Genomic DNA, 144,179 nt, shown 5'->3' on the forward strand with positions numbered 1-144,179 from the left:
ATATTTCATTCAAGTGTATGTAATATTCATGACTGTTTTACACATTTTGATCATTTGAAGCGGCACTTTTCCAGAAAGAAGGCACAAGAATTAGAAAATTTGCATTTTTCATGATTCCATGCTTTTTTGACATATCGAGCCAGCAGAGTTTTCATTATAACAGGGCTGATTCTTAAATTAATAATTTGGTATTTCAAACATGATCTTTATTCATTTTTGGGTCGAATAGCATTTTGCTTTTTTTCGAAAAAAACTCGTAAATGTGTCATTATTTACAAAAACAAAAACCCACCTACCTCCATTTTGTATATATTGATGCGCAGCACCAGCACCGGAAGTCGCGCAAACCATTTTTGGGAATTGGATTGTGCGTTTACCACCCGTGTATTAATGGGTGAAAGAACACTTCCCTTTATAAGCAGGTTATATAGTTCTGGCCATTAGCACAGGCTTGACATTTTCAGGTCCTTCTGGAGAGTAGTATGTTAGGGGGTCAAGCTGTAATCTGTCTATTGATCACGAAGTGACAAGGTGAGCTATTGTAACCGCTTGATGTCTGTCGTGCGTCGTCAGTTGTTCATCGTCCATCAACAATTTCTAAAAAAATCTTGAAAACCACTGGGCAGAATTACACCAAACTTCACAGGAATGATCCTTGGGTGGCCCCCTTTCAAAATTATTCAAAGAATTGAATTCCATGCAGAACTCTGGTTGCCATGGCAGCCAAAAGGAAAAGTTTTAAAAATCTTCATGTCCAAAACCACAGGGCCTAGGGCTTTGATATCTGGTGTTAGCATCATCTAGCGGTCATCTACCAAAATTGTTTAAATTATCCCCCTAGGGTCAAATATGGCCCCACCCCGGGGGTCACATGGTTTATATAGACTTATATAGGGAAAACTTTGAAAATCTTCTTGTACAAAACCACATGGCCTAGGGCTTTGATATTTGGTATGTAGCATCATCTATTGGTCCTCTACCAAGATTGTTCAAATTATTCCCCTATGGGTCAAATATAGCCCAGCCCGGGGGGTCACATGGTTTATATAGACTTATATAGGGAAAACTTTGAAAATCTTCTTGTACAAAACCACACGGCCAAGAGCTTTGATATTTGGTATGTAGCATCATCTAGTGGTCCTCTATCAAGATTGTCCCCCTAGTGTCAAATATGGCCCCGCCCCGGGGGTCCCAAGTTTTATATAGGAAAAAAAGTTTAAAAATCTTCTTGTCTGAAACCACAACACTTAGACCTTTGATATTTGGTTTGTAGCATTGTCTTATGGTCCTCGACCAGAATTATACAAATTGTTCCCCTTGGGTGAAAAGAGGCCCTGCCCTGGGGGTCCCAAGTTTTATATAGACTTATATAGGAAAAAGCTTTAAAAATCTTGTCTGAAACCATACGACCTAGGCTTTTGATATTTGGTATGATGCATTGTCTAGTAGTCCTCTACCAAAATTGTTCAAATTATGCCCCTGGGGTTAAAAGAGGTCCCCCCACTCCCCGGGTCACTTAGTTATTATGTGAGTTATATAGGAAAAATACTTAAAAAATCATCTGATCCTATTTCCAAGACTGTTTAATTATAATTACCTGATGACCCCAAGTAATATGATGTCACTTCACTGTGACCTTGACCTACTGACCTACTTTCTTGTTTTTTAAGATACAGCCTTGAAATTTTGATGACATACAGTTTTGCACACAAATCGTAAAACTGAATTTCATTGACCATGAATGTGACCTACTGACTTTCTTAACATTTTATCATCAGTTTGACATTTGAAACATGTAGCTCATATTACTCAGGTGAGCGATTCATGGTCATCATGACCCTCTTGTTTGAGGTTCTGCCCAGGGTTAGCTCAAGTTTGATCCTCAAATATGTGTAATGTTCCCTGAGACTGTATGACTTCTTTCTGTGTAATACTGTATTTGAGAATTGCCCAACGTTTCATACTTGTTGAGGTTTTGCCTTGGGTTAGCTCAAGTTCGATTCTCCAGGAAAGTTTGACAGAAGATAGTAAATAGCCAAACTGTTCCGTAGAACATTCCATTTGTCTGAGAATCAAAGTTGAGCTTTCCCTGGGCAAAATCTCAAAAAAACACAGTTCGTCAGGGGATCAAACTTGTGACCTCACTATTCATGGTCTCCGGTTTGATCCTATTGGGCTAATTAGGTGGACTAATGTCATATTTTAACATTAACCATTGTCTTTTTAGCTCATCTGATTTTTTGAAAAAAAATGATGAGTTATTGTCATCACTTGAGCGGTTGTCGGCGTCGGCGTCGGTGTTGCCTGGTTAAGTTTTATGTTTAGGTCAGCTTTTCTCCTAAACTATCAAAGTTATTGCTTTGAAACTTGGGAGACTTGTTCACCATCATAAGCTGACCCTGTATAGCAAGAAACATAACTCCATCTTGCTTTTTGCAAGATTTATGGCCCCTTTTGTACTTAGAAAATATCAGATTTCTTGGTTAAGTTTTATGTTTAGGTCAACTTTTCTCCTAAACTATCAAAGCTATTGCTTTGAAACTTGGAATACTTGTTCACCATCATAAGCAGACCCTGTACATCAAGAAACATAACTCCATCTTGCTTTTTGCAAGAATTATTGCCCGTTTTGGACTTAGAAAATCAGTTTTCTTGGTTAAGTTTTATGTTTAGGTCAGCTTTTATCCTAAACTATCAAAGCTATTGCTTTAAAACTTGCAACACTTGTTCACCATCATAAGCTGACCCTGTACAGCAAGAAACATAACTCCATCCTGCTTTTTGCAAGATTTATGGCCCCTTTTGGACTTAGAAAATATCAGATTTCTTGGTTAAGTTTTATGTTTAGGTCAACTTTTTCTCTTAAACTATCAAAGCTATTGCTTTGAAACTTGCAACACTTGTTCACCATCATAAGCTGACCCTGTACAGCAAGCAACATAACTCCATCCTGCTTTTTGCAATAATTATTGCCCCTTTTGGACTTAGAAAATCATTTTCTTGGTTGAGTATTATGTTTAAGGCAACTTTTCTCATAAACTATCAAAGCTATTGCTTTAAAACTTGCAACAGTTTTTCACAATCGTAAGTGGACACTGTACATCAAGAAACATAACTCTATCCTGCTTTTTGCAAGAATGATGGCCCTTTTTAGACTTAGAAAATCATGGGTAGGACAATATTTCTATTATACAAAAAAAATCAGATGAGCGTCAGCACCCGCAAGGCGGTGCTCTTGTTTCATTATGTTTTGACCGGGGATAGCTCAAGTTTAATCCTGAGACAAGTTGAAAGTTCTACAGGGCTGTTTGACAAAGGATAGTAAACAGTCAAATGATCCTGGAGAACATTCCACATATCTGAGAAACTAACTTGAGCTATCCCTGGGCAAAACCTAAAAAACATGAGAACAGACCACAAGGAAGACTAGGAATTGAGATCACAAGTTTGATCAATGCCAGGACTCCACTTGTATCCTCTACCTCGACTTGTGGAGAGGATGTTGGTTACTTGCAGCAAAAATGTCATAAATTCCTTTAGGTTAATGAAAGGAGAAAAAATCAAAATCAGAAAAAAAAAATTAAGGACACCAAAGATTCCAATTTATAAGAAAGATTTAAATGAAACCGAAGTTTTTAAAGTGACCCAAAGATTCAAATGCAAAATAATGATATTAAATGACAACAAAATTTTAAAAGAATCCAATGGTCAAAATTTGAAGGGAAGATTTTTAATACATCCAAAGATTTTGAGGGGACCGAAAGATTTGAATTTAGAAAAAAGAACTTTAATGAAATCAAAGATTTTAAAGAGACCCCAAGATTCAAATATAAAGATTTTTAAATAACCCAAAGATGAAAATTCAAATTGAAGATTTTTAATTACACCAAAGATTTTGAAGAGACCCAAAGATTTAAATATAAATTAAAGATTTTAAATGACACCAAAGATTTTAAAAGAACCTAAAGATTAAAATTTAAAGGGAAGATTTTAATACATCCAAAGACTTTAAAGGGACCCAAACATTTGAATTTAGAAAACAAGAAATTTAATGAAACCAAAGATTTTGAAGAGACCTAAAGATTCAAATTTAGAAGAAAGAATTTAATGAAACCAAAGATTTTAAGGGGACTCAAAGATATTCAATATAAAGATTTTTAAATAACCCAAAGATGGAAATTCAAATTAAAGATTTTTAATTACACCAAAGATTTCGAAGAGACCCAAAGATTCAAATATAAATTAAAGATTTTAAATGACACTAAAGATTTTAAAAGAACCTAAAGATTAAAATTTAAAGGGAAGATTTTAATACATCCAAAGACTTTAAAGGGACCCAAACATTTGAATTTAGAAAACAAGAAATTTAATGAAACCAAAGATTTTGAAGAGACCCAAAGATTCAAATTTAGAAGAAAGAATTTAATGAAACCAAAGATTTTAAGGGGACTCAAAGATATTCAATATCAAGATTTTTAAATAACCCAAAGATGGAAATTCAAATTAAAGATTTTTAATTACACCAAAGATTTCGAAGAGACCCAAAGATTCAAATATAAATTAAAGATTTTAAATGACACTAAAGATTTTAAAAGAACCTAAAGATTTAGAAGAAAGATTTTAACGAAACAAAAGACTTTAAAAGGACCCTAAAATTCAAATTTAATATAAAGATTTTGAATGACACCAAAGATGAAAATTCAAAATAAAGATTTTAAATACCAAAGATTTTAAAAGAACCCAAAGATTAAAATTTAGAGGGAAGATTTTTAATACATCCAAAGATTTAAATGGGACCCAAAGATTCAAAATTAGAACAAATTTTAATGAAACCAAAGATTTTAAAGAGACCCAAAGATTCAAACTGAAAATAAGATTTTTAATTATAACAAAAATTTTAAAGGGACCCATAGATTCAAATATAGAACAAAGATTATAATGAAACCAAAGATTTTTAAGGGATCACAAGATTCAGATTTAATATAAGGATTTTTGACTACAACGATTTTTAAGTAACCCAAAGGTAAAATTTCGAACAAGAGTTTAGTGAAACCAAAGATTTTAAAGGGACTCAAATTGAAAATAAAGGTTTTTAATGTAACCCAAAGATTCAAAATAATGGTTTTTAAAGGCCTAGATTTTGGCAGTGGGCCAAGGGATTTCTATCTTCACCAGCACAGTTGGGGGCTAATGACCATCACAGTATGGTTCCAATAAACAAGGGTCATTGTTTATTGGAGTCAGTCTACCTTACAAGTGTACAAATTAGTGAGAAGGGGAAACAATGTAATTTATTTTAAATTAATGAATAATTGATAACATTTAAAGTAATGCTAGTTTTTTTTGCATTACTATGTAAAGAAAAATGTTGTTGATCAAACACAATAATAAAATAATCAGAAACTTATTTTCACAATAATGAAATAATGAGAAACTTACTTAAAGAAATATGCAAGTTTTTATTTTTTTTTCAGAAAAATGTAACTTTTACTCATTTAAAGCTTGCAGAGTACTGTAAATAACATTTGTCTAAAACTGAAAACAGAATGTGCATTTCAAAGTTACAAAGCAAAGCATGAAAAAAAGTCACTTTTGGCAACATACTGAAAATGAAAACTGAGTATAGATGGAACACATTAATTTTATATTATATTGTTTGTCAGCACAAAGAAGTTTTCACTCTACTTGTGTTTTATTATCATTATTATATTCAGTATTATTACTGTATCTTTTATCATCCTATATGTAATATAATAATAATAATAACAGGGCTTTTTTCCACTATAAATCTACCTCCTGTAAAAGGAGGTAATCCCAATGCAAAAAAGTATGGTTTTTTCCCAAAGTTGAATTTAAAGTTCCCAAATGATTATACCTTTTAGGGTTTTTGCTGTTTTAAGATAGTTTTGCTGATTTGTATGTATATTAAGGTAAATTATAATACTGTTGAACAATAACTGAAATGCAATTCATTAATATTTCACACAAAAACACATTAATGTAGATTTTGGTAATTTGCAAATTGCCCCAATTAAGACAATTTCCGAGAGCATTTTCCCAATTCCACTGGTGCCGGTGGCATTCCCAAATTGATGAAAAAATGGCCTGAATAATAATAATAACAACAACAACAATAATAATTATAATTATGATTATTTCTATTATTATCATTACTATAACATTAAAGTAGTAGTTATTATCATCTATATAATATCAAAATAATAATTATTATTGTTATCATTCCACATTCACTGAAGAAAAATTAATTTCTTTCAACTCCACTTCACACATCTTCGTGGTCTAGTTGTCCCTGCTGTGCTAATTGCCCTCTAATCAGTTACTGTTACATAATCGCTGATATATAGTAGTGAATCTAGGCCTATAACAACAGTCGGTTTAAAAGCTCTGCAGAGCTTGTGTTGTATTGTTGTGATATCCGACTTTAAATAAATTTTACTTGAATTTACTTGACACCTATGATTTTAAGACTGAAAATAAATGTTTATTATTGACAACAAAGATTTTCAAGGGACTCAAAGATTCAAAATTAGAAGGAAGGTTTTAACGAAACCAAAGAAACCAAAGACTTTAAAATGACCCAAGAGCTCAAATTTAGAAAAAAAATTTAATGAAACCAGACTTTAAGAGAGACCCTAAAGATGTAAGTTTAGATGTTCGATGAAACCAAAGATTTTAAAGGCAACCAAATATTTTAAAGGAACTGAAATATTCAATATTAATGTTTAGGTAGAAAATGTGGCCTGTAGTGCGTTAGCAAGGTTTTCCTATAAAACTTACCTAGTGAGCTGTTTTTTAACACAGATGACCCCAGAAAGGTACTCATCCAAGTTTTGATTCAGGATAACATTTTAAAGAAGTTTCATTAAGTTTGGGCCAAAATTGTGACTTTTGGATTGTTAAAAGTCCTATTGTTTACAACAGACATCAGAGGGTCATCAAAATGGCTCACCTTTCCTGTAGAACATATGACTTGTCAAAGAATCAAGTTTGAACTATCACTTGACTGTCTCTTGAAAAAGTATAACAACTTGTTAAAATATGGCATCAGTCAATCTCATTTGCATGAGACTGAATTATGAGGACACAATTTTGATCTGCAAAAGTACATTAGGTTTTTTTTTAACAGTTGGACAGAAAATAATGTTTGGAAAGGATGCCTGGTTATTTACGGAGAACAAGTCAGTAATGGTGGAAAACACGGGAAGGCTACTTAGGTTAACCAGATGCCGCAGATTAAAAACAGCATTAAACTCAGTCAAAGGAACAAACATTGCTGGACAAAGAACAAACAAAATTTACTTTGCATATCATTTTTAATTAAATTATTTTTCTTTTCTCTACAAATCTGTTGAAAAAAAAAGACGAAGTTGACATACAAAAAATACATTTAACAAACGTGAAATGTCAGAAAAACAAAATCTATATGAAGTGAATTATTTTCGCAATGAAAAATGTGGACAGTCTGTAAAACGAGATAGCAAAATGACTTCAAAGCTTCCGACTTGTATAAACAAAGGACGCCGTAGCTTTAAAGCACTGTCACAGAAAAAAGTTGCCTTCAGCAAATTCTTAGTTTACCTTGACCCATTAGGCGTAAATTCATTAATACTGATAAATATTTGGTGTCTACATCTATCGCTACTGAAGCCCTAGAGGACGTTCTTTTATCTGTCACCTGACAAAACTAAATCATGTTTAAATGTCAAATTCTATGAGGATAAAAGATGTGTCCATGATGGAAACTGAAAAAAAAAAAGTTTCATATATCTAAACAAGTGAATAATTTGCAGAAAAAAATAAGAACTAAAAAGATGTTTCAAAGATCTACCATTTTTAGCAACCTTGAAATTTTGTTCACTTAATTAATATTGCAACACCTCTCATTTTGAGGAATAATACACCACAGTTTTCTCTTCAGTTCTGTCAATATTTGAGCCCAGTAAGCTTATAGAGAAAATATGCTGATCTAAAACACATGTTATTTTAGAAGAGACAGTAAAAATATATCGCTTTTATCTACTGCATCTAAAGGAACACCTACTGATACCATACCAGACTGGGAAATGTTAACTAAAATAAAGTTTTCCTTTTCTATACTTTATATGGTCATCAAAATTCCCTGAGAATAAGATGTTTATAAATACAATGGAATTATTAGATGGATACAGGATGATAACTTGGCAATTCGTGGTCTTTAGTACAGACCTTGGTTGGTAATTTCACATTTGAATGGAGATTGCAAAAAATAAATCTGTCCAGTCCAAAATTCGTAAAATGGTGTTTGAAATACAGGAAATCGAGGGCGAGTATGGGTATGTTTTATTATATTGCAACTTTTCATGTTTGTGCAAGTTAACAAAATCTTCCATGTAAGAATGCGTTTTTGAAATGCCTATTGACAAATAATACGAAACAACATTTCTTTAAAATGTTGAAATAGAATAGAATAGAATAGAAATAGAAATAAATTGCTCCCCCACTCCCCTGGATATTTTACCTACATATCCCTGTGTAACCTGTGGTTTTTTTTTGGCATTTCAATGTACATCAAATAAGGATTACAACAATTTCTGCTTTGCAATATGTCTAGTTATCATCCTGCATCTATTCAAGTCATGACACTGAACACATTTCACCAACTATCTGCTTTTCCAAGATACACATTGGCAAGTAAAATTTTCATTACAATAAATTTATCTTTGTTACAGACAATCTTACATCATATGGGTCTGAAAATCTATTTTTGCTTTTTATTCTTACCATTTTCAGGTTCTATATTCCTCATATAAGATATATTCAACATATGCATAATCTGACAATGGCATTTCAATCTGAACACACAAACAAATTATTTATTTTTTTAGCAATGTTACTTAATTTTCCTGACTTGCAAAATTAATGTGAAAATGAATTAATGACGATTCATAAATTTCATATTTTCACTTACAAAGTAACAAATGAACTGTTTTAAAATTAGCTTCTGGAGCTACATTATATGCATGTTGTAACTAGAATTCAGTGTTGCTATATGTATAGTACACCATGAAAAAACCAACAGAGTGCGTTTGCGACCAGCATGGATCCAGACCAGCCTGCGAATTTGCGCACTCTGGTCAGGATCCATACTATTTGTTAATAGTTTCTCTAGTTGCAATAGGCTTTGAAAGCGAGCAGCATGGATCCTGACCAAACTGCGCATGTGCGCAGGCTGGTCTGGATCCATGCTGGTGGCAAACACACTATTTTGGTTTTCTCATGGTGCGGCTCATATAGAGCACACCTGCAAAACTGCAACATTCAGGACAGTAATAGTTTGTTCACAAATCTCATTACATTTACAATACAAGCTGTGGATCAATCTGTTCGGTGCATCAAATTCAAAGGACTGCCAAATTTCCAGTACTTTACATGACCCGCCTAAAATCAAGTCACCACTGCATTGTTACAACTTTCCCTTTTCGAAGTCGGTTCTTTGTTCATGAATAGCCATGAAAAACATTGTCCCTTTTTTTACTAGGAATCCTGTTTGGTATGCAGGCAATGCCATGACTGATAAGATGTGTTTATACAACAGTTGAAAATGAAATGCTCAATATCCTATATGCACCATCTCCTACAATTATTTCAGACATTTTAATTCAATGGAAAGTCAATGACTACCTTAACTTCTAACATTTCAGGGTTCTTAGTTATAAAATTATGTTTGGAAACCAGTCTCCAAACCCCAGCATGTGATTGGTTGATTCTCATTTAAATATGACACAGCTGAATTCTGTGACTGGTCTTCAAATTCAAGTGTTATAATCTTTTTTACAGACTTCATATCAGTATTCAGAAACAGACTATACACATTAATTATATACACATACATATTGCTTTAAATAATTCTCTCCATTTACACACCATTTGAAAAAATAAATACATATACACAAAATTTTCTGTCCATACAGATTCACTACACTACAAACTGTCTATATTGCTTGAAAACTGGCAATGAAAACATCTGAATTATTTTTTTCTCTCATAATTTCATAATAAATAGATATGAAAATTAATTACAAATGGTTTAAGCAAAGTAACACACTAGCATTTAAGCCCTAGCTAAAATCAATTAAACTCATTAAGTGAACATGTGGAAAAGTTGATTAAAATTCGCTGTTCATTTTTGCAATACTGAGTAGGAATATTATTTTCTGAATTTTTATTCCCTAACAATTCATTTATCAGATTATGATGAATAAACACATAAAAAACTGAAGAATGTTTATAGTCAAAAACAGTCTATAAATGCCAACGATATCCCAGCCATCTCGAGTCCAAAACCCCTTTATGCCATGATTCTGTTTAATAGCAGTACCTTAATCTTTGGCCAGTTTCTATTGCAATTCTGTGTCAAAAAATTGGACATAAAACTTTCAAATTCAAAATTTTCAATCTGTTTTATTCTTAAGCTTTGTCCAAATATGACTCCAGTGACAAGAAAACGCTCAAGAGCATTTCAGCTGAATAGGTATAGTAAACAGAATTGCAAGATAAGGAAAATTCTGAAATTTCTTATCTAGGACATATTTCTGACAAATAGTACTGAATATTTGTATGTGGATAATCACTTCTAAACATATATATACCTAGCTATACCTGGCTCCAAAATTTGGCGACCACTTAGAATGTATTCATCTTCCTGGTCAATTTCAAATTTATGCTCTGTAACCACAAATGAGATGGCAGTGCTTCATATCTGGTCTACAGCCCAAGCTTTTTACCATGGACACAATAAAGAATACTTTATATGACATCCCTACATGCCAAGCTACAGTTTAAATTAACTTGTATTAGATCTGACTTCTTCCTTTAAAAGCTAACTAATTATGGAAAATTTAAAAAGTATAAAAATAATTATTTAGAAAATGCATTTTTTTTTATTTACCTGGCAAAATTTATGGATGAAACCACCGATTAATCTTTATCAAATCCACAAAAGAATTTGAATCTCTGTATGTGTCCTACTCTTAAATATCTAATATATTATTTAATCCAAAACGTCCAAGACTGGAGAGAGATAAACAAAAAATATTATCCCTGAAATTAGATAATAACGCCTATTTGACATAAATACAAACATACAATTCAGTGGTTCTCTGTGGCTTAAAATTACAATGTTTGATATTTCCATACTTTGCAACCTACTAAGAAATTGGTTATAAAAATTTTACAAAGATCAGTCAACACAGACCAACATGTATTACAACAGATAATTTAAGTAAGTTCGCATATTCTTTCCCGTTGAAGAAAACAAACAACAAAGGCAGCAGCTCAGTGATATGCATAAACAATGGCACAACAGTCCTTTACAAAACCGCTTCGTGCAAATATGACTTTTTTTTAAACATTTACAACACAAATCTTACAAGTTAAACCATTTTTCATACATAATGATTACTTGTACATCGTCACACTGAAAAAGACCACCACTAGAAATTACCTTTTGCCAAGAGTAATAAAGAATTTCTTATTTTCGTAAGTTTTGAGGGATTCTTTTTTTCTTTTAACTTGCCAATACATCCTCATATACATATATTTCCTTTATCAATGAAATACTTCTACACTTCAATAACAATTGGACATCCACAAAAATCCAACTAGATGGCCCCTTTTCACCAGACAACCCACATTTTCTTAACTAAATACAAAATCATAGTTCCACCAAGCAGTTAAAAATAATACTTATGTTTTTTAATATCATAACTCTTAAAGTTTTGACCAGCAGATTCCCCTAGGGTTTATAAATTGTCAACATTTTAACTTGCACTTCACAACTGAAATCACTCCCAACTGAAAAACCAGTCTAGAACTCTTCCCAGCAGACTCTGTATGACGCTTGTTTTTTCCTTAAGCATGCAGCAATTTTATCACGTTTCAGAATTTTAATGCCCATGATGGATGACAGCAGCATGATTTTTTAATACAACCTAGATAACATTCATTTACACCAATCAGGGCCCATATCTCATACAACCCTTTCAACTCGCTTGTAAACTTTCCATTTATTCCCAAAATTAGTCACAGTTCACAACCACAATGTCATGGGTGATAACTCTACTATGATTTTTCACTGTCAACTTCAGTATCTCTGTCCGAACCCCCACTAACCTCTGATCCCTGAGAACTCGACAACTTTGGTTTACTTACTGATGAATCTTTTAACAGTTTATGTTGCTTAGCAGTGATAGCATCTAATTTTAGTTGTTTTGCAACTAGCATTTCCTCCCTCTCTCGTTGTTGTTTTGCCGCTAATAGTTCTTGGACAATTTTTGGTACTGGCTCTTTAGCATGGTTGGACGATGATGACGACGATGATGGCGATTTTAATAAAGATGATGATTTTGATGATGATGAAGATGAATGTTTCAAAGATAGCAAATTTATCGAGTCTTTTCTCAAGGAACCATTTTCAGATTGTTCTCTAGAGTTACTTTTATCCGACAGATTCAAAACTGCATCAATACTATGTCTACGGTTGTCTTTATCACTTTCACTTTTCTGAGGTTTTTCATCCATTTTGTTCACTCTAAATTTCAGAGTATCTACAATTCGACTCAACTTGTCTGAGCTACAAATCTTTTGTTTCGATTTTTCCTCTTTTGCTTTTGGCTTCATAGACAGATCACAAGGCATATCGTCACTGTCAAAACTGACGTCCATTTTCGCTTTAGATTTCCCACTACTGTGAGCCGCTGTTGTGTTTTCTATAACTGGTTTAGATTTACTTCTAACACTGAGATCTTCGACAAGATTTTGTTCAGAATATTCTGAAACATGGCGAGATTTTCTACTGCTGCTACTACTACTACTAGTTGCAGTCTCCTCCTTTGAAAGAGTATGACCGTTAATGAGACTCGACTCCATGCCAGCCAGACTGGTAGGTAGAGGAAAGTTTGCTATGCCTTGAGCAGCTAGAAGGGCGGGATTGAACAGTAACGGGTTGTACATGAGAGGGAAAGATGGATGTGGACTTGAACTCTTTTCATCTTCTTTAGGTTTTTCACTGTCTTCTTTTGATCCTTTAGTTTCCTTATGTTTTGATTCAGATTTCTCTGGCACAGGTGAACCAGACATGCCAGGGAATCCGAAACCCTGTAGTCCTAACATTGGATTAAGTCCGAGACCTGGTATTGAACCAAATGGAAGAGGTAGTTTTCCAAAACCAGCTGCCATAAGTTGGGCAGCATTCATTGCTTCCATTGACGCAGCAATTGCTGCAGCTTGATGAGGATCGCTGGTTCCCAGCATGGGATGCGACAATGGACTGTCCCTTGGCTTCCGGCCCCGCCGTGATGGTGTCACTATTCGAGGCAGTAAGGTCTTTGGTAAGGAACCCTGGAAAAAAATTGAATGATAAGCTGCTAATCTTGACCCTGTGACTGATCTTCCACCAAATATAAATTTGCATTTTATATATCTTATTAAATAGGAATGTCTAACAAAATCGTCCAAGCACAAACTTTCCTATTTATTCATATATTTTTACATTTTTTAAGCAGTAAGATATTAAATATTTAAACAGAACATTTGTGTATTTTAAACAGTTCCAGAAATCAGAGACAGGGACCACAGCAATTTGCCCCAACTATCAGTCAATTTCCCCACAAAAAACAAGAAATTCTTCAACTATTATAACAAAGATCTTTAGCTAGAGTTGAAGGATTCTTACCTTTGCTCTAACTAGTTCAGCCCATTTAGGATCAACGTCCCACATGGGGTTCTGTTCCAACCATTCAGCTAGATACCTCAGTGGAGGTGCTTTAGCTCCAGTTATCTGTAATACATAATCAATGTATTTTGTTTGTTTGGATTATTAATCAAACCAATAAAACTTATGTTGTATGGATATTTCCAACTTTTAATGGTTGAGAAAAATGAAAGAAACCTCTCTAGTCATTATTTCTGACATGGGAGAGCACAAGATATAACTGTTCAGGTAAGCAGTTTTATCTCATGAAAGCAGCAAGGTTTTGAGCACAAAGGAGTGTTGGGCAAGTGATTAAAGTCAGCTACATAACACACTCTGGGACATCCCTGATACAGTCACAATCAAATTCAACAAACAGTATTTCATTTAAGCATTCATTACGTGTTCAATTTAAGGGGCTTTACTTATTTCTGGGAAATTTCCTGTTATTTTACAGGGAAACTTCCAATTTCAATGTGATCTATGATATTTCAAAAGCATCATTCATAAAATTTTAATCATACATACTGTGATATTCTATCACAAACAACCACTCTTTCCAGCTAAAACAAGAGCCATGTTAGACATGGCTAATCCCCCAGCCGGGCATATTATAATTGAAGGCTAAAGTTCCTGGCAAGTTAGTGTCTGAAAGTATTAATTTTGGGGAAAGCTTTGAAGAACCATTTAGTTGTGGTCCGCATCAGGGGTTTTAAAGATGTGGAAGAAAGAATAAATCAGTGGTGAGGTGGTTTACTGCTAAATTTTATTAATTTTCATGAACAGTATAGCTATGATGTTTTTCTATATGGCTACAAGAGTGCCAGAATGTCACAATATACGCCCATCACAGCAAATTTCTTTGCTCTAGCAGCTGTATTTGCAAATGGAATTTTAATTTTGTGGTTTTTTAGTAATCACTGTAAGTCTTTTGTTTTTCTAAGTCCACAAAAAAACTCCTTACCAGGTAGAGATACCTTAAAATACACCTAAAATTGGAAAGTAACATCAGAAAAAAGGTCTCGTTTTTTCACTACAGTCAATTATAAAAATGTTACAATATAAGTTATTTATAGTAACAACTAAGGGAAGTTAATCTTAAAAAAATAAAAAGAAATAAATAAAAAAATTTTTAAGTCCACATAAAAAACTTTACCAGGTAGAGATTGGTCAAAATACACCTCAAAATTGGATGTTGCATGCATGTTGTACTACAGAAAAGTGGTCTCGATTTTTCCCTATGACTAGTAACGAAAAAGTTACAATAAAAGCTTTTTAAAGTAACAACAAAGGGAAGTAATTCTAAAGAAGGGAACTGCGCATGACACTTCATCTCATGATCGTGTATAATTGTGCCAAGTTACATCAAAATCCCTCCATGCATGAAGAAGAAATGCTTCGGACAAAGTCATTCTTGTATCTGACCTTTGGCCTCTAAGTGTGACCTTGACCTTAGACCTAGGGACCTGGATCTTGCGCATGACACTCCGTCTCGTGGTGGTGAACATTTGTGCCAAGTTATATCAAAATCCCTCAATGCATGAAGAAGAAATGCTCCGGACAAGGTTTTCATTCTTGTATCCTTTGACCTCTAAGTGTGACCTTGACCTTAGACCTAGGGACCTGGTTCTTGCGCATGACGCTCCGCCTCGTGGTGGTGAACATTTGTGCCAAGACATATCAAAATCCCTCCATGCATGAAGAAGATACGCTCCGGACAAATTTTTTTAAGAAAATACGATAAAAGGGAATAACTCAAAAAATAGGCGAGGTAAAGTTATTGTTCTTGCACACTGCACTTCCTCCCAATGTGTTCTATCAGTGTATGAAGTTTGAAGAAAATCCCTCCAGTATTTTTGGAGTTATGCTCCGGACAAAATTTTTTAAGAAAATAAGATAAAGGGGAATAACTCAAAAAATAGGCGAGGTAGAGATATTGTTCTTGCACACTGCACTTCCTTCCAACGTGTTCTATCAGTGTATGAAGTTTGAAGAAAATCCCTCCAGTATTTTTGGAGTTATGCTCCGGACAAATTTTAAGAAAATAAGATAAAGGGGAATAACTCAAACAAGAGGGTCATGATGACCCTGGATCGCTCACCTGAGTAATATGAGCTACATGTTTCAAATGTCAAACTGATGATTTTTTAGAATTTTTTTAGAAGATTTTCCGATGTACAATCAAGTGACCCCTGGGGCTGGGTCAATTTTGACCCCGGGGTTCATGATTTGAACAAAGTTCCACTAGGTAATGCTATATGTGAAATATCTAAGATATAGGCCTTCTGGTTTATTTTTAGAAAATTTTTGAAGATTTTCCTATGTAAAATCAAGTGACCCCTGGGGCGGGGTCAATTTTGACCCCGGGAGTCATGATTTGAACAAAGTTCCACTAGGCAATGCTATATGTGAAATATCTAAGCTCTAGGCCTTCTGGTTTATTTTCAGAAATTTTTTGAAGGTTTTCCTATGTAAAATCAAGTGACCCCTGGGGCGGGGTCAATTTTGACCCCAGGGGTCATGATTTGAACAAATTTTGTAGAGGTCCATTAGGCAATGCTACATGTGAAATATCTAAGCTCTAGGCCTTCTGGTTTATTTTTAGAAAATTTGAAGATTTTTCTATGTACAATCAAGATACCCAATGGGGCGGGGTCAATTTGACCCCAGGGGTCATGATTTGAACAAATTTTGTAGAAGTTTACTAGGCAATGCTACATGTGAAATATCTAAGATATAGGCCTTCTGGTTTATTTTCAGAAATTTTTTGAAGATTTTCCTATGTAAAATCAAGTGACCCCTGGGGCGGGGTCAATTTTGACCCCGGGGGTCATGATTTGAATAAATTTTGTAGAGGTCCATTAGGCAATGCTACATGTGAAATATCTAAGCTGTAGGCCTTCTGGTTTATTTTTTAGAAAATTTTTGAAGATTTTCCTATGTAAAATCAAGTGACCCCTGGGGCGGGGTCAATTTTGACCCGGGGTCATGATTTGAACAACTTTAGTAGAGGTTCATTAGGCAATGCTACATGTGAAATATCTAAGCTCTAAGGCTTCTGGTTTTTGAGAAGAATTTTTTAAGATTTTCCTATGTAAAATCAAGTGACCCCTGGGGAGGGGTCAATTTTGACCCCCGGGTCATGATTTGAACAAATCTGGTAGAGGTCCACTAGGCAATGCTTCACACCAGATATCTAAGCTCTAGGGCTTCTGGTTTTTGAGAAGAAGATTTTTAAAGTTTTTCCTTTCGGTTGCCATGGCAACCAGAGTTCTGTATGGAATTCAATGTTTTGAACAATTTTTGTAGAGCTTCACCCAAGGAACATTCCTGTGAAGTTTGGATGAAATTGGCTTAGTGGTTTATGAGGAGATGTTGTTTAAAGGAAAGTGTGGATGGACGGATGGACTGACGGACGGTGAGCTATCACAATAGCTCACCCCGAGCACTTTGTGCTCAGGTGAGCTAAAAATAGGCGAGGTAGAGTTATTGTTCTTGCACACTGCACTTCCTCCCAATGTGTTCTATCAGTGTATGAAGTTTGAAGAAAATCCCTCCAGTACTTTTGGAGTTATGCTCCAGACAAAGATCGTTGCGGACAGACAGACGGACGGAGAGCATTTCTAATATCCCCTTCGCCTTTGGCGGGGGGATAAAAAAGGTCTCTAGACATAAACTGTAAACACAAACATGCATAACCCCCTTAACTATTCTTTACAGCTAAAAGGGTCTCAAGACATAACTTCTAAACATAAACTTGCATAGCCACCTTAACAACATACCTTTTTACCAGTAAGCCTATTGATCACAGACACATTTTCTTCCCCTGTCAGTTTATCAACCTCCAAGAAGGCAGGATCAAACTTGGGTTTACGTCCTTTCCTCCGCTCCGGGAAGTCAGATACCTTAAGAAATAACAATATGTTGTTTATCCCAGATTATTACATTTCACTTTTTTATCCTTTTTCTCTTCATATATCTGACATAGTTTCAAAACAAAATGTTTCACTTATTTTAAGCTGTGGAAGAATAAATAATCAACTAGGTGTTTTTTTCCCACAAAACATGTCTCCCCTTATGTATACCTTAAGCTCTGGTGGCCATTTTGTGCAGCAAAGCGGAACGTGTCGGCGATATGTGTAACTAGACTTGGTACTGATCACTCCTGTGAAGTTTTGTCAAAATCCCGCCAGCAGTTTGACCTGTGAAAGCCGGACAAGCTTAATGCGGACGGACAGTCGACGGCATAGGCAAAAACAAAATGGTGGGGGGGGGGACATAATTAGTAAGGTCAGCATTCCATCTTTACTGAAAAACCAATTTAGTATGGGATAACTTTTTTAGCCCATTCATAGTTAAAAACCTTAGGTTTTGAGACCAAGTCTAAAATCTAACTGGTCATTTATGAGCACTTCTCTGAAATCAACCAATAGCAAGGCTGCATTATAAAACTGGTTTACTTACAATTTCTCCCTCTTCCAGCTCCTCCACACGACTGTCTACCACATAACCTGGATGCTTCTCTAACCAGCTTTCGAGATTCTTCTTCAGTGGAGCATCATCTCCAGACAACCTACTACCATCCTCAAGGTTAATCACAGGCACATGGGAATCTAAAACAATACGTCAGAATTGAATCACCTGCGTTCAAAATGATCAACTTATCTGGACCATCTGCAAAAAATTTCAATTAGTATCTTGAACCGGTTTTACCGACATTACCAAATTTTTTTCTTTTGTTGTCATGTCAATACAACTGACCAAAGTTTGTTCCATTTCTAATAGGATTTCATAATGTTTTTTGCTGAATGTATATCCATTGGTACAATTTTGCTTCAGATTTTGAAAGCAGCCAACCTATGTCAAGGTATCATGTCATTTGACCAAGGCTTCATATAGAATTGCATTCTCAGTAACTCATGTCGACCATGTTTGTTTTTCTTACCAGATTCCAGAGAGGCCAGTGCTCTAGCTGTCTGCCGTCTAGCTAAGGCTTCTGCCATGGCAATCTCTGCCATCTTTTCTTCCTTTCTCTTCCGACCACGACGTCCCTGCCTTGGAAATAACAATCCCTGTTCCAACTGAAACATATTTTTACATAGGATTCATTTCTATTTCTTCTACCTTTACAAAACCAACTGCACCAAATACTACAAAGAAATTTAAAAATAATGAACTACAGCCATTGAAACTTTACCACCATCATACCTCTGTACAGTACAGTTCATTAAACATGAGGCTAACGACCACTAGCTAGTAAGCAAAATGTTTTCATTTTTTACCAATCACACTCTGTAAGCTTTCGAAAGACGATATATCATGCAAAACATCTTTCTATGTTATTTATATGGAGATGACAAGATGACAAGAGGCTGAATTTCTACTGTGTCATAAATCAATTCCTTTACCAGTGGGATCTTTTGAAAGAGAGAAAATAAACAAGAGGGTCATGATGACCCTGGATCGCTCACCTGAGTAATATGAGCTACATGTTTCAAATGTCAAACTGATGCTAAAATATTAAGAAAGTCAGTAGGTCACATTCATGGTCAATGAAATTCAGTTTTACGATCGGTATGCAAAACTGTGTATGTCATCCAAATTTTAAGGCTGTATCTTAAAAAACAAGAAAGTAGGTCAGCAGGTCAAGGTCACAGTCAAGTGACATCATATTACTTGGGATCATCAGGTAATTATAATTAAACAGTCTTGGAAATAGGATCAGATAATTATTTAAGTATTTTTTCCTATATAACACATATAATAACTAAATGACCCCGGGGCGGGGCCTCTTTAAACCCCAGGGGCATAATTTGAATAATTTTGTTAGGGGACTACTAGGCAATGCATCATACCAATTATCAAAAGCCTAGGTCAGGTGGTTTTAGACAAGAAGATTTTTAAAGGTTTTTTTTCCTATATAAGTCTATATAATACTTGGGACCCCCAGGGCAGGGCCTCTTTTCACCCCAGGGGTACATTTTGAACAATTTTGGTTGAGAACCATAAGACAATGCTACAAACCAAATATCAAAGGCTTAAGTCTTGTGGTTTCAAACAAGAGGATTTTTAACATTTTTTTCCAATATAAGTCTATGTAAAACTTGGGACCCCAGGGCGGGGCCAAATTTGACCCTAGGGGGATAATTTGAATAAAACTGGTAGAGGACCACTAGATGATGCTACATTCCAAATATCAAAGCCCTAGGTCATGTGGTTTTGTACAAGAAGATTTTCAAAGTTTTCCCTATATAAGTCTATATAAACCATGTGACCCCCGGGGTAGGGTCATATTTGACCCTAGGGGGATAATTTGAACATCTTGGTAGAGGACCACTAGATGATGCTACACACCAGATATCAAAGCCCTAGGCCCTGTGGTTTTGGATAAGAAGATTTTTAAAGTTTTTCGTTTCAGTTGCCATGGCAACCAGAGTTCTGCATGGAATTCAATTCTTTGAATAATTTTGAAAGGGGGCCACCCAAGGATCATTCCTGTGAAGTTTGATGTAATTCTGCTCAGTAGTTTTCAAGAAGAAGATTTTTTTAGAAAATGTTGACGGACACATGACGGACTAAGGACGACGGACATTGAGCGGTCACAAAAGCTCTCCATGAGCCTTTGGCTCAGGTGAGCTAAAAACATAATTATGTTAAACAAAATATTTTTTCCCCAAAAAACATTATGCACAAGTTGCTTTAACAAGCAGAATACTTACAAGATGTCTATTCATCATAAGCTCCTCCTCTGACATGTGAACACCGTTGAGAAATGGACTATCTGAACCGCCCTGTACAATATAATCATTCTCGTTTCATTCTAATAATAAAATGATGTCAAAAGACTATCATTTTCAAGTGTATTCTAATAAGAAAAGAACTGTGAATCATTAATATTTGTGGGGACTAATTTTCGTGGATTTTGTGGTTGCATAAATCTCTAAAATTATATCCCAACAAATAAATTACCATTCATTATATCTTCGAAAAGCTGAATTCCATATCCCCATAAAACAACCATTTTGACCAAAACCACGAAATAACATGCCCACAGAATTGAATGATTTTACAAAATTTGATTTTTTTTTTTGAATTTCATTTTAACTTAATTCTGTTTATAAAGATATTCAAAATGTATCTTGCATACTTACAAATTTGCCACAATTACAAATAAAACAGATTTTTAAAAAAAAATTCCCAAAGAGCTGGTACATTTGGCAAACTTGTAAAAATAATGGTTATTTTCCCTAGAATATGTGTGTCTAACTAAACACTTCAGAAGACTGCTTTGGAAAGTTTTCAATATTCTTTAACCTTTCATCCTTCAACCCCACCCCAAACTCCCACCTCACCCCCACCCCCAAACTCCCACCTCGGCAATAGACAAAAATATCACCATCTTCCCAGTTTATATTTTCATCAAAAGATAGCCTTTTAAGAGTTCACTGTGGCAAACCTGTAGTGACATGAGCAAAAATGCAAAATTTAATATAAGAAAAATACAACTGATCTGACAATCGGGGCAAAATGAAGATAATTTAATTTAGTAGCTAATTTCATAGTTTTAAACAATTACTTATAAGATCGGTCTGAAGTATTTGCCCCAACTGTCAGATTGCTGCTAAAATAGACATTTCTAAAACAGTTAAGTCAAGTTTCACTATTTGGCTGACAAATTTGTTACAGAAAATATACCACGTACCCATGAAGAGGAAGCAGTAATAGAAATCTTGAATACAGCAGGAATTCGTCACTTCGTTCTTCAACCCCCCTGACATATTTTAAATGTTTCACAAGACAGCCAAATAATAAAACTAGATAGCAAATGCTCGGGTTTGGGGACTATTGACAACAATTAAAGCAGAGCTTACAAACATTGCATTCTTCCTTTCATCCCTTTCCCTTTCCCTTGTAACTGGGGTTATTTATTTCCTAAATTCTAAACTTCGACTCTTCCAACAATTTACTTTTCATTCAGTTACTAAACTATCTTCATTCACAGCCGACTGTTTTGTAATATGAGGCTTTAACAACGACCAGAGTTATAACACTAACTGAGGCATTCAAGAGTGTTAAAATATTAAAAATCATTCAAAATTTTCATACTATACATGCAGTTTGAAGTATTAATTGGTATCTGCTTAGCATCAACATTCCTCAGGTTTATGAGAACTTGTTGTACTCACAGAGCGGCTGGGACAATTAAGTCTACCAGCAACACACTCTCAGTATTAGCATGGTAGCTCATCACTGGAATGTTAACTTTGTTCTTCATAGAATAGTGAAAGAAATAATTGCTCACATGTCTTGTTGGTTTTGGGTTTTTTCCCCAACAGTATTTCAATTAAATATGACAGTGGTAAGTAAACCAGTTTGCCTGGGTTTGATCCAAATAATAACTTGTTCCTTGCAAGTACATGAAAACTTCCTTACACAAAGCACAGACAGGCCTCTTAAAATTGTCACAAGAGAACATTCAACTTCCTTTGGGATCAAACTTCAAACCTTCTGATGCTTTACAAATAGAGCTGGCTGGCCCCAATCAGTCAAACAATTGTTACAAATTGGGATTCAATAATTCTGATAAACATCAATTGCAATTTGACTAGTAGATGTAGTGTACCACATGAATCCTAACTCGATCAGCAGTTTTAAGAAATTATATGAATTATATGGATTCAACCTGGATTAGCGGTTTCTATGTTTGTTTGTTGAAAAGAAATTTCCATAGTATTTCAATAGAACATACAGATCAGTAAATGTTAATCTAACCAGTTTTGTTTGTTTAGGGTTTAGCACTTTTTTTTTCAGAAGTATTTCAGTTAGCAGTATATAACGGCAGGCAGTAAACCTAACCAGTGTTCCTGGATTCTGTACCAGTACAAACCTGTTCTCTGCGAGTAATTGTCAACTTCTCCACAAGAATCTGAGGTGGAGGACAGAATGACTTCACATACAATGTCTATTACCAAATCATCACAACAAACATCCGCCTTCCCAGGAGATTAAACTCACAACTCCATGATCGGTTGATTTGCACTCTACCTGTTCAGCTAAGGGGGCTGACTTATCTAACTTGTGTTCTTGGATTCTTACAGGCACAAACTTGTTCTCAACAACTGATTGACAACTTCCTTCAAATTAATCAGGGTTGGAGGATATATTTGCAAATTTTATAGCCAAAATACACTTCACCCACTGTTCAAACCTACAACCACATGAATTAAAAGTCCTGTACCCTTCCTATTAAACTAAAAAGGCAGGTTGTTTCAATGTTCCAAACTGCTTCCAACTGGATAAGCCATTTCTGTACTAACAAAAACATTAAAACAAAACTAAGGTAGAAGAAAGAACATGTATAGCCATTCCTGTATGAAGCAAGAGTAGTTTGCAAGAATGAAATGTGACACAAGACACATGTAAAGATCTCTAACTGATAAGCCATGCATACAGAAGCTCTGCAACAATTTCTACTAGACTCTACATGTTTCATGCATTGTCTTCAGCTCTGCTGCGTGACACTAGCCAATTCAAACACGACTGTACAACTGCTCCGTTTTTGACACATTATTCCTTAAGTTTCAGACATTTTTGTCTATTCCTTCATTGAAAAGCTGACCTTTTAAAGTTTCAAATTTGCTTTAAATGGTATGAAATAGATTTTGGTCTAAAAAATATAACAAATGCAGTTTTCTATCATTTTCTTGATCATACTTGCTTTCAACAATGGATCAAAACTATTTAATTTTTTTCTTTTTACTACGCAAAATTATGGCCAGAAAATATTTTCAACTGTGGTGATTGTTCTGTTTCCATGATTTTCCAATATTCTTGAAATAAAAATTACCCACTACCCTCTCCTCCCATTTATACCATATTTTTAAATCATGCAATAAATTTCTAATATTTTCTCTACCCTTCATCGAAACAAAAAACACTCCTAAAATCTGTAATAACACCACTTCTACAAGGACTTTAGAAAAAAAGCTTGTATGTAATAAAGCAGAGGCTGTTGTCATGCAGTCTGTTGTCATAGTCACCAACCTGGGGTGGCACCATCATTTGGAATGGAGGAGGGGAAGGCAGCCATGGGGCCGGCCATGATACCTGAGACGTAGACGATAAAATGGAGTCTTGTTGACTGTCATCACTAGATGCTTGGGATGCTGCGATACTCTGTGCTAGAATGGCCTGGATTCTTGCTGCTGCAAAAGTAAACATTAATAAACATGTACATTTTTGTTATATTCACTTGATATTGTCTAAAGGGACTGGCTCTGGTCTAGTGGTTAGATTATCTGCGCTCAGCCCAGAGGTCATGTGTTCGAGCCCTACTCGGTCACGACCACACCAGTTTTCATCAAACAATAACTGTTTATTACATAGCATTAAGATTCCAAAGCGTAACTCACTTTTAAGAATCATCTTCATATTTTACTATTCCCCGATTCCTTATTTAGCATTCCTGGTGTAAAGCGCTCAAACTCACAACCTCTGGCAGCAGCAGGCTTAAAAGTGATTCAAACAAGTGACTGAGTATTACAGTGGCAATACAGAAGTCCCTACCAGTGGAAAACTGTCAATAGTGACCTTGGTCTTTGACCAACAAGCATAGGTCATGTGTTAACACCTTGTCTCATCATGGGGAACATTTCTGTGTCGCACTCAGATAATCCATCAATGCATATAAAAGTTACGAGCTGGAATCAATTTTTAGTTGACCTTCAATAGTGACTTTGACCTTTGACCTACAAGCATGTCATGCACGTGCATAATCTACATATTGCCCTCTATTCACATATCAATATAATCTGAAAAGTAGATCCCTCGGAAGCACCGAGAACAATGCAAACAGTGAAAATTGCAGACTCGGTTTGAATGAGTCTGTTCATGAGCAGTAATGGAAAATGCAACACTGCTCACGCCCCCTAGCACCGGCTTAAGCAATATTCAATCTTCAAATCTAAATGAGTTGAAATCAATGATCCCGAAGGACCAGAAAATATAACAACACTGAGATGAAGTCGGGGCGACTTTTTACGGCCGCCAAGTCTTATGAGCCTAGCTTAAACACTTTTTAGTAATTGCAGGATCCAAATTTGCGGACAGACGGACGGAAGGCATTCCTATAGTCCTCTCTGGTGTTACCGGTTGGGGACTAATAAGCTTTAAGCATTTTTCTGTAATTGAGCTTCAATACATTAGTATTCATAAACTTATTCAGAAGTTTGAGAGCATAAAAGGTTCCTACCTTTCTCTGCCTCTAAAGCATCTGCCGACCTCTTGTTCTTCTCAGCTTTCTTGTGGAATGTCATCTTAAGACCTTCACCCTGTCATAAAATACAACATTATATTACTTATTATTTGTTTCAATACACTGACAAGTCAATATGTCAGGTTAAGGTTTTTACCCTGTCTATAGCCAAATTATCTGCTTTCCTTAATTTCTCTATGGAGTAAGGCAAATAAAACTCCCAAGAATTCCAAGATTATTAGGTCATACATCAAGCAGCAGTCATGTTAACCATTCAACTCTAGATGTGATTATGAACCCACTAATGTTAGGATAAGTTCTGCTCAAGTATCTGTACTGGTTGTTTTCAAGGTAGTGCACTAAAACAATTTTCAGACAAGCTTCAAGCCTTCCTTAATACTAAGTTAAAATATATTTCTGAAAACTTCAAACAAACAAACAAGATCTGATTCAAGTGTTACCTCGGCCATTTGCACTTCAAAGTCCTTTTCTTTCTTTGTTGCTCTATCACTAGAGCTGTCCTTGCTTTCTTCCTCTAACTTAGGAGTCAGTGGGGTCAGTGATCTGGTGGGTGTGTTACTGCTAGAGTCGATGCCTAGGATATGTACATTTTTCATCTTTGGTGGGAATGGCCAATCTCCTGTCTCCACACAGTAACAGATCTGCTCTAATCTATGGAACACCACTCGATCCTGGAAGGTAAGAATTCTTTTAGTACAGTTTCAAACTTCTGTTGTTTCAGGTGCATTTAATTTTTAAAGTTACCTAGTACTCATTGCTATTCTAACATAATAGAAATAGCCGAGTCAGCAAACGAAAAAACAAACTGCAACTGCATTTACAAAACCACTGCTCAGCAGAAAAATTGTGTATGAGAAGGAGCGTTAATCAGATTTCCTGCTTTAGAAACAACATTTTCTTTGTATTGAAACTAAATTAGAAGACCTGCATATTCACCAAAAAACCACCATCTGTAAAACGAATTTCGTAAAAAAATATCTTATACCGGTACCTTCAGTTACTTACAGTAGGGAAATTACTAATACAAACACTATATTTTTTACTCTTGTGTTAGTTTTGTTTTTGCCCAAACTTTCATATTTACTTTTTCACAACAGGAATATCTTACCTTTGGCCACTGAGCAAGCAGTGTCTGTGATACACTGTTCAGTAGATCCGACTGTGACTCCTCCCCTTCCATAGTTTGTCTCACCTCCTGAAATGTTAGTTTGACAGTACTGCATTAAAAAAAAGTGAAACTTCCTAAAGTATGATTGTACAGTGTGGCAAACAATGCTATCAATTATACTTGACCCTTAAATGTGTTTTTCTATAATGGAAATATGATGTCAAAATCATAATTAATACAGAGTAACGTACTTCTATTTTTAAACATGTAAAACACATACATGCAAGACCATCTGGAATATGGTTATCTGTGCTGCAACCTCATTTTTCTAAGTAGTTTAGTAGTTTAAATTAATTTCCTCAACAAAGAATTGACAGGTTATTTTATTCATTTTTGTACCCAAATATTTTGCATTTCTTACCTCATCAGGGTCAACTTTTACATCTGTTTCATCTTTTACTTCCTTCTTCACTTCTGACTTTTCTTCTTTCACTTTCTCTGTCTTAACTGTCTCAGTCTTAACACTGCCAGAAGCTTCATCATCTTCTTCCTTAACTTTTACATCTTCACTCTTATTCTTCTCAACCTCTTCATCTTTGTTCTCTTCAGATTTCACTTTTTCTGAATTTTTCTTTAAATCGTCAGTTTCAGCACCAAGTTCAGTATCAGTATCAGAGTCATATTCATCTTTCTTTAATGATATAGCACTTTCATCATCTTTTTTCGGACTAGATTTGTCTTTGATTTCTTTGGCATCTTCTTCAAGTTTAGCACTATCATTAGTTTGTTCATCCTTAACAACCTTATCTTTTTCATCATCACATTTGTCATCGCTGCTTTCCTCTACAGTTTCCTTTTCGTCTTCCTCTTTTGATTTTTCTTCTTTAACAACTTTGGTATCTTTGTAAATATTTGAAAAATCACATCATTTTCATGCACACAATGGAAAACATTAAAACAGAGAAGGTATTATGGACTATTATAAATATTTACATTTTCAAATAGATTTATTCATCGTATGTAAACTAAAAGAAATAAAGCACTACAATATATGTATTCAACTGGACATTTGTTTTACACTCAAATGAAACTGGAATTCTGCAGACCTCCTACATAATTCTGAGTAATGTTTGGCTATTAGCTATAGATACTTAACATTTTAAGTTATAAGTATAGTTACCTTTCTGATGGAGATCTTTGCCGAACATTTTGAAGTCTACAGGTGAGTTGGAATGTGTCTTGATAAATGATTTGATGACTTCGAGGAATGTTAACTTCTCATCGTTCATAATGTAGTAGTCTGTTCTAGCCAGACCATGTCTGAAATCAAATTTCAATATTTCATAGTTAATGTATATTAAATATTTATGTAACTGCATATCATGGATCAAGAGGCCATTTAACTGATTCCCGCTCCCATCCACCATTTTTTCTCAAAATTCTTAAGTTGCAAGTCACGCTAGGTTGGCTAGGCCTACCTAAAACACAGAATTTCTTTTTTAAGGCCTTACTCAAAACTTTATGAGAGATGCAAGACTGAATACACAGTGTTTCTGACCCTACATGCTGAGCTCAATGGGGAGATTTAAACAATCAGCAAATTACAAATTGTTTTAACATATCACAATCTCATTCAGTTTGTTCTAAGAGGCTGTTTATCTTTATACTTGGACATTTCAATCTAGTGGTCTCCATGACAGAATGGATGAGTCCCAACTCCAAATAACTTGTCAATCCTTTTAAGTTTTTGTAAATTCAAATTTTCTATGGATGTAGAAGTCTTTGAAGTGGGAACGCTATCAAACTGGCTTATGGAAAAATTGTGGTTCTACCCGACAGCCCATCCATCACTTAAATTAATTCTAAGCTGAACAAGTGGTCTTCCTACTCAAATGAAGCTGGAAAATTGTCATCTGACCTAAACTGTGTTGACAGGACAAACAAATAAAGACAAATGAGAAGGTATAACAACATGAAGAAAGTAAGTACATACTTTGCAGCTCCAACCAGAAGCTCTCGATCGTGTCTGCCATTGATCCACCATGATGGGAGATCAAGTGATTTCTGGCAAAGTTTGATTCTCTGATCCATCTTTGGATGCACAATAATTTCTTCTCGTATCTTGCTCAACAAGTCTATACGAGCTATACATCTATTGGCACGCTCTTCAGTGATTGGTTCTATGTACACAGGAGTTGGGGGATATGCTGTAATTAGCAAAACTATCAAATCAAACCCCTGATTACTGGTAACAGACTGAAAATTACCATTTTATGTGTAATGTTTAAAACAATACAAGTATGAGTCGGAGTCTAATTGAAGAAATATATGTAAAATATAACAAACCTTGTTTATTGTGCAAGTTCCATTTACTTTTGAGAATAAATGCAAAACAATGCAAATGATGTTTCCTTACAGGATGAAGGTATTTTACAACATTCTACATATGCTATAACACCTGCTAGAAAATACAGTATTTCTCACTTCTTACTCAATGATTGAAAGAGTACACATACTTTGGCTACCTGCCTCAAACCTTAAGCATCTAAAAATGACCAATGGTAATGCTTCATTCCGAAACAGATTCTCTAATTCAATTTCTAATCTTGGGAGCATTTGCAAAAAAAATCACTAACCTTCTTCTTTGATTTTACGACACACCCTGAGACACATGTGGTAGAATGATATGAAGTATTCTGTAAGCTGCTCATCTGTCTTTTTATCCAGCCTGGCCATAACACGGAATTTGTCCCAGATGTAACGACCTTTGTGTCTGTCAAACTCAATGCCGTAAGTTGAAACAATTCTGTAGAAATCTGTCTCCTCTCTACGGGTCCATTTCATCTGGGTTTGACGTCTCCTTTGTTCCCTTTCACGGAACACTGCATCCAATTTCTCTCGCTTTTCCATTTTCTACAACACATAAATGTATACAATATTCTTCAAAATCTCTCTACTTAGAAAACAAGAGCTGTCTCCATAGGAAGACACATGCCCCCGATGGCACTTTGAATGAATAGTTATGGCCGATGTTAGAGTTTAGGACCTTTGACCTACAGAGCTGGGTCTTGCGCGCGACACGTCGTCTTACCGTGTCACACATTCATGCGTAGTTATTTTAAAATCCATGCATGAATGACAAAGATATGGACCGGACACGCCCATCAATGCACTATCATGAAAAATGACCTTTAACGTCTAAGTGTGACCTTGACCTTTGAGCTACGGACCTGGGTCTTGCGCGCAACAGGTCGTCTTACTGTGGTTCACATTCATGCCAAGTTATTTGAAAATCCATCCATCGATGACAAAGATATGGACCGGACATGCCCATCAATGCACTATCCTTTAAAGTCCAATTGTGACCTTGACCTTTGAGCTACTTACCTGGGTCTTGCGCGCGACACGTCGTCTTACTATGGTACACATTCATGCCAAGTTATTTGATAATCCATCCATTGATGACAAAGATATGGACCGGACACGCCCATCAATGCACTATCATGAAAAATGACCTTTAACGTCTAAGTGTGACCTTGACCTTTGAGCTACAGACCTGGGTCTTGCGCACGACACGTCGTCTTACTGTGGTACACATTCATGCCAAGTTATTTGAAAATCCATCCATGGTTGACAAAGATATGGACCGGACAGGCCCATCAATGCACTATCCTTTAATGTCTTAGTGTGACCTTGACCTTTGAGCTACGGACCTAGGTCTTGCGCGCAACACGTCGTCTTACTGTGGTACACATTCATGCCAAGTTATTTGAAAATCCATCCATCGATGACAAAGATATGGACCGGACACGAAAATTGCGGACAGACTGACAGACCGACAGACGGACGGACGGTTCAAAAACTATATGCCTCCCTTCGGGGGCATAAAAACTATTATTGTCTGATATGTTTTTATAATGGATGTACATTTTTATGCCCCCAGCATCTACTGATGCGGGAGGCATATAGTGATTGTCCTGTCTATCCGTCCGTTCATTTGTTCGTTTGTCCGTCCGTACAAGGTTAACCAAATGGGACCGTTTTGTCTAGCATCAATACCCCTTACTGGAATGACTTGATACTTGTGCAGATGTAACCTGTGACCATTCCTCAACTTCAGACATCACCTGACCTCAGTTTGACCTTGACCTCATTTTGGACTTAGGTTGCTTTATATGGGCCATCTCTTGGTTAACCAAATGGGACCGTTTCGTCTAGCATCAATACCCCTTACAAGAATGAACTGATACTAATATAGATGTAAACTGTGACCATTCCTCATCTTCAAACATCACCTGACCTCAGTTTGACCTTGACCTTGACCTCGTTTTGGACTTAGGTGCAAAATCTATCGACAAGGATGCCACTTGGGGCATCAAGCATTTACTGAACGCAGCTTCTTGTTTTAACCTGTTTTACTTATAAAATAAAATATGTCACTCTTACCATCTCAATGGTCAGGTCAAAGATCCCAAACAACACGGTCTAAAAGTAGGATCAAAATGTTGATGAAAATGGGCCCGAAGGAAAAAGGTTGAATGACTTTTGAAACATGGTCTTCTTTAAAATTGTTACTGAGAACACAAAGCCCTTTCAGTAATTGTCCTCATGCTCTAGCTTGTAGTCTTGTGCTCTTCCTACTAAGCTAATTGAGCTAGTTGCACAATATATAAATTAAGACAACTCAATGGTCATTCATCTAAATATTTCACCTTAGCCTGTTGTTCTTTCTTCAGCTGTTGTTTCTTGAAATCTCTCTGATATGATGTAATGATTCGTCTTAGACGCGTGTTCATTTCAGACACTGTCGGGAAGGGTAATTTCCCATCTTCCGTCTCCTGACCTTCTATTTTACCCATGGCTGCAGGTGTCATACGTTTGGGTGTAGAAGCTGCGTCAGATGCACATGTTAGAGATTCTTCATCCTCATCATCTTTTAATATACTTGCTTCATCCATATCATCCCTATTAAATGAGAAATGCAATTCAACATAAGAAGTTGACTTTTCAGATTAATTCTGAACACTGTCAAATCAATTCAATTTCATTGGCTAAAGCCGTTTCACAAAAACATGGATTTCATTAGTAAATGGGTGGTTTTCAAAATAATGAAGCTTTTTCTTCTCTCTCACCTTACTTTAATTCAGTTCAGTTTTAGAATTTGTTTTGGAGCAAATTATATCCAAATCAATGTAATCAATAAGTGTGTGCAATTTTATCTTGATGGCTCAAGCAGTTTTAAAGTTATATCAAATTATATAGCCAATTTTGTCCCCTGTGCACCCAAAAAAGTGTGACATTTTACATGAAGTGTAGTTTTCAACTGTGGTTTACTTTTTAAAACCAAGCTTTATTGTTACAGCTTTGACTTTTTTATGTAACTTAAACTCTGCACATTTAAATAAAATACTTCTTTTTCATAACATACATCTTATTGTTACCAAGATTTCACATCTTGTGATGGAACCCCCTTCACAAAAAATAGTGGAAAAAAATACTAAATTAAAATGTTGAACACTACAATTTCATAACCTTATTACTTTTCTAAAGTCTTAATGATTTTCTAAGATCTTTATCCTTTCAGCTGTGAAGACACAGTATGATCTATTTCTTTAATAAATCAACTTTCTCAGAAACTTGATGAATTTCTATACACCTGAAAATGTCCCCTGTGCACCTTTTCAGTTGTTAAGTGTCAAATTTCTTTTATTCTTTAAGTAAAATGGGATTTTACTTTATTTTCCTTGAAAGAGAGTTACAATAGATACAAAAGCAGCATTCAACTTCACATATTACAGACTGTTAAATATTCACAAAGCCAAAAGTGATGTCCCCTGTGCACCCTTTTTTTACATATATCAATTATCATAGCATTCCAGTAATTTGTGGTGGAAGTTCTATATTCTTAGCAGTGTGAATGCAAAATTTTGGCATTACTTGATAATTTAGCATTATATAAGAAACCCTGGACAGTTTAAAATTCATTGTTTGCATTTTTTTCTGAAGTTGCCAATTTTCAAGTGTGAAAACATCAATTTTATTGCATCTTAAGCTCTTAAGTTTACCTACATATGTAAATGTTCACTAGTAAATATTGTGTAGTTAAAAGAATTTTACTTACCATTAACATATTCTATGAATAAATATTTTGACACAATTTGTCCCCTGTGCACCCTTTTTAGTAAAGTTAAAAAGTATGTATGAATTTTACTATTCCGTTTTATCAAGCATGGCATTTTGTCATTTTTCTACTCTGAATAAGCAGTTCATGTAAACTAAATGATTTCAATGTGTTAGTTATGTTTAAAGTCACTTATTTTTCATTTAAAGCATTACATTCTGTTGAATTTTCATGTTTTTGTAGTGAAAATGTTCGATTTTGTAGTTATTTTGTGGAATAAACTAATTTTTTAATAGCATTTGTCTAAAGTTGATTACCATTAGTCTTTTTATGAATAGAAAACTAATAATGGATGAATATTACACGATCTTCAGTATGTGTCCCCTGTGCATCTGTAAAATAACTCAATTTTGAGTTGACAATTCTAGAAATTAGAATTACTGGACATTCTTGAAATTTTGCATGTGGTTTATAAACATGCAAAATGTGAGAAAAAAAATAGGTTTTATAACTAGAACTGTCACAGGAGTGACTCATACCCCCACCATACGGTCTTGTCACAGAAGAATGGCAACCATAAGGAATCTTAAAATGTTTTTACTTTTTACATAGGACTTATAATAAAAAAGTTAGAAAAATACCTAAAATATTGAAAATCTAAAAATAGGATTTCTAAAAATAGACTAATTCCTGGAATTTAAGGGGAAGAAACTCAGTACAAAGGTTAAAAAAAGGTTACTTCCCTTTGGCTCTAAGCCAATCAGAATGAGATATAGTGAAAATACATCAAAATTAACTTTAAATTCTAGGTAAAAGGGGACACAATTCAAGAAAAATAGTGTCAGAGTTATGCACCTTGTGTCACATGATGTGGGTGATGAGGGGGAACATCTATTTTAAGTCTGAATCAAATCCATTCAGTAGTAATTGAGATATAGTGAAAATACATCAAAATTAACCTTAAATTCTAAGTAAAAAGGGGCATAATTCATGAAAAATTGGTGTCAGAGTTATGCACCTTGTGTCACATGATGTGGGTGATGAGGTGGAACATCTATTTTAAGTTTGAATCAAATCCATTTTGTAATAATTGAGATATAGTGAAAATACATCAAAATCAACCTTAAATTAAAAGTAAAAGGGGACATAATTCATAAAAAATTTATTTCAGAGTTAAGCACCTTATGTCACATCATCTGGGTGATGAGGTGGAACAACTATTTTAAGTTTGAATCAAATCCATTAAGTAATAACTGAGATATAGTGAAAATACAACAAAATTAACTTTAAATTCTAAGTAAAAGGGGACATAATTCATGAAAACTTGGTGTCAGAGTTATGCACCTTGTGTCACATGATGTGGGTGATGAGGTGGAACATCTATTTTAAGTTTGAATCAAATCCATTCAGTAGTAACTGAGATAAAGTGAAAATACATCAAAATCAACCTTAAATTCTAAGTAAAAAGGGGCATAATTCATAAAAAAAATGGTGTCAGAGTTATGCACCTTATGTCACATGATGTGGGTGATGAGGTGGAACATCTATTTTAAGTTTGAATCAAATCCATTTAGTAATAACTGAGATATAGTGAAAATACAACAAAATTAACCTTAAATTCTAAGTAAAAGGGGACATAATTCATGAAAACTTGGTGTCAAGAGTTATGCACCTTGTGTCACATGATGTGGGTGATAAGGTGGAACATGTATTTTAAGTTTGAATCAAATCCATTTGGTAATAACTGAGATAATAGATATCGGGACGCGACGGGACGGGACGCGACGGGACGCGACAAAACTGACTCCTATATACCCCCCTCAAACATGTTTGGTGGGGGTATAATTATATGTTAGTTATACTGCATTCAGCAACAACTTTTCTAGGTAAAGTTTTATTTTCATGTCAGATTTGTGCAGGAAGGGTGATTTTAAAAACCAATGTCCACAAACATATGATTAAATAAGTTTCAGACCATACACATACACCCATTACATATCATTTATGTTGAAAAAAATACTGTTATACATATTTCCTTGTCATAAAACCATGCAACATTTTTCACCAATCTTACTGGAAATTCACTGAACTTATGAATTAAAGGCTGAAATATTTTCTGATTGGCATTTCTCAACACTTTCCTAAAGTTATTTCCTTCAACTTTGAAGTATTTGCTATCATAAAAAATAGGTGACCACCATAAAAAATGAGTTTGAATTTTTAACCCCTATGTCACACTTTTGCTTCATTATTTTGAAAACCACCCAAATGGGAATTTTCATTTGTTCATCAGCGATTTAATTTTATGGACTGAAAAACATAAAATCCTGAAGAATTATTCCCCATCAATTATATTCTATTTCAATTTCTGCAATATCATCTATATTACTTGGCACTAGTACAAAACAGTTGCTGTCTTAGAACTGCCATACTTCTGCAACTACTTTTGCATTCCTCAGGTTTATGAGAACTTGTTGTACTCATGGAGCGGCTGGGACAATTAAGTCTACCAGCAACACACTCTCAGTATTAGCATGGAAACTCATCATTGGAATATTAGACATAAACATGTCATAAGTGGTTACTATTTTTGTACTATTTAGACATTTGACATTCCTCAGGTTTATGAGAACTTGTTGTACTCATGGAGCGGCTGGGACAATTAAGTCTACCAGCAACACACTCTCAGTATTAGCATGGTAACTCATCATTGGAACTTTAGACATAAACATGTCATAAGTGGTTACTATTTTTATACTATTTAAATGTTTCACATTCCTCAGGTTTATGAGAACTTGTTATACTCATGGAGCGGCTGGGACAATTAAGTCTACCAGCAACCCACTCTCAGTATTAGCATGGTAACTCATCATTGGAACTTTAGACATAAACATGTCATAAGTGGTTACTACTATTATACTATTTAAATGTTTCAGATTCCTCAGGTTTATGAGAACTTGTTATACTCATGGAGCGGCTGGGACAATTAAGTCTACCAGCAACACACTCTCAGTATTAGCATGGTAACTCATCATTGGAACTTCAGACATAAACATGTCATAAGTGGTTACTACTATTATACTATTTAAATGTTTCAGATTCCTCAGGTTTATGAGAACTTGTTATACTCATGGAGCGGCTGGGACAATTAAGTCTACCAGCAACCCACTCTCAGTATTAGCATGGTAACTCATCACTGGAACATTAGACATAAACATGTCATAAGTGGTTACTATTTTTGTACTATTTAAATGTTTCACATTCCTCAGGTTTATGAGAACTTGTTGTTCTCATGGAGCGGCTGGGACAATTAAGCCTACCAGCAACACACTGTCAGTATTAGCATGGTAACTCATCACTGGAACATTAGACATAAAAAAGACATTGACAGTTGTAATAATGTTAGTATCATTGTTTGAAAACAATTAATGCTTGCATGTTTTCTTTTCCTTTTTCTACCAATTTCATAATTGACACAATTCTAAATTAGATAAATTGTCTTTTTTACCTAAATTCTCATAAAAACAGACACACCATATAATAGTAATATTTAAATATTTGACACTCCTCAGGTTTATGAGAACTTGTTATACTCATGGAGCGGCTGGGACAATTAAGTCTACCAGCAACCCACTCTCAGTATTAGCATGGTAACTCATCACTGGAATGCTAGATATAAACTATTTTACAACAGTTATTTAACTATGATCATTAAACATAATGACTCTGTACCAATACTAACTTGTTTTCTGGAAGTAACTGACAACTTCTCCACATACAATATCAAAAGGTGGTGTGCATTCTCTACAGAGTGTAATATTATACCACAAAGGCACATGGTATCATCTATCTCTAGTCTACTTATATATTACAATGCGCGGAGTTTGCATCGTTTTTTTTTTAAGAATTTATGTCAATCCTTAACTCTTCAGAATCAAACACAGATACTTGTATCGCATTAACAACCTAAAATTTTGCAAAATCATCAGGCCAGTGATTCAGCTGAAAATCAGTTGCCTGAAAATCTGCTTTTCAAAGTCTGAAATATCATTTTCCAATAGCTATATAGCGGTATTCTGACAATCAAAAGCCTAAAACCTTGACCAGTCTTTAACAATACCAGACCTAGATCATGCAGTTTTGTTCCTAATCATTCATGAGAATATGTGAAATCATTCTTGCAAATTTGACCAATTCCAATTATTCATTTAAGCTAGAGCTAGGAAAAGAACTTGCACTTATACAACAACAATTAGCCTTTCATAGTCATCAACAACTCTTATAAACTTACCCTTCATTATCATCATCATCTTTCATTTCAGCAGCTAGAGCTGCATTATCAGGAGGTCCACACCTCTCGAGGAAGATCAACATCGGATCTTGCCGCATTAAGTTATACTTCTCATACCCGTGCTTGTACACTCCAACGAGAAGAGACTTGTCGGAAAGTTCGTCCCACCAGAATGTTGGTGGTTCACTGTCAGCAATAGGTGCTGTTAATGTTATATCCCTGAAAGTATTGAAATTACAGTAACGTATGCAACAGAGGATTTCAGTGGGACTAACAACTAACAATAGTTAATTTTATATGCTTAATAAATCCTTCTTTTCAACCAATTCACATAATCTTTTTTTATTCATCTGTTCATTATGTATGTGTAAAACTTTTTCTGTTCAAGACTGGTTTATTCACAAAAATCTTTAGAGCAAATGATGGAGAAAAAATTAACATTAAATCTAGATCACAATGACTTTCTATAAAATGGTAAATTGATGCACAATATATCCAACATATGTACAGAGAAACTCTTTACCCCACTCCCAAATTTTGATCAACCATAACATATTATATTCCCTGTGTATTTTAAACCACATTACATACCTGACATGTTTTCCCTGATCAATCTGGTCCACAGCATCACCCAATACTTCATGTTTCAGGTAAAACAAAGTTCGAACCCTCAGTAATACCCTGAAAAAGAATCAAAATATATATATATCTATACATATATCTTCCTAATGATGACATTTCAGAATAATTATCAAGCGTCTGTTGTTTGAAAAAGGTTTTTTTTCCCTAGAAAATAATCTTTCAAGTTTTTTTTAGGCAAAGATTATAGCATCTGCTGCTATTAAACCTATATTAAGGCAATTGGAAAGGCTATGGCAAACTGTAATGAAATTAGTAACCAAATGCAGAGATATTTTTTCAATAAGTCAGCAGTATTAACTGTCTGTAATCACAGTAAAAATGCATAGAGTACTTGCTTCCACACACAGGAATAACTTAAAATCCCATCAGTCTTCGCAGCCACTCACAAAAGCAAGAGTAATATCATCTATATACTTATGCTGACTGCTTAATACATGTCACTTCTGTATAGGATATGTGAAGTATTTGATAACAGACCTACTTAAGCATTCTTGATCACAATAGGAAAACTGGTTCCCTGCTTCCCTTTCAAACTGAACAAAATGAAATCACATTTAAAATTTCAAAAGGGAAAATCCTATCTACCAAGGCCGTCAGAGCTATCAGCATAAAACAGGCAGGCAAATCAAGTGCCACATATAACCACATTCGAAAAATCATTACATGACTGCTAGCACAAGTTTGACTACTGAGACAGATGTTGCCTTACTTGTTGGAATGTCTGTGTATATGTCTCTTGTAAGCATTTTTGTTGTATACAATATCTCTGTCCATTTTGATCCCAGCTTTCTCAATCTCTTCATTAGCATCGAAATGTACTTCCTGGTCCCGAGATTTCTTTCCTTTTCTTCCTCGTGGTACAGGCGCAGACAAACCTAAAACAAGAAAGCACATCTTTCAGTTCTTTTCATATGAAAAGATAAGATATGGGTTGAATTTTCAGTAACTAGATTCATCACTAAATGTGATCAAAACAAATATTTGGATGAGGATATAGATGCCTATTTCACCCCTCCCACTCCCTCAACTGCCCCCCATCCCCAAAAATATTTGTGTCAAATATCGTAGTGAACTCTCAGAACATGTATAAGAAGTTTCATTGAAATCTCTTTAAAACTGCAGGCACCCATGTGCCTCAACCTACCTTTATATGAGAAAAAATATGCCACATACACACCCAACACTTTGTCATAGTCACCTGTAGGAAATTTTAATGATGAAGTAAAAAGAATATTATGTTATATTATTAAATTTGAAATTAACCTGAATGGTTTTTGAGCCCTCCTTCTTTTTCTTGAGATATGAGATCTGATATGAATTCTTTTATTCTTTCGTCACCCTTGTAATACTGCAAACCATACAGGAGCTGAAATAAAAAAAATTTTTATATATATTTTCTCCCGCCCTTTTACTTCAGTCAATTTTGGAACTGGTGGAAAAACTTTAGCAAAACAGATGCTTTCAGAGGACACTACATCACAATACAGATTCCTAAAACATTCCAATTTTATCTCAGATTGCACATCATTTTAATCAAAATCATTAAATATATTTTTAAAAAAACATATTTCTACCCATTTACAAGTGCAAAAAGGTACCTGCATTTGTAAACCAGCCAAAGTAAAAAAAAAAAAAAATAATTTGAATATACTATCAGTAATAATAAGTATGTCCATTTTCTACTGACTATTGAACCATGGATAAATGAGACAAATGTAAATAACACTGAAATATACTTTTGCAATCCAAGCCCAACAATAAGTTAGTGTATCTGTTATAGCCTGTTACTTTCTATATATATCTAAGCACAAATGCAACTTACAATAGCTTTAGCCACATTTTCTACATCTTTCTCCTCCATTGGTCGTTTAAATCTTGAATGAGCCAAAATATCCGACCATCTACCCCATCTGAAACAAAGTATCAACATAAATTTATTAATATGGAGAAAGCTTTAAGGTTAACTGAATCCCATTCTTATTGCCTTCAAGGAGAACATTATATTTATTTCATAATAGCAGGTGAACTGTGACCTAGAACGCTTTGAACATGTAACCATCAACCTTTGTGTCTTCACTTTAATCACAAAACAATATACATCCTTTAAACAATCTATTTTCTGACAGGATTTACAAAACTTTAAAAGGAATGTAAAATGTAAAACTGCAATACACTTACCCATAATGCAGCAATCCCTTCTCAACTTTGAACAATTCAGATCTACCATATCCAGTGCCAGCAGGTTTAGCTCTGTGTCGTTCTTTTTCAAAGTCCTCATCATCATCGTCTCCCCTTCTACCTCGACGGCCTTTCTTACCTGTGTACAAAGTAGTATAGAGATATAAATGACTGTTTCAAAAGGTTCAAGTGTCATTTTCAACAGTATTTCATTTATGTTACAGCTGTTATTGGAACAAACTAGTTTCTTGGCTTTCATACTATAGTATTAACTTTTTCTCTGCAATTTAGCAACAACTTCACACGTGTAACAGGAATACGAGTGACTTAAGAATATTATCTTCCACCAAAACTGCCATGCCCTAAAATCAAATAGACAGTCAACAAACTTGTGCTAACTGTGCATTTATAATTAAGCAGACAGGAAATCCAGAATGCAAACCAGAAATACATATCAAGACTTAGCAGACATAGTATCTAACACTTCAAACCTGCCTTTACAATATGTATGTTTTAGTGTATTACCCACTGGAAACTCAAACATGAAACTCATGCTTCTAATTTTTTTTTCCAAAGGCAAACCAACTTTCTATATTTTCTTCAGATAAATATTAACACTGGACAGCTACTCCTACTTCAGTTCGAAAGGAAGCACTTCTTTGAAGTCCTGGATACTAAGAAACTACGTTTTAACCTCGTAACACATACATATATGTGTGTGTTTAAGCTTATTTATAGACACAAGTAACCTATACGAGTGACACCTCCAAGAATCTGTTAGTAGTTATTTGGAGGAAAGTGCAAGATACTGATGATGCTCCAATTCTAGAAGCTCCTCAGGTTTTTAACCTGATATGTGTAAAGCATCCATACACGGAACTCTAATTCAATGTTAGTTTAATTTTTAGTTTGAAGAATGGGGGGATTAAACTCATGACCCCTGGTGTTATAGTCTGAATGTGTTGTGTGTACCTTTTCTACTACCATCCTCATCCGAGTCACTCTCCGAACCAAGATCTGACATGTCTGCCAGACTGTCATTGTTACCATAGCGAGCTGTACGTTTACGTACACGAGGCTCATCCACTATCAACTCTCTCTGCAAAACAAGTAATATAATATATGAAACATGAAATATATTATAAGACTAACACGATAGTCCAAAAAGTGCTTATATATAGACAGCAATCATATTTGTTGCTTGTAACTGGTATTTTAATAATGCCTCAATGCATCAAAAGGGAAACTCATACCCTTATGGTCATGAATACCATCTGGAATTATGTAGCAGGAGTAACTGAAAACAGTCGCAGAACTTATTTCATAATCAACCTTGAAGTAGTAAATATATATTCCAGAATGTCCTTAAGTGGCATGTGGCTCTGTTTTGGAATATCACCAAAACTAAAATCATCTGGAATAACTAATCTACAGCAGATAATGTAGAATTTATTCTACATAAAAATATCATTTAACAATCTCTAACCTTTAGCCTGCTGGCGGCAAGTGATTTTGCCTTTGCGACCAGTGCAGACCAAGATCAGCCTGCACATCCATGCAGGCTGATCATGGTCTGCACTGTTCGCTATTCTGTCAGTACATTTTCAGTGAACATCCCTTCGAATAATAAATGGTACTGTCCAAATTGAACGATGGACTAGTCCATTTTAGAAATATAGCAGGGTAAAGGTTAACATCAACATACCGTATCAAGCATTTCAGTATCAACGTCAGCTTTCTTCGCCCATTTCTGCCAAAACTCAGGATCGTTGATATCTATGTCATCTCTGTTCGATGTCACGGAGAAACTCGCCTGCAAAATAAATATTATCAAAAAATATTTTCATTTATCAAATGATGCTCTTTGAATTGTACTTTCAACTCAGGATCATAATACATGAAGTAGAGGTTTTTGTTGTTTCCCTCTTATAATGTGTCAGTTTTCAACAAGACCTGTCTTCAAACATTATAAGCCCGCAAAATTGCCCAATTCCCAAGGCTTCTTGACTGCCTGGATGAGCAGACATAACAATATTTAATGATAATAAATCAAGGTAAACTATTTTCAGAAAATTTCTGTAGTATCTAATAAATAATCAAAGGCCTGAATGGCCTGAGTCGGCTAATGATTGATGTACTGACAGTATAGTCTACCAGTTTCAGTTTGTTTTTAGTTTTTTTTCTTAAAATTTCATAACACAGCTCGATATTTACCCAAAATATTATATCCGGATACGATTACACTTTTCTCCAGTTTGAACAATATATTTTACAAATTGTGATGATACGAAGACATTTAGCAGCAATTGGCAGTATCTGACATTGAAGTTTACAGTTAAATTACCTCTTATTTAAATCTTTTCATAAAAAAGTTGTTTCATTTCGCCAAACATAGACGATCTACTTTTGATTTCAAAAACTACAAGAAAATACAATTTAATGTTTCGCGGATTTGTTTATTTCTCGAAAAATAAGAATTAAAATAATTTTTAATATCTGTAGTAACTAAACAAACCAGTAAGAGCTTCTTCTTCCGATAATTTATCCGTTTACTGACTGCAAAATTCATGTGTGTGTGTAGAAACCCACGCAAAGTTTATAGAAATCATACGATGCGTGTATACGTTCAATGTGGGAGAATTAAGGCTGATCGGGATCGGCTATGTTACCTAACGCATCCAGATGATTCAGATTTTGTTTTTAAAAAAGCATTGTGTGCATTTCTGTAATTTTATATATGTTTAGAAATTATTAGACATGCGTATTTGCATTATTTCTATACGTAATTTACGCTAATACGCATCTTATCTGGAGCCCTGTGGAACTATTTTTTGTCTTTCGCTGGATGTTACGCAAGCTTTGTAAGCCTGCGCAATTCATAAAATGCACATTTATGCTTAATGAGTTACATTCGAGTATTGCACAATTACAAGTCATAAATATGACAGATTACATCGTATATTGGTCATAGCAAAGGGAATTCACGCAACTTAATTTCATTCTTGCAGTGAACTGTTTGAAGTTTGAGAAATCTAATGGAACTACATCGCTTCACTGTGTTATTTGGTCCATTTAGACTTAGAGAATCGCTGGATAGCAAGGACTCGTCAAAACGATTACATCGTTTAGCTGACTCAAGAAAGTGTATAGCCTGATAAAAGCTTTAAATAAAATCCAGAGCACAGTGATACAAAAAAAACACACCTTAGACAGTTGGAATTTGTAAAAGTAAATGAAAGGATGTATACAAACATGAAGTTTACCTTAGAGAAAGTAGACCCCTTGCCTTCACTCTCTATCTGTATAACCTGGGTTCTGCCTTTCAAGATCTGTTCAATGTCTTCCTCACAGAACTTGTCGCCAGCACTGTCGTCATCCATCAATGCTCCATACGCTCCTTTACGTAACAAATCCTCTATCTCACGCTTAGTCAACTGCTGTTGCTGCAGAAACAAATATTATGACATAAAATTTCATTTAAAAAAAAAAACTAACTTTATGCTAACACATCAAACTACAACTGCACAGTTTTTTTTTTTGTTTGAGTGAAAGGACAACAGTATGCACTTACTTAATTGCTTGCAGATCAATAGTTTTGAATAAGGACCAGAAAACCATTCAATAAGTGTTTCTTCTTTTTTCATAGCCCAACAAAATGTAGTGCTCAATTATAGACCGTTCATTAGTGCAAACTTGGTCAATAGTACAAACTATGGACTGCCGATTTATGTAAGGATTCATGTACTTTTGACATTTGAGATTTCATATTTGCACACTTACACAAATATGTACCTGTGTTATGTATATTAACTTGTACAGGGTTTGAATAAATGAAGGCAGACATGTTGATATCTCAAACTCTTTTATGACTACACTATACTTAATTTCAATAATATATTGTTACAAGTATAACTTGCTTAGTGTAGAGAACCACAATTATGGCTGGTTTACCCTAATTGTTACTGATTTTTATATCTGAGAGACAAAATTCTATCATTTGTATTTTTTATCAAGTAAACCCTTCATGAAACTGACTATGTAGTCATCAGAAATATGAAGTTTTCTCCAGATTTTGTCAGAGTTGGATCTCTTATTTCATCATATGACCTCTATTATCCATAATTCAATTAAACTTCCAGTATCAAAAGACTGTGTTCAAATAAAAACAGAGCTTTTGGCTACTAAAATATTTTTCTTTCCTCAGATAAAAATATTTGGAAAACTTACAGGGTTAATTTTCTCTCCACCCATAGACTGTAAAACTGCTTTATCCAAACCAAGTTTCATACTGGCTCTGTTAAACATCTCCCTCTCGTAAGAGTTACGGGTGATCAATCTGTAAACCTGAACCATCTTACTCTGTCCGATACGGTGACATCTTGCCTGTGCCTAGAAATAAATGAACAATATGTATTACATGTTTTTCACTGAACATTGGACGAATGAAGGAAATACACCTGGTATTTTTACAATGAAAAATTTTGAATATATTTTTCATTGGTGAAAAAGTGTAAAACAGATAAAATTTGGTTTAAACATAAAATAAAAAGAAAATGTGTTTGTTTAACCTTTTGTAAGATCAAAATATCTTCCACTAATGAAAACAAGACCTTACATGTCTTTAAAATACTGCATACTGTGAAAGCATTCAATTCTGTAGGCAAAAAACATGGGTTTTTGCTCAACTAGTTATTTCAAGTGCACATGAATGATCTGATTTTAAATTTTAATGAGATCAATGGAAATCTTCATTTGTTAGCTGGCGTTCAGTTTTACAATAAAATCCCAGAATTAGACTCCATAAATATCAAACAGACTGCTGCCTATGAACAATGGAGATCATTTACATATTTTTTTATCATTTTATATCTCAGTCAGTCTAGTTCAAAGATTATCTCCAACATTCTGTCAGAGTTGGATCTCTTATTTCATCATTCTGAGAATTGTCTTTTTTCTTACATTTATTTTAGATTTTTTTTTTCTGTTAACATAATCTGCCAGGTGAGCTCAGTAGGGCAAGCACAAGCCCTACACACCATAAAGTTGCAAGTTTGATCTCTGTTCAGGCAAATTTTCCTCATAAATGGCTGATAACTGTAGTTAATATGTCAGCTGCTCAGCTTGAAGGTAATGGGTCTGTGCCTCGCTAGAGTCTCAAATAACCTCTGCAGATGAAACCAGTAGTTTTTAAGCTATCTCAGGATGCTTCAATTACAATATTGTGAAAATGGTGTCAAACCTGTATCAAGCAATCAATTTACCTGCAAATCATTCTGTGGGTTCCAGTCAGAGTCGTAGATAATAACAGTGTCAGCTGCAGTCAAGTTGATGCCCAGTCCACCAGCCTTTGTGCAGATCAGGAATACAAATCTATCGGAATCTTGCTTCGAGTACCTGTCTATTGCTTCCTGTCGGAGGTTTCCTCTGATACGCCCGTCCAATCTCTCATATAGATACCTAGTAAATAACTTTATCAATTACTCTTATTTCTACACCCAGACTTTTCTTGCAATCTTGAGACAATGCATCTATACAATTTCAACTGCACTTTTTCCCAAACTGGAAAACATTCTGGTTATTGTGGTTATGCTGGCACCAAACATAAATCCACATATGATGTTTTTTAAACCCTGTTTAAACGAGGTTTATCCTGCATATTATTGGGGTACACAAGTGCACAAGAGTCAAGAGATTCCACCAAAATATTGATGGGTAAAGTTTTACTTTAAGATTTCAAATCTTCTATAAACTTTCATGTACAACTTTCAGGCCTCTTCACCTCTTAAATACTTAAAAGGAAGCAGTCAATAAAGCAGAAACAGTAACCAATCAATTAACAAAATTCATCAAGATTATACCACTTACTTTTTATGTATGAGGTAGTCTTCAATGATATCTAATACTCTGATCATCTGAGAGAAAATAAGAACTCTATGCCCGCCCTGCTTTAATCGTGGCAACAGTTTATCCAGTAACACAAACTTTCCTGATGCATGTACCAATGCTTGGATATGTTCAGGCTCTCTGCCTTCCTTCGCTCTCAGCTCTGACAAAATATTCTCTTCAGCACCTAAATAATATGTAATAAAACGTCTCTTATTTCAACCATTAAAGTAATCCCAGATATGATCTTACTGTATTGAATTGCTGCAAATATAAACTCATTCAACCCCCAAAAATTATCTAACTTTTTTGCTTAAAAATAAACAAGAATGCAGTCAGAGTAACAGCCATATACCTTGCAGTTGCGTTTTAATAGTGAAGGGGGAGATGAATCTGAAATTACCAAAGCTATGAATATAAAGGGTCATGGCTCATTTCAAATAATTGCTTTCTTGGCATATTTAAAGATCATGGGTTATAATCTGTGAAACTGTCCCAATCCTGTCTGAAAATGGAATGTACCACACACAAGATTTTCATAACAAACATGTTGGAAGGATTTACAGGAACAAGCTTTTTATCTTCTTCAATCCCCCTCCCCACACTCTCGCACAAACCACCATTACTACCTCCACTTGAAGGGGAGACAAACTCTACACAATGACTTACCATTGAGCAAGTATGGATGATTACAACATTTTCTCAACTCCATCATCGTGTTGAGTAGACTAGGAACATTGGTGGAGTTAGCTCCCTTACAGAGGTATGAGAAATTCTTCTCCAATATTGCACGATAATACTTCTTCTGAATGTTTGTCAGCTCCACCTGTAAAAACACAAATGAGCAATGATAGAAAAAAAAAGTTTTATAACAGCAACAGAAAAATGTTGACGCCAAATACAACACAAGACGAACACTAACAGTTTCCACCTACACTGAAACTATTTCATCTTTAATAGTCTCAAAAATCACATTATAATTCAATTTATGAATTATGATTAGGTAAATATTAACATAACAACTGAAATTGTTTAAGTGCAACTTCTCTTTGTTATATTTCTCAACCTGAGATTTAAAATGCTATCTCCAACGCAATGTCAGAGTTGGATCTCTTATTTCATCATTTTGAGAACATTATAAAAGTCTGGTGATAGCTCAATTATATATCTATTCTCAACAGCATAAATAAGCAATTTTCCCAATCAGAGATTTAAAATGTTATCTCCAACGCAATGTCAGAGTTGGATCTCTTATTTCATCATTTTGAGAACATTATAAAAGTCTGGTGATAGCTCAATAATATATCTATTCTCAACAGCATAAATAAGCAATTTTCCCAATCAGAGATTTAAAATGTTATCTCCAACGCAATGTCAGAGTTGGATCTCTTATTTCATCATTTTGAGAACATTATAAAAGTTTGGTGATAGCTCAATAATATATCTATTCTCAACAGCATAAATAAGCAATTTTCCCAATCAGAGATTTAAAATGCTATCTCCAACGCAATGTCAGAGTTGGATCTCTTATTTCATCATTTTGAGAACATTTATAAAAGTTTGGTGATAGCTCAATTATATATCTATTCTCAACAGCATAAATGTGTAATTTTCCCAATCAGAGATTTAAAATGCTATCTCCAACGCAATGTCAGAGTTGGATCTCTTATTTCATCATTTTGAGAACATTATAAAAGTCTGGTGATAGCTCAATAATATATCTATTCTCAACAGCAAAAATAAGCAATTTTCCCAATCAGAGATTTAAAATGTTATCTCCAACGCAATGTCAGAGTTGGATCTCTTATTTCATCATTTTGAGAACATTATAAAAGTCTGGTGATAGCTCAATAATATATCTATTCTCAACAGCATAAATAAGCAATTTTCCCAATCAGAGATTTAAAATGCTATCTCCAACGCAATGTCAGAGTTGGATCTCTTATTTCATCATTTTGAGAACATTATAAAAGTTTGGTGATAGCTCAATAATATATCTATTCTCAACAGCATAAATAAGCAATTTTCCCAATCAGAGATTTAAAATGCTATCTCCAACGCAATGTCAGAGTTGGATCTCTTATTCATCATTTTGAGAACATTATAAAAGTTTGGTGATAGCTCAATAATATATCTATTCTCAACAGCATAAATAAGCAATTTTCCCAATCAGAGATTTAAAATGCTATCTCCAACGCAATGTCAGAGTTGGATCTCTTATTTCATCATTTTGAGAACATTTATAAAAGTCTGGTGATAGCTCAATAATATATCTATTCTCAACAGAATAAATAAGCAATTTTCCCAATCAGAGATTTAAAATGCTATCTCCAACGCAATGTCAGAGTTGGATCTCTTATTTCATCATTTTGAGAACATTATAAAAGTGTGGTGATAGCTCAATTATATATCTATTCTCAACAGTATACAAGAACATTTTTTCTCAATGCTATCTCCTACACAATTTCAGAGTTCAGTTTCTTGTTTTACTATTTTGAGAAAATTTATCAAAGTTTAATGATAGTACAATCTATCTATTCTCAACAGTATATATGTTCTGTACAATCATTTATCGGTTCTCAACAGTATATGACTTTATTGTGTGCTATTTTCCAAATCAGAGATTTAAAAAAAAATCTCCAACATGGTACCATGTCAAGAGTTGGATCTCTCATTTCATCATTTTCAACATTTATATAATCTGTAAGGACTTCATCAGAATAAATCAATCTGACTTATCAAAACGAAAATTACTAATATATCATTCTATATTGGCACTAGAATGTCTGTATTTCTTGTCTAGGATCATAAAAATTCTTAGACGGTTAATTAAAGTAAATGAACACTTCTCCTGTATTAAATTAAAATGACAACAAACCACTTCTATCATTTAGTTTATACTAATTTATTTTAGGTTGACTGTGAAACAAGTTCTACAACTATCACTCCCGACACCTCATTCCTGATGGAATCTGTCGCCACAAAGGTATAAGAGAAGAGGCCAGTTTCCCTTTTAATGCTGAGCGCCAAGCAAGAGAGCTGCTGGTACCATTTTTTACGTCTGGTATGACGCAGCCGGGATCGAACCCACGACCTCACACTCTTGAAGCGGACGGTCTACAACTAGGCTATCGAAGCGGTCATTTATGTACCTGTACACCACTAACATGATTAACACCTATTTTCTAATGCTGGATATTAAGTCTCACCAACATAATTTTAAGTTATATGGCAACTTTCTAGCTTTTGATGGTAGAGGAAGGCCCCAGGTCTCCACTGGGCATTATTTGAGGCAAGGGAGAGAACCTGGATTGAACAACGAACATTCTGTATGCCAGCTAGATTCCTTCCACACATGAAGTTCTACACCCTAAGCAAGGTTACGAAGCTACAGTGGCATAGAGCAAACGAGTTCTCAAATCAGAAATTTATAGTGTTATCTCAAACATACTGTCAGAGTTGGATCTCTTATTTCATCATTTTGAGAATCTACATAAATACTTCACAAAATTATCCCTTTTCCTCCTTTCATCAACCAGAAGGCTGCAGCAGTAGACATCTTAATCACTAGAACGAAAATACCGAGATGCCTTGCTCAAATGGTAACAGAGTGACCAAAGGTCCAAACCTTAATCCCCAAGTTATTGAGATTGATTGAACAATGCTATTTGTTTCACTGCTTTTCAAATGAAATAAAAAATACTGAACACTGCAGGTAGAAAATGTCACTTATTATTCTAATGAAGTAGTAGTTTACCTCAATAATTGTTTCTTCTTTCCTGGCAATATTTTTCTCCACATCTTCTTTGAGACGTCGCAGCATCATTGGCTTCAAGATCTGTTATACAATAGTTAAAATATGAAACGCTGGACCATAAAGTTTTGGTGTTTTTTAAAAGATCAGTTGAAATTTTTCTGTGTACTAACTTATAGTCACTAAACTGGACCAGTCCAGATTAACAGGAAATCTCATCAACCCTGAGTATGTACCTGAACTATCAATTTACTTTAGTTAATCTGTTTTACTGTGACACCTTTACAATTCAGATTGTCTTTCCAGCTTTAATGCAAAGAGATCTAAGATGCCCTTCTGTACATCAATTCAGGTATGGAAGAAACCCCGCAAATAGAACAACCAAACATCTGCAAATGAACTCCATCAGGAGTTTCAAACTGCAGCTCTGGCCCCATGTTCACAAAACGTTTTCAGTCTCAGCTGAGTTTGATAATGAAACTTTATTTGTCATTTATATCTTAATAGCATGTTTAAAACTAAATTTTATTTCAATAACTATTTTCAAGTAGCTATTTAGTATTGGTGGTCAATCTCAGTTGGAATTTAACCTTGACGTTTTAATAAAATTGATATTAAAATTTCAAACTCAATCTTAGCTGAGACCGAAAAATGTTTTGTGAACACGGGGCCTGAGGAGGAAGTGCTTCTCAAGTCAGTGGTCTAAACTACTCAACCACCGAGGCTCAAACTAATAAGCAAGATTGGTTACTTCTGTAAATAGATTTTTCCTTAAAATAGCATGCGGCCATGACCACTTAACCTTAATGACCCTTAAACTGATAGTCTCTGTTACTTCAGTAAATAATAACATAATCTTTTCTTTACAAAGTAAGAATCTTTAACTTTCCCTATAAATTTTATTTACAGGATCAACAAAATTATAAATGACAATATCCTACTTACTGCTTTCAGTTTATCTACTTGTTCTTCAGTCTGCAGTTTTCCAAATTCGGCAAGAAATGCATCAGATGACTGAAATTGACTAGGTTCAAGGAAATTCAACAAACTGAACAACTCTTCAACATTGTTCTGTAGGGGTGTACCCGACAACAGCACTTTATGCTCCTGTAAAAAACAAATTGTTAACTTTATACACGATACTTGACACTTTGTAAAATCCATCTCCCTAAGCGTTAAATTTGCACAAATAAACAACCCCTTGTAAGACAATGGAAATCTAGATCATTTTTAAGATATTTGCCACTTCAAACAGAAGGTATGTCATCAGCCCTTCAAAACCAGTTTTTACCCAAGTAACTAACAATTTCCCCATAAATGAATCAAAGCACATTCTCCACAAGTAGCAGAGAACTTTTCCACATATGAGTCAAAACCTGTTCTCAACAAGTGACAGCTTTATCACACATATCAAAGGTGAAAAAGAAATTATTTTCAAACAAACCACCATCTGCAAAACGTCATGGAGAACACTGTCTGACGCAAAAGATCAAATCTAACACCACTTGATGTGTGCTGTGCCAAGTTTTCTAGAGAGGTACATGCTTTTCAAAGGGATGACTTAACCTTCGCTTCAACCCAACTTCAAACTTGGAAGCCATTTTCAGAAAATCCTTATCCTATGTTAACTCTCTCAAATACTTACAAAATCAAAGATTCGGAGACCCTTAATCAGACTGCAATTTTTGTTCTTCAGTCTATGAGCCTCATCTATTATGATACATCGCCAGTCAATGGATCGTAACAGTTCAAGGTCAGACAGGATGATCTCGTATGTGGTAATGAGGGCGTGAAACTTGTAGTAATCTGTGATCTTTCCGCCTTCTTCATCGCGATAGTACATCTCGTATTCTTGTAACATGTATCGACTTGGAGACCTGAATGTGTATCATTACTTTTATATTTAGAGTTACATTATAGCACTAACTTCATTTCTACCCAGAATCAGATATTCTTTCATGCGCTAAGTTTTGTTTATATACATCTGAATATTTCAGAAAATTTTCTGAACAATTCAATTTAGCATTTAATGTATCATACACTACTTCAAACACCATCAATGCACACTAACATTTTTTCCACCCCTATTATCTCCCTTGGTTGAATGCAATAAAATCAGTATTTCAAAACTTTGTAATAATTATATATCATATACTGTGAAAAACATTTAATTTCCTTGGCAAAAAAAATTGTGGTTTCTGCCAAAGTTGAAAAGCACTATTTGTGAAGAACATGAATATGAGGAAATAAAAGATAAAATATACTGAAATTTTACTTGTTTATCAGGATGTCAGTTTAAGGATTGACGCAACTGCAAAAATCTCTATTATATAAGAATCATTTCCTGCTGAATAATAATGATAGTATTCCGTGCGTAACTTCACTACTTACGTTCCGTGATATGTAATAGCATTGATATCAGTCCATGTCTCAAATTCTCGCTGCCAGTTCGCAATCGTTGACAATGGGGCCACAACCAAGAACGGACCTCTAATACCATAATTAAATATTTCTTGCAGAAATGTAATACTCTGAATAGTTTTTCCAAGACCCATTTCATCAGCCAGTATACAATTTTGCCTAGAAAAAGAAAATGAAATAGAATGTGTCAATTTTGAAAATAAAGCAAAAAACACTTCAAAGTTATAAAATATCTTATTTAAATGAAATGAATTCTTGTGTAGGTTGTTCATTATATAAATCAATAAATGCATGTGGCACCAAAATTCAAAATATGATCATTTCAGTCAAATTTAGATGATCATGTTCATAAAACAAGTGTAACTCTAATACTGTCACTGCAAAATGTGCACATGTGTAGCTAGCCACTTGATTAACTCAGTGTAGCTAGCCACTTGATTAACTCAATGATATATTTAACAGATTTACGCATAGTTTTATGTACAGGAATTTATTACATATGTGTGTAAATAATCTTCACTTACTTCTACACGATTCAAATAAAAACTTGTAAGACTGCATTTAAAAACATTAGTAAAGATTTTATCACTATTTAGTATTCAACAGATGCTATTATAATCATTAAAAAAAAATTATGAGATAAAATTTACATACTTTTTGTACCAGTTGAATGTAAGCCAGTTAACACCTTCTAACTGGTATTCTCTCAATGTGTTCCCGTTCTTGTATGTGTGCGTTTCTTTAAGTGCTTTCCATTCAGAGGCTTTAGGTCTTTCCACATACTTAAATCAAAACATATATCTTCAGCATAAATCTTCATAGTTTCAATCAAAATGACTACTGTGAAATTTGAAATATTCGTGGGGAAATAATTTTCGTGATTGTATCAATCAACAAAATCAAAGCCTGAGACAATAAGCAAATTTTCCATTTATTTGATTCCTCACCAATTTAAATCATTATACCAACAAAATCTTAATGATTTCATACTATTTCAAGATACAGGATAAAAAATTCATCTAAACATTTAAATCCATGGAAATCAGTCTCCAATACATGATTTTACAAAAGGACATGAACTCTAAAAGCACTGACCTTTACTGCCATTCAAGCAAAGAAATGATTAAACACATAATGGCAGCTGATGCTTAAGTCACAGGTGCAAGTTCTCCAACACTGATATGGTTATCTATATTAAATGACAATATTTTTTCCAAGAAGCAGGCTGAAAAGTGTTTAATATTTCGTTTAAAGCTTACATTGTAAACTAAACAATATACATTTGAAATGAAAAGGTATAATCTTTAGTCCGTCACAAAGTAACTTACAAAAACTGAGTTACAGCATAAGATACCAATTTTTTTTTAGTATATTCTTACCCCTCTTTCTTCCTCTGGGGGTAACTCCCTATAAATCTTAAACTGTTTCACTTTTTCTGGATCCACATCCTGCTGTAGTTCCCATGTACTGTCCTCGTACGGCAGAGATCGCCACTTCACGAGAAAGTGAGTTACCTCCTCTTGTGAGTTCGGGTCTATTGTGTGCGACTCCTCTAACACTCTATCTACCTCCATATAATCAGGATTAAAGAATTCATCATCCATATTCTATAAATAGACATTCAAGTAATTCTATCAACTTTTCAGTAAATGAGTTTTAATCTGTTTTCAGTTTGCACATCCAGTTATGTATAAATTAAGCTATGTTTAAATTATGTTAGTTCAGGAGTGTGAATCATATTTTCACTCAGTTCTGAAGTAAGAATGGGGTTTTCTGTCAATTTAAGTGTGACTTGATATGTTATATCAACATTCAGTCTAAGTGTTAGAATCATGTTTCAGTTAAGTCTAAGTACTTGAATCATGTTTTATTCAGAATTAAAGTTTTATTTTTTCCATTCAGTTTAAATGTATCAATCATGTTGTCAAGTAATGTAAGTTGTTGAATAATGTTTCCTAACAACTTTTTCAAATAATTTAAAAGCACTGAATCATGTTTATATTGAACAGACGTTAACACATGTTAACTCATATGTGTTAACTCATATATATGGCAGACTTATTTACCAAATTTACGTTTTTTATACTTACAAATACATCATTGGAAGTCAACTGCTTCATTTTGAACCGTTTAATTTTGCCCTGTATTCTTTTGTCTCGGATCTCGGCTTCAGTTCTCCACTCACAATGTAAATAAGAGCTGAAAATAATAGGAATTAATCTTATAATCTTGTCTTCCCCCTGAGTGTTACAACAAATCTTTTTCTCATGTAACAGTGCAAGGAAATTTATTCTATTTATAGATAAAAGTCCCATGTCTTCCTAGAATTTTCAATTGGGCGGGTCGAAAATAGCAAAACGCTGATTGGTGAAACCTCTGCCAGTGTGTATACTCAGCAAAAAAAACATCAAAATGTATCAGAGGTTCGCCATGGAAGTATACTGTAGAATAATAAAGACTATATCTCCTTGTCAATCATAAAACGGCTAAAAAGTAGGCACTTATCACAGTACTTCAACAGTGTGCGACATTAACGGTAGCCCGATCGCCAATGGCTACGAAAATTCGACTCGGGCGACAGAAAATCGGCAGACCGTAGCCCATCGGGCTATGAAACATTCTGAGGAATAAATTTAACAAAACGATCAATGCACACATGGGAGCAAAATAGTTGCTTTGAAACTTCAAACTTCGCTCAAATCCAATCTCAAAGCGAATTCAAGTCGCCCAAATTTTTTTTTTTTTTTGATGCGCACCCGCTAATCTTTTGACTATTTGCACCATGTCATAATGTGCGTTGAATACACATACACACTCGCCGATAGCATAATGTAAGCTCCGCCTACTTCAGGTACTTGTGAGATTTTCGCGAGAAGTGTGAAAGCAAATCAAATAATCGGTTTCACCAGAGTCAATTGTAATAGGCCAATCAGCGCCGCGGTTACGTCTTTGACACTTAGCATTTAATTGTCAACACGTGCGAGTCGTTTTCTGAAGAATTGTCAATTACATATGCGATTAATTGGAATTAAAGACACAATTATTTGGTATCCATGGTAAAAGAACGACATGTAAAGTATTAACTTCGTAAAACTAACTTTGATGGATGAATTGATTTGAATACCGGTATGTATTTCTAGGTTTGACACAGTTTACTTTCAGTTTTATTCGAATGAGAAACTGTTCACACAAGTGGTGACTCGGTATAAATGTGTATGGTAAAATGATGTAACTAAGAAAATGAGTGGTCATTGAATCAATTCACAGTGTCGAGGTAGAAATATAAAAATTAATGGAGTCTTCCAACTTCTCCCTAAAGTCTCCCCACTTCTCCTTAAATCAGTTTGAGGGATAACTGACTTCTCCTAAAAAAATAACGGGCCTAGCGAGACCCCTGGTCAGTCTACTGCCAAGCTATTTCATGTCTACCATGTCTACAAAGCTGTTTAGATCTCTTTTCATGACGTCTGTGTCTTTGACTTTCTGCACAATTTTGTGAACACTGTTTCAGATTTTGAAATCAATTCTGAAAAACTCATACAAATTTCTGAAATATATCAATATTCACCAACCTACAGCAGTATACTGAAAGAAATTAAATATTACTAGAATGAAAGTCTTGTTCATTCTTGAGCGAAAAATTAGTGGGGCTACGAAAAATTCTGTCAGGCTACAAAAAATTGGAAGTCCGTAGCCCCATTGGCTACGGTGTTAAAAAGTTAATGTCGCACACTGCTTCAACATTAAAAGAACCACACTATGAAACTTAATATGCCTGTAGAATTTTACTTACAAGTTCTTGTACTTGACAAAGAATTCTTCTGATTCTTCCATGTCGGTCTCCTCCTGAAAATTCAAGTGTAATAACTGTGAACAACAGTATAATCAGAACATAATGTAACAATGGAATTTTTTAGCAAAAAATTGTATCATCAGGCAAGATGTGTTGTGAGGAAATCGGAAGTGCAGTCTTTCCACAAACAGGTTGTCCTAAAAAAAAATGGAAGATAAAACAACTTTATTAATTTATATTCTGTTCAAACTGCTTTGTCAATGCTTTGAATTTTCATTTCCTACAAAGCATTTAAGCCACAACAAAATGATCTTAAACTCGTAATTTTTTGTAACCAAAATGCATTAAATTTGTGTCCACTTACATCAGGATCTGGTTTTCTCATCCTGGAGCCGAGGATTTTATCCACAATGACTGCATCTTCCTCAGCCGGGTTCTCCTGTAAAACATATAAACATTTTGTCTAACAACATTTGTTTTAACATCTCAGATAAGACAGATAATATATTGAAGATTCCACTGGCCAGTAGTCAAAGTACACAGGCATCAAGGTCTACATCCATTTTTGTATCCATCTCTCGAGAACATACATTGAACAAACTGTTCTTCACATACTCAATTTCTATGAAAATGAATAAAAATACAGACACAGACCATGTTTCACAAAAATGTACACACAGAACACTGGCCTTACTAGGACTTCAGGCCAAGGCTTTCTTTCTCATCTTTTTTTTTCCCGTACAGTATAACCTGGTATTGGCAAGCTTTTAATATGCCATTTAAGTTAAAAGTTAATTGAATGGTAAAATGAAAAAATCATGATGAACAATGCATAGTAATGAGGAATGAAATGACAAGCTCGATAAAGCATGATTAAGCAAGTTCATTCCACATGCAGAAGAATTTTGTACTTTTGTTTCAAAATACTTTAACAAACAAGCAGAAAATTTTAAGCATTATCAGAACTCTTTTCCTACATATGCAACTGGTCAATTGAAAAGAAAGAACAGTTCTTGCGGCAATCAGTTAATGAAATGAACCCAGTCATGTCAAAAATATCATTCATGCAGAGACAAATGACATGTCAAATTTATTACACTCAATCAAATTTCAGATGTATTTCTGGTCAATAATTTTTCTTTACTTAAATCTGTGAATAAGCGCTTGAAATCAACACAGAGTTCAGCATTACAATACAGAGAAGATATCATTAACATTCATAAACCTGGTGTAAACATTAGGAACTGGTAGGTTTATCAATAGAGAGGCTGGTATTTCATTCTTGCATGAGGTATATGTACACAACTACATTTCAGTAAGGGTCAGAGATGTAAAAGTTCAAAACACTGCAGGTTAGCCATACCATTTAGCTGTATGCATGTTAAACCAAATTATGAAATGTTCAGCTTGTATATAAATTAACATGCAGCGACCTGACTGTGAGCAGCTCGATTAAATATTTACTCCTTCCTACCTTTTTGTAGGGTTTCTCTTGAACAGCAAACATGTACAAGCACTGAAATCTCAGCCTCCCTACCAGCTCTATATTTCAGTAAATCGGCTATTTTTTTTTACTACTAGCACTACAACTATGAGGTAGTTATACAAAATAAGGTATTCAAAACTATTCTAATGTCTACACATCATTTTGTCAACTATATGTACACATCACATGCATGCCTCATTTACAATATAAGCTGATTTTAACTTAATACAAAAAATAAGCAAAGCTGTATTACATTATTTCATCTGTAAGCAGCTTATTATGCATTAAAACAAACACAAACATTACATTAATGATTACGTGTTAGTGTTAATTTGATCAAATTCAATTAAATGGTAGAAAATGACCCAAATATTGGTTTCTCTGAGCGTCAGCCAAAAAGCACAGTAAATCAGATGAATACAAGCAATTTAAGCACCGATTACAAAAACAGAATATTACTGTAGTGAAATCAGGGTGTTCTTTGCCATTGTAAACATGCACGTATAGTGACACAAACTAGTTTCTAACAGGCATCGTAAATTAAGAATATGATAAAATATAGGAAAACTACAGTATCATCTAAATAACTGCTTTTTACTACTGCAAAACACTGCTTCTCTGGAGATCACAAGATGAGCAAAATACTCGATTTATCCAGTGTTTTAAGCAATCCAAACATAGAAATTAAATTTAAAAGAAAACAGCCAAATTTAATTGTTCAAGTCTGCCCATGTACTGAAGTCATCCACATTCCAGCAAAGCAATGTATCACAGTATCTTGTTAGTACAATTAGCAAATAGTGCACTATTAAGCATATATTATGTAAATGAGGTAGGTGTATACATGCAGTATAATGATATATGACTGATCAATAACTATTATATGATAATTTATGAGAAGAGAATCAGTTGTTAAAATACAAATTCTTACAAGGTTTTGGGAGCAGGAAAATATGAGGACATGATAAACTTTCATTCTTATAAAGTTTTAATTATATATAAAATAAAATAAGTTATAATGAAAGAAAGAATTGATCTTCAAAGAACTACTTTTTCTTAAAATTCTTTCATCAAACATCTCAACTCAGAAGCACCCAACAGACAATATACTAAAAGATTTTAAATTATAGTTTTCACTATATTACAAGATCTACAGATACTCGAGGACAAATTACAATATTACTACATTAAACTTGTTTCCGGTTAAATTAATTTTTTTGCCTATTCATTAATAGAGCTAAATAAACAGTGGAAAAGGTGAAATTTTGCATCTCTTCTTTTCATAAAACTTCTACGACTTTAAAACTTTTCAGTACAATAAACACTTCCACAAATCCTGGAAGAAAAAAAATACAAACAGAAATCACATCTTTGAAATTTCACTTTTCTCTCTCTCTATTACGTTTTTTTATAAAGACTAAAATGCGTATTTTCAAATTTGTGCTGACAGACCATTTGTAGTCACGTAACAGGAAACAAGTTTTTATCACCGGTTAGTAAGAAACAACCATGCATACCACAAACAGTACCGGTTTTACCACGGCTCCCTCCGTGTTGTCAACCTGCAAAGCTTCCAACGTGTCCTCGTCCGATAGATTCAGGTCCACATCATCCATGTACTTTTTCCGTTTCACATTTCGGCCTGATCTTCTCTTGAACTGTGAAAATTAGTATAAATTAGAAAAAAAAAACAAGTTTTATTAAATCACTCTTGTGTCTCATATTTTGAAAGATAACTTATTCTAGCATAAAACTGCTGTTATTGTGACTTTTCGGGGGTGTTTTAACAGGAGAGAAAACGTGTGTTAACAGAGAGATTCTCGCACTCACATGCTGTTATAACAACTTTTTATATATGTGCGTTCCGTGGCAAAGCGTAAACGTATAACAGCCCCAAAGCGGATAATTCAAAAGGAAATGACGTCAATGTCAAAAAACAACGTAGACTTTACCGCGCATTTCATGGAAATTTAATGACATTGATGGACAATATATTAATTTACCTGATTTTTACACGCTCTATGCTAGAATAGCGTTTGCGCATGTTCTTTTCGTTTTATAACATCTTCAGAGTCCCTCGGGAATCGTTGGTACCCTCGCCCAAACAGGCTCGGGTACCAACCGATCCCTTGGGATTCTGCAATGTTATAACACGAAAAAACATCCGTTATCCCTACATTAACAATAATAAGAGATTATTTTGATAAAATTTCTCAACAAAGAATGTATAATCTAGAAGTAGCAATGCCTCGGTCCTAACTGCTAATCTTACTTCTAAACACAGAACATAAATGAGCCATCTTAAACAAGAGATGGGATATAACTATTTAGCTTTTCAACCTTGATTTAAATCTGTTTGTTTGTTTTGGGTTTAACACCATTTTTCTAACAGTATTTCAAATATGTAACCACGGACAGTTAACCTAACCAGTGTTCCTGGATTCTGTACCAGTACAAACCTGTTCTCCGCAAGTAACTGCCAACTTCCCCACATGAATCAGAAGTAGAGGACGAATGATTTCAGACACAATGTCTTTTATCAAATTGTCACGGAGAACACACGTATTGCAAAAGGATTGAACTCACGACCCCAAGATCCATAGATCTGTGCTCTCCCTACTGAGCTAAGCCGGCGGGCAAACATTGACTTGTCTCCCTTGATTTGTCTTGTAAAACTTTCTATACAAACAAAATTTAAATGGACATGAATTACCTCATCATTTTCTGGTGAAGGGGGTGGGGTAATTTTGATTTCAATATCAGAGCCATCTGAAGATCCTCTTCGCTTCCTTTTCTTGTTCTTCAAAAATGTTGCTGGTGGTCTAAAAATTGTAAACAGGTCACATGTTCATAATTCATTTCTACCAAAGTCTTAACACATTTATAGCATATATTTGTTTGTTTCATAGGAATGTACACGAGTGACTCAAATGTATATGTAGCTCTCATATACTGTTTATCTTGGGTATATCTATCATAATATAGATATCAAAGTGCTGTAAAAAGTCCTGAAAAAAATGTGATTTGATAAATACTTGTAAATTTAAACTACTTTAGCAAACATGCATTAATTTGAAATTCTTCAACTAGGTCACTGTACTTCAATCTTCTTAACATAAATATCTGATAATCAATGTTGCAGCACAGCTGTTTCATATATTATTTCTCACTTGTAACAAAGAAAAAAGAACATGTAACTCTAAAATTATTACTTTTTAGGTCTTTTTCTGTCAGTTTTTGGTGTTTTTTCAGATGTTTTCTTCTCACTCTTTTCCTTCTTTTTCTTTGGTTTTTTCTCTTTCTCCTCTTTTACATCCGAATCAGTCTTTGCTTCCATAGTAGAGTCACCATCTATACTAAATTCACCTGCTACTGATGGAATCATTTCACTGACACTACTTGTTACAGTTTCTGCTTTTTCACTTTTCTTCTTTTTTGACCTTGGAGTTTTTTCTCCTTTTTCGCCTTTTTCTTTCCTTGGGGTATATTTTCGCTTCTTCTTTTGTTTTTTACCATCAGGTGTCTCTGATTCAGGGTTATCTAGATCTCCTAACGTTGCTGGCAATTCAGGTGGCTGCAGAACTCTAGGAATAGCTGAATTCCCCGATTTCTGAGCTTTTGCTATTGCTTCAGCGATAATTTTATTCGCTTTTTCTTGCTGCAGACTAGAGTTTTCAGCACTATTTTCGTTGTTTGTTTGAGGGACAGTGTTCTGTATGAGTAAAGGAGTATTGCCAGGGCCGGCCTGACTGGGTTTTATCAACAACTGTTGACCAGGTTGGGTGCTGCCATTCAATACTGGCTGAGGTAGTGAGGTCAAGGTCGGGACTTGGGTAGGGTGTACGGTCTGTGACTGAGACAGAAGTGGCTGTTGCTGCTGTTGTGAAGGGTTAGGCATTCTCTGACCGGGCTGTTGCTGAAAGTAAATTAAGGAAAATCATTATATCATCTAAATACACATATCTAAATAAAGCATAAAACAATGATTCATCTAAGAAATGAAGATACTTATTCATCTACCATTATACATCCTCCCTCTACCTGCAAATAAAAGCCACAGACACTGCGTTTTGCAATAAGGGCCCTTAATTTTGCTAAATACAGGGAAGGGGTGTTTATGGAGGGTTATAAAGGGAGGGGTGTATTTACACGGGAACAGTCATGAGTATTATGGAAATTACTACCACTTCTTAACCATTCACTGATGATACAATATATCAGCAAAATAAACAAACATTTCACACAAAATTTCTGCTCGTTACTTAATATTGCTGAATTTCAAAATAATGCTCATCATCATGTGCCTCGACCAGCACAGTCAAACTTTACAAATGAAGATCATGAAGATCACCTATCTATTTCATTGTCATTTCTATAATAGAAAATTAATGAAATTAGTCTATCTTGCAGTGCAATATCTCTTTATCACTACTTCCCTTTATAAAATATATACATAAAATTTCACCCCCTTGACACATTCATAACAGATGGATGCACTATGATATTTAATCAATATACCATAGTTTCATAGAAAAAGCTGAAGAATAGTTGTTTTTTATTCATTAGGCTATGGATTCAATGCAATGTCAAAACCGGAATTTTCCAACAGAGATATAACGGCAAATAAGTATAACAAAAACTGCAAAAATTCTAGATTATATAACTTATACTAGAGACCGTTCTGCAGCCATTCCGTTGGTGAATTTGGAAAACTGAGCATATGATCAACCAATCAGTGACTGGAGATTTAAGTCAGGTCTCCTAATCTGAACCAAAACTGAAATATGTATTACATGGTGACTATCATCCCAACCTCAGGGAATCAAAAACTAGTTGTACATACTTTCTTCATTTATTTTAGTAACTGATGAAAGAAAATTTTATGTTAAATCAATTGCAGTTGAAGTACTTTCAAAATTGTGTCATGTTTGTGCTGTGTCTGCTTCCAGAGTTTCTAGCCAGTGCCGGAGTCTTAGTGATTGATACCGAAAATCTCTATCAAACTGAGGCCTCCTTTGGACTTGAAACGAATATTAGGACCCTATAGGGATTGACAAATAGAAGCAAGAGCTTTGTAAGACTTATGGTGTGTGTGTGTGTGCGTGTTTGTAATGAAGTAGGGCAGTAGGATACGAGGTATAATTTTCAAGGGAAATGGGTATCTTGATGTCTGCAAACTTTTACAATCTGTGAAAAAGTAGCTTACAGAATGCAAAAGATGAACAAATGTTTTCTTTAGCTAAATAACTTTTCTTTTATACTTTGCCATTTAACGTTAAACAAGAGCTGTCTCCATAGGATGACACATGCCCCCGATGGCACTTTAAATGAATAGTTATGGCCGATGTTCGAGTTTAGGACCTTTGACCTACGGAGCTGGGTCTTGCGCGCGACACGTCCTCTTACTGTGTCACACATTTATGTGTAGTTATTTTAAAATCCATGCATGAATGACAAAGATATGGACCGGACACGCCCATCAATGCACTATCATGAAAAATGACCTTTAACATCTAAGTGTGACCTTGACCTTTGAGCTACGGACCTGGGTCTTGCGCATGACACGTCGTCTTACTGTGGTACACATTCATGCCAAGTTATTTGAAAATCCATCCATCGATGACAAAGATATGGACCGGACACGCCCATCAATGCACTATCCCTTAATGTCTGTGACCTTGACCTTTGAGGTACAGACCTGGGTCTTGCGCGCAACACGTCATCTTACTGTGGTATACATTCATGCCAAGTTATTTGAAAATCCATCCATCGATGACAAAGATATGGACCGGACACGCCCATCAATGCACTATCCTTTAACGTCTAAGTGTGACCTTGACCTTTGAGCTACGGACCTGGGTCTTGCGCGCGACACGTCGTCTTACTGTGGTACACATTCATGCCAAGTTATTTGAAAATCCATCCATCGATGACAAAGATATGGACCGGACACGCCCATCAATGCACTATCCTTTAACATCTTAGTGTGACCTTGACCTTTGAGCTACGGACCTGGGTCTTGCGCGCGACACATTGTCGTACTGTGGTACACATTCATGCCAAGTTATTTGAAAATCCATCCATCAATGACAAACATATGGACCGGACACGAAAATTGCGGACAGACTGACAGACAGACGGTTCAAAAACTATATGCCTCCCTTCGGGGGCATAAAAATCATTTATTTTTTCTTAATTCTTCTGAAGATTTTTATTCATGAATCTTTCTGTGGAAGGGATTTCATTTCATCACAATTCTAAAGAAATTAAGTCCCCAGACTGTGTTGTGGTGGGTGGGGGGAGCGATTGAGGCCGAAATCAACCCTACCCCAAACAAGAGCACCGCCTTGCGGGTGCTGACGCTCATCTGATTTTTTTTGTGTAATAGAAATATTGTCCTACCCATGATTTTCTAAGTCTAAAAAGGGCCATCATTCTTGCAAAAAGCAGGATAGAGTTATGTTTCTTGATGTTCAGTGTCCACTTATGATGGTGAAAAACTGTTGCAAGTTTTAAAGCAATAGCTTTGATAGTTTATGAGAAAAGTTGACTTAAACATAATACTCAACCAAGAAAATGATTTTCTAAGACCAAAAGGGGCAATAATTATTGCAAAAAGCCGGATGGAGTTATGTTGCTTGCTGTACAGGGTCAGCTTATGATGGTCAACAAGTGTTGCAAGTTTCAAAGCAATAGCTTTGATAGTTTAAGAGAAAAAGTTGACCTAAACATAAAACTTAACCAAGAAATCTGATATTTTCTAAGTCCAAAAGGGGCCATAAATCTTGCAAAAAGCAGGATGGAGTTATGTTTCTTGCTGTACAGGGTCAACTTATGATGGTGAACAAGTGTTGCAAGTTTTAAAGCAATAGCTTTGATAGTTTAGGATAAAAGCTGACCTAACCATAAAACTTAACCAAAAAAACTGAGTTTCTAAGTCCAAAAGGGGCAATAAATCTTGCAAAAAGCAAGATGGAGTTATGTTTCTTGATGTACAGGGTCTGCTTATGATGGTGAACAAGTATTCCAAGTTTCAAAGCAATAGCTTTGATAGTTTAGGAGAAAAGTTGACCTAAACATAAAACTTAACCAAGAAATCTGATATTTTCTAAGTACAAAAGGGGCCATAAATCTTGCAAAAAGCAAGATGGAGTTATGTTTCTTGATGTACAGGGTCTGCTTATGATGGTGAACAAGTATTCCAAGTTTCAAAGCAATAGCTTTGATAGTTTAGGAGAAAAGTTGACCTAAACATAAAACTTAACCAAGAAATCTGATATTTTCTAAGTACAAAAGGGGCCATAAATCTTGCAAAAAGCAAGATGGAGTTATGTTTCTTGCTATACAGGGTCAGCTAATGATGGTGAACAAGTACTCCAAGTTTCAAAGCAATAGCTTTGATAGTTTAGGAGAAAAGCTGACCTAAACATAAAACTTAACCAGGCAACGCCGACGCAGACGCCGACGCCGACGCCGACAACCGCTCAAGTGATGACAATAACTCATCATTTTTTTTCAAAAAATCAGATGAGCTAAAAAGCACATCTGTCTGGCAATGAATCCATCCCATAAACCACAAAACCTATATTTTCTGACTAATGAAATGCAAAACATCTGCCTCGATTTCCTAACTAAAGTATAAAATAGACTAAACCTGAATCAATAAGTTCTCTTTTTACCCAGAACAATTACTAAATTGCTAGAATAAATGTTATTTGACAGCCTAAAAACTACTCTCAATTTAACCAATAATCTGCATTGTAAATTCTTTGGGGAATTCTCCATCAAGCTCAATCTAGTTCTGTTTTAAAAATAAATATCTGTATAAAAGACAATCCTTAAAACCCAGCTATTTTCCAATAACGCTTGAATAATTACACTAAAAACATCAATACTCTGCCAGCTTTTAATTTCTATAGCTTTCTCATAACAGACATTTTTCTGATGGAACATGAAAACTACTACATGCAATGCATTCAAATTGTACACTGATCCAGTAACTTCAGAGCAAAAAAAAAATCATTACAGAAAGTGTCTCGAGGGTGTTTTACAATTCAATATTCTTTTACAACAAAACTGATAGTACTTGTGTGAAAAACCAGCACCAATTTGCATAACATATTGTGTTTCTGACAAGAAATATTGAAATCCATGTAAAGTACTGACAGAAAACTCTAGATACCTGACTTCCAAGAAAAGATATCTTTACATTCATGTGGATAGATCCAGTGGCATTAATTAACATTTTTTTTTAATGAGATATGCTTAACATAATCCAACAAAAACCACAAAGAACATCTGGTATCAGTCATACAAAATTACACATCTGGTAGAAATACACATATTCCAGTAGAACAAACCACACAATAAATTATCAACTTCATTTTTATATACAAAATGTACACAACTTTTACATAATGTAGTAAAGCCTAGATTAATCCTGTATGACCAGGAAATAAACTGCTATGTAACTCAACACAAAACACTCGAATTTTTGTATTTCCTTTTCAAAATAACAAAAAGACTTTTAAAACTTCTATTAATGACACTTGTGTAAGACCTTAATCATAAAATATCACAGTTTGCGATCTTTTTCACATCTCTGCCACTATTTAATCCCCACACTATCTAACAATGTATCCTCGTACATCTGTCATGTGCAAACTATCTTTGTTCGCCAGAGTCATAATTATATTGATTATTAAAATGTTACAAGATATATCAAAATAGCTTCCATTTGCCTTTGAGACGTGTGCAGTTTACGTGTACTGCCATAAAAAAATACGCTGCTATTGGTTTTTTGTAAAATCGGAATCATTAGATCTAGGAAAAGCAATAAACAAATTCTATCTCAGTAATTTCTATGGAGATTCATTTTCCTAACAGGCTGAATACAAGTGCTGTGGGAGATAATACTATTTAATGGTAAAGAAAATGTATAATGAATGACTTGCAAGGTTCTATGTTTACGATCAAAATGATTTTTCTAACAGAATATATGATCAAAGTTCATTTTTCATAAAAGATAATTTATTATATAATTTTTCCTTATAAGTAGTTTTGCAGTCCTTACAAAATTGTATTTTTTACAAAAATATGTTGGGCGGTGTTGGGGGGGGGGTACAATGACTACAGATAGTCTGTGTGTTATGCTCTATCTGCCAAGCTAGTCATTCAGACACATCTTTACTGGCCAAAATTATTTTTTTTTACAGCTTCTGATGGTGGCTGAGACACCAGGTACCCTTCTGTACATTGACACAGGTTCTTGCAGGCAACAGATTAGAACAATCACCCTTCTGCAAGCCGGCAGGATGGCTTCTTCAAATGAAAGAATTCTACACCTTAAGCAAGGTTTTGAACCCAGTGTCCAGTGCCAAGTGAATATAGTATGTTAATATTCGGCTATTTCACAATTATAAAATGGCTACTATTCAAAACGGCCACATTACAATTCAAAAGGTCATAAAAAATAGACCATTTTCTTATATTTTGTTCTGGATTCTGTTTTCCGGTGCTTAAACATCGCAATTTTAAGAAGAAATGTGCTAGTTTTACACAATAAAGAAAAGGCTAGATGTGGTTAGGAGGAGGGAAGTGGGTGGGGTATTAATACAACAGACAGAGATGTTCTTTACTCATGCTACCATTCTACATACGGACAGGCTGGTGGTTTGTGGAATAGGCTGACAGCAGGTAATGCAAGGATACTATGAAGCCTAGTAAAATTCAACAATGTTCCTCTGACACTGGAAAAAAAAAGTTAATCTAACCATCTGACTCATGTCACAATGAACATCTGCCTCAACCGGAGGTTCTGACTCGTAGGTTAAAACTTAACCAAAACTTGACTACTAGCTTTGTACTCTCCCAATCATTTAATTCAGATACTCCTAAACTGTGTCAGAGCTAGCAAACTGGGGTGTTATTTTCATTCAACAATTTAAATGCTTGCCCTTAAGGTAATAAGACTTGAAATCCCAATAGGCAATAACTGTTTGATTACATATTCTCTATATGTGATTTAAGCATCATCTACTTGTTATGAAAAGCCTTGCGCTTGTTTAGCTATAACGACTGAAGACTACCAAAATAGCAAACAAGAATTTGAACAACTGGTTGTCATAATGGGTTCATTACCTTTAATTATAATAATGTTAAAAACCAGAAATGACTTTCCTTACAATGAGCTAGAAGTTTTAAATGTGTCAAGTTTGTAGATCCTTGAAAACTGTTTTATCACGGAAATTTCAATGGAAAATAATCAACTTGATAAAGAATTTTTATACAGATGCATAAGTAAATATTTATATATTTATATGTTGGGTTTAGAGTACAAGAAGATCAAATGGTGACTTTTCCAGCTATCTGTGACTGTTGTGGTGTCCTTTCATGCAAAGCTCAGACTAGGCAGGCACCTGGCTTGTGAACCACCAACCTTCCACAAGGCAAATGGGTGACTTCCTCACATGAAGAATTCTACACCCAGAGAGGTCTCAAACCCACATGGGTGAGGGGCAAGTGAAGTTAATGACCATAACCACTCGGGCAAGGAGGCCCCTCTGTTTAGCAATGACAAGCAGACAAAATATGCACACACATACAAAATATATATTATAATGGTCTTAATTTTCCTTTAAATAATTATGACTTGTGAAGTTGTCTCCCTTTTTTAACACTTCCTGTAAATAGGAAATAATTTCAATTCAGGGAAATTATGTAAGATTCACAGGGAAGTTTATTACTCAAGTACATGTACTTCAAATCAGATACACATCTCAATCTGTAACATAATACTTGATAATGTATAGATAACACTGTATATACACCAAAAAACTCTTCTACTTCAAAACAGCAGCAGAATTCATCAAGCTAAGAACAAGAGCTGCCCATAAGACAGTTCCACAACTTTCAAATGGAACAGGGGGCATAACTAATTAACTTGACAAGACTAACTTAACTCGGTTATACTGTTAAATTTATTAAAAGTTTAATTTTCAATATAGCAATGATAACAACTTCCACCAAACCAAATTTTCTAAGTCAAACATTGGCAATAGTTTGAATTAATTTCTAACAAAAGTTCTTTCCTTTATAATTATTTTGCAAGTGTGTTTGTTAAAAATGATGTCTTGTGTAACGTTTCAAGATAAATACCTGCTGTTACTAATAATCAGCTTGTTTTTAAAGTGATTGTCACTGGAGCTAACCATTCACAATGGGATAATCAACCCTGGGCTGTAAAATCATAACTGGGAAATTTTCATGGCATTTTCAAGGAAAAGGGGAACTTTTCTTCTGTAAAGAATTCCAGACAGGATTTAGTATTTTGACACAAATTTTGAAGAATTTTTGCCAACAATTAATCACCATTTACAATAAATAAACATACCTGTATTATAAAAATCTTCTGTTGATTGTTCGGGTTGCCCGGACCTGCCTGAACCAACCGGACCATCTGACCAGGTTGTACGACCTGCGGTCTTTGATGAACAATCTGTGGCCCCGTAAGTCCCTGCTGACCCATTTGTGAACCATTCTGACTTATCTGCACCAATTGTGGAATCTGCTGAACAACCTGAGGCCCTGGCTGAGGTATCTGGGTATTGGACTGTGGCTGCATCTGGGAAATAGGCTGAGGTGCAACTTGGGTACCAGGCTGAGCCATCTGGCTTGCCGGTATATTGCTTGCACTGCTCATCTGAGGAAGTGGCGCAACAACTTGAGAAGTCTGCTAACATAATTAAGAAATTATAAGATGAAAGAGCTAACAAGGCTTGTATGTTTACTTCAGCCAGTAGCCGGGCAATTTTTCTACAAAATTGGGGTAAAACAAGAGAAATAATACTGTTACCAGGGTTCCCTTGAACACATAAAATACAGAACTTGTACATAATTCCCAACCTGTATCTTAATTCTTACTTTTCGTAAACCATACCATTTCAAGTACTAGTTTTCCAATGAGCTTAATCTTAAAGTTAAGATATTATCTTAAAAAAGTTCGACAGATAAACATTTACTTGACCCGCCATCTTCAAATATTAAATATTTACACGCACAGTGCTTAAAATTTAGTATTTTCAGTAACTGTAAGTACTTACCACTGTAGACTGAGCTTGTTTTGGGCTGGGCAATGGCTGAGAGGCCACTTGTCCGCCAGGTGACTGGAACACCTGCTGTGGACTGGGTCTCGGAGACTGCTGCATCTGCTGTGACTTCAACATCTGTACCTTCTCCTGCAAGTCCAAAATCTTCTGCTGAGTCTGCGGGGTCTGAGGCATGCTGTATAGCTGCTGAATTTGTTGGTTCAAGCCCTGGATATCCATGTTACCACTTGAAGGTGAGTTAACTGAACTACAGGGCGAAACAACCTTTTTCACTGGACTACACTGACTTTGGTTTGGTATGCTGTTAGTGTTCGTATTCACCGTTACATTCATACTTGAATTTGGTCCATTTGTCTGACTTACATTCTGGGATGGCATTTGGTTTATGTTCTGATTAAACTGACTAAAGTTTTGTTTGTCGTTCATATCCCCACTGGGCTGAAACATGTTTGAATTACTTGGTTGCTGCTGTGGGTGATTTGGTGAGGGCTCCATTGAGTTGAAGCCTCCCTGATGAGATGAGGTAGATCCAGTTGGGGAGAGCATCCCGGGGGTCACTGAGGGGGAGGGAGGTGGTGGGGTCGGACGAGGGGATAGCATTGGCACATTCGCTCTTGGCTGAGACATCGTATTCATGTTGTTAATATTATTAAATGGCAGTCGTTGCTGAACATTTGGCAGGGTTGGACTAGTTTGAGGAAATCTTAACATATTCTGTTGCTGCTGAGGAGTGTTTACACAATTATCTGTCATACTTTGTTGCTGCATCTGCTGTGGATACTGAAACTGCTGCTGCTGTTGCTGCTGCTGCTGCTGTTGCTGGGGGAACTGCTGACTTGCCTGCTGCTGATGCATATACTGCTGTGGTTGTTGCACTCTCATTGGATCACTGGGTATGTTTGATTGTGACATATTCATATTGTTAAAACTCTGATTACCATGTTGATACATCTGCTGCGACATTGCCATAGAATTCGGTTGACTAGCATTCACACCAGGCATTCTATTCATACCAGAAGAGGCCATTCTCTGCATATATATAGCCTGATTTTGTCCTGGTTGGGCACCAGAGAAGGGCACTTGCATACGCATCCCTTGCATATTAGAGCTGGACTGGTGCTGTGGAAGATACTGCTGCTGCTGCTGCTGTTTTGGCTGCTGCTGCTGCTGCTGTTGTTGAGGATTAAACATTTGTGAATTTTGGTTCCATCCTTGCATCTGGGCCATCTTCATCTGCTGCTGCTGTGCTGGGTTAGGAAGCCGGGGTCCAGCTTGGCCAGCACTTCCTGCATTGAACTGATACATAACCTGACCCTGGTGCATCATGCCAGAGGGAGGACTTCCAAACTGGTTTCTATGGGTCGGTGACATCATCGGGTTCTGGTTCAAATGTCCCTGCTTCTGACTAGGGGTTGATACCATATTCTGATTATAAACTTGCTGCTGGTTATTGAATTGATTAAAATTTTGCTGGCTGAACTGCTGAGCCTGTGGTTGCTGGGTCTGAAACTGCATACTGCCATACCCAGCTCCTTGTTGCTGCGGCTGCTGCTGCATGCCCCCCATGTTGTAACCCGGATGGGGAATCCCAGGCTGCATCATGCCTTGGGGTAACTGGGCTGAGTTTTGTGGCAGCATTCCAGGCATCTGTGGTTGCTGAGGTACATTTGGAACAGGTTCATCTGTAAGAGAAGCAGCATACTTTGCGTAACAATTTATTTATTTATTTGGGTTTTATGGCGCACCAACACAGTATAGGTTACATGGCGCCAAACAGGACTAGAAATTTTGGTTTCACATCTCATTTACATCAAAATAAAAACATGAGGTATGGAATCAAAATTTCCACACCTGCTGGAATCACAGAGTTACAGCAAAACCAAGTCTTAAGACCCAATTAGTCGCCTCTTACGATCACGCAAGGGTAAAGCAGTGGTTCCAATTCTTTTAATACACAGATCGTCCCAGAACCACATGGGGCTTGAGTAACAACCTAGGGACTGGGAGCATATCTGTCGAAATCAAAAAGGGACATAATGCAAGGTGTCAGATCATCAGAGTAAATAAATGTATGAAGTATCAATCCAGTCCAACAAGTAGTTACTGAGATACGGTACTAGTTTACAATAAGTAATTCAAGAAGGGCTGTCAGAGGACAGCATCTACACTATTCAGAGGCTTGTCACTAAAAATGTTAAAATAATGAACACACTGGGGTGTAAAATTCCACTCGCCCCTCGCACTGGCGAGTTAAAGTCAGGTTAGGATGAGTGGACCTCGCTGTATACTCGACCGATTGGGCAAGTGCTTTTTATTTTGTAACTTTACCAAAATTCAACAAAAAATGTTCTGAATTACCTCGCAAAAAATTATAACAATTTTTGAGCCTGTAGACGCTTTAAAATTCAATTGTCAGTTGCACAATGATAATGTTTCACAAGTGCGCAACAGACTGTGATTATTATTATTATTGATGCAATTATTACAGTAAAAACATGCACCATAAGGCAGTCAAGATAAAACATATTTTATCCAAGTTGATGTTATTATCATCACTGTTTTTATTTTCCCATACTTTGTCAAAGCACGACTTCAACATCCAAACAAACAATTATCTGTAGTTTACTTGGAAAGCAACTGGGTGGTGGAGACAACAAAAAACGGTAAAAGGACAAATGGAAAACAAGAGCTGTCTCCGTAGGATGACACATGCCCCCGATGGCACTTTGAATGAATAGTTATGGCCGATGTTAGAGTTTAGGACCTTTGACCTACGGAGCTGGGTCTTGCGCACAACACATCGTCTTACTGTGTCACACATTCATGCATAGTTATTTTAAAATCCATGCATGAATGACAAAGATATGGACCGGTCATGCCCATCAATGCACTATCATGAAAAATGATCTTTAAGGTCTAAGTGTGACCTTGACCTTTGCGTTACGGACCTGGGTCTTATGTGTGACACGTCGTCTTATTGTGGTACACATTCATGCCAAGTTATTTGAAAATCCATCTATCGATGACAAAGATATGGACCGGACACGCCCATCAATGCACTATCCTTTAACGTCTAAGTGTGACCTTGACCTTTCAGCTACGGACCTGGGTCTTGCGCACTGCACATCGTCTTACTGTGGTACACATTCATGCTAAGTTATTTGAAAATCCATCCATCGATGACAAATATATGGACCGGACACTCCCATCAATGCACTATCCTTTAACGTCTAAGTGTGACCTTGACCTTTGAGCTACGGACCTGGGTCTTGCGCACTGCACGTCGTCTTACTGTGGTACACATTCATGCCAAGTTATTTGAAAATCCATCCATCGATGACAAAGATATGGACCGGACACGAAAATTGCGGACAGACCGACAGACAGACAGACGGACGGTTCAAAAACTATATGCCTCCCTTCGGGGGCATAAAAGAAAGGAAATTCAAACAATAGAATAACGATTTAAACTAGAAATGTGTCCATGGGACACAGATGCCCCCACTACATGACAAAGGACACAGCTATTCAACTTTGGGAAAACAATACGTGCAACAAAACATTAAAATGACAATTTTTTCCTAGGTCAGGGGCCATAACTCCTACAATACTGAATGAATCCGGACGCGAAACCCCAGGTGCACAACTACACACGCTGACCAACATTCCAGTAAACTTTGGTGACTCTAGGTCAAATACTTTTGCAGCTACGCGTGACACAACATTAAAATGACCAATTTTTAACTAAGTCTGGGGCCACTCCTACACGACTGAATGAATCCGGATGCGAAAACCCAGGTGCACAACTGCACATGCTGACCAACATTCCTGTAAACTTTGGTGACTCTAGGTCAAATACTTTTTGAGCTACGTGCAACACAACATTAAAATGACCAATTTTTTACTAAGTCAGGGGCCATAACTCCTACACGACTGAATGAATCTGGAAGCGAAACCCCAGTGCACAACTACACATGCTGACCAACATTCCTGTAAAGTTTTGTGACTCTACGTCCAATACTTTTGGAGCTAGGCACGACACAACACTAAAATGACCAATTTTTACGAAGTCAGGAGCCATAACTCCTACAGGACTGAATGAATCCGGACATGAAACCCCAGGTGCACAACTACACATGCTGACCAACATTCCTGTAAAGTTTTGTGACTCTACATCAAATACTTTTGGAGCTAGGCGCGACACAATATTCTCGGAAGGACGGAAGGACGGACAAGGGCAAATCTATATGCCTCCCCAAAAGTGGGGGCATAAAAAACGTAAAAAAAAGCAATGAAAAACCTTAAAGAAGTTTGTTATCGACTTTTGCGAGGAAAAGCGTCTGACTGATCAAGATTTTGTTACGTTTGTCACCCTTTATTAACGACCCATGAATGTTAATTCATAGTGTGTTTAGGTACGAATCATTTAAATGGTTTCGTTCCTCAGTTGTTTCGTACATACCAATGAATAACACAGTATAACAGGGGGCAAAATGGAAAGTGTACCAAAACAATTTAGGATGAAATATTTTGTAATCAAGTATCTGGATGATTTATAAGCGATCACGACATTTTGATTCACAAAGTATTAAAAAATTTACAATTAACGGGGAAAAATTCACAATTTGAGAAAAACGAAGCTAATTTTCACAATTTTTCTGGTACCAGACCCATTCACAATTTCTGGAAAACATTAATGGATTTATCCAAAATTACCTGAAATTCAACAAGAGCTGTCCTAAGACAGCCAATGCTCGACTATTCAAATTATTGTCACAGAAGCAGGAAAATATTACCCTAAATGTTTAAATATCTATAGAGTTTCAATCCAGTATCTGCATTAGTTTTGGAGATACTTTAACCAGAATTTTCTAAATCTAAAAGGAGGCATAAATTGCCCAAAATACATGTCAGAGTTATGGGACTTGACCCAGTGAGGTTGGTAATTGATCTAGAACAAGAGCACCGCCTTGCGGGTGCTGACGCTCATCTGATTTTTTTTTGTATAATAGAAATATTGTCCTACCCATGATTTTCTAAGTCCAAAAGGGGCAATAATTATTGCAAAAAGCAGGATGGAGTTATGTTGCTTGCTGTACAGGGTCAGCTTATGATGGTGAACAAGAGTTGCAAGTTTTAAAGCAATAGCTTTGATAGTTTAAGAGAACAAGAGCTCTTCGAACACGAAATGCCCCCCTTGATGCATTCAGTAATTGCACAAGGAACAGAAATTATATGCTCACTGTAAACACAAATTCCATTTCGGAACACAAAACTATGCTTGTGGTTCAAATTTGAAGGCTGTAGCTTGAGAAATGTGAAAGTACAGGTCACTAGGTCAAAATCAAGGTCAAATTTTATTTTGGAACAAAAAGCTATGCATGTGGTCCAAATTTGAAGCCTGTACCTTCAAAAATGTGAAAGTAGGTCACTAGGTCAATAACAAGATCAAAGTTTTTTTCAGTACACAAACCTATGCATGTGATCCAAATTTGAAGGCTGTAGGTACAGAAATGTGAAAGTAGGTCACTAGGTCAAGATCAAGGTCAACTCATATCAAGGTTCATCTTGCCACTCAAAACTATACATGTGGTCCAAATATGAATGATGTAAGTTATGGACATGAAGATTCTAAGTTTTCCCTGTATAAGTCTATATGAACCATATGACCTCTGGGGCGGGGCCAAATTTGACCCGAGAGGGATAACTTGAACAAACTTGGTAGAGAACCACTAAATGATGCTACATTACAAATTACCAAAGCCATAGTCTTTGTGGTTTGGACAAGAAGATTTTCAAAGTTTTTCCCTATATAAGTACATGTAAACCATGTGACCCCCACGGCGGAGCCATATCTGACCCTAGGGGAATAATTTGAATAATCTTAGTAGAGGACCACTAGATGATGTCATATACAAAATATCAAAGCCCTAGGCCCTGTGGTTTTGGACAAGAGGTTTTTCAAAGTTTTTTCCTATACAAGTCTAAACCATGTGACCCTAGGGGTGGGGCCATATTTGACCCCAGGGAAATAATCTGAACAATCTTGGTAGAGGACCACTAGATTTTGCTACATACCAAATATCAAAGCTCTAGGCCCTATGGTTTTGGACAAGAAGATCAGAAACCATTTCACTGTTCCTGGCCAATGTAACCTTGACCTTTGACCTAATGACCTCAAAATCAATAGGGGTCATCTGCTGGTCATGGCCAACCTAACTATCAATTTTCCTGACACTAGGCCCAAGCGTTCTTGAGTTATTGCCTGGAAACCATTTTACTGTTCCTGGTCACTGTGACCTCGACCTTTGACATACTGACCTCAAAATCAATAGGGGTCATCTGCTGGTCATTAACAACCTCCCTATCAACTTTCGTGACCCTAGGCCTAAGCGTTCTTGAGTTCTCATCCGGAAACCGTTTTACTGTTCAGGGTCACTGTGACCTTGACCTTTAACATACTGACCTCAAAATCAATAGGGGTCATCTGCTGGTCATTACCAACCTCCCTATCAACTTTCATGATCCTAGGCCCAAGTGTTCTTGAGTTATCATCCGGAAACCGTTTTACTATTCAGGGTCACTGTGACCTTGACCTTTGACATACAGACCTCAAAATCAATAGGGGTCATCTGCTGGTGATGACCAACCTCCCTATCAACTTTCATGATCCTAGGCCCAAGCGTTCTTGAGTTATAATCAGAAAAGGATTGGTCTACATTTCGACCGACCGACCGACCGACATCTGCAAAACAATATACCCCTCCTTTTTCAAAGGGGGGCATAAAAAGTTGACCTAAACATAAAACTTAACCAAGAAATCTGATATTTTCTAAGTCCAAAAGGGGCCATAAATCTTGCAAAAAGCAGGTTGGAGTTATGTTTCTTGCTGTACAGGGTCAGCTTATGATGGTCAACAAGTGTTGCAAGTTTTAAAGGAATAGCTTTGACAGTTTAGGATAAAAGCTGACCTAAACATAAAACTTAACCAAGAAAACTGATTTTCTAAGTCCAAAAGGGGCAATAATTCTTGCAAAAAGCAAGATGGAGTTATGTTTATTGATGTCGAGGTCTGCTTATGATGGTGAACAAGTATTCCAAGTTTCAAAGCAATAGCTTTGATAGTTTAGGAGAAAAGTTGACCTAAACATAAAACTTAACCAAGAAATCTGATATTTTCTAAGTACAAAAGGGGCCATAAATCTTGCAAAAAGCAAGATGGAGTTATGTTTCTTGCTATACAGGGTCAGCTTATGATGGTGAACAAGTATTCCAAGTTTCAAAGCAATAGGTTTGATAGTTTAGGAGAAAAGCTGACCTAAACATAAAACTTAACCAGGCAACGCCAACGCAGACGCAGACGTCGACAACCGCTCAAGTGATGACAATAACTCATCATTTTTTTTCAAAAAATCAGATGAGCTAAAAAGAAAAAATAAGTTTCAAATATATATATATATTAGGGGTCATAACTCCTACACGACTGAATGAATCCAGATGCGAAACCTCAGGTGCACAACTACACATTTTGACCAACATTCCTGTATAGTTTTGTGACTCTAGGTCAAATACTTTTGGAGCTAGGCGCGACACAACACAGGGTTCCCACACTTTTTCGTCTATGAAAATTAAGGACTTTTCCAGGACCTTGTTGCAATTTTCAAGGACCTCTGTACGACATATCGGGTTGTACGTCCCCGTCAATTTTTCTAGATTCAGTGTAAAAATATAAGAACAAGAGGGCCATGATGGCCCGATATTGCTTAAAAATTTCTACTTAATAAATACAGGCTCTGTAATTTTTATTTTTTTTTTTTCATTTTGTTTCCTTACTGCCCTCAACTGCTCAAGCTTTTGTTTCTCAAGGAAACTATGAATCATTTACTTGTCTAGCATGTTGTGAAGAATTAATCAACTCCTTCATAATAACTACACCTCTGGTGCCACCTACATTATTTATATAATCTTTGATACACTTCTAGCAATTAAATTATTTTCAGTCAAGTTGATGTTTGATCACTGAATTCAAGCTTGTCACTAATCACTACTTTCACAATTGTTCTCGAAAAATAATCGGAATTTCACAGGGCTTCTTAAAAATCGACATAAAAATGACCGATAGCCTAAAATTACTATTTAAAACTTCAAGCATAGCTACCTATATAGGCTCATCAACCACAAAAACATCGGTATTTTCGAAAAAGGAAATTAAAATGACATCCATGTCCGCCATTTTGAATCATGAATTACTTCCCGGGATAATTCCTGGTATTTTCCCTTACCTTTACCGTTCTCTCGCCAAATTCCCGGTATTTTCACGGACGGGAGTCAATTTTTGAAATTCACGGACTTTTCCCGTTTTCCTGGATAGCGTGGGAACCCTGACAACACTAAAATGACCAATTTTTACGAAGTCAGGGGCCATAACTCCTACATGACTGAATGAATCCGGACGCGAAACCCCAGGTGCACAACTACACATGCTGACCAACATTCCTGTAAAGTTTTGTGACTCTATGTCAAATATTTTTGGAGCTTGGCACGACAAAACATTCTCGGAAGGACGGACGCACAGACGGACAAGAGCAAATCTATATGCCCCCACCACTCATGGGGGGGGGGGGGCACAAAAACAGGCTGTCTAGCATACCCCGACAAAAAATTAGGGCTAATTTTAGGGCAATTTGTACAAAAAAATAGGGCTAAAATTAGGAATTTGGTACAATTTTAAGGAAATTTTAGGGCTAAATTTAGGAATTTTCAAATCAAAATATGGACTTTAAAGACCATGTAATGTGCTTACCTTATGTGATTGACATAAAAGTAACTCAGAAATAGTGCTTTATTTAAAGAAAAGACGTCTCCTAGCTTTCCACTGTTTTGAACTGTGCTAAATTGTTTTTTTCTGAATTAGAAGAACTTTTAAACAACATTTACAACATTTTCTCTTTTTGATCATTGCAAAAAAGTTAAAAAATTAGGAATCTTTGTGAAAAAATAGGGCCTTTTTAGGAATTTCCTTTGATTTTTTAAAAAAAATAGGAATTTTAGCCAAATTGAAAAAAAATAGGAAAAAGTAGGAATTTTAGGGACGCTAGACAGCCTGCAAAAAGAAACGAGCTGTCCATAAGACAGCCAAGCTCGACTATTCGGAATATTGTCCCAGAAGCAGGAAAATATTACCCAAAAAGGTTGACCCAGTGAGGTTGGTAATTGATCTAGAAAAAGAAAATGTAAGTTTCAAATCTATATGCCTTTTACTAATAGCTGTATGTACTTGCACGCTAAACTTTAACCAGGATTTTCTAAGTCCAAAAGGGGGCATAATTTGCCAAAAATACATGTCAAGAGTTATGGGACTTGACCCAGTGAGGTTGGTAATTGACCTAGAAAAAGAAAAAATAAGTTTCAAATCTATATGCCTTTTAGTAATAGCTGTATGTACTTGCACGCAAAACTTTAACCAGGATTTTCTAAGTCCAAAAGGGGGCATAATTTGGCCAAAATGAAGGTCAGAGTTATGGGACTTGATGCTATCAACTAGTTTTATAACCCCGAAGACACATGTGAAGTTTCAAGTCAATATCTGCATTAGTTTTGGAGATAGTGACTTGCATGTAAAACTTGAACCAGAATTTTCTATGTCAAAAAGGAGGCATAATTTTCTCAAAATACATGTCAGAGTTATGGGACTTGACCCAGTGAAGTTGGTAATTGATCTAGAAAAAGAAGTTTCAAATCTATATGCCTTTTTGTATTAGCTGTATGTACTAGCACGCAAAACTTTAACCAGAATTTTCTAAGTCCAAAAGGGGGCATAATTTGGCCAAAATGCAGGTCAGAGTTATGGGAATTGCTGCTATCAACTAGTTTTATAACCCCGAAGACACATGTGAAGTTTCAAGTCAATATCTGCATTAGTTTTGGAGATAGTAACTTGCATTTAACCAGAATTTTCTAAGTCCAAAAGGGGGCATAATTTGCTCAAAATACCTGTCAGAGTTATGGGACTTGACCCAGTGAGGTTGTTAATTGACCTAGAAAAAGAAAAAATAAGTTTCAAAGCTATATGCCTTTACATGATAGCTGTATGTACTTGCATGCAAAAACTTAACCAAGGTGTGAAGCCGACGCCGACACCAGGGTGAGTCGAACAGTCGAGCTAAAAATAAGTTTCAAATCTATATGCCTTTTAGTAATAGCTGTATGTACTTGCACGCAAAACTTTAACCAGGATTTTCTAAGTCCAAAAGGGGACATAATTTGGCCAAAATGCAGGTCAGAGTTATGGGACTTGATGCTATCAACTAGTTTTATAACCCCGAAGACACATGTGAAGTTTCAAGTCAATATCTGCATTAGTTTTGGAGATAGTAACTTGCATGTAAAACTTTAACCAGAATTGTCTATGTCCAAAAGGGGGCATAATTTGCTCAAAATACATGTCAGAGTTATGGGACTTGACCCAGTGAGGTTGGTAATTGACCTAGAAAAAGAAAAATAAGTTTCAAAGCTATATGCCTTTACATGATAGCTGTATGTACTTGCATGCAAAAACTTAACCAAGGTGTGACGCCGACGCCAGGGTGAGTTGAACAGTCGAGCTAAAAACAAGTTTCAAATCTATATGCCTTTTAATAATAGCTGTATGTACGTGCACGCAAAACTTTAACCAGGATTTTCTAAGTCCAAAAGGGGGCATAATTTGGCCAAAATGAAGGTCAGAGTTATGGGACTAGTTTTATAACCCCGAAGACACAATGCAATTCTTAGTAATTCAAGGGCAATAACTCAAGAGAGACCTGGACTATCTGGCCTGGACCTTACCCAGTTATGATGACCATAATTTTCAATATACAACAGAAATATTCTTCACAATTACAAATCAGCTACTTCAAAATACCAAACTGGAACTATCACTGGAGAGTTTAATGACTCCACTGTGGATGATATCAAGCAATAGTTTGTGTGTCAAATGTATTTAGAAATAACAGGGTCAGAGCTAATTAGTGTATCAAAATATTAACAATGTATAAAAGGGACATAATTCATGGAATATGTCTACAAGAACAATCAATTTTTATATGCAGTTTACAAAGCTAAAGTAACATACTTGTCCCACTTGCTAACTCTTCCAGAAATCCTGGATCTGAATCAAATAAGCCTCCTAAATTGTCGGCCATTCTTTTGTTGCAGTTGTCTCACTCTACTGGTACAAAGCCATGCTTTCAGCATATAATGACAGGACACTGCTACAACTGTCCTGAAATAAGCAGGTTACGTTAGTCTGATTAATTATGGTAAGATACAACTAAAAACTAATTCCTGACAATAGTCTACAATAACATTACAGCTGTAGAGATTTGGATAATATTATTAAGGTAATGCACCCATAATGACAACCTGCATTTTCCATTCCCAGGGTTTTCCCGGACGCAGGTTTTCTGCGTCCCCGACGCGCTTTTACTGCTTTAAACTCGCATTTTTTAGTGCCTCTGCGTCCACTGGACCCGCAAAATCGGTCACGAAACTCCTTTGCACTGAAGCCTCCTTTGCGCAGATACCCATGTAAAATGCGCAGTTTTTTACCACCGGGACCATCCCCGAATCTAGGGTGCTCATTATACACAGGAACAGACGATTTTTCCAACTTCAAAACAAGTTGTGTTACCGATGTTCGCCATGTTGGTAAAGGGAAACTACTCTCCACGCTGTCACCGCTAAAATCTAAGATTGCCGTTATGTTCCGTAAAAGATCGAATGGTTTATTTTTCTATTAAACAAAATTAATTTCATATAAATTTAAAGTATTTTGACAAAAAAATATTAATAAATCACAAAAATTATGATACTAATTAAGAATCGAGTATTATCTTTAACCGATATCAAACTGTGAACAACATAATTGACACGAGGTGACACGTTAATTGCCGATAATTACTGGCTATTTGATCATATAACAAAAAGACTATCACACCTTTTGTTATCGGTCTGAATTGAGAAGCTCATGCCATTCTGAAAGATACCATTCCGAAATATTGAATCAGCTGCTTTCTAAATTAAAAAGATACAAGTTCATTCGGTTTTAGGGTAAATTTTTATAGTAATAATGTCCATTTTCAAGATCAACAATTTGTGGATCCCCAAAAATTATTAGGGACCCTTAAATTAGCAGCCATGGGTAATAAGTAAGTAAGTAAGTAAGTAAATTTTATTATAGTGACATCGTGTTATGTACAATACCAATACATATAAATTTACAATTTACAACACCCGGCCACGTTGGGCCTATAAGTCACTTTAAATTTTAAAGTTTCGAAAATCAGTGTACATGATGATAAATACCAGTAGATAATTTAACATGTGAAAAAGTGGAAATTTATCAACAGGAAAAATTGCATTATGTCATTATGTGATAAATGTTTTAATAGTATTCACAACTATATAGCTACTCAATATGTTCATTTATTTAAGTAGTAATCTAATTTCAAATAAATGTCTGTTTCTTAAGTACTTAAAATGATCTTGCTAACATATCTGCCATCTTAAATAAAAGATTCGAAATATTTGAAACACAAGAATGTTTACATGTACATATTCCATATATACAAATTCTGAAAACTAGATTAAACATAGTAACAAGTTGCTAAACATATTCACTAGTTAAATAGTTCATTTTTTGTTTTCTATTAGTTTCTATAAAGATACAATCTCCGTCTATTCATACTTTCAACTAAGAATTTTGAAACATAAACATAATGATTTTGTACTACATAAGTAAGCTTTCCTAAGTCTGACAAGTTATCGAAATTTCTGGAAAGTTGAATTCCGAATTCCCAAATGATTATACCTTTTTGGGTTTTTGCTGTTTTAAGATAGTTTTGCTATTTTTATGTATATTTAGGTAAATTATAATACTGTTGAACAATTACTGAAATGTAATTCATTAATATTTCACACAAAAATACATTTATGTAGATTTTGGTAATTTGCAAATTGTCCCAATTAAGACAAATTCCGAGAGTATTTTCCCAATTCCACCGGTGTCGGTGGCATTCCCAAATTGATGAAAAAAAGGCCTGATAGTATAATCTATACTAAGCCAGGGACATAAAACGGCACCCATAAAACATTTTTAACAAGATTTCTCTAAAAACTGAAAACAAAAATCTGAGGAAATAAGCAAGGTCTGTGTACGAACAGGAAAATTATTAGCAACTTAAAAATTAGAATATTTCACAAAAGTAAAAGCATTTTTGAAACCAACAGAACAACTCAACAACAAAGAAAAATAATGATTTCATCTTGTTCACTCAAGCGGAACGGGTTCCCTTACGGAGTCAAACTTCTTGGCCCAATCAAAACATTGAAAATTGTGTTTGTTTCCATCCGAAACACGTGCAACTCACGTTGAATGGTGAATATAATAAATATAAAGTCAAACTGCACAGTTCTTTTGAATAAATCAACATCCAATGGCCGTATTTTTCAATATGCAAAATGTGCATTATGCAAAAAGTGTGATTTGATCGCCATTTCGGTCGATTTTTTGGACAAAATTATCAAAACAGAAGCTCAATCAAAACTGGGTGAAACTCCAATAGACTCGGTAATTTGTGTCATACAAACGCAGTACAATGTCCCTTTCTTCTTTTTACAACAATTTATGAAAGAAAATAAAAAGTTTTACCTGTTAAATAAGTTAAATAATTTGGTAATTTTCAAAGAATGACTTTGTAGATCACACCGCTAATTCTCAACATCATGTATCGACAATTACCGCATTTGAAAGCGCGTTTCTAATTGGCTGACACAAAGACGCCGCTGTAGAGTAAAATGCATGGTTATATAAATCAAACAGATAATTTATGAACCTTTGGTGTTAAAGTTAATTCTGAAATGATCGTTTGCAATATTATATCCGAAAAAATTAAACAATTAGTGGAAACAATTAAATATTTCAATGAATTGTCAAGATGCAGGCGAAGTATTTCATCCAATCAGAGTGTGTTTTACAAAAAACAATTTTTATTGAATATTTCTGTGCTGATCATGCACTCTGGCCAATCAGAGTCGGGGTCATGAACAAATGCCCGTATGTAATTACTAAATTGAGAGCGGTGTTACTAAAAATATCTAAACCATAACTGAGATCTAAACAACAACAACAAAGTGAACAAAGACTTTTTCCCTTTTAATGTTCACTTTTTAAAGTTGTAATAAATAGACATTGCAACTGTAAGATGTGTTTCAGCTGTGATGGCTGTTCAACATGTTATTTTTACAGGATTTTCTGGGAATTCCATTACACAAAGTCGGTATTTTTCGGATTTCCCCTGTTACTAAGCAAAGATAGTAGGTCATTCCAGACGGATCCCGGATGTGAGCAGAGCACGTGTAACTGCGGCTACCTTCGTTGCTCGCAAGTAGTAAAACCGAAAGGTTTATGTTACTCAGGGTTGCCACTTATCTTGAAAAGTCAGGGGAAAATGATTTTTTTTCAAGGTCAGACAGTGAATTGTCAGGGAAATCTTGATAATGCTAGTCAGTGAAAAATGAAAAAAGAAATTCTGGGTCGATGTTTAAAATGTTCAGTGGCTATGGCAGTCTTCAAGCAGTATTTATAAATATTTCCAAACACATTTTGGTGTAATTTTGTACAAACCTAATTTAAATGTTGTTTTGTTAACTTAGACATTTTCAAGACTGAAATGCCTCCAGAGCAAAGGGTGGAAATGCACGGCTGTTAGGGAGGAGGAGGCCGAAAAAAATATGGTGGTAGATCTACTGGTCAGTGAAAAGTATGGTAAGTCAGGTAATTTCATGTTCTCAAATAAGTGGCAACCCTGTTACTGATTACATCACAGGAGTCTTAAATTCTGTCAATAAGACTCCAGATGGCTATTTAAAAAATACCCGTATGTGTGATTATATATTTTACTCGGAGTGGATCTATATAATTTAGAATCTACGATAAACGTCGACGAAAAAGGCAAAATTGCGCTAGAAAAAGAAAAGACAGAGAGACAAGGAATCAAGGCGGGTCTATGGGAGATGGGGCACAGTCGGCGCATGCCCTCTCTAACACCCGGCGAGCATGCTAAAATTGAGATATCTAGTCAAAATTTTCGACTCGCTTCGTTCACAAAAGCTTTATTTTAATAGATTTCTGATACAGTAACTTTTAATAGTAAAATTGACTAAATCCGACACTTTCCTAATACATCCTATTACTTAATTTTTAGGCCAATTCACTTCAAACTGATTCGGTTAGAACTGTCTGTAAAATAGAAATCTAATTGCGTTTTCTGAAATCTACAAAGCTGGGATTTGGGCGAAGTGTTGAAGAAAGTAATTTGTGGCAAATGAAGCACTCGTTTTATTGTCTCCACGCTGAATTCACTGAAACAATTTTTCCCCTGAACAGTTTTTAAATAAAAATATCATTTTCTTTACTGTTACAGTCATATATGCTTTGAAAATGCTCAAAATCTATATTTTATAGCTGCATAATAGGATTAGTAGATCAATATATTTCATAACCCAACACTCCAAAGGGATCAGGCACATGAGCGGATGAGTTATGTGACTTAATTTTTTTTTGTGTGTCCTAGAGCCATAATTATAAAAAAAAAACATAGGATACTAATAATTATATGACTACTCCATTAGTATGTTGTTTTATAATTATGGCTCTAGGACACAAAAATAAGTCACATAATCCAATCCACTCATGTGCCGGACCACTTTGCAACACTCTTTGTTCATAATAATGTTAATTTATTAGGACACTACTAAGATGATGCAAGACTGATTTTAATGCTGTATGGTGGAATTTCGAGTTATGTTATATCAATGATATTTAAATAAGAAGTATAACCTGTACAGTATGCCCAGGTGAAGGAGTGTTGGGGCACCGTCTTTTGATGTTTATATAAATGTGTATTCGTTTCGTATTGATAAATCATTTTATCCTAAATACTCACTAACACTCAGCATTTGGCTTTTGAAATAATGAGAATTACAAGGTATACCACTTGCTACAATACTGTCACACCCTACTCCTGGTGACTATTTTTTCAGTGTTAAAATTCTATAGAATTCAGTAATTGGCATGTCATTAATAAATTTCAAAATGGTCCCGGACAGGTCCCCCGTACTCGCAACGATATCCATCCTGTTATGTTTATGTCAGAGATTTCTTTTGTCTTAAAACTCACCAGAACGCAGAATAATTTAGAGCTAAAAACGTCAAAATGCGGGAACCAATACTGTACAAATACATTTACAATGTATGGCAGAAGTCAAATTAGAAACTATAATTTGGGTCAAACTGCTTATTTCAAAATCTAATCAAAGAAGTATAACACAAAAGAAGGGCAGTACTTAAGCAGATCACTCAATATAAAATGCATATCTTTAACGTGCTTATTAGTTTTTGAATAAAAAAGTGCAACAAAAAAAGTATTTTGGATAAAAGAAAATGTATTTGGTTTACTCTGACAACAAAGGCTAGCCTTCCAATTCTGAAAAAAATAATCTTGCTTTCGTACAAAAGCAGAAACAGTTAGCTCCATTAAATGCTAATTCCGAAGCTCAAACGGTCGGCCCCTAAGCATATTTGGACGGGACCTCCATGGCCGAGTGGTTAAGGTCGCTGAATCCGATTCACTTGCCCCTCAGCGATGTGGGTTTGAAACCTCACTTGTGGTGTAGAATTCTTTATGTGAGTAAGCCATCCAGTTGGTTTACGGAAGGCCGGCGGTTTTACCAATGTACACTGTAAAAAAATACCGTAAAATATTACGGGAAAAGTCCCGGCAGCTGGTTTCCAGGACAGTTCCGTAACTGTACGGGTCGACTGTAACAGTATTAATAACGGGCAATACTGTAGTTACTACGGTACCCAAAAGTTACAGTCTCCCCGTAAATATACGGTCTTGTCCTGGAAACCAGCTGCCGGGACTTTGCCCGTAAAAATCATAAATCATAAATAACGGGCAATACTGTAGTAGTTACTACGGTACCCAAAAGTTACAGTCTCCCCGTAAGGATACGGTCCTGTCCTGGAAACCAGCTGCCGGGACTTTGCCCGTAAAAATATAAAATAACGGTTCCCGCAGTAATTGAGATATAGTGAAAATGCATCAAAATTAACCTAAATGTCTAACTAAACGGGGACAATATTCATGAAATATTGGTACCAGAGTTATGGACTTTGTAGATGATAAGGTGGAATAAATATTTCAAGTCTGAATCAAATCCATTAGGTAATAACTGAGACAGAGTGGAAGTGCTTCAAAACTTTAACCTGAAATTCTAAGTAAAAAGGGGGATAATTCACGAACTATTTGTGCAAGAGTTATGTCACTTTTGTAAATGCCGTGAGTGATGCTGAATAACTATTTACAGTTTTAATCAAATCTATTTACTGAGATATGAGTGAAAGTGTATGAAAACTCTATCCTGAAATTCTAAGTAAAATAGGGCACAATTCATGAAACATTGATATCAGAGTAATGGACCTTGTGTTTTATGATGTGGGTTATAAGGTAAAACAACTATTTTAAGTTTAAATCAAATCCATTTAGTAATAAATGAGATAGAATAAAAGTGCATCAAAAGTTAACCTGAAATTCTATTTAAAAAGGGGAATGATGAGGAATAACTATTTTAAGTTTGAAACAAATCCATCAAGTTATTACAGAGATAAAGTAAAAGTGCATCAAAACTTTAACCAAAGTGCGGATGCAAAAGAATGCCAACGCCAGGTCGAGTAGGATAGCTCTCTATACTTTGAATAGTCAAGCTAACTAGACAAAACATGCTGAAGTCAGTGAAAAATGGTTGGCGGACAAAGAGTTTAATGAACATATTACTTAGACATAATAAAATAATCAATTTCAAGATTTTTTTAAGACTTCAAGATTTTTATTTCAAAGCCACTGCTCATTTAGAGCACATGACATAATAACAAATACAATAATCAAAGAAAAAGAACATACATGTATATTGCTATGTTGGAACATAAAATTTGATGTTTTATTTAGTTAGAATAATAAAAAAATATTTACTTCAACATATACTTAATTAGATACATACATCTTAAGAAACATACCAAATTTTGGTCACAAGAATATGATACCTAAATCATATGGCAAAATATTAAAGTTCTGTCCAGAAACAATGTCAGTCTTAACTAGAGCTGTCACTATTGGTGACAAATGCTCCCAAAGTAGGCCCAAGAATGCCACAGTTGTATTCACAAAAAAAATCACATATCATTTTGTGACCTTGACCTAAGAGACCTCGGTCAAAAATGTGACACATCTTCTCAATATGGTTTACATTTGTGTCAGGTTATTTTCAAATCCCTTGATAAATGGCAGAGTTATGGACCAGACAAGAAACACCTTTGACTTCCAAGTGTAACCTTGACCTTGGAGCTAGGGGTCTGCGTCTTGCACATGGCACCTCATCTCTATAGGGAACATTTATGCCAAGTAATTTCAAAATCCCTAGGTCAATGGCAGAGTTATGGACCGAACAAGAAACAGATCATGTTAACCTATAACCTCTAAGTGTGACCTTGACCTTGGAGGTAGGGGTCTGTGTCTTGCTCACGACATGTTGTCTCAGTATTGTGAACATTTATGCCAAGTAACTTCAAAATTCCTTAATAAATGGCAGAGTTATGGACCGGACACGAAACATACCCTGTTAACCTTTGACTTGTAAGTGTGACCTTGACCTTGAAGCTAGGGGTCTCGGTCTTGCGCACGACATGTCGTCTCATTATGGTAAACATTTATGCCAAGTTCTTTCAAAATCTCTTCATGGATGGCAGAGTTATGGACCAGACATGAAACAGACCATGTTAACATTTGACCTCTAAGTGTGACCTTGACCTTGGAGCTAGGGGTCTGGGTTTTGCGCAGGACACTTCGTCTCATTATGGTTTAGTTATTTCGAAATCCCTTTATGGATGGAAGAGTTACAGTCCGGACAAGAATTTACCAGGCGCACGCATGGACGGACAGTGCGATTTTAATATGCCCACCTTTGGGGGCATTAAAACACTGTAACAGTAATTCCAGCATTTGAACTCAAAGTCTGAACATGAAATTTCAAATTCTGAACAATATTTCAACAAACTCATCATGAATTCTAGTTTCTCAAAGCCAATAGAACAAGAGCTCATAGTAGAACACGAAATGTCCACCGCCATCCCCTGATCCAAGTATTACAACAAATCGACTGATATTTAGAACCAATAACAGGGAACGCATAGACTTATATACAAAAGTTTTTTATTTCATTTTTTCTATTTAGTAATTTACACTAGAAGTTAAAAAGTTTGCTTTTAAACTACATAATTATATAAAACAAGAGCTGTCGTATGACAGCGCGCTCCATTATTCAAAGAACTGATTGAAAGAGAGGTCAAAATATTACCAAGAATTTTCAGACAAAAGAAAACAAATAGAACAAGGCAGTCTGAACGACAGCTAAATCCCCCGCCACTGCTATGGATAGTTTAAGGGTAAACCTTTGATTTTAGCTGTGACCGTGACCTTGAACGGACATGGCTGACTCATGAATTCTGCACAACGTCTTGATGAGGTGATCATTTGACCAAAGTTTCATGAAAATCCTTCAAGGGGTTTAGGAGATACAGAGCTGAAACCTTTGACCTTCAGTTGTGACCTTGACCTTGAGTTGACATGGCTGACTCATGAGTTCTTGATGAGGTGATCATTTGACCCAAGTTTGATGAAAATCCTTCAAGGGGTTAAGGAGATACAGAGTGGACACCAAATGGAAGACCTTGACCTTGAGCCGGCATGGCTGACTCATGGGTTCTGCACATCGTCTTGATGAGGTGATCATTTGACCCAAGTTTTATAAAATTCCTTCATGGGGTTTAGGAGATATAGAGCGGACACAAAATGGCAGGCTCAAACCTTTGACCTTGAGTTGTGACCTTGATCTTTAACCGACAAGGCTGACTCATGGGTTCTGCACATCGTCTTAATGAGGTGATCATTTGACCCAAGTTTCATGAAAATCCTTCAAGGGGTTTAGGAGATATGGACCGGACACGATTTTGTTACGGACGGAAAGACAGACGGAAGGACAGACGCAGACCATTCCTATAATCCCTCCGCCACGGCGGAGGATTAATAAACAAACAATGTTCCTGTATTTGTGGATTTTGATAAGTCTTGCACTAAATGGCAATGTGTATGAAAAACTGAACCAATTTAAAAGTGCAGAAATGGCCATAATTTAACCAAAGTAGATGACAGAGTTATGTATTCTTGCCTACAGATAGAGACTATTATACTGAACAAGTGATAAAAGTTTCAAAGCCATATGTAAAACACTTAACACAAAATATAAACTGGTACGAAAAACTTAACCAAGATTTCTAAGTCAAAAGGGGCCATATTCAGGAAAAATCCTTGATGGAGTTATGTACTCCTGGCCTTTTACTGGACATGGTGATGGTAAACAAGTGTTGAAAGTTTCAACGCATTATTTTAAAAGACTTGACAAAATGTGGACTGGTACGAAATACTTAGCCAAGATTTCTAAGTCAAAAGGGGCCATAATTCAGCCAAAATCCTTGATGGAGTTATGTACTCTTGCCTATAACTGGACATGGTGATAGTAAACAAGTGTTGATAGTTTCAAAGCTTTATCTTAAAAGACTTTGTCAAAATATGAACTGGTATGAAAAATTTAACCATGATTTCTAAGGCAAAAGGGGCCATAATTCAGCCAAAATTCTTGATGAAGTTATGTGCTCTTGTCTATAACTGGACATGGTGGTGACTAACAAGTGCTGAAAGTCTCAAAGCTTTATCTCAAAAGACTGTCAAAATGTGGACTGATACGAAAAACTTAACCAAGGTGTGACGCTGACGCAGACGCCGTGGTGAGTAGGATAGCTCTACTTATTCTTTGAATAGTCGAGAGCTAAAAACTATTATCACTGGAACCTGAAACATCAATGTTTTTTTTCCATATTGACGCTCAAATTTTATATTGGATATCTGACGTAACTTGTGATGTAAATTTCGTGCATGCCGTCGCATTTAAACAGTTCTGTTGCCAGAATAATTTTCAATCTCACTCAGGCTTAATAACAAATACGACTCATTTATGCAGTTATTTAAGTGTAGACATGGATGTAATAAAAAGATTATTAGATTTACATCAAGAAACCTGCCCCCATTTTTTCACAGGATATTTTGTTTTGTTCGATTTAACGTCGCACCGACACATGATAGGTCATATGGTGACTTTCCAGCTTTTAATGGTGGAGGAAGACCCCAGGTGCCCCTCTGTGCATTATTTTATCACGAGTGGGCACCTGGGTAAAACCACCGACCTTCCGTAAGCCAGCTGGATGGCTTCCTCACATGAAGAATCCAACGTCCCGAGTGAGGCTCGAACCCACATCGATGAGGGGCAAGTGATTTGAAGTCAGTGACCTTAACCACTCGGCCACGGAGGCCCTTTTCACAGGATAATATGGCGCTCCTAAAGTCGTGCAATATTTCCGCTGCAGAACTCTTGCAGATTTCTTGATACAAATCTATGTACCTATAATTACACTTTAGGCTCATAACAGATTATACAATTTGGTGTGTAAAATTTCAACTGAAACTGATCAATAATGTTAAAATTCTCCACACTCAATGTTTCAGGTCAGTAACAAAGTACAATGTACATGTAAATTTACAACTCTTTCTTATAATTTCTCTATTAAACATACAATTGAAATATCATGTGTTTTAACAAGTATTCATCAGTCAGGGGTGTAACTGTTTTAAGTTATGTAACCTACAGTATTTCAGTTACTTTTCAAGCCTTTTATAACCTGTATTAGTCATATATAAATATATGGTTAACTCAGGTAAGTTATTCAAAAAGTCTTCTTGCTGTATTCACAAGTGACCTTTAAAGTAAAATTAGTAGCAAACTGTGGTTAATCATATTCTCTTTTAGTCTGATCATGACCTGATAAGCATAAAAGGGATGTTAAGAGTTTTATAGCTTTAAAACTTTTATAAACCTTTATCATCCTTGTGTAAAAAATTTACTGCATGGCTGGAAAGATAAAAATTCAAGGATTCAGGAAATAATTGCATTAGTCTCATTCAAAATGAGGAATTAGCTAAACACAGGTTTTATGATAACTAAAACAAGTTATGAAAGTATATTAAGCAATAACTCAAATGGGTTATGAACTGCCATATTACAACTTGAAGCAGTTACAACCCTGACTGTTCATACCGTATTTATGGTACATGTAGTGAGGCAAGCATAGCAAGTTCTTCACAAAAGAATATAAATTTTAACAAGAAATTATAATAAAAGACTTGACATACAAATATGATTCTTACATCATTAAATCTTGCCTGTTTTTCAGACTTTTCTAGGTAATTTGATATGCTCAAGCAATAAAACTGTTAAACATACATGTATATTATTTTTCTAAACTCTTTTAAACCTTACCCTGCTAAATTTCCATAATGAACTTGTCTATCTTTCAATTTGGACACTACCATTAACAGACTGATTACAAACACTGTATATCATGATCAGACTGCACACATGTGCAGGCTGGTCATGATCTACACTGGTCGCTGAATTAATTGTGTCCAGCATGATACGGGTTTGAAAGTACCGGTAATTAAAATTCTAGTGAGTTTCTAGTGGGTTATATCTATACACCTTTTGTTAACGCCATTAATTTAGAAAATAGAATTTTAAAAAATATATAATTAAGAAAAAATATATCTCATTTAGTGATTTGGCGTAGAATAAATCATTGTTTGGAGTTCAGATGGTTTCTTTTCTAGTGCACCGCTATGCCATTTGACGCCATGATGTATGATTGTGACATCAGAACAGTGAATTTTTTGTATAATGAATTAATAAATCACTTTTTTCAGCGCTTTTTTTTAATAGGAAAATTAATCGGATCGTGTTAGAATTTCATATATCAAATGAAAGCTTCTAAAGGTATTTTTCTTTTACAACACTCAATAAAGGAAGGTATTCCATTCAAAAGTATTAGTGACACAATTCACAAAGGGAATAAATTTTAGATGATAACCTGTTACATGTTGTTCCAAATGAAATGAACTTTGAAAATAGAGCTAGAGCTTAAAAATTCAACCCGACATTTACACTTGTATCATGTCTTACTTATAACTTATTAAATTATATACAGATTAAACGATGTAGCTTTGTAGTAAATTGTACACGTGTTAAGTAGAAATGGAACAAGATAATCCTAACTTTTAACAAACTTAGCAAAATCTAGATTATGTAGTTTTGTCATTTTCCAACAAACATTAAAATATCCAATCATTTTTAATGGGGTTACCCCACAATGGGCTTCAGACATTAAAAAAGATAGCTATCTTTCACTTTAGATATTAAGCTCAGATGTAGAAGATTACAATCAAGTATATAACTTAACCTAATATATATTTATTAATTTTATAGTATATGTACATGTAGAACTACAATCATATACTTCAAATTTTAATGGTAGTACAAATTTATACTGTCTTTAGCTATACATGTTTGCAGTGTGTATTAATTCTAACCTAATGTATAGCACTGTTAATATGCATAAACTTGCTAAATTTAATGTTTTAACAATTCAGGTCTTGTATACCTTTAACAAAAGAAATTTCAAATACAAAGTAGACAAGTCTGTCATCAGATAATGACCAATATACATGATCATGTGAAATGTTACTAGCTTCTGTGGGTTATCAAAAAATAATGCACAGAGACAAACTATGAATATTTTGAAGAGAATGAGTATAATAAGTGTACTTCATACAATCAGTCTTCCTTTGACTAGTTCTACATAAATTAATATCACTTTTTCTCCGAAATGACCTTATGTTGCAAAGGAACTACATGTATATAATATACTATTGATTTAAATGGTTTGTATAGAATAAGTATAACAAGAGTTCTTAAGTCAATAAATAAGTCTTTCTTTGACTAGATTTGTGCAAATTAATCTCACATTTTTCACAACCAGAATAAATAGAACTAGTTTCAACTTCAAAACGAAAAGAAGTGTTGCAACGATTCGAACAAATTAAATGTTTTCTTGGCCATGTTGGTGAGCTCACACTTGGTCACAAGTTCGTGTCTTCTCAAATCAACGGCTTCCAAGTAAACTTCAACATTTAACATCCTCAAAAGAGAGGACAACAACTTTTTCATTTTATACGTGCACTGAATGATACCATCCCTGGTATACACCTTTGTATATATATCCCCTTGTCACACATTGTGGGCTCATTGAAACTTCATTTTCAATGGAGTCAGATCACCTGATATGAACATATCTCTATACACTTCTGCGGTTTTCCAACTTAAAAATATATGAAATCTGTTAACCTGTCCAGCGACAAATTTCACAACATGCAATATTAAAATTTACACTTGTGTCTGACCATTCATGGTAGTTTTCAACTTATAACATACTGATATCACCAATACTGAAGACATTTATAAGAAACGACGCCCTCATCGACAGAACCACCATCATTCCCCTTTCATATCCTCTACTCTTAGAGCATATGTACTGATACTGACAACAATGCTTTTTAAGATCAGTCATGGTTGAACTTCAACTTGAAGAATTTCAGGTGGCTTAACAACCAATCTATGAATCCGAACATTTACTCTTTGTGTAAATTAGTCGAACTAATCCGACAGTTTCTTTTATATTGTGACGGTCAAACTGAATATTGCTTTAATTTATCATTACATTAAAAGTTGATGTGAACATACTTTTGAACTTCACAAACTTTGTTGTCTGTTTGTTGTTGTTGTTGCTGTTTTTTTTTTTTTTGTTTTGTTTATTGATAGTACAATTCTTCAAAGCTGCCTCCAGCTTATTAACGCACACACTCTGCACCCATGAGCAAGTACTACATTTGTTTTCTTTCACAGTAGCCACGTCTAGCCGACCTTCAACATGGTTACGAATATAGTTGGAACGAACCAGAGTCCACATTTATCTGCATTACTCATACAAATACTGCATTTTTCGATGTAAACATTGAACGGAACTGTTTTAGACAATCAAAATCCAGACAGATGCACTAGTATGTTGTCTTAAAATAGTTTCTTCCATTCATACGTGCATTTTTCAAACTGTTTGAAAGTCGAATCAATAATGGCGCTATCCCAGAATACACGCCGTTCCAACGGTCTTATACCGTAATCATATACTACGGTCTGTACCCGTTACTATTTAACCGTAAAACCCATTAAATTTTACGGTATTTTTTTACAGTGTACTTGCCTAGCCTGAAACAATGCACGGGGGGACATATGGGATTTTCTTCGGCCACCAAAAGCTGACAAAGTCGCCTTCTGATCTAAGTTGTGTCAGTGTGATTCTAAACCCAAGAAAAACGAACTGTAGGCTTGCGGGTGTCTCTACTGTGTCGTTGGGCCATTTTTGGGTTTGTGGAAAGAGGGTGTGGTTTCTTTCTTTCTGAGCAAACGACTTGAGGAGATATGTTTGCGTTTGAGCATTTCTTAACTGAGTTTACATTATTTAGTGGTTCATGTGATCACCCAAAAGGTAAACAGCTTTATTTAACATGAACTGTGCGACCAGTTAGGTGTTTATGTGATGTATCATTTACCTGCACATTCTTACCTCCATGTACGAACCTGTAATTACTGAGTGCCAAGCAAGGGAGCCATCAGTGTCATTGTTTAACGTCTTAGGTAGGACGAGGCCAGGAAGCAAACTCCCGACCTTTCCAAACTCAAAGCGGATACTCTACCATTGCGTTGTTGTTAAAAGCAGTTTCATTTGCAGACCGAATGAGCAACATATTTGACAAGTCGGGCATGTACAGCTCGTTTCGGATGTTTCGATTAGTTTTGCTTACGATAATGTAACGTGCATGCTCAAGATATAATATACCGTATTTTGAAATTTCAAGTAAATCGCTGATATGGGTTACCAGTGGCTATCATATATAAGCTTAAGCGGTTTAAAGCCTCTTTTTTTTCAAAGACGACAGCATATCTGCGTGGACCATTGTGTGTATGCGTGTGTCCTGGTTTAGCGTCCTTTCCAACAACCATCCATATAAACGACGGTGTCTTCTCGTAACAGTAAGTGCAATTTATAGTGCTGCCTCACTGGAGTATAAAGTCGTGCACACGTGCCGTGGCACCATACCCAGTCACATTATACTGACTCCTAGTACTATCCTCTTAAATCTAAACGCTAAGCGAGAAAGCTAATAGTACTTTTTATATTATTATGTGATATCACGTGCGTCGGTCTGTCCGAGCTTACATTTGCATACTTAGGTAGCTATATGAACAATAGGTAACTGTACCTTTTTCTCTGATGTCATTCATTCCGTAAGCTTTATGTGGCTATTTTTCTTTTACGTGGCTAAAAGAACAATAGAGGTAGCAAGAGTAGCCACATAAATACCCATATGTAGGAACGTCCGTCCGTCTGTCTGTCTGTTTGTCATATTTCTTGTCCGAAGCATAACTCAGTAATCATTCAAGGTATTGGCTTAACTTTGCATATAGGTAGGTGGCGTGGAGACGATGTGCAGTGCTCATGAATAAGGTCTGTATGTCAAAGGTTAAGGTCACGAATGGAGCTCAATGGTCAAATTCGACCATCATATTTCTTGTCCGCAGCATAACTTAATAACTGTTTAAGGTACTGACTTTAATCCTTGCATATTATAGGTTAACGGCGACGAGACGATGTGCAGAGCGCATGAACAAGTCGGTAGGTCAAAGGTCAAGATCACACATCAATTTCTTGTCCAGAGCATAACTAAAAATAACCATTCAGAGTATTGACTTCAATCTTGACATATAGGTAGGTGATGATGAGACAATGTGCAAAGTGCATGAACCAGTTAGGCATGTAGGCAAAAGGTCAAGGTCACAGAAAGGTCAAACCTGTCGGTAATGTTTTGTGTCAAGAGCATACCTTAATCCGTTCAACCGAGTCTAGTGAATGCCGTTGATCTGCCGACGACAGAACAGTATATGCATGTATCTGTTTTGGTAAATGTGAGTATTGGCTTGATTTTAGCGGAAAGAACTAACTATACAGACTGCATGATTCCATGTTTGAAAAGGACTCTACCGACGAAATCATGGCGTAAACAGAATATAAACTGCAGAAAAAGTGTGCAAATTTTCAACAAAATGAGTCATTTGATGAATCGGCCGCAAATATTCTTTTTTATTCGCAAACCCGAAATATTTGAATTATTATTTCTCTGTAATTATTCGAAACCACAGCTTCCAATTCGCTTTATCTGCAAAGCTATTTACTTTTGAAGTTGGTACGCCTTGATGATTTAGGTAAAGACAACGGCAGTTAATATAAATATTGGTGCAGATAAATGCAGTTAGATCAGTGGATTGGATTATGTGACGTTTGCTTCAGTAAATATAGTTGAATCTGTAAAATCATTGAACTTTTAATTTGTATTTTACACTGACCAGAAAGAAAATGCCTCTTTCAACCCCATTTTACAATATTTTGTTTGCCGTGAGTTAAAATTAGAAAAGAATAATTTAGTTCATAAATTTGATGATGGTTAATTAGATAGCATTTCATGGTCGCATTTTGCTTCAAAACTTGAACTACAATAGACTGGTCAGAGGAATTTCACTGACACAATCTGTAGCGTGTGTGGTCACTTCTAATGGCAACCACAGTAGCAAGACGTACGTACAGGTACCGTGGGATTCTGGCCCACTCCTGGAGGAGCGATGCTATCAGTTCCCGGACGTTGGCAGGCTGCGGTTGACGTAGACCTATACATAGAGCTCTGAATTCGGCTACCCCTATCGGGCCTCAGAAAGTTTACGGACGTTGGTTTCCCGCGCTTTGTGTAAATACGCTGTTATAAGAAAAAGTGCTGAAAGACCGAGCCTTGGCGTTGACGGAATATAGAGACAACCACAGGACGTAACATCTGGTCGATATAAACGCCTGGCTGCGAGATTACCTTGGCACACGACGAGTTGGGGCTTAAACCTATTGATGACTGGCCAGACCATAACTCCGCCCCCATCGGAAGGATTGTGCTGCAGAACGCAGTTGTTAGCTTAGCGTTCACGACGTCGTCTGTAGACAAGGATACGTCTGTGGGCGTTCCACTTGTATGTTGAAACTTAGTATGTTGACTCATCACTAAACACTACGTTCTGCCAACGCTGACCGCGATGGTCGCCGGCTCAAATTAGACGTTGGCGTAAGAACTAGACAGCGGTAGGGCCTGCGGCAGATAATTTCCCAGTTCTCTTAGCCGATTTCTCACTGTATGTCGAATTATAGGCCGTCCACGGTTACGTACCACTAAACGTGAAGTAGATTCAGCCGTCACAAATCTGTCACGCAAATGGCATTGACGTAAGTAGTTGTCCTGCCGTTACAGGTGGTCTACCCGAACGAGGCCTATCGACAAGTGTTCCCTTGTCTCTGGCGCGCCGAACGAGACGCAGTATTGTCGAACGAGAGACGTTAAAACGTATAGCGTCTTTCTTGCGTTCGCCCACATTCGAGCATGGCCAAAACTTTGGCCCTCTCTTCGAAATTTCGCCTTCACATTATCAAAAACTGATTGTCAGAAAATGTCTGAAAATATGGTCGTTTGTCGACTAACACATGTACCTGTGTAACATTTAAACTGAAATTCTAAGCAAAAGGGGGGCATAATTCACGAAATATTAGTGCAAGAGTTATGGCCCTTGTATCATATGATGTTCGTGATGATGTGGAACAACTATTTTATGTTTGACACGAGGCGTTCGCTATTATTATTTTTCGGCGAACGCCGTCTAAATTCGTTTTTCGTTTACCTATGCCACGTTACTTCTGTTTGCCAATCAAACTACTTGATAACGCATTAGAGATAATTTATCAAAATGGAAGATTTATGCAACACTCTGCCTGATTGGACGAGAGTGTCAATTTCTTTCACTCTGTTGATTGTGCTACGCTGAGTGAAATGTAGACAAAGCGTTTATCCTAAACGACGCTGTTCACAGTTTTAAAGCTAACTTTGGCTCAGTATATTTAGCAAGAATATTGATATATCTCAAAATGATAAGTAAGTTTAATAAATATGATAAAAACCTGTTCAAATACCAACATATATCAAATTACAGAAAGAGCTGAATACGGTCTGCGTATCACATGAATAAGGGTGTGATAAGAGTCTTTTATGTAGAGAAGAACTTTAAAAGATTTTCCTTGTTACAATTGCCATCTGTATATGAAAAGGTTTCTTGCTTTTGTGACTTATTCAGATTGCATATTAAAATGAGTACTTGTTTGCTTTGATATATTTGTTATAAGTTATTTAACTGATTTATTATATATGAATAGTTTTCTTTAGTATAGTATGCAAATATTGAACTCAGTTGAAATCTGTTTCATTATATATATGCTATATAATGACTGAATCTCATACAGCTTATCTATGTGATATGACTACGGTAAAACTTTGCTTATAAAAGAGAAATATTGAAATAATTACAATTGTATGTTTTGCTTGACCTTCGCTTTTTTATAGGTGTGACGTCATTGTCCAAAGATTCATGAATAGCGAATATGCATTTGTTAAAGCGGGATCAGTTGGCCTATTTTCGAAATAAATAAAAATAATAAATAAAAAAGTCCTTTAATTGATTTTTTCAACTTTCTTCACCTGGGACATTTGACCCCTTTTAGGGGCTGCTAGAGCTAAAACTAGAAATGCCTTTATACAGCGTCTCATGAACAGCTTGGTGGATCTTTGTCATACTTGGTCTGGGGCATCATTATAAGGTCCTCTTCCAAATTTATTTATATAGGAACTTGGGCCCTATTAGGGACAACTATAGCTAAAAGTAGATATGCCTTTCTCCGCATTAACCACTAAAATGTAATGGATTTTTATCAAACTCGATGTGTATACAATATCGTAAGGTCTCCTGCTATTTTGTTACATATGGGGATAGGGACCAATTTAGCTAAAAATATAAACACGTTTAATGACCTCTTCTCATGAACCGCTTCATGAATCTTCATCAAACTACTGCTGTAATTATTCGTCTAAGGATAAACGAAACAAAATTGCAACCCTACGAAACCTTTGCGAAAAATTAAAAGAGAACCGTTTAAATTGTTAATGTGCGGTGTTTAGTTTTGCAATTTGAAAAATGTTAGATGAAAGATGAATGTTAGATGAAAAATTCATAAACTTCTTTCCTTATTACAATTCGCCGACCATCATTTTTAAAAATATTTCTTGTTTTCATATGTTGGTATCTTGGTATTAAAGTAAACCAATGTATTTTTGACATTTTCAGGGTAGATCAAGGTACAACAGTTAGAAGCATTGTCTTCTTTTCATTATGCACAATTTCATGCGTATAGTGACATTACTTCTGGATCAACCCTCATACTTTTCAAGATAAGCAGGACACAAATTCGGATTGATGGACAGGCAGTCAAACAAACAATGGTAAATCCAAGTTTCACCCCCATAACAAGAGTGCCAGACTCACAAAATACGATCGCCATCAAACATGGCCTAATTCAAGGGGTATAATACATGTGCCCGAGGCGATTTGGGTGGTTATCGTACTTGGCCGAAATATTATGCCCACAAACATTGTCAGCAAGTTTGGTGAAGATCGGATGAAAATTGTTTGACTTAGAGAGCGGACAAGGCTAAATTTGCAGTTTTTCGAGTAATTCAAGGGCCATAATCCAAGTGCATGGGACGATTTGCCTGGTTATCGAACTTGGCCGAGATGTTATGCCCAGAAAAATTGTCAGCAAATTTGGTGCAGATCGGATGAAAACTGTTTGACTTAGAGAGCGGACAAGGCTAAATTCGCTGTTTGTTTTTTTTAGTAATTCAAGGGCCATAATCCAAGAGTGCTTTGGACGCCGCCCGCCACCGCAGGTGTTCACATAATACGCCCCACTCTTCCAGAGACGGGCGTACAGAAAGGTTCATTACACTGCCATTTTACAATTCCCGAATACTGAAATATTACAATACAGAAATACACATGTAAAACAGTTATAGAACCTGTACAATGCATGCCAGTTCATCACATTTGCAAAGTGTGTGCGAAACAGAGATATGGAACCCAAAACACTGCAGATCAGGTCATCACAGTGAACAAGTTTGTTCAGTTTCAACCCATTCCCATTAGTAGGTAAAGAGGTAGCAGCTTACATAAAAAACTTTGCCAAAAAATGTTTATCTTATCGGAAACAGGACAAAATTTTGTAAACAAGAGCACCACCTTGCGGGTGCAGATGCTCATCTGATTTTTTGTCTCTGAATAATAGAAATATTGACATACCCATGATTTTCTAAGTCCAAAAGGGGCCATAATTCTTGCAAAAAGCTGTATAAAGTTACGGTACTTGCTGAGCAGAGTCAGCTTTTTATGGCGAATAACTGCTCCAAGTTTTAAAGCAATAGCTTTGACTGTTAAGGAGAAAAGTTGACCTAAACGCAGAACTTAACCAAGAAATCTGATATTTTCCAAGTCCAAAAGGGGCAAAAAGCAGAATGGAGTTATTTTTCTCGCTGTACAAAATCAGCTTTTGATGGTGAAGAAGTGTTGCAAGTTTTAAAGCAATAGCTTTGCTAGTTTTGGCAGGCTTTCAAGCACTATTTGGCAAAAAATTAGGGCTATTTTTGCCAAAAATAAGGGCTAAATTAGGACTAGATGCCCACAGGCAACATGTCAAGCTGCCCTTTAACCAAATATATTGCTTTTCATCATCACTCAATGAAGTAAATCTATGTTTCATGAAGCTGTAGCCTAGGAACTCATGGAAAACGATAGAAACATTCTCTGTAAATGAATCTTAAAGAATATTGAATTTAACTTAAGTTAATTGGTTCATTACATGCATGACTTTAAAAAATTGAATTTTTTAGGATTTTAAGGACCACCTGAAAGCCTTTTTAGGAGAAAATCTGACCTCAACATAGAACTTAACCAGGCAACGTCGACGCCGATCAAGTGACGACAATAACTTTTTTTTTTTTAAAAATCAGACGAGCTAAAAAGCAGAATAGTTATGGAACCTGTGCACTGCAAGTGAGTTTATCTCAGTGATTAAGCGTGTGAAGTTTCCAATCATTTTGTTTGATTTTGATTGATTTGGGTTTAACGCCGTTTTTCAACAGTATTTCAGTCATATAACGGCGGGCAGTTAACCTAACCAGTGTTCCTGGATTCTGTACCAGTACAAACCTGTTCTCCGCAAGTAACTACCAACTTCCCCACATGTATCAGAGGTGGAGGACTAATGATTTCAGACACAATGTCGTTTATCAAATAGTCACGGAGAACATATGCCCCGCCCAAGGATTGAACTCGCGACCCCGCGATCCGTAGACCAACGCTCTACCTACTGAGCTAAGCGGGCGGGTTAAGTTTCCAATCAATTCTTACTACTGGTTTTGAGATACCAAGTTTGTCCAAATCAAGATGCCAACAAATGGACGAGTGCAATGGCTCTACCTATTCTTCAAATAGTTGGATAAAAGATCATTTCTCCACAACTTCCAGATCAAGTGGCAGACACCCTAACCACTACTCTCCTTGAAGAGTTCTATTGAACAAGAGGGTCATGAAGGCCCTGTATCGCTCACCTGACCTATTGACCTCAAGATCATCAGGACAGTTTCATTAAGGTATGGTCATAAATGTGGCCTCTAGTGTTAACTAACTTTTCGTTTGATTTGACCCGGTGACCTTGTTTTTGACACCACATGACCTAGATTCGAACTTGATCTAAAGATCATCAAGATTAACATTCCCACTAAGTTTCATGAAGATACAGTCATAAATGTGGCCTCTAGAGTGATAACTAGCTTTTCCTTTGATTTTACCTGGTGACCTAGTTTTTGACCCTACATGACCCAGATTCAAACTGGACTTTGAGATCATCATGATTGACATTCTGACCAAGTTACATGAAGATATAGCCATAAATGTGGCCTCTACAGTGTTAACAAGCTTTTCTTTTGATTTGACCTGGTGATCTAGTTTTTGACCCCAGATGACCCAATATCAAACTCATCCTAGATTTTATTGAGGGCAAGATTCTGACCAAGTTTCATTAAGATCGGGCCAAAATTGTGACCTCTAGAGTGTAAACAAGCTTTTCCTTTGATTTGACCTGGTGACCTAGTTTTTAACCCCAGATACCCAATATCAAACTTGTCCATGATTTTATCTAAGGTAACATTCTGACCAAGTTTCATTAAGATTGGGCCAAAATTGTGACCTCTAGTGTTAACAAGCTTTTCCTTTGATCTGACCTGGTGACCTAGTTTTTGACCCCAGATGACCTAATATCGAACTCGTCCAAAATTTTATTGAGGGCAACATTCTGACCAAGTTTCATTAAGATTAGGCCAAAATTGTGACCTCTAGAGTGTTAACAGTCAAATTGTTGACGACGACGACGGACGGACGACTGACGACGGACACATGGCGATCACAAAAGCTCAACTTGAGCACTTTGTGCTAAGGTAAGCTAAAAAGGGAAGTCAATTTGTTCAATGAGATGCTGGACCCACTTTCTTGTAATGTAATGCAAAGAAAACAAGAGGGCCATTATGGCCCTATATACCGCTCACCAGAGTTGATCTGGCCTACTGACCTACTTTTTGACCCCACATGATCAAGTGTTGAACTTGACCTAAAAATCATCAAGAAAAACCTTCTGACTAAATTTCATAAAGATCTGGTTACAACTGTAGCCTCTAGTGTTCACAAGCTTTTCCTTTGTTTGGACTGGTGACCTAGTTTGACTCCAATTTCGAACTTTACCTATAGATTATCAAACAAGAGGGCCATGATGGCCCTGTATCGCTCACCCGAGTGCTCAAAATGATATGATCAAGTTTCGATATAGAGCACAAAGGCATACACATTTTAACAAGATTTGAAAAAAAATTGTAGAGGTCCACTAGGCAATGCTACATGTCAAATATCTAAGATCTAGGCCTTCTGGTATATTTTTAGAAAATTTTGAAGATTTTTCTATGTACAATCAAGTAACCCCATGGGGCGGGGTCAATTTGACCCCAGGGTTCATGATCTGAATATATTTTGTAGAAGTCTACTAGGCAATGCTACATGTCAAATATCTAAGATCTAGGCCTTCTGGTTTATTTTGAGAAATTTTTTTGAAGATTTTCCTATGTAAAATCAAGTGACCCTAGGAGCGGGGTCAATCTTGACCCTGGGGGTCATGATTTGAATAAATTTTGTAGAGGTCCACTACGCAATGCTGCATGTAAAATATCTAAGCTCTAGGCCTTCTGGTTTATTTTTAGAAAATGTTCCTATGTAAAATCAAGTGACCCCTGGGGCGGGGTCAATCTTGACCCCGGGGGCCATGATTTGAATAAATTTTGTAGAGGTCCACTAGGCAATGCTACAGGTCAAATATCTAAGCTCTAGGCCTTCTGGTTTATTTTTAGAAAATTTTTGAAGATTTTCCTATGTAAAATCAAGTGACCCCTGGGGCGTGGTCAATTTTGATCCTGGGGTCATGATTTGAACAAAGTTGGTAGAGGTCTACTAGGCAATGCTTCACACCAAATATCTAAGCTCTAGGGCTTCTGGTTTTTGAGAAGATTTTTTAAGATTTTCATATGTAAAATCAAGTGACCCCTGGGGCGGGGTCAATTTTGACCCCCGGGTATGATTTGAACAAACTTGGTAGAGGTCCACTAGGCAATGCTTCACACCAAATATCTAAGCTCTAGGGCTTCTGGTTTTTGAGGAGATTTTTAAAGTTTTTCCTTTCGGTTGCCATGGCAACCAGAGTTCTGCATGGAATTCAATTCTTTGAACAATTTTGAAAGGATGCCACCCAAGGATCATTCCTGTGAAGTTTGGTGAAATTCTGCCCAGTGGTTTTCAAGAAGATTTTTTTACAAACTGTTGACGCACGACGGACATCAAGCGGTCACAATAGCTCACCTTGTCACTTCGTGACAGGTGAGCTAAACAAGAGGACCATGATGGTCCCGAATCGCTCACCTCTTCCCACATGACCCAGTTTTGAGTATGACGTTGTTTTTTCTATTATTTGACATAGTGACCTAGTTTTTAAACTTGAGTGACCCAGTTTTGAACTTGACCTAGATATTATCAAGATAAAAATTCTGACCAATTTTCATGAAGATCCATTGAAAAATATAGTCTCTAGAGAGGTCACAAGGGTTTTCTATTATTTGACCTATTGACCTAGTTTTCGAAGGTACGTGACCCTGTTTTGAACTTTACTTAGATATCATCAAGGTGAACATTCTCACTAATTTTCATGAAGATCTCATGAAAAATATGGCCTCTAGAGACGTCACAAGGTTTTTCTATTTTTATACCTACTGGCCTAGTTTTTGACTGCACGTGACCCAGTTTCAAAACTGACCTAGATATCACCAAGGTGAACATTCAGATCAATTTTCATGAAGATCCATTGAAAAATATGGCCTCTAGAGAGGTCAAAAGATTTTAATAATTTTAGACCTACTGACATAGGTTTTGACCGCAGTTGACCCAGTTTCAAACTTGATCTAGATATCATCAAGATGAACATTCAGACCAACTTTCATACAGATCCCATGAAAAGTATGGGCTCTAGAGAGGTCACAAGGTTTTTTTTATTATTTGACCTACTGACCTAGTTTTTTATGGCACGTGACCCAGTTTCAAACTTGACCTAAGATATCATCAAGGTGAATAATTCTGACCAAATTTTCATTGAAGATCCATTCAAGGGTATGGCCTCTAGAGAGGTCACAAGGTTTTTCTATTTCAAGACCTACTGACCTAGTTTTTGATCACAGTTGACCCAGTTTCAAACTTGACGTATATATCATCAAGATAAACATTCAGACCAACTTTCATACAGATCCCATGAAAAATATGGCCTCTAGAGAGGTCACGTTTTTTCATTATTTGACCTACTGACCTACTTTTTGATGGCACCTGACCCACTTTCGAAATTGACCTAGATATCATCAAGATGAACATTCTGACCAATTTTTATGGAGATCCATTCACAAGTATGGCCTCTAGAGATGTCATAAGGTTTTTCTATTTTTAGACCTACTGACCTAGTTTTAGACCGCACATGACCCTGTTTCGAACTTTACCTAGATATCATAAAGATGAACATTCAGACCTACTTTCATACAGATCCCATGAAAAATATGGCCTTTAGAGAGGTCACAAGGTTTTTCTATTATTTGACCTACTGACCTAGTTTTTGAAGGGACGTGACCCACTTTCGAACTTGACCTAGATATCATCAAGATGAACATTCAGACCAACTTTCATACAGATCCCATGAAAAATATGGCCTCTAGAGAGGTCACAAGGTTTTTCTATTATTTGACCTACTGACCTTGGTTTTGATGGCACATGACCCAGTTTCCAACTTGATCTAGATATCATCAAGGTGAACATTCTGACCAATTTTCATGAAGATCTCATGAAATATATGGCCTCTAGAGGGGTCACAAGGTTTTTCTATTTTTAGACCTACTGACCTAGTTTTTGAAGGCACGTGACCCAGTTTCAAACTTGACCTAGATATCATCAAGATGAACATTCAGACAAACTTTCATACAGATCCCATGAAAAATATGGCCTCTAGAGAGGTCACAAGGTTTTTCTATTATTTGACCTACTGACCTTGTTTTCATGGCACGTGACCCAGTTTCGAACCTGACCTAGATATCATCAAGGTGAACATTCTGACCAATTTTCATGAAGATCTTTTGAAATATATCGCCTCTAGAGAGGTCAAAAGGTTTTTCTATTTTTAGATCTACTGACCTAGTTTTTGATGGCACGTGACCCAGTTTCGAACTTGACCTAGATATCATCAAGATGAACATTCTGACCATTTTCATGAAGTCTTGTGAAATATATGGCCTCTAGAGAGGTCACAAGGTTTTTCTATTTTAGACCTACTGACCTAGTTTTTGATGGCACGTGACCCAGTTTCGAACTTGACCTAGATATCATCAAGGTGAACATTCTGACTGATTTTCATGAAGATCTTGTGAAATATATGGCCTCTAGAGAGGTCACAATGTTTTTCTATTTTCAGACCTACTGACCTACTTTTTGGCCACACGTGACCCAGTTTCGAACTTGACCTAGAATTTACCAAGATGAACATTCTGACCCATTTTCATAAAGATCCCATGAAAACTGTGACCTCTAGAGATGTCACAAGGAAAAGTTTACGCACGCACGCACGGACGCTGCGCGATCACAAAAGCTCACCTTGTCACTTCGTGACAGGTGAGCTAAGAAACATTCTAATTCTCACGAGTTTCAAACTTAAATTGTGGTCCCTAGTGTTGAAAAGATTTTCCTTTCATCTGGCCTACTGACCTAGTTTTTGACCCAACATGACCCAGATTCAAACTTGACCTAGAAATGATCAAGACAAACATTCTGACCCAGCTTCATAAAGATCGAGTCACAAATGTGGCCTCTAAAGTGTTCACAAGCTTTTCCTTTGATTTGACCAGATGACCTAGTTGTTGATCCCACATGACCCAGATTCAAACTTGACCTAGAAATCATCAAGCCAAACTTTCTAAGTTTCATAAAATTGGATAACAACTGTGGCCTCTAGTGTTCACAAGCTTTGCCTTTGATTTGACCAGGTGACCTAGTTTTTAATCCAACATGACCCAAATATCATCAAGACTAACATTCTGACCAAGTTTCATAAAGATTGGGTGACAAATGTGGTCTAGTGTTCACAAGCTTTTCTATTGATCTGACCTACTGACCTAGTTTTTGACCCAGATTCAAACTTGATCTAGAGATCATCAATACTAACATTCTGATTAAGTTTCATAAAGATTGGGTCACAAATGTGGCCTCTAGAGTGTTCACAAGCTATTGCTTTGATCTGATTTACTGATCTATTTTTTGACCACACATGACCCAGTTTCTAACTTGACCTAGAGAGCATCAATAACATTCTGACCATGTTACAAAAAGATTGGGTCAAAAATGTGGCCTCTAGTGTTCACAAGGCAAATGTTGACGCACGATGGACAATGACCAGTCACCTAGTTTTTGACCCAGATTCGAACTTGTCCTAAAGATCATCAAGTTTAACATTTTAAGTTTCATGAAGAAAAAGTCATAAATGTGGCCTCTAGAGTGTTAACAAGCTTTTCCTTTGATTTGACCTGGTGACCTAGTTTTTAACCCCACCTAACCCAGATTTGAACTGGAGCTACAAATCATCAAGATTAACATTTTGACCAAGTTTCATTAAGATATGGTCATAAATGTGGCCTCTACAGTGTAAACTAGCTTTTCCTTTGACGGGTGACCTAGTTTTTAATCCTGCATGACCCAGATTCAAACTGGACCTTATTTGTTTGTTTTGGGTTTAATGCCGTTTTTCAACAGTATTTCAGTCATGTAACAGCGGGCAGTTAACCTAACCAGTGTTCCTGGATTCTGTACCAGTACAAACCTGTTCTCCGCAAGTAACTGCCAACTTCCCCACATGAACCAGAGGTGGAGGACTAATGATTTCAGACACAATGTCGTTTATCAAAAAGTCACAGAGAACATACGCCCCGCCTGAGGATCGAACTCACGACCCCACGATCCGTAGACCAACGCTCTTACCTATTGAGCTAAGCGGGCGGGCTCGAACTGGACCTTAAGATCATCAATATTAACATTCTGACCAAGTTTCATGAATATACAGTCATAAATGCAGCCTCTACAGTGTTAACAAGCTTTTCCATTGATATGACCTGGTGACCTAGTTTCTGACCCCAGATGACCCAATATCGAACTTTGTCCAAGATTTTATTGAGGGTAACATTCTGACCAAGTTTTATTAAGATCGGGCCAAAATTCTGACCTGTAGGTCTTAACAAGCTTTTCCTTTGATATGACCTAGTGACCTAGTTTTTGACCCCCAGATGACCCAATATCGAACTCGTCCAAGATTTTATTCAGGCTAACATTCCGACCTAGTTTCATTCAGATTGAGCCTCTAAAATGTGACCTCTAGAGTGTTAACAGTCAAATTGTTGACGACGGACGACGAACACAGGGCGATCACAAAAGCTCATCTTTGAGCACGAAGGTGAGCTAAAAAAATACTGGTTTAGCCCACTTGACAATTTAAAAGCCCCTTTTATCTCAATAACTGACAACTTGTAACAATTATTATTAAAAGCTTTTGTTTTCCAGGTCAAATATTTTCAGTTTAGATGCAGGCAAAATACAGGAATGTCTTCCATTCAATGTAGTGCAATACTGGTTTAGTTTCTGTCAAGTCATATTTGCATTGTGATACAATCTGTACTTTTTACAGATACATACTGAAAGGAGATACACTTTGATCAATGTGTCCAGGTAAACAAAACAAGAAATTTCAAAATGTATAAAATCAACTTTTAATGACATGATTTTACGACACACAAATGTTTTAAACGACAAATAAAATGAAATGAAATAATGTTAAAATGATTCCCTACACTACCTTTTAACCAACAGTACTCTAGTACTGTTTTACGGGTAAAGCAGTGTTACTTCAATGCCTTAATTTTCCAACAAGGTACAAAATTTCATCATCCCACAATTATGTGCCCCAATGGATTTACAAATCAAATTACAAGTGCCATTATGCTTAAATAAATATCTTAAACTTCCTAAAAATATTCTTTAACTTAAAATGTTTACACCGTATTCAAGAAGGATGTTTACACTGAAAATCACTTCAAGAGAACTTTTTGTGACAAAGAAGAATGTGTGTAATTAACAGCACAGATGCAAAATTTTGATCTAAAGCCATCCAATTATGCAGCTATTTCCCCATCATACCCTCCCAATTAGCAGCAATTAAGTCCTGCTGCATCAAATATTGTAAGCATATCTTTGTTAAGGTCCAGGAATGAATTCCCTGTAGAGCTGCCTTTTCAGCACAATAGTCACTTTTTACATGGAACACTGGAACAACACCTATCCATAGTCAGCTCAAAATCTTGGTCCTGAAATAAACATGTGCATATAATGTGATATGTACAACAGCAATATAACTTATCTGTACACAGAACCTATCTCAATTTGCTGATAAAAGTAATGACTTGTCAAGTTGACCGCTCAATCTTTGGACATATCACAAAAATCCAGCATTACTTTTGAGTAAATGTGATTTTCTCATTTCTACAAATATTATGTGGTATGACAATTGCAATTCAAATCTTGTCAGACTAGCATTAATAGCACAATGTCCTCAGAAATTCTGATGTAAAATCACAGCATTTCTTTAACATTCATATAGCATACAAAGGCCTAATACTACACATGTGTCTCCCTTCAATAAAACAAGAGGACCATGATGGTCCTGAATCGCTCACCTCTTCCAACATGACCCAGTTTTGAGTATGACGTCGTTTTTTCTATTATCTAACATAGTGACCTAGTTTTTGAGCTCATGTGACCCAGTTTTGAACTTGACCTAGATATTATCAAGATAAAAATTCTGACCAATTTTCATGAAGATCCATTGAAAAATATGGTCTCTACAGAGGTCACAAGGTTTTTCTATTATCTGACCTATTGACCTAGTTTTCGAAGGTACGTGACCCTGTTTTGAACTTTAACTAGATATCATCAAGGTGAACATTCTCACTAATTTTCATGAAGATCTCATGAAAAATATGGCCTCTAGAGAGGTCACAAGGTTTCTCTATTTTTATACCTACTGGCCTAGTTTTTGACCGCATGTGACTCAGTTTCAGTACTGACCTAGATATCATCAAGGTGAACATTCAGATAAATTTTCATGAAGATCCATTGTAAAATATGGCCTCTAGAGAGGTCAAAATATTCTAATAATTTTAGACCTACTGACCTAGTTTTTGACCGCAGTTGACCCAGTTTCAAACTCGACCTAGATATCATCAAGATGAACATTCAGACCAACTTTTATACAGATCCCATGAAAAGTATGGCCTCTAGAGAGGTCACAAGGTTTTTTTATTTTTTGGCCTACTGACCTAGTTTTTTATGGCACGTGACCTAGTTTCAAACTTGATCTAGATATCATCAAGGTGAACATTCTGACCAATTTTCATGTAGATCCATTTGAGGGTATGGCCTCTAGAGAGGTCACAAGGTTGTTATATTTCAAGACCTACTGACCTAGTTTTTGATCGCAGTTGACCCAGTTTCAAACTTGACCTATATATCATCAAGATAAACATTCAGACCAACTTTCATACAGATCCCATGAAAAATATGGCCTCTAGAGAAGTCACGTTTTTTCATTATTTGACCTACTGACCTACTTTTAGAAGGCACGTGACCCACTTTCGAATCTGACCTAGATATCATCAATATGAACATTCTGACCCATTTTTATGGAGATCCATTCACAAGTATGGCCTCTAGAGAGGTCACAAGGTTTTTCTATTTTTAGACCTACTGACCTAGTTTTTGACCACACATGACCCTGTTTCCAACCTGAACTAGATATCATCAAGATGAACATTCAGACCAACTTTCATACAGAGCCCATGAAAAATATGGCCTTTAGAGAGGTCACAAGGTTTTTCTATTATTTGACCTACTGACCTAGTTTTAGATGGCTTGTGACCCACTTTCGAACTTGACCTAGATATGATTAAGATGAACATTCAGACCAACTTTCATACAGATCCCATGAAAAATATGGCCTCTAGAGAGGTCTCAAGGTTTTTCTATTATTTGACCTACTGACCTAGTTTTTGACGGCACATGACCCACTTTCGAACTTGACCTAGATATTATCAAGGTGAACATTCTGACCAATTTTCATTAAGATCTCATGAAATATATGGCCTCTAGGGAGGTCACAAGGTTTTTCTATTTTTAGACCTACTGACCTAGTTTTTGATCGCATGTGACCCAGTTTCAAACTTGACCTAGATATCATCAAGATGAACATTCTGACCAACTTTCATAAAGATCCCACAAAAAATGTGACCTCTAGTGTGGCCACAAGCAAAACTTTACGGACGCACGCACGCACGGACGACGGACACTGCGTGATCACAAAAGCTCACCTTGTCACTATGTGACAGGTGAGCTAAAAAATCGACATAACAAGCAAAAGCAGCATTTAACCCAAAATTACTGAAGGTAGTCTACTTTACTGGGTTTGTTTCTAATAGATTTTAAGTCACACCAGCATATTAAGTCACAAGACGACCATCAACAAGCAAGATGTATGACCACATAGCAAGAAAAATTTAGCAGGGCTCAAACCCATAGTCATTTTTACAGCTAATGACCTTAATTAAAGCCATGGTGGCCTACAGAAGAATAGCAATGGAAGCATACTGCATTTTGCTTATAATCTCATTTTTTTGCTGGAGCTTGTTAGTTCGAACCAATAATGTACGAACAGAATTTGACAACATACACCTCAGCCCCTTATCGCAGACTAGGTTATTTTCGTGCAGGCTTTCTTTAGTGGTTTCATTGTTAGAAGCCTTACCAGCAGTGTTCAAATTTGGCGAAAGAAGTGTGTTTAGGCCATGATGCAAATCAATATTCACAAATGAAATATTATGAATTTGAGCGTGGCCAGAAATGAAACCTAGTCTATCTATATCTGTAGTATTAAGATGGAATGACCAAACAAGTTCTAAGAATTATGTTTTAACTTTAATGCATTTTTAGGCGACTGTCCGACAAGTGTCTATATCATGAGTGTTGCAGGTTATACCTTGTCCTCTCATCATGCCTGGGGGTGGTCCTCTCATACCTGGTGGTGGTCCTCCACCTCGGCCACCCATCATGCCACCTCGCATCATACCTGTAATATTAACAACTTATCAATATATTCTTTTCCCCTAAAAGTTTCAACAAACATCAATGATGAACTTTTGTTAAGAAATAAAAAATGCATTTTCGCTCTGTGTACCATCTTAACTGTGGAAAGGTAAATTAACTACAAATATGAAATACTGTCTTTAATAGATATGGCTTTGCTCCTCAAGAGTTTTCAAGAAACATTGTTAATAATACAACAGAAAAGAAACATGAACAGAGAAACAGAAAAAAATTTACAACATGATTTCCAAAAGCAAAGACGCAGAAATATTTTCAAAATATGAAAACAAAGAAACGTAAAACAAACAAACAAACACAATCAGACTTCATTCTAATCTGCAGGGCTTTTTTCCCCCTATAAAGTATAAATTTGCCTCCGGTAAAAGGAGGCAGTCCCAAGGCAAAAGTATGTTTTCCCCCAATGCTGAACTTAAAATTCCCAATGATTGTTAACTTTCAGGGTTCTTGCTGCTTTACAATAGTTTTGCTACTTAATCTGTTTATTTTGGTTCTGTAAACAACACTTATAATATATACTGTTTAACAATTACCAAAATGCAGCCCCATATTTTACACACAAAAAACACCTTTATATAGATTATGCTAACTCAATTTTTCCCAGTAACATCCAGGAGCGTTTTCCTAATTCTACCGGTGTTGGTGGCATTCCCAAAATGACTGAAAAAAGGCCTGATCTGTATCTTTGTGAAATTAGTTTCAACTAGGTCTTTCTGGCAGTATATTCAAGTCTAAAATGCTGACTATAGATTTGAAGAACTGTTCATTTATTGCCTGATTGTATTTGCTCAGCTGTGTAAAACTAGATTCACCTGCTGTTCTGTAATTCATTCCTAATAAAGGACAAAAACGTGACAAAAGTTAACTGGAGTTTTTAAATATTTCATTTTACTTCAGCAGTGTATGTTCAATGATCTATACACTAGTACTAGAAAGTGATTCCTTTTTCTGAAGAGACACTGACATTATTTTTTTCTAATCAACTGAAAGGTCCTCTGCAACCCGAAACACTTCAGGACTAGATAATGGTTAAAGGTATATACAAGACTAACACTGCGAAAAATATGTGCATATACGGGAGTATACGGTCCCGTATATGTCTAATATACGAATATCATATAAAAGGTATCTTTCCTGAAAGTATGATCAAAACCTACGCCTTAAACATACTTTTGGACCTTGACAATCCCTAACTTTGAATACTGACATAAACTGTTGAAACGTATTTATGCTAAGTATGAATGAACGGATCCATGTGAGAAAAACATGAATGTCCAATGAAAGAATACGGGATTCCCGTATATGGAATGTTCCATATACGGGAAAAATGTTTCCGTATACGCCCGTATATTAAGAGTATACGGAATGCGTACACTCCCGTATATGAAACTATTTTCCGCAGTGTAAAGAGCTACATTAAATCATCACGACCTACTCCAAAAACCATTTTTATCCATTCAGGGATTTTTCAGGGGTTTTTGGGAAAAAGGCCCCTGGTCAAATTGGGAATTTCTAACCAGGGCTTGAGCTAGGGAGCGACTTGAGCGAAATAGTCGCTTTGTAGCTCCCCACTTCGCTCTAATCTAACATCAAAGCGAAATTCAAGTCGCCCGATTTTTTTATCCCCACTCCTCCAGTTATCCGCTATCGGCCTGTTGACACTTGACTGGAATACACGATGGCATAATTTAAGCTCCGCCTACTTCAGATTACGGAGAAGTGCGAAATGACACTTGTTTTGTAAACCTGACTGCTGATAAACAAAGCAGTAGGGATTTATATTACATAAGCTTACACATTCTTTTTTGACCATTAGAAAGTATCTTACCGTGTTTGGCTCCAGTAATTTCCTTAAATCCACTTAATTTTACTGGTATTTTTCAAAACCCAAACTTTAGAAACATAATATTATCACTGACACTTTCTGTGACTAAAATAACGTAGCTGAAATTTACGCAGATTTTTGACATCTGCCATCAGAAACTGGGTTAAACCTGTTTGACAACTGTTTCTTTTAATGTGTGCCGACACCGGCATATCAAAGAGACACCAGCAGATCAAAGAAGATGTGTATTCCGTGTGATGTCATAGTGATGTCACTGCTACTGACATGTATTTAATTCACATACTTGTTATTTAAAGTGACTGACTTTGAGTGCATTAGTACTGGGAGCTTGATTGATTTTCTTTTTTTGCTGATATGGAATTAACTTTTTTTAATTGTATTCATATTTAAAGGGTTTTCTTGGTTTGGACAATCATTGCAAGAGTGAAAAAAAAACTTGAATTTGCAGTTTAATCACATTAGATTCACAAGGTTAAAAATGATAAGAAAACAGAATCACTGAAAATTTCAGTGAATTTGTTATTTACTTTAAATTAATATACTTTGTAAACAAAGACAGGAAATAATAAAAATAGTAACGTTATATTAAGCATATTTAGTTCCTTTTTCAGCTTGCATGTCATGGTGCTAAAATCTTTCAACGTTTTCCCTAAAATCTCGCCACTTCTCCCTAAAATCTCTCCACTTCTCCCTAATCTTACCTGAGGGAGAAGTGACTTCTCCCTAAAATCTAAGCCTAGCTTAAGCCCTGCTAACGCGGTAAATTGTCAAAATTGGGAAAATGTATCGACAAAAATCAAATGATTATAACATATAATTATGTTATTTGAGAACTGATTTTTTTAGGACTGTTTTTCCAATATTGCCAAAAAAAAAAAAAATACAGTAACTCTTCATTTGTCATCTTTAAAGCTTTTATTTACAGTTTGTTTTCACCACAGTCGTAATTGAATTCTCCAAAAAGTAGAGTGGCAAATAGGGTGTTTGTTCGAGTGGAAAACTGGGTCGCGAAAATGTGTTCACGACAATTGATTTTAATGGTATAAGAACTATCTGTCAGCATGTTTTGGGTACTTTATTCAATTAATATTGATCTTTTCTTGCATTCTGAGAGTTTTTTGCGTGCAAATCATACATTTATTTAGCAAAATCTTGTATTTAATTTTTGCCGAGGCTGCAGACGTCATGTTACTAAAAATAGAAACGAGTTGGTTTTTCCAACATTTTGTTTGATTTTCTTGGGAAACAAAACTTACTAAGCAAGAATTAGCTTTGAATAACAAAAGATAATTGATTTCAATTGGGAAATCTTTCTTTTGATTGGGAATATTTTGCTCCAGATTGGGAAAAATGGAGCATATTTGGCATTGGGAATGGGGCCGAATATCGGCCCCGTGAGACAGGTTGAAAAAGCCCTGCCATTTCTCTGTATTCACTTCCATCCATAGTTACCAATACAGACAACTCTATGAAACAAGAGGACCATGATGGTCCTGAATCGCTCACCTCTTCCAACATGACCCAGTTTTGAGTATGACGTCGTTTTTTCTATTATTTGACATAGTGACCTAGTTTTTGAGCTCATGTGACCCAGTTTTGAACTTGACCTAGATATTATCAAGATAAAAATTCTGACCAATTTTCATGAAGATCCATTGAAAAATATGGTCTCTAGAGAGGTCGTAAGGTTTTTCTATTATTTGACCTAGTTTTCGAAGGTACGTGACCCTGTTTTGAATTTTATCTAGATATCATCAAGGTGAACATTCTCACTAATTTTCATGAAGATCTCAAATATGGCCTCTAGAGAGGTCACAAGGTTTTTCTATTTTTATACCTACTGGCCTAGTTTTTGACCGCACGTAACCCAGTTTCGAACTTGACCTAGATATCATCAAGGTGAACATTCAGATCAATTTTCATGAAGATCCATTGAAAAATATGGCCTCTAGAGAAGTCAAAAGATTTTAATAATTTTAGACCTACTGACCTAGTTTTTGAATGCAGTTGACCCAGTTTCAAACCTGACCCAGATATCATCAAGATGAACATTCAGACCAACTTTCATACAGATCCCATGAAAAGTATGGCCTCTAGAGAGGTCACAAGTTTTTTTTATCATTTGACCTACTGACCTAGTTTTTGAAGGCACGTGACCCAGTTTCAAATTTGGCCTAGATATTATCAAGGTGAACATTCTGACCAATTTTTATGGAGATCCATTCACATGTATGGCCTCTAGAGAGGTCACAAGGTTTTTCTATTTTTAGACCTACTGACCTAGTTTTTGAAGCACATGACCCTGTTTCGAACTTGACCTTGATATCATCAAGATGAACATTCAGACCAATTTTCATACAGATCCCATGAAAAATATGGCCTTTAGAGAGGTCACAAGGTTTTTCTATTATTTGACCTACTGACCTAGTTTTTGATGGCACATGACCCACTTTCGAACTTGACCTAGATATCATCAAGATGAACATTCAGACCAACTTTCATACAGATCCCATAAAAAATATGGCCTCTAGAGAGGTCACAAGGTTTTTCTATTATTTGACCTACTGACCTAGTTTTTGACGGCTAGTGTTTCCTGCAGACTCTTAAAGGGGCATGGTGCTTCCCTTGAAAAGGGGCACTTTTAACACGCGGTTTGGCATTGAAAGGGCATTCGTCCAAGAACGCTTGTCGGCGTCATTTTACATACTATTTTCTCTATTTTCTCACTGAATTTGAGAATCTTTCATATCTCAGATATGGGATAGATATTTTGTAGTATTCTTTATAATGCCTACCATGGCATGTTGTGAAAGTGCTTTCCTTTCTTTTGTTTAGTTTAAACAATATTTATTTTCATTATAAATTATACGCAAAGTCAAACAGTTTTATATATCAATAAATAATAACATGAACATAGCTTTCTAGTCTAAGGATATGTAAACAAGCCTGTAGAGGCTTATATTAATACAGCTCCTTAGTTTGCTATTACTATTTTGCTAGTGTTTTGGGCAAGCCAAAACGAAAGTAGAATGCGACGTAAAAAGTATATGCTGTGAAATTTGCTAGATTAGTTCGTCTGCCACTATTTTTCTTTTGTTTAAAGATGACACTGATGATTCATACTTTCAAATATTCTTATTCTGTTACCCTCATGAAGTGTTAGCTTGCATTTTCAGAGACAGATTTCAGGTGATAATTAATAAGCAACAAGTTTTATTGAACAACTATCAGTGCACAACTTTATTTTGTCAATCATATCATTTCACCACTGATTTACGTTAATAGAAATAGGCAGTTCGTCAAATCTACATGTAATCAATGACTTTGTACCTATACTGCTGATTAAACCCATTGTTCTTCCTTGCCAGTAAGATTTAGATGACAGGTCGAGTCGGAAAGTTATATTTTGCTAGTGTTTTGGGCATGCCAAAACGAAAGTAGAATGCGACGTAAAAAGTATATGCTGTGAAATTTGCTAGATTAGGTCGTCTGCCACTATTTTTATCACTCCCCCGTTGCTCGGATGTTTTTGCGATACATACAGTGACTGACTATGAATCTGTTGTTTTTTTTTTCGTCTAATCACACATTATTCAGTAATATAAACATAAATGTGAATACCAATGGTTCATTGCGAGTAATAACTCAAAATTTCGGCTTGCTTGACGCATGCGGCTGTGCACTTTCATCTTAAATTTCGGCCTTATAAAATCATTTTGACAAATTATTTACGAAAACAAAACTAGGGCCTTGCATTTTTAGTTTATTCATTTAAATTTCGATCAGTTTTTATAACTTAATCGCTAAGTTATCGGTTATTTTCATACCGATGTACGTTTTCAAATTTTCAAGATGGCGACGACTTCTGCATCGGCGCGTCATGAATGTCCTTCGTAATATTACAAATCAAGACATCGGTCGATTTTAATGAATTTGGTATCGTTCTAAAGCTTAAACGTTTATCTTATTATTTTTATAAATGATATCCGTAAAGGAATAAAATAAATCTTATAGATAAAATTGATATAAAATATTTTGAGTCTGGTCAATTTTCATGGGTTGGTCGGCGATCGGCAAACCTTCAATATTTTATTTTTAAAGGCCTAATTAGCGCATCGAAAATGTGCGATAATCAGTCTACATTTTAAATGATTACAACCTTTTAAAATAATTATCGTTTAATTGACCGTTTTAATCATATCTTCCGTAAAAAGGCTACATGTTGCTTCACCGTCGACGTGCTAAAAACAAACAAATTTTCATCTGCTGTTCCCAATTAAACTATCATAAAACAGTAATTGATTGCATTATCCTGTCAGTTCTTAATCAGAGTCATTCACGGTGGATGCACCCACGTGTCGACCTGTTGATCACAGCCGCTAATTGGCGGTACAATACACGGAACATGGCCCGCGGACATTGGCTTTCCAGACTGGTTTTGAAAGGGCACTTGTCAAGATAAATATACAAGCTTCATAGAATAAAAGGGCACGTGGCGCAAACGGGCGGTTTGAAGGGCAGCTTGGCGGCACTTCAAACGGGGCATGGCGCTGCGCCATGTTAAAAAGGCCTGCAGGAAACACTAACGGCACGTGACCCAGTTTCGAACCTGATTTAGATATCATCAAGGTGAACATTCTGACCAATTTTCATGAAGATCTCATGAAATATATGGCCTCTAGAGAGGTCACAAGGTTTTTCTATTTTTAGACCTACTGACCTACTTTTTGACCGCAAGTGACCCAGTTTCAAACTTGACCTAGATATCATCAAGATGAACATTCTGACCAACTTTCATACAGATCCCATGAAAAATATGGCCTTTAGAGAGGTCACAAGGTTTTTGTATTATTTGACCTACTGACCTAGTTTTAAATGGCACGTGACCCAGTTTCGAACTTGACCTAGATATCATCAAGGTGAACGTTCTGACCAATTTTCATGAAGATCTTGTGAAATATATGGCCTCTAGAGAGGTCACAAGGTTTTTCTATTTTTAGACCTACTGACCTAGTTTTTGAAGGCACGTGACCCAGTTTCGAACTTGACCTAGATATCATCAAGATGAACATTCTGACCAACTGTCATAAAGATCCCTTGAAAAATGTGACCTCTAGAGTGGTCACAAGCAAAAGTTTACGGACGCACACATGGACGCACTGATGGACACCGCGCGATCACAAAAGCTCACCTTGTCACTTTGTGACAGGTGAGCTAAAAAGAGTCATTTTAGATTTCTGCTGAAAGGTGCAATATATACAAGACAGTAGTTTCACCTCAGTCACCTGGTTCTTTAATGTGCAATGTGTAAAGCACCTATATGGGACATAAATTTCAAACTACAGACAATCCTTAAAAGACTATTAGTATTTTATATGGAGTGTCCAGCCTATGGTGGGGTTTGAATCTTAAACCTTCCCGTTTCGAAGCCTGTGCACTAACCAATGAGCTTTGAAGGACTCTTAAAAACAATGGCCCTATATATTTTGCAGTACCTCCTTGTGGATTCATCATTTGCTGTGAAGGACCACCAACTCCTCTTACTGGTCCTTGGAGACCCGGTGCAGCTCCTCCCGGTCCACTCTGTACACCACGTCCTGCAGCACGCCCTGCACCTGAGCCAGGTGCAGCCCCTGATAATGGAACTCTTGACATGCCTTCCTGCAAAACAGCATCAATGTTTCTGAATGCTGGCATGTAAAATCATCTAGCAAATCACTTTCAAAAGATGCACTATTTCAAGTTCTGTTATCTTCAGTTTTTAATTTTTGTGTAAGCAGAATCTGATGCCAAAATTTGTCAAAACAACACTTTTTCATTAGTATTTCCTCTTAATTGGACAAGGCCAGCAATTTTTCTTGAAACAACTTTCAACCAAATTTTTACAAATGGTATGATATTTAGATGACTTAAACTGTAATAATACTAATTAATTTTTTTAAGAGAATGGTCGAAGCAGCCTTTCTATCTTCTAATTACAACTGGTCCAAGTTGCGCTAATTTACTAAACAGACTTTAGAATAAAGACATTAAATTTCTGTATTGGGTTGCATAGGTTAAATTTTTTGTTTCTACTGATTTAAAGTCACATTGCCCCTGGTTAGGTCACAAGGCGACTTCCCATTTTCTGGTAGTGAACCTGGGTAGATGGTTCAACCACAGACCTTCTGTCACATAAAAGAATCCTACAACCAACTCAACACTTCCAAGCCACAGTAGATGCAAGAAGAGAAAAGCATCACTTACTTCAGACGGTGGTGGACCTTCAACAGTCATCGAGACAAGATGTTCCCCTCTTAACAAGACCAAGCCCAAACTTCTCTTTTCTTCCCGTTCCCCCGACTTAGCTGTCTTTGGTTTAACTTTCCTGAATTCATCACAGTCACCAAGAATGAGGTTCATATGCTTGTCAAAAGCTGTAACAGAGCAAGATCATCCATGTCAAGATAATATATCACACTTCTTTCCCATTTATCTCAATCTACACTTAGTATTTCAATTTTCAAAATGACTTTAAAGCAGCACATTCCTTCAAACTTGAGCAAGTTCATTCCATCTACCGGTAAGTAATTTATGTTCAACTGATAATGCTTGAAAAGCATTCTGTTTCTGTAATTGCATTGCAATTCTCGACAACACTAAATCTGGGTTAACTGAATATAACTGAAGCAGATTTTGTTCTACATGTAAATTAATCTTTACGCAGCGAATTTTCAAAAATGGTCCGGTCCATCATTCAATTTGGGTAATACCATTCTTATTTGAAGGGGTGTCGACTGAATATTTACTACATGAGGTGCAGGCTGACCTTGGTCTGCACTGGTCACAAAGGTAGAATAGTTTAATGGAACATTTTTTAACAACAACAAATTATATCACTAAGATAATAAGGCAGCAAAGCTAATTTTATATCTTAGTTAAATAAGGTTTTACCTTTAAAAGTTCCTACAAATGTTCTACCGTCCTGCAGTGTACAGCGCATCCGGTAGTTGATGTGCTGCAGCATCTTGGAACTCTTTCCAACAACCTGAAAATGTAACAAGGAAATATTGTTTATCAAAATTAGCCAATCTTACTGTTGACAGAACATGTTCTGCATGAAAGCCCCTACTGATATTATCATTTTGTAACTGGGCACTTCTGTGCATAAAAATTCAACTCTAATTAGAACTGAAAGTAAGGCATTTGATCACCATACAAATTTTTTAAAGATGCTGTAAGCTAAGGTTGCCGCATTTACCAGTTTAAACAAGTCTGTGTCATGTTTGACTGGTAAATGTTTACAAAATTTCTACCCTTGATTTCCAACCATCAGTCTTTCCAGGGTTAGACACTAACTTATTTGAACAAGGTTCCCAAAGGAATCTCTACTTTTTAAATCTGGGGGTCCTCCTCGGGCTTTGGGATCCCTCATAATATGATATATAAAAATAATCACAACAGGTGTCTTATGAGAAGCTACGGTCGTGACCCCAGTGGGATTCGAACCCGCAACCTCTGTATTGAGTGGCTGACACCTTAACTACTACAGAAGAATGTATCCAAACTGATATCAATTTACATGTTTGCCAATGTCAAGGCAAGGTCTCGATTTTGGAGACACTTGTATCTTATAGATATAATCATTGTCAAGCCTATTGTGACAACCACTAAAATTTATAATATCAAAAAAAAAAATTCTTGAAATTCTTGACTTCTCTTCATATATTTTAAAATATAAAATCTTAATATTACCTGGCATATATAATTCCGATGATACAAAATTTATTGTAGTTTCTCTTTGAGGTTTGAAGATATAAAGTGTTAAAGTAAGGGAATTATATTTTTAGGCATAAAATTCTGTTTTGGATAACTTTCACATTGAAATTCATATACAATTTCATTTTGATGTTTGAAAGTTTGATTTATAGTTAATAGACTTATCTTCCAAATCGGAATCGGTAAGTATTTATATAAAAAAAAACAACCATCAAACTGAATAACACTACAAAAATAACGGATCGTAAAATTTCTGAAAGTGCAAAGATCGCTGAGATCGGGACTCGTAACCGACTACAGTATTATTGTGCTAAAAATTAAAATATTTTTAGATAATATTACGTAATATTTTGATGATCAAACGTCGGTACATCACGGGTTACTTCCGCTGCAATTAACTCTTGGGGTGTCATAAAATATTTGGAAGCCGCGGGCCTTCTGTTTTGATTAATACTTCCCGTTATGTAAGGCCATAAATTCCAAGCCTTGTTGTTCAGGGGAAATCTGCATGTATCACGCGTGACCTTCATGACCTAACACATTTAAAAATACTTAGATGTGAAATGGTTGTTATTTTTAGAACGAGGAAAGTCCCGCGAACCGGCCAGTTGCAAGCAGTTTTCTCAGTAATTTTCCATGACTTAGCGTCGTGCACATGTAGGAAAAAACCCCGTTGTCTTTCTTTGCAAAGTACTCGATATATTTAAATAGTAACCACATGATCTTGCACGTAAATAATGATGACGAAATCCCATTATTTTGAGTTAGTAAACATCTGGAATTTGTTTCTTTAGGAAAAGAACGAAAATAAAGCGATTGATTATGAGACATGGGATAAAACGATTCTGTTCAAATGGCCGTTAATCGGTATTATACGTTTCTATCGGGTAACCGACAGACACGGGTCAATACGTTTCTGTTTGGTAATCGATAGATACGGTGATAAATGTATCGATGTGGGAAAGGGTTAAAATATTTTTCAAACAGGTATTTATCTTTTACTTTTTGGATATCATTGACAAAAAAAAAAAATAGGTATCCAGCCGGAATCCCAGCTTTTAGAAGTTGGTGTTCCTCCTCAAAATTTGGGATCCTCGGGGCCCCCGGGACACCATTAGTGTCGAACCCTGCTTTCTCTGTTCATAAAACAACTGTTTCTGCCTGTTAACTATATTATACGTCTCTTTGTAAGCCACCATTTTGTGCACTTGTCTGATAAGTGATCAATTGCATTATCTCAACTTATCTGGAAGGAACTGAATGAAATGTTTCACTTATTACATGCATGGATAAAACTAACAGAATTTTAGACAGGTAGGATCACTTAAATTTTTTCACATTTTCCGAAAATTCAGTCATCAATGTTGACAGAAAATCAGCCGTCCGGTAACTGATTTCAATGAATAAGTAATTATTTTATATAGTTTTAACTGTTATTTACTTAAGATAGCAATACTTCTTTGTAAACAAAATATTGAGTGAATATAGGGATTTTTCTAGAGCGGAATAGCAGTGCGCAGCGCCCTGCCCATTTTTAGCGCCGCCCTTCTGCCCGAAATCGCCGCCCTTTTGCCTTTCTTCAGCACCCCTCTGCCCTTTTAGCACTGCCCCTTTGGCCATTAATTAAGTATTTCTAAACGAACTGCCCGAGTTAAAAAAAATATGTGCATTTATACACGAGTATCAACGGAACGTTTATTTAACAGTAATATAATGAATGTATTAATAATGACAAGATTTGCACCAGAATTATTAAATTATTCAATAGTATTTTTATGGTATCAGGGGTCAAATTTAACAATATTTTCTACTAGCTAAAATTAGCTAGTGCCTTTTTTGTTCACTAGCTAAAAGGAAAAGATACTAGCTAAAATCAAACACGGGTATTTTAACAACGCAAAGTATTTCTTTCTGTTTACATTTAAAATACTAAAGTTGGAATTCCAAAATAGCGATCTATTTTTAGTTACAAAATTTAGCGAGCCGACCATCCGGATCATTTCAATACTCTTTTCTGGGGAATATTCTGGGTTACTAAATTATTATCATAATGCAACCAAATCAATAAATATTAGATGTTTTGATACACTAGTCAGAGTCTATAATAACCTTTGATGAACTGTCGGTAGGCATACAGCTTGCATGTTTTACACGCCATCTTTGTCACAGTCGTTTGATCGCTGAGAACAATTTCAAGGTCGACATTAAGTTCTCTCTGCCATTTTTTTACTGTTTTTACACTGGCGGTTACTGGCCTTTCTTCCGGATCTTCATGTTTTTTTGGCGCACTGGCCTCGTCGGTATTGTCAGCTGCCGACCGTTTCAAAAAGTTGGTAATTTTCACAGACATTTTTTTTTAAATTTTGGGATTCCAGTAGGCTAATTATAGTTACTAAATTTAAACAACCAATTAGAGTCCTCGATACCTAAAAAACGTCATTTACCGCCCAACGTATCTGTCTGCGCATTCCGAAATGATTTACACTGGAAACGATTACGTCATACACATATTTGAACTTTTTTTACGATTGTGGTCGGATAAGATTCAACTGAAACTATATTTGGAACTTTTATTATTGTACTGTCATGTTTTTCTTTAGGAGTATTACATTTGCCTGGCATTTCATTGACTCGCTAAAATTAGCGAGTGCTTTTTCAAGCCACTAGCTATTCTAAATTTCCACTGGCTTTTAGCGAGTATGCGTGCTTAAATTTGAACCCTGGGTATATTTCCAATCAAGAAAACTTTCCAAACAAAAATAATGTATGCAAACATAAAACAAACTGCATGTATTTATAAATGACAAGCATGTTATATAGACAAACAGGTATTAATGTTTTTCCTGACATTCAGATTCATTTCAAACCTTTCTGTTGTACCTTTCAATGTAGACATTACATCAAAAACCATGGAAATCTACCTTACAATTTTCGTAGAAAAAGGTACGCAACACGCAAAATGCACCCTGCCTTTTTTAGAGGTCTAGAAAAATCCCTAGAATACATACCAAAGAATATTTTTCGTCATCTCGAACAGACTACTGATTTTTCAGTCGATAAAACGAATGAGATCGTGTTGATATTCTATTTTTAGAAATGATGAAACACTGATCGCCAAACGTCCATGTTATTTTGTAAAAAGTGATGTTTTTCTAATGGCCTAAACTTTTAATTCTTTTTGATGAATGGAATTGGAAAGCTAAAGCTTATAAAACAAGCATTTGACAATTATTTCAAAATAAAATGGATTAATTATGAACATCAAACTACTGTTTTTCTAAAAGTTTTGAACATTACACTGCCGCTATTGATACTAAATGTCATCTAACACAGTTATTCATTTTAAAAAATATTTGAATACTAAAATATGAAAATTGTAAGTATTTCAAAATTGTTTTAACTTTGAAAATCCAGTGAAAAACTTTTAAGTTGTTAAAATTTAAAAAATCTGATCCCATAAAAATATTGTTTTGCCCGCCACCAGATGAACAAATTTTAATGAGTGACATCATGGCGATCTTGCTATTATTGATTTCGGCACACTTTCGTTTTGTAAGTATCGATATCTTTAGTAAATAACAGGTATCGTAACTTATTCATTAGAATATCTTTTACCGGATGGCTAGAAAATCCTCTGAAGATTTGCTAGCCGTCTGGCTAGAAATTATGCAGGCTAGGCGTCACATACCGGACAGCTAGACACTTCCTTATTTATAGGAGGTACTTTTTTTCTCTAGACTTCTGGAGTCGTACTGATAGAATTTCAGACTCCTGTGCCTGTATTCAACTAAGCAGTCGCCGAGTAATTTTTAAGCACAAGTGCATCATACTTATTTTCAAATTAAACACTCTCTAGAGTCTAGTTTGCCTGCCATAAATTTTGACACCGATTTTCGCGACAAAAGTTAAATCATGGAAACATTCCCAAATAACAATAGCATTCCATCGTGTCATATGCAGTAAGTTTGAAACATATTCTAAACTGAATTCACATATCCCGCTTGTGTAACCGTCATTTCCTGCTGGAAATGACAAAAAAAATCTGAAACAATGGACACCCGAAGCCGGCAATTTTGAAGGTGCGAGATGCATAAGTCTGATAAATACCCCATAAAATACACTATCTGGATTATAAATGAATATACATAGGTCATAAATATAGTATGTTTACCATCTTTCAAGATATAATGACGGCAGATTCCGTCGATTCAAAGATTAGTCCACCAAAATGTTGGTGGCGGTTCGTCGTATTTTCGTTTTGCAAAGCGCCACCTGTAAACAAGTGAGGGTTAAATCTCGTATCGACACGGACGTACTAGGATGTACTATACCCGGGTCTTCATTTGGAACGGCGTTGGGATTGCAAAGTAACTGTATAGGTCAAATATCATTATGCAAAGAGCTTTTTATATTTCATACTATGTTAAAGGAGCAAAATAGAAAAATTGGAAACTCTATAGATCGCTCAACACGACAAAACTGAAAATGTTGCAGGCTCGGTTTGATCAAAGAACTTTACAAATAAATACTTCTTTGGTTTGATTGACCCTGTTCATGGGCGGTAGTGGAAATGTATGCTACGGTCCACGCCCTCTAGACCCGGGTTGAGCCAGAACTTAACATTTACACATGTTAAAGTATTAAATGCTAAAGATGATATTATATAAATATTTCAGTTAGATTACCGTTAACAAAAATATCCAAGAAGGAATAACGAATAATAATATATTACATGATTTTTTTTCTATGAAAAATGTTATATATTGTTTCTTAAATTTTAATCCATCTCGGCATGATAACGAAATATTGATTACTCCTTGGACACATTTTGTCAATAATTGGTTTGTCTAAATATTGTGTTAATAAAAATAAATATAACGTGTCACTTTAAATCATTCATTAAAATTGAATTTAAAGATCATTTGATACAATATTGGAATAACTCTGTCAATTACTCTCCGTTTCACATGGATAAAAAGAGCATTGCTAAAGCAAATAGTTCTTTCAAAATTTAGCACTATCTGTCTATAAATACTGCATGACACCCTTGTGAGTATTTTATGCAGGTGCGCGTCAGTGCAGAAGAATTTAAAAGCAGGAATTAATGTACAGGAGAAATAAAGTAATACTGTATTATACATAATGTATTTGTGAGAATTTGAGACAAAGCTGATAGTGTTAGTAAAAAGGCGAAATGTACAGTAAAAGGATTAAAAACAGCCTGGTCACTCAGAAGTCTTGGCCCAGCTTGGTCACCCCTTGCCTAAACTTGTCCAGGGTAGGTGCCTGAGCAATGTCAGCCGGCAAAGAATTCCAGAGTATGATGGTAGCCGGACAGAAGGAGAACTTGTAATAATTACAGGGTGTTTGGATTTGCCGAAATGATAGGGAATGCATATATCTAGTGAACCGGGTAGGAGGTAAAATATAAGATGGCATTGGCACTGCAAACAGTCCATGGACAATCTTGTAAAACATCAGTAGCCTGGCATCATTCCTCCTGTTTGCAAGGGAACGCCACCCCAATTGTTCTAACATGTGTGTGACACTGCTGTAATTCGAGTGGTCACTGGTGACCCATCGAGCGGCCCTGCGTTGGACCATCTCGATTTTATGTATGTTGTGCTGTGTATGGGGACTTCACACTGAACTGCAGTACTCTAGTTGTGGTCTAACAAGGGTTATATTTCGATCTTCTCAGATCGTTCAGCACGACTTTTATGTCGTGTTTACTGGTACTTTTAGTTTCTCAGCATGAACATTTCGGCCTGGGTGGTTCCAATACTACCGCTTTCATAGCTTTGGGTATTGTTTAATCACCCCTTGGATATGGTGCCTGCTTTTTAATTTTGTCTTTTGGCAGTTCCTGTGATATGCAGGCTCCATAACCTCAGATCCCCTTTCTAAATTCCAGTTTGTTAAGTTCTGCTCATTGTTTTCTCGTTTAGGGCAAACCCATTATTTTAACTGGGGACCATACGCCGCTTTTCATGGAATTACACACTAGTGTAGCATTGAAGGTTCAATGTGCACCGCCGTATGAACACATAGATCTGCGGATGTCTCTAAATTGTTTTTTGTACTTTAAGCATGTGTAAATGTCGAGTTCTGCTCAACCCGGGGCTAGAGGGCGTGGACGGTAGCATGCATTTCCACTACCGTCCATGTACAGGCTCAATCAAACCGAGCCTGCAACATTTTCATTTTTGTTGTGTTGAGCGACCTGTGGAGTTTCCACTTTTTCTATTTTGTAGGCAAATTCCCTAATATTTTGCTGTTTGGAGGGAATATTGCGCTTAATGACTAGCTGTTGAAGTGACCTGGTTTATGTGTTTGTTCCAGTTTAGATCTGAAGTGATGCTAACACCAAGGTATTTTGCATCACTTACGGTTTCTAGTGTCTGCCCGTGTAATGTGTAAGTGGATTTGTAAGGGTGTTTAGACTTGGAAATATTAATCACTGTGCATTTGGATGGGTTGAATTCCATGTCCCAGGTGTGTTCCCATTGTTGTAACCTGATTAAGTCCTCTTGCAGAGTATGTTATGTGTAACATTGTTGACTGTGATATAAACAGCAGTATCATCAGCAAATAACCGGACCTGTGAAACTATATTTTCAGGCAGGTCGTTTATGTATAGCAGAAAGAGAAGAGAGCCGAGGACAGAGCCCCGTGGGACACCAGATGTGACCGCGACCTCATCCGACTTATCACCATTGACTAAGACGGACTGACTATAAACTATTCCTTACTGAAAAATGTCGATATTTTAACACAGAATGTTGCGAAAAGAAAATTATTGACAATATATTATTTTAACCATCCTAGCTCATTCAAACGAGACAACTTTATGAATTACAAAATTTAAACAAAACTATCTCTCTTTTTTGTAATATCATTTTTTTCTACATTCTCTATAAACTTTGTTAAATAATCGATTTCTTATGTATTACATTTTAATTGGAGTAGAAACATTTGTTAAGAAGTACTATTTTAAACTGTTTTGTATGCTGCATTATTGCTTGGTACACTGAATCAGTGTTGTTGTGTGTGTTGAAGTTATTTACCCTCGTCACCGATTATTACAACATGGGCGAGCATGACAACAATTATATATTTTACAATTTTGTTTCTTCATTATTATCTTATATGCCATGTGTTAATATCAACCCAAGGCAAGTGTTTTTGACCCGCAGTGAGTTGTTATAAAGACGGGATAACTCCCATAACGTAGAATTTTAAGACTAGCCTTAAACTTTACAATCTTAAAATTAAAAATACTATATTTTTCATGTGTCAGTATTGTACGCATTAATGTGAAAATCAAACTAAACCAAATTAAAGTAAACTGATCTAAACTAAACCTAACTAAAGTAACCTAAACTAAACTAGAAGTAGGCCTAGGCTACAATACATATTGTGCACATATGATTATGTTAGATCAAGTAACATTGATAGAATCAGAACAAGGTACGTAGTGGGAAATTTTCAGTAAACTCTTTGTAAAATGCGTATAATACGAAATAAAGTAATCTTTGAATTTAAAATCCAGTTTCTGGATGAGACTTTGTTGTTAAGATCAGATAATATTTTTTTTATTAATTTCGGTTAGCACTAAGTAATAGAGTCATTTTCCGACAAAAAAGACTACCCTTTAGCATGCAAACACCCATTCTAAATATGGTAAGAACTCAAATGAATAAACATATTTACATTCACTACATATTTTGTATGAAAATAAAAGTTTTTATTTTCGCATAAACAATATTGGTGTAAAGTTGCACGAGCTGGCTGCAGGCGCAGTCTGACAAGAAACATTAAAAATGTCGTCGTTCTAAAAAATCTTTCAAAACTGGACACCGAAAATTTCAAAGAGCATTAGTTTACATCTACAAAAAACAAAGAGAAATATCAAACAGGGAATGCCACGCACCAAAAGCGCAGCCTCCTCAAAACGAACCTACAAGACTATGATTTTTCATTGGATATAACGATAAATAAATAAAAACCAGGAACTGGATTTTTATTGGATTGAATGTGGGCGGGTCATTTTGGCTGTACTATTTAGAGTTTGAAAATATCGATATCCTGACAGTTATTTTGATTTTCTGATACTCATAGAAAGCAACCCACTTATTTTTCTACCAGACTATTGTTAAGATATAGATATAAGGACTTAGCGCTATTTTTGAGCCTTTATACGGGTATTAACCACAGTGGGATTTCTTGCAAATCATCCAAGTATCGCTTGCGCGAGTCATGAATTTGTAAGAAGTTCCTTTGTAGATTATATATATATACCCGTATAAACGCACAGAATAGCATTTATTTCTGAAATACGATATTAAGGATACGCTGTTGAAGCTTTCAATCTTTTGTATAAATATAATGTTAGAATGCATGTAGTAAGTATTAGATCCATCCATCCATCCATCCATCTGTCTGTCTGTCTGTCTGTCTGTCACATGCATTTTCTCATTCTCCACATAGATATATAGATACATTGCAGTGTATTATGTATTGCCATTTTTGTACCTGCGTTATTGTTTTATTATTGCGGCAGTCTTGTATGTCAGATGCCCTCATGGGCCTTGAATTTCAAATAAACTTGGAAACTTTGGTTTATGGTGTTAGACATACTAAGGATTTACGGGACCTAATCAAGACTATAACGGTCTAAAACAAATTACGTACATTAACATGAATTGAGAAACTGATAAGATCGAAAGTGTGTACCGATTTACAAATGTCTAAAAACAGGTATCACCCCAAATCAGATATGTTTTGAAGTGACTAGTATTCATCTTTCATACAGACTGGGAATCAGACAGAACTAAAACTACATTTTATAATAATCTCTCACTGGCTGTAGAAGCAGATGTGAATATCCGGTGTGAGGGTACCTGTTTTGGTGGAAATACGAATAGATTTAGATGCACCGGTGGCATTTATCCGGATGCTTAATTAAGCAACATAGATATAAATTATGGAAAACAAAACGGTATCATTCAACAGAGCAAAAACTTGCAAAATACAAAATAAACAAATGCATACGAAACACAACATAACAAAGCAACATTAGGTATAAAAGAGAGTTATGCAAAAATAACAGGACTGCAGTATTTCTTTTACTTATCAAGGCATGTGCACTATATACTTTCACATATTATCTATTTAATTGCTGCATGCTTGCTATAAAAAGTAACTGATGCTTTCCAACTATTTTTCTGGTCGTTATAGGATAAAGAAATTACTGAAGCCAGGAAGTTAAAATTATTTTTAATTATATATAGTTGCTATATAATTCAAAATGGTAATATATTTAACTTGATCTGGGACACTTTAGCGCAAATTAGTGCTCTGAAAAGTTTATGTTAATGAAAAATAGATATAGAATTTCATCATCGTACGCTGTCATAAAGCGATACATTTAAAGGCCTTGATCCTAGCAGTGGAAATTCTTTCTTCATAAGCACAGTAAGTGTCAGTCCGTTTTACAGAACACTGGAACATAAATTACAATATACGTATATAGGGTCATATATTAATTAGAGAGACCAACAGCGATGTAATTTCATGGAAAAGAAAAACATTGTCTCTAATTTTTCAAACTTTCCATTCACAAAAATATGTGAAATATTACCATCTTCAAAAAAGTTGTATCATTTTGGCATAATTTATTATAGATATATTTATGCCTATAAATGACTTTAGGAATAATTAGTATTATATAAAAACGATGAAACACATGTTTAAGTCATGCTGTTATGCTTACAAAAGTTACTTGAAAAATCTTATGTACGATTAACTTTAAGAAAAAAAAACAAGGATGAATATCCAACAGGAAAAGCCACGTTCTAAAAACGCAGCCTCCCCAAACGTAAACCCAGCACGCGGACGCGGACACGACCATCACACACACGCACGCACGCACGCACGCACACACACACACACACATACACACACAATAAACGCACAGTGATAAAGCGAACAAATAAAAGAACACAGTGAGGCACCGCCTTGGAACCGTCAGTGGCAAAACCACCACTGGGGAGCTTAAACCGGTTTATGGTGCACCTAACCTCACTCTTAACCCCACCATGTTCCAAAGTCACAGGACAGTGTAAATAAACAATACATTGTAAAAATGACATTTTCTCTAAGTTTTAAATCAATTTAAATATACCGGGCAGCTTTAATATAGTCTTAAAGTCTCTTAGTGTCTTCTAAAATAGTATTTTGTTACTCTAATAGCAAAATTACTCCTTACTAGATATATTTAGCTCATTTGCATGAAATGAGCCATTCTCAAGAAACAAGATATCACTAAAACTGAATAAGATGATGTAATTAAAGACCACAGTGGGATAGTGCCTTGGACATGTCAGTGGGAAAAACACCACTGGGGAGCTTAAACCAGTTTATGGTGCATCTAACCTCATTCTTACCCCCACCATGTTTCCAAGTCACAGGACAGTGTAAATAAAAGTAATCCACGCCAGGTGAATCTTTAACACATGCAATGGCAACAAAATGCATGTTATGAATAACACAAAATGCTCTTGTATATAAATGTAAAAAGCAATCCCTAAGAACCAAAACAAAAAAAAAACAACAAAAAAAAAAGCATGTACTCAATGCCTTTGCAGAAGACAGAACAAAGAGGAATACACCATTAAGGCCCGATGAAACAGACCAGAAGACAGAAATCAAAATAACTCAGTCCCGGGAGGGATTTATGGAGTCCTCCACCAGAGGAAAGCGTAGCGTCAGGTCTGCTATCAGTCCTGGAGGGATTTATGGAGTCCTCCGCCAGAGGAAAGCGTAGGGTCAGGTCTGCTATCAGTTTGTTTGGTTGCGTTCTAGACTTCGAAATGATCATCCTAAAATCTTTAACTGTTACAACAAAACTCACGACAAGTGACGTGTGGTGACTCTGAAAAGTCTCCTCGTACGTGGACTCAGTGTTGTAAGATTTTCTGGTCCTTTTTGATCATGGAGTCCACTCTATTTTACTATAATAGAAATTCACTTAGCCCGGTTCTAGGGGGCGGAAGGGATGTTGCACATTTCACAGACTCTATCAAACCGAGTCTGCTTTCGTTTGCTTTGTTGTATTTTCATATCTTTTTTATCATTTCTATGACAAAATGTTGTTAGCAACTCTTAGTGTCGTTCAGAATCCACTCAGTATCTCCCAGCAAGTTGTTTAACATAATTTTGCAATTGGATTTGATTTTTTGATATTAGTATAATTCACATAATTCTAATAATTTTAATAAATTGTAAAATATATTATTTTGGTGCTGTTGAATATTTAATAAGTATTTTTAACACATAGTGTTGTCATTAACAACATGTTTTGCAATATTCCAAATGATATCTGGGATATCTTACGACATTTCTAATAACTATAAGTCTCTTCATGTCATATCCATCAAGTTGACAATCATGTTTTTTCTTATTTCTTGATTTTCAACCACTTAAATCTGTTCACATTTTCGACAGCTTTTAGCAAATTCATGAGTTACTTAAAATACCTGTATATTTCCTCTTGGTTGTTAGTTATTCTTCCTAAATGCATGTGTTTCTGAAATTCAAATTTCTCAAATACATGACTGCATACAAACAATTTACGATCACACAACTCAAGGATAAATATCCATTACAAAAACACATGTTCAAAGCAGACAGCTCCAGAACTCGTATCCCTATATCAGTGCATGGGTGTGTGTAGGGATGTGTGCATAATTAATATGATTATACACAATATTTTCATAAAATACATAGTCAAAGTAAAACGTAATTATGGATAAGAACAGTTATTATGGAACAATCAAATTAATGAAAACCATATCTATGGACTATATTTTCATATACTATGCAGCTCAAATAATCACCAGTTTATTGATCACAGACTATTTCATAATTTTATGTATAGGTTAATAAATGGGAGAGCGGTGCCTTTGAGTGATAATGGCCCTGGCAAGGTGATAATAGCCCGAGGGCTTTAGCCCGAGGGCTATTATCTTCTTCCAGGGCCATTATCACTCAAAGGCACCGCGCTCCCATGTATTTACCTGTTTATTACATGTTTACCTATAATATAGTAAGAAATGTTTTTTTTGTGTCATTTATATGGGTAGGCCTACTTGCATCTTCTGGCACAATAAATTTCAGCTTTTCAGTTTCTATATTATTTGTATAAGAGTGTATTTACTGTATAAAATCAAATACCTGGATATAGTTTTACTTTCTTGCTTATTGCATAATTTAGGGAGAAAAATACGCTATTTCACGAAGAATACACGATGTTACGCTCAAGATGATAAAATAAAACGGAAATATTCCCTGTTTTACCTCCATGAAACGCCATGACGTCATTTTTGTTTAGGGACGTTAATTTCCCGCGCTAACGCCAGGGCCATTATCGATAATGACCCCGGGACTTATTATGATAATGTGATAATACACGACGCAGTGCGATAACAGGAGAATTTTCAGCACAAATTTGTTACTATTTATAGGTACTCATGTAATAATCAGTGTTAATAATATCTTGTTTACCAAGATGTTCGTTTTAGTATTGGTTCATTTTATGCAAATTACATAAAATATCTAATGTGAAGAAAATAATTTACATTCAGTGAAACCAAATACTGTGTTAGGAAACACTGAGAGAAACACTTAATGATGCTTTTGCCATCAAACACTGGAAAGTCGCCATATGACCTTGTGACGTTAAGATAATAGGTAAGGGTAGATTAAACCAAACAAAAGCAAAACACTTGTATAAAACATACAGCGACATAACAAGGGGTGCAACTATGAAAGATGCTATAAACATAATGCAAAAACAAAATGCAACTAAAGGGTGCTAAATGCACACCGAGCACTTGCATCTGAAATCTTTCCAGGTGTATATAAGTCAAAACCCTTGCCAAAATCTATTGTTTCCGAGACTGTGTCACTGGTGACCTCAGATAGAAAGTTTTTTTTATATGTTTCAGTTATCAAGAGTATAAATATTCATGGAAAAATGATTTGATAAATTTACAGATATAAGTTCCCTTACATACTTTGCTGAAACATTCTTTAAGCTTTTAAATATTTGCCTTTATCTGCTAATATGCTATGTAGGTATGTTTGCTTAACTTAATTATTTACATTATCATCACGGGCATTTTCTGTGTCATTTATCTTAAAGAGATAAATATATTTGTTGTTTGTTTGCCAACATTACAGTTTTGAGTAGCTTTTTGGAACGAAAGGAAAGCCCCTCTACAGGGAGTCTTATCTTTTATATATTTTGACATATGCACAGATTAATTTATTTAAAATGACTTTGAAAATATTTGTGTCTTATAACAGAACAAATGTAAAGATTACCTTCTATTATTACATAGAAGAATAACACCATGTCATATAGACATTTCTAGGAAGAATTATAATAAGCTGGGTTGACCCAATCAGGAGTTGCATCGCTTTCAGTTGAGCTGATTTACTAATCGAATTAAAACAATCTTACAGTAGCCGAGGTGGAACAAAATATTGTTGGCCCGTCTACAATATTTTCCGTTACAGTATCTTTTTGTTGTGGATTTACTTTGCGATGCATGACTTTATGGCTGTGGTTGAGTTGCTCTGTGCTTCCGGGAAATCTACCCTTATATTTTATCTTTTATCCTCCTATAACTCCGGTAGTAAGTATAGCACTGCAGACTTCATATAGTCAATCAATAATGTATTATGTACCTTAATATAAATAGCAACAACATTGTAAAAGGACACAGCCAATCATTGCTTTGCAAATAACCAAAAGCGTGCACACACACTACAGTTTTTGACATGCCGCATGGTATTCAAACAACTGAAAGTGACGGCAGTGATATGTAATCAGTGATTTATATCCGTGTATCAAAAAAAAAAACAACCTCGATTAGTTATGTCAATAACCACTAAATAAATGTTCGTCGATGCCTCAATGAATATTAACTTTTTCAAACAGCAACATATACTTAATGTCAAATTGTTTAAATAAATTATTTTTTACGAGTTTGACTTAAAGCACATTCAGTTAACACCTAAACAATGCTTTTAGCTGACACCGTTTGTTTTCAAGTATAAATTAATGAGCGACATTACTACCTTTCGTAAATTATGACACGAATCTGTGGGCGCATTCGGCATACAAACCCGTGCCACTCTGACTAGATCACCCGAGTTCACCTGAGTGACACGAGTAACAAACGCTTTATCGGGTAACTGAAAATGATGGAGAACGTTACCTATATGCTAACAGTTCAAAAGCTTCCGAGCTGTAACAATAATAAAGAATGGTTGCTACTTTTAACACATTATGAGGACAGACAGTCTGGTATCGTTGTTAGAGATGAACTGGTGCGACTTCTGTCAGAGTGAAAAATCAAACTGGATTATTATCAATCGACATTTCAGATTCTGGGATCAAGTAACATTTGGAAAAATGTTCAGCCCATAATGTTTAATAGCCTAGAAATTTCTATTTTATGTTAATTTATACTTTAAACTATTTCCGAAGCAAGAGCTACAACTTATATTAATCCTCTTGTGTCTACACATGACTCTACTACCCCGAACCATTTCAAATTAAAAGAGTGTTTGGTATAATTATTTCTTTTTTTTTTCATTGTTGTGACTGAAATTCATTTAAGGAAACGGTGGAGACCCTGATCACATGATCTGTTTTGCGGTGTTCAATCTGCACTGTTTGCCAAGACCCATTTATAGGACACTCAGCATAATAATCACGCTGGACGGTAACCATTGCCACTCAGGTGTGAGAGAATCCATTTTCCACATTTGAGCTGAATGCCAGGGACAGTTGCTGATACCATTTTCAACTATTTTTGTATATCTTGATAGGTGATCGAATCCACAACCTTCCATTGAAGAAATATGTTACGAAAATGAATAAGCTCAACTATGGTGTCTCTATGAATGACAATGTCTTTGTTTAAAATGACATAACTGAATTCACCATGCTCACAAATAGCACATAACAAACAGTATGCTTTTTTCAAACTTTGTACGTAGTACAGCCATGAAATGTGCTAAATGCTAGTTTGACTTTTAAAAGACCAAGTACCAGTTCTTGATGTTGTTCAATTGGGTTCATCACCATTTCCAACAATCATACTGCCATATATGACTGACAGTCACTAATGGTAACAAATGTTCACTCTCCCTGGCAAGCTTAGCAACCTAAGTGGCTTACCAGTACGCTTTCATAAGGAACTGACAACTATACATTCGAATGAACTGAGGTAGATTGCAAATGGCCATGGCAGGAATTTCTTCGCTAACTGGATCAAACCCGTGACCTTTGGACTGGCAGTACAGTGCATCATCTACTGAGCTAACTAGAGAATAGTACCATATGAGTATGAAAGAAGGTTTGTCGGCAAGCAGGGAGGTTGAATTTTTTACTTATAACTTCAACATCAATGTGTGGCTTATTTTGTGGATTATTTGTCATTATCACTAATTATGTATTCTTAAGCCTACATGCTTTTCTCAAAGTTGTCCCTTGTGAACCTAGAAAGAAAACTTAAAAGCTTTAAGAATCAGATCGAGAACCCTCGAAATATGCTTGACATGGATGTTGCTGTAAGAAGCAGATTTCTCAACCTCTGTCCTATTCAGCAGTATTACAGATGGGGGCATGAATGCCAAAAGAGTATTTCAAAGTTACTCTGCATTTAGAAGAAAGTAAAAGGTTTTAAAATAACAATGACAGCACGCTCCACTATTCGAAGGCAATTGTCAATATGAATGACTTTCGGTTCTAGAACTGAAATAATGATTCAAGGATTATTTGACTTGATTCTATGATCTCGCTTTAAAAGAGTTATCTAATTTGATTATTTTGATATGTCTGATGAGTGGAAAAAGTTGTTTGAAGTTTCAAATTCAATATGATCTGTGGTTATTGAGATAAAGCCTTGATAGTAATTGCACTCAAAAGTTTACAAGTCTACCAATGACGCCATGTTTAAAGTGTTAATGCATTCGGATACGATCACCCGCCTTTCCCAGCTTCAGGAGTTGGGTAGAATTCGGGTGACACAACTACTATCGCCCGGGTTATACTCGAGTAATACCCAGGGTGACTCGGGTTAGCCCGAGTATGTATGCCGAACGCGCCCTGTAAAGGAACAATACAAAGCGCCAATTCTGGCTATTTAAATTTTATTCTCAGTTTCATATTAACACCGTTTGAAACTAAAAAGGAGCATTCTACTGTTACGGACCAGTCAAGAATTCATGATTTTATTAAAAAAAAACATTTGTTTGTTTGATTACATACTAAAACACACCTACGGCTTTTGGTTATATTGTGATCTTCCAGATTTACACCGTTTGAAATTATAATAGAACATTTCTTCTGTAAAGGATGAAGTCGACAACCAATGATGATATAAAAAGTTTGTTTGGTTACATAATAAACGCCCTATGACATTTGTTTATTTTCTGTCTTTTGTTGTTAATTTCAGATTTAAATCATGTGGAATGTTTTAAGACCATTCTTATTTTTAGCATCAAGTGAACCTTCAAAGTTACGTAGATATAGTTTGTTCGTTTCACTGCAAAATGAAACATAGTAGGGCCTGAGAACATATTCATTGTGCTGTAGAAGTTCCTTTATTTTCTTGCACTCGGGTGAAATCAGCTGAATACATCCACTGTCAGCCCATTTAAATACAAACACTCTATCATCTGGTGTCACTGTTAGTCCTCTTACGCCCGGCAGTGAAATGTCCTTGTATGTTGCAATCAAGTTGCCATCAAAGTCATATTTATAGATTGCTGTTGGTTTACCATCACATGCACTGTTGGAGACATATAATGCTTTACAAACATGTGAAACTGCTATATTTTCTATCCAACCGAAGTCTGAAGAATTAAGGTTTGTTACAACTTCCCCACTGTTGTTCAGAATTTCAACTCTATTTTGAGATATGCTATGATTATGCTACCGCTTCGGAAAGCAATTTTACGAACCTTGTCACTCACTATTATGTCATGATTTTTAATGAATGTTTCACTCCTTGTAATGGTCAACACCTGTATTTTCTGTTTATTGGGAAGAGTAACTGCAATTTGGTTTTCATTTATTACTGCTACATCAAATGGTGTATCGCTCAGTTCATATCTTTCTAACAATTCTCCTTGGCTAGTATCAATCATTTTTATACAATTGTTTGCATTGTCAGCAAGTATTAGTCGACTGGGCGAAAGAAGTGCAAATCCGCGACCTTTCAATCATTCAAGAAAAAGCAAGAAGGTTTGCTCTGGAGTTAGGTTACAGTGACTTAAAGGCAGCGGACGGATGGTTGAGAAAATGGACGGGACGGTATTCTGTAAAGAAATTTGAAATTTCTGGAGAAAGTGCTGGTGTCAGAATTGAAGATGTTGGTGGATTTAAAGCGCGTATTCAAGAGTTTATTGGAGATTATGATATGAAAGACGAGTTCAGTTGTGACGAAACTGGCCTTTACTACAGGGCCCTTCCAGACAAAACTCTATCAGTCAGAGGGTCATCGACAAAAGGAACTAAAGTGTCAAAGGAACGAATAACAGTGATGTTTACTTGTAGCACAGTTGGTGAAAAACTTGAACCGTTAGTTATACGGAAATTTGAGACCCCAAGATGTTATAAGAAGAAGCTAGGTGTAAAGTACGTGGCAAACAAAAAAGCATGGATGAACAATCAAGTGTTCAAAACATGGATAGAGGAACTAAATTCAAAAGGAACAAAGATTTTACTGATGCAGGATAATGCCACTTCACATGGAAAGGATGATGACAACTGGCTATCTAATGCGTTAAGTTTCTACCAGCGAACACAACGTCACACTTACAACCATTGGACCAGGGCATAATACGGACATTTAAGGCACACTACCGAAGGTATTTGCTGAAATCATTGATTAGTTACATGTATGACGGTCAAAATGTGACAGAACTGTGCAAGAATGTCAGTTTAACGGATGCTATCTCTTGGACATTGAAAGCGTGGGGTGATATTAAAAAGGAGAAATCATGAAATGCTTTAGCTCAGTGGGATTTTCTTGCGAATTAATGGCCGACTGCGAGGATGATGAAGACGAAGACGTTGACGTGCCACTCGCGTTGTTAGTGCAAGAATTTCGTTGCAACATGCAGAATTTTGAGGACATTTATTGATAGTGATTTACCAAAGGAAGATGATAGTGATTAGTGGGAGGCCAGCTTGCTAGAATCCTTTCGTGAAGATGAGGTCATTGAAAATGAGAGTGAATTTGATTGACAGCAATGACATTCCATTACCTGCAAGTGAAATGACCCCAAAAGAGGTCCTTCAAACACTTACTAAATTGAAACAGTTTGCATTAGAGAAAGACAATGATTTATAAGCTGGCGTATTACAGTTGCAAACAATGATGGAAGACAAAAATGTTAAGTCTAGATGTGGACAGAAACAGTCTACGTTGCATGCGTTCTTTAAGAAATGTTAAGTGTCACTTTGTGGTTGTGCAGACTGTTAAGCTGAGATTTATGCATTGATTAAATACAGAAAATGTTCTATGATTAAAAGGAGCTGTCAGATATGTTTCATGGTGCCATGTGAATTTGAAAAGTGATGTTTGAAAATTAAAAATAAAAATGAAAATTTTGTTAAACGTTTTTCCATTTCAAGTTATATAATATGTACCAGAAAAAATGCCATGCAAATAAAAAAAAACTCGGCATAAAAGATATTTAACGTAATACAAGTTGATATACTGATATACGTAACTTCTCATAATTTAAAAGCCGGAATCCTCTGAAAACCGGACTTTTGACTTGACCCGGATGGGGTCCGCTTTTGAGAGTTTTTACTGTATCAAATAATGATGATTTTATGAATGTGAATTTAATGAATGTTCTGTTAATACCAAATTATTTTTTTTATATTTACCTTATAGTTGTGTTTGCAAAGAATGACAACGCTTACATCAGGGAAGTACTTACAAACATAGATATCCATTATTTTATCTCAATTGTACTTATATAATAGAGTGGAAAATAAAACCGTTTCGTGTGCGTGTGTGTTTTAGTCATGTGCACGAGCGCGTGCTGGGTTAAGGTTTGGGGAGGTTGCGTTTGGAACGTGGCTTTCCCTGTTGGATATCTATCCTTGTTCTCATGAATAATATCATAATTTTTTTACAACAAAGACAATTAGGATATAGTCGTATGTTCATGATTTACCCTTGTTAAACAGCTTCAGATGTTTTTGTCAGCTTACTTATGGTAGGTATAAATATCCATAAGTAAAACAAGAGCACCGCCTGCGGGCGCCATTGCTCGTTTGCAAGTGCTGGACGATATGTTAGAAAAGAGTTATGGTTCTTGGCCTTCTTACTAATCTTAACTGATGACAAAAAAAATGTATGAAGATTCAAAGCTATAAATAATAAGTATTCAAGAAAAGTGGACTTAAACAAAAAAACAACAACAACAACACCCCCCCCCCCTCTAAAAACAAACAAACAAAAAACACACACACACACACACAAGAAATACCGATTTTCTAAGTTAAAAAGGCCCATTGTTCAGTAATGGTGCTTGACCTACATACTAATCTTAAGATAATAAACAAGTGTACAAAGTTTCAAAGCCATATCTCTAACAGAATTCAAGAAAATTGGACCTAAATAAAAAGAAATTCAAATTTTCTAAATATACTAAGGGCCATAATTCAGATAAAATGCACATTATACTTATGGCTCTTGGCCTACCTACTCATCTAAGGATGGTAAACAAGTCTGCAAAGTTTAAAAGCTAGTGTTCCTATAGTATAGGAAAGATCGCCGTGACGTCACGCATCAAGATCTGTTTATCTGATGGTGGGCAGAACAATGTTTTTACATCGTTTGTGTATGGGATCGGAATTTTTAATTTTTATTAACTTTTTCGCTCGTTTACGGATTTTCAAAATCTAAAAAGTTTTGAAATACTTACAATTTTCATATTTCCGTATTCAAATATCATTTATAAATGAATAACCGTTTTAAATGACATATAATTTTAATAACGGCGTAGTGATGTCCAAAACTTTTAGAAAACACTGTAAGTTAAGCGTTCATAATAAGAGCTAATCCATTTTATTTCGAAATAATAATTAAAAGTAATTAATAAATTGCTTGTTTTACTTTTATTTACACTGTCCTGTGACTTTGGAACATGGTGGGGGTAAGAGTGAGGTTAGGTGCACCATAAACCGATTTAAGCTCCCCAGTGGTGGTTTTGCCACTGACCGTTCCAAGGCGGTGCCACACTGTGTTCCTTTATTTGTTTGTTTTGTCCTTGTGTGTTTCCTTTGTGTGTATGTGTGTGTGCGTGCGTGCGTGCGTGTGTTGATCGTGTGCGCGTCCGCGTGCTGGATTTGCGTTTGGGGAGGCTGCGTTTTTAGAACGTGGCTTTCCCTGTTGGATATTTTTCCTTGTTTTTTTTTTTTTACAAGCTTTCCATTGATCAAAAAAATATTGATATAATTTGCGTTTTAAGAAAGTTTAGAAAAAAAAACATGGACGTTCGGCGACTGTCCACCCGATCAATGTCTTATCAGTTCTAATAATAGAAAATACAACGGGTTTGTATACAAACACGACCTCTCCTATTCAAGTAAAATGGACCTAAACAAAAATTTTAACCTAGAAATTCAAATTTTCTAAGTACAAAAATGGACACAGATTCTGACAAAATGCAGGTTAGAGTTATGCTTCTTTGTTTACCTACTTTTCAATAATGACAAACAAGTGCGCAAAGTTTCAAAGCTGTGGCTTTTATAATTTTTGAGAAAACGTGGACCTAAACAAATGTTTTAACCAAGATAAGTACATAAAGGGCCATAATTCGGACAAAATGCTTTTTAGAATTATGGTTCTTGGCCTACCTATTTATCTGTTGATGATAAACAAGTGTGCAAAGTTTCAAAGCTGTAGAGATATAACCATTTTTTGAGAAAAGATGGACCTAAACAAAACATTTAACCGACGCCGACGATCAAGCGACGATATTACCTCGTTTTTTCTTCCTTCAATAAATACATGACAGGTAGGATTAGTAAAGGTGTGATAATATTGATTACCTATGCCTATATTATACACTAAAAGTCTGATTATATCGAACAAAGACAAATATCAATTTCATATTGCAGTCTGTTCATACTAAATTTCTCCACCTACTAAAGATTAAAATAAGTTTATTCCGGTCATCCTTAGTATGTTTGATACACAAATCAGGTGATATTGAACAAATTTTCTGTGTCCATCCGTGGCATATAGTATACTTAAACGCTGATGATGTTGAACAAAAACAAGCATCAGTTCCCTGTGGCCATCCGTGGTCTATCATTTAATAAAAGTTGGACTTTATTGGGAAAAGCCTGGCACCAAGTGACGTGGCCATCCGTGACATATAACATGCTTATATTCTATTGATTTCGAACTATAAACAACATCATTTCCGTCTGGCCATCCATCACATGTAAATTTACTTAAATGTTGGTTAGACCGAACAAACACCAAAAATAAAACAACATCATTTCACTGTGGCCACCCGTGACATGTAAAACATTTAAATACTGATGATATCAAATTAAAACAAACATAATTTCGATGTGACCATCTGTGACTTCACCTTTGGAGTTTTCTCTTTTTCTAATAAATGAATATCATAGCAGCGTTGTTTGTGCCGTGTGGCGGCCGTAAAAAGTATCCCCGGCTGTTATACTTCCATCGTTTCAGATCGTACAGCACGGCTTTTATGTCGTGTTATTGGCACTGTTTAGTTTTTCAGCTTGAACCTTTCGCTTTCATAGCTATATATTGTTTAGGCTTATTACCCTTTAGTCTTTTGGCAATTCCTGCGATATGCAGGTTCCATAACCTTAGATCCCCTTTCTAAGTTTGTTTAGTTTTGCTCATTGTTTTCTCGTTTAGGACAAACCCATTATGTTAACTGGGGACCATACGCCTCTTTTCATGGAATTACACGCTAGTGTATCATTGAATGTTCCGTGTGCACCGCCGTATGAACGACTGCGGATGTCTCTAAATTGTTTTTTGTACTTGTAGCATGTGTAAATGTTGAGTTCTGCGCAACCTGGGGCTAGAGGACGTAGAAGATAGCATGCATTTCCACTACCGTCCATGAACAGGCTCAATCAAACCGAGCCTGCAACATTTTCGTTTTTGTCGTCTTGAGCGACCTGTGGAGTTTTCACTTTTCTATTTCTTTTTCATATAATTAAAAAAGGGAAATGACTAGCATCATTCGATGTGGTTATCCGTGGCCTGTATGCACATAAATGTTGGTGAGATCGAACAATAACAAATATTATTTCGCTATGTCCATCCGTGACCTTTCGTGTGATAAAATTCCGGCTTTACCGAGAACACTGTAATAAGCTTATCGAACAGTAACAAACACCATTTTCCTGTGTCCATCCGTTAACTGTATTATACTTAAATGCTTATATTTGCGAAACACATATGTCATTTCACTGTGGCCATCCCTGACCTGTAATTTACTTAAATGCAGGTGTTACTGAACAAAGAAAAATGTGATTTTTCTGCGGCCATCAATGACTTGGTTGTGATATGGAAAAAGGCAAATATGTTACTATGGCCATCCTTGACTTCCCGCGGGAACGAACAAAAACAACCGTCAGTTTACTGTAATAAACTTAAATGC

The 144,179-nt window shown here is 35.8% G+C and overlaps 3 protein-coding genes and 8 non-coding genes across 17 annotated transcripts; 1 reads left to right on the forward strand and 10 right to left on the reverse strand.

Moving 5' to 3' along the window:
• Positions 1-7,315: 7,315 nt before the first annotated feature.
• Positions 7,316-82,585, reverse strand: LOC123549900 (chromodomain-helicase-DNA-binding protein 8-like). Of its 6 annotated transcripts, none has more exons than XM_053546486.1 (44): positions 82,500-82,585; positions 79,923-80,072; positions 68,804-70,491; positions 68,095-68,433; positions 59,915-60,618; positions 59,416-59,524; positions 58,220-58,360; positions 55,581-55,655; positions 55,217-55,269; positions 53,514-53,622; positions 52,803-53,030; positions 52,078-52,205; positions 51,394-51,582; positions 50,648-50,879; positions 49,948-50,109; positions 49,006-49,086; positions 45,918-46,074; positions 45,231-45,435; positions 44,627-44,822; positions 43,593-43,754; positions 42,629-42,808; positions 41,071-41,178; positions 40,338-40,464; positions 39,366-39,504; positions 39,010-39,097; positions 38,451-38,553; positions 37,897-38,062; positions 37,137-37,226; positions 36,546-36,764; positions 30,846-31,098; positions 28,770-29,046; positions 28,127-28,340; positions 27,314-27,453; positions 26,555-27,033; positions 26,134-26,220; positions 25,466-25,696; positions 25,002-25,080; positions 23,795-23,955; positions 20,470-20,541; positions 18,696-18,831; positions 18,215-18,363; positions 17,533-17,655; positions 13,733-13,837; positions 7,316-13,398 (listed from the first exon to the last, which is right to left on the reverse strand). In XM_053546486.1, the coding sequence occupies exons 2-44, from the start codon at positions 79,990-79,992 to the stop codon at positions 12,121-12,123; spliced, it is 10,032 nt and encodes a 3,343-aa protein (XP_053402461.1). In that variant the 5' UTR covers positions 79,993-80,072; positions 82,500-82,585; the 3' UTR covers positions 7,316-12,120. The 6 variants fall into 6 exon arrangements, with proteins under 6 accessions (XP_053402461.1, XP_053402462.1, XP_053402463.1 ...); XM_053546487.1 differs by having other exon boundaries at positions 58,232-58,360; positions 68,095-68,436; XM_053546488.1 differs by having other exon boundaries at positions 23,858-23,955; positions 68,095-68,436.
• On the reverse strand, positions 21,903-22,006 carry LOC123550728 (small nucleolar RNA U6-53/MBII-28). The gene has a single exon (XR_006686255.2). It is a non-coding gene; the product is annotated as a small nucleolar RNA U6-53/MBII-28 (small nucleolar RNA).
• LOC123550730 (small nucleolar RNA U6-53/MBII-28) lies at positions 34,705-34,808 on the reverse strand. The gene has a single exon (XR_006686257.2). It is a non-coding gene; the product is annotated as a small nucleolar RNA U6-53/MBII-28 (small nucleolar RNA).
• Positions 34,867-34,970, reverse strand: LOC123550729 (small nucleolar RNA U6-53/MBII-28). Its single transcript, XR_006686256.2, has one exon. It is a non-coding gene; the product is annotated as a small nucleolar RNA U6-53/MBII-28 (small nucleolar RNA).
• On the reverse strand, positions 35,029-35,132 carry LOC128558170 (small nucleolar RNA U6-53/MBII-28). Its single transcript, XR_008371559.1, has one exon. It is a non-coding gene; the product is annotated as a small nucleolar RNA U6-53/MBII-28 (small nucleolar RNA).
• LOC128558166 (small nucleolar RNA U6-53/MBII-28) lies at positions 35,191-35,294 on the reverse strand. Its single transcript, XR_008371555.1, has one exon. It is a non-coding gene; the product is annotated as a small nucleolar RNA U6-53/MBII-28 (small nucleolar RNA).
• On the reverse strand, positions 35,353-35,456 carry LOC128558165 (small nucleolar RNA U6-53/MBII-28). Its single transcript, XR_008371554.1, has one exon. It is a non-coding gene; the product is annotated as a small nucleolar RNA U6-53/MBII-28 (small nucleolar RNA).
• LOC128558167 (small nucleolar RNA U6-53/MBII-28) lies at positions 35,515-35,618 on the reverse strand. The gene has a single exon (XR_008371556.1). It is a non-coding gene; the product is annotated as a small nucleolar RNA U6-53/MBII-28 (small nucleolar RNA).
• LOC123550726 (small nucleolar RNA U6-53/MBII-28) lies at positions 35,818-35,921 on the reverse strand. The gene has a single exon (XR_006686253.2). It is a non-coding gene; the product is annotated as a small nucleolar RNA U6-53/MBII-28 (small nucleolar RNA).
• A 25,768-nt stretch (positions 82,586-108,353) lies between the features above and the next one.
• Positions 108,354-125,715, reverse strand: LOC123548387 (small nuclear ribonucleoprotein-associated protein B-like). 2 transcript variants are annotated; one of them, XM_053546495.1, is made up of 7 exons: positions 125,587-125,715; positions 120,591-120,684; positions 119,904-120,073; positions 119,153-119,318; positions 112,624-112,644; positions 111,687-111,776; positions 108,354-108,963 (listed from the first exon to the last, which is right to left on the reverse strand). In XM_053546495.1, exons 1-7 carry the CDS (start codon positions 125,587-125,589, stop codon positions 108,950-108,952), a joined length of 558 nt encoding a protein of 185 aa, XP_053402470.1. In that variant the 5' UTR covers positions 125,590-125,715; the 3' UTR covers positions 108,354-108,949. The 2 variants fall into 2 exon arrangements, with proteins under 2 accessions (XP_053402470.1, XP_053402471.1); XM_053546496.1 differs by lacking the exon at positions 112,624-112,644.
• Positions 125,716-128,848: 3,133 nt separating this feature from the next.
• Positions 128,849-139,339, forward strand: LOC123549899 (tigger transposable element-derived protein 6-like). Its single transcript, XM_053546939.1, has 4 exons — positions 128,849-128,885; positions 130,231-130,314; positions 136,320-136,402; positions 138,671-139,339. The coding sequence occupies exons 1-4, from the start codon at positions 128,849-128,851 to the stop codon at positions 139,337-139,339; spliced, it is 873 nt and encodes a 290-aa protein (XP_053402914.1).
• Positions 139,340-144,179: the final 4,840 nt, after the last annotated feature.

Source organism: Mercenaria mercenaria, chromosome 6 (assembly GCF_021730395.1).
Source record: "Mercenaria mercenaria strain notata chromosome 6, MADL_Memer_1, whole genome shotgun sequence".
NCBI lineage: Eukaryota > Metazoa > Mollusca > Bivalvia > Venerida > Veneridae > Mercenaria > Mercenaria mercenaria.

What these genes read in the sequence shown, in the direction of transcription:
- LOC123549900 (XM_053546484.1), bottom strand. Translation starts at nt 79,992, where the DNA reads ATGGCCGACAATTTAGGAGGCTTATTTGATTCAGATCCAGGATTTCTG. An exon ending in AGGGCTCAAAAACCATTCAG is followed by an intron (nt 38,063 to 38,450) that starts GTTAATTTCAAA and finishes TTCTTGTTTTAG; the next exon opens with GTTTGTCTGCGCCTGTACCA. An exon ending in AGCTGGAAGAGGGAGAAATT is followed by an intron (nt 17,656 to 18,214) that starts GTAAGTAAACCA and finishes TTATTTCTTAAG; the next exon opens with GTATCTGACTTCCCGGAGCG.
- LOC123549899 (XM_053546939.1), top strand. Translation starts at nt 128,849, where the DNA reads ATGTTAGATCAAGTAACATTGATAGAATCAGAACAAG. An exon ending in ATTGATAGAATCAGAACAAG is followed by an intron (nt 128,886 to 130,230) that starts GTACGTAGTGGG and finishes TCTTTCATACAG; the next exon opens with ACTGGGAATCAGACAGAACT. An exon ending in GTGTCTCTATGAATGACAAT is followed by an intron (nt 136,403 to 138,670) that starts GTCTTTGTTTAA and finishes TTGCATTGTCAG; the next exon opens with CAAGTATTAGTCGACTGGGC.
- LOC123548387 (XM_053546495.1), bottom strand. An exon ending in AATGATGAATCCACAAGGAG is followed by an intron (nt 112,645 to 119,152) that starts GTACTGCAAAAT and finishes GTCCTTTATTAG; the next exon opens with GAATGAATTACAGAACAGCA. An exon ending in AATGAATTACAGAACAGCAG is followed by an intron (nt 111,777 to 112,623) that starts GTGAATCTAGTT and finishes TTAATATTACAG; the next exon opens with GTATGATGCGAGGTGGCATG.